General features: G+C 41.7%; 1 protein-coding gene across 2 annotated transcripts; it reads right to left on the reverse strand.

Moving 5' to 3' along the window:
• Positions 1–17,019: 17,019 nt before the first annotated feature.
• On the reverse strand, positions 17,020–107,997 carry LOC127582465 (phospholipid phosphatase 2-like). 2 transcript variants are annotated; one of them, XM_052037745.1, is made up of 7 exons: positions 107,788–107,997; positions 107,565–107,658; positions 50,384–50,535; positions 48,645–48,919; positions 40,574–40,631; positions 28,684–28,860; positions 17,020–21,409 (listed from the first exon to the last, which is right to left on the reverse strand). In XM_052037745.1, the coding sequence occupies exons 2-7, from the start codon at positions 107,617–107,619 to the stop codon at positions 21,269–21,271; spliced, it is 858 nt and encodes a 285-aa protein (XP_051893705.1). In that variant the 5' UTR covers positions 107,620–107,658; positions 107,788–107,997; the 3' UTR covers positions 17,020–21,268. The 2 variants fall into 2 exon arrangements, with proteins under 2 accessions (XP_051893705.1, XP_051893703.1); XM_052037743.1 differs by having other exon boundaries at positions 107,756–107,997.
• Positions 107,998–119,422: the final 11,425 nt, after the last annotated feature.

Here is a 119,422-nt window from a genome sequence, read left to right on the forward strand (position 1 = left end):
GAAGAAAAGTCATGGTCTTTGTCATGTTGATCGACCTATTAGTTCTTCACTTCATTTGCTTCGTGACTACATTTAACATTTAAACTTAACTTTCTCTGTCATTCATATGCCCTGGGATTGTTCCAAACCACAAAGTGTAGGACATAAGCCGGAGAGGATACTTTGGCAATGACTAATAACGTTATTCTGTAATTATTCTGCAACTCCAGGGAGCTCATGAATGGAGCTTTTTGTTCAAGATGCTGACTTTATTATTGGAACTCAGGATGAACTTTCAATCACTTTGTCAAGGTCATATGTGCTTAAGAAATAATTAACAGGTTTTCTTTTGCATTCATATTTGTTGTATGAACACTTATCTAAATGAAAGTAGGAAGGAGAAAGAGGGCACCAGGTGCACTTGTGCACACTTCATCAAAGCCTATCCCGACTGAAAATCATTCTTCCAACTGCTAATCACTTGGACAGGCACAACAATTGTAAAATAGCATCCAATTTTAAGAACATTTTGGGATATTCTCATCGACTGAACAACAAGTTGCATTTACACAGCACCTTTTAACATAAAAGGTGTTCCTAAGTTACTCTGTTATGTTTGTTCTTCATCAAGAGACAAACTTCATGTGGGCTTAACATCTGAACATATTTATTAACCAACACCACAGACTGGCTTGCTTTCCCTCTCTTTTTACAGCCACTTCCTGTTCCTTCATGTGACCCCTTGCATTGCCTACTGGGAACTGTAGTTCTTTATTATAACTACATAATAACACAACTTCACAGGACCAATATCAACATAAGGACATAACATAAGAAATAGGAGCAGGAGTAGGCCATCTGGCCTGTCAAGCCTGCTCCACCATTCAGTAAGACCATGGTTGATCTGGCCATGGACTCAGATCTACCTACTTGCCTTTTCCCCATAACTCTTAATTCCCCTGCTGTGTCTTAGATATATTCAACGAGGTAGCCTCTCCTGGGCAGAGAATTCCACAGATTCACTACTCTCTGGGAAAAGCAGTTTCTCTTCATATCCATCCTAAATCTAGTCCCCCAAATCTCGAGGCTATGTCCCTTAGTTCTAGTCTCACCTACTAGTGGAAACAACTTTCCGGCCTTTATCTTATCTAACCCTTTCATAATTTTATATGCATCTATAAGATCCCCTCTCATTCTTCTGAATTCCGGGGAGTAGAGTCCCAGATGACAAAATCTTCCTCATGGCATAACCCCCTCATCTCCAGAATCAACCTGGTGAACCTCCTCATGATAACATAACTCCAAGTCACATAAGGATATTTTTGATTAAATGGCCAATAACACATTGCTCCCTCTTCCGTTTCATTCCAGCTTCCTTAGAAATACTGCATCATACTGACCACATGTGCCTATCTCTATCCATTAACTTTGGCCAATATCTTTTAGTCTCAACTACCTCTGATGCCGGTCAAAGACTTTAACAATTGAAGACTTTCATTGCTCATAGATGTGCCAGTAGTGCCTCAGTCTTTGCATTCTGACCTGGGTGTGAGGCAAGTGGGTTCAAGTCCCACATGAAGGGTGAAAACAGACTCTATGGTGATGCACCCAGTGTGGTACCAAGGGAATGTTGCTCTGTCAGAGATGTTGCATCTTGGATTAAATGTAAAACAAATCCTGTCAATCCTTTTAGATGAATGTCAAATATTCCTTTGGAATATTTCAAAAAGTGAACCAGAGGAAATTCTCATGGTAACTGGGAGATATTTATCCTTCAGTCCATTTTAGAATTGCAGCGGTTCCACCTGGATTTGTTGTGAGTCCACTAAATGAACAATTTAGAGTTGGCACGGGGTCAGGGGAACAGATGGAAGGTAGTTTCAGGTAATTTACATTCAAAATATTATTAATTTATACATATTTAATTGCCTTTAAGTATTTCCCAGTGTTTTACCCAGAAGTGTCAAATTGATGATACAACTTGGCTTCCTCCCAAGCTCCCCACCAATAAAATTTGATTAACTCCATATTGTGTCAAAGAATAGGTGAGACCATTGGACACAGCAAGTTATAGAACATCCTGGCTATTGTTCCAGTACAAATACAACACTGACATTTGCCTGACAATACAGAAAATTACCCAGCTATGACCCATCCACAAAAACATAGGAAGTGCAATCTGACCAATCAGTGCCCAATTGGTCCACTCTCAACCAAGGGTAAAGTGATGGAGGGCATTGTCAACAATGTTTTCAAGTAGCACCTATTCACCGATAGCCTGCTCACTGAGGCCCAGGTTAAATTTTGTCAGGGCCACTTGGCTTCATTCTTCACCATAATCTTGGTTTAAAAATGGGCCAAAGACTAAACTCCAGAGGTGAGGTTAGACCAACAGCCCCTAACATCAAGGCAGCATTTGGCTGAGAGTTGGAGCCCAGGTAAAACTGAAGTCAATGGACATCAAGGAGAATATACTCCAGTGGTTGGAGATACATCTTACAGAGCGACCAGAAAGTTACTGCTTGAAGATCCACTCTGGAGAAGTATGGATCCAACAAGTAGGGACCAAGAAGTGCGGCAATTCATCGCTGTCAGGAAATTCCCATTGCTGGAGAAACAAAGGACTGTAGGTGCTGGAATCTGGATGAAAAACACAATGATGCTAGAGGAACTCAGCAGGCCAGACAGCATCCGTGGAGAAAAGCAGGCGGTCAACGTATCGGGTCAGGACCCTTCTTCAGGACTGAAAATAGGAAAAGGGGAAGCCCAGTATATAGGAGGGAAAAGCAGAGCAGTGATAGGTGGACAAAAGAGGGGAGACAGGTTGGGCACAGGGTGGTGATAGACACGATGATGCTGGAGGAACTCAGCAGGCCAGGCAGCATGTGTGGAGAAAAGCAGGCAGTCAACGTTTTGGGTCAGGACCCTTCTTCAGGACTGAAAATAGCAAAAGGTGAAGCCCAATATCTAGGATTCCCATTTCTGTCTGTATGATTTTACTGTGGGAAAATGGTTGCAGTTGCTAGATTGCAAAAGTGTTTTAGTGACTATTAAGCAATCTCAGATGTGTGAAAGATGTTTTTTAAAATCTATTTTCATTGCACTTTTGTGAATATAGCAACTTTATACTTTTTGATACTCATTGTTTTGGTCGGTAGCTTTACCATCTTATTTAAAATGTATTGTCCCTTATCTCTGATTTTTCTTCAGGCTCCTAACTGGAATTGACCACAAAAACACAAGGAAGTTTCCAGGGATACTGTTTGGGGTGGAGGAACAGTGTCAGGGCAGAGATTCTTCAGCTCAACTCACCTGGCTCAGTCATTTAGAAGGTAACTTCACTAGTTTACATCCACTATTCTTTAGATAGAAGTAGCACTGAGCAAACAATGACATGTTACACCAAGCGACTTTTGCAAACCATTCAGTAGCTGGCAAATATCCAGGAATAAATTCACTACCAGCAAAATTTAAACAGAGTCAAAACTGTATGTTGATGCTTTTAATTACCTTGATTGAGAGGCAAATTCATGCAGTACATCACAGCTCCAGTTCCTGAACCCTGCTGACTGTCTGCCAGCAAGTAACAAGTGACTCTTTAGAAGGGACAGAACTGCAGTTTCAGTACACAGGATGGAGAAGAGACAGGAATGAATATTTGGGGAATAAGGCCAAGAGCCAAGCTCCTGATCACTATACATTGATGCCTGATGGTAAATGAACACAGGAATAACGAGCCTGAACAAAATCCGGCTCAGCTGCTAACCTTTATGGTCAGAAACTGTCTTTGTGCCAATTATCTGTTGCCAGACTGTTAGATTTGCTGGCAAGGCTGGCATTTATTGCCCATGCTTCATTGTCTATTGCACCAAAATGACCAGGCTGGGCTAAGTTATTTCAGAGGTCAGTTAAGACTGAACCAGATGAGTGAGTCTGGAACCAGCTATCAGCCAGATGGGTTAAGAATAACAGATCTTCCTCTCTGCAAGGAAAGCACTTGCAACAATCCAATAGTTTCTTGATTAACTTTTAAATTCTCGATTTATCTTATTGAATTTAAATTCCTAAGCTGTCGTGGTGGGAACTGAACTTATGTTATTGGATATCAAGTCCTGACATCTGGTTTCTAATCCAATAATTTAACCAGCATGCTATCATACCATCCACCCTAACACATACTGTCCATGAGCAGGTTTAGGAATGGCTACTTACTCAGCCACTTAACGGTGACTATCCCCAAGAATTTAAAGTTTAATTGCCATGTTCCTGCATCATGTGTCCCAGAAGAAAATGTACTGGGGAATTACATAGGGTAGATGGCCAGTGTCTGTTTCCCGTGGTAGAGGTATCTGAAATTAGAGGACACAGGTGAGAGGGAGCAGGCTTAAAGGGTTTCTGAAGGGTAAAGTTTTTACGCAAAGAGTAATTGGTATCTGGAATGAGCTGCCAGAGGAGGTGGTGGAGGCAGGAACAGTTACACCTTTTAAGAGGCAACTGGGCAGGTACCTGAATGAGCAAGGCATGGAGGGATGTGGAATTAATGCAGGAATTAATGGGATCAGTGTAGATAGGCGTGAAGTCAGCATAGACGTGCTGGGCTGAAGGAAGTTTCTATGCTGTACACCTCGATGACTCCATGACTATTAATGTCTTTGGAATTTAAAGAAATGATCTTTGAACATGTTCGGCTTTTAGTTATGAAACTTTTAGATAAGAAAATAGAAGCGTGTTTTGTTGGCAGTCAACAATCAATCAACTGTATAACCAAAGTTATGTTCTCCAGTTGTTCTGGGAAATTGAGATAGCACAAGAATGGATGAGTTAGGCATCCGGTGGGGTTGGGAAGTGGTTCAAGTCACAACGCTAAATGGTCAGAGCAATGCTAAGTAGAGGGAATAGCCAAAGAGCAGCTCTCTCAATACCTTGGACAGGTGAGGTGGAGCCCGAAGGAGAAAACTACAAAGAAGTGGGGAGATAAACCAATCAGCAATGCTGAGTTGAGCAGATTAGCAGAATAGCCTTCATCTTTGTTAATGAATGTGGCTGTTTCTTCTTTGAGAGAATGACTATGCCAATTCTCTGAGAGACCAGCTTGTGGGAAGTGGAATGGTGATATGAAACCTGAATTCCTTACGCTGCTGAGGTTTTAACCTCCACTGTTTCTCCAATGTGGGGAGCTCAGGTAGGGACCCTTTAATGTTAATGCATCAAAGGGAGTGCAGTAATAAGACAGACACGTTCTTGGCCCAATAGCTATTAAAACAATTTTCTTGGCAGCGAGCCAATGTACAGAGGCATTCATAACTATTGCAAATAATAGAACCTTTCACTACTATTGCTGGTGTCTGTACAATTCTGAGGGGCAACATGCCTTGTTGGCATCAAGTGTCCATCTGACACTCTGGAATGCAGATTTTTAAAAAGGACGCTAATCCTGATTTTAATCTTACCGACTCAGTGCAAACAAGGTGGGTCGACAGTTCCATTGCAAAAGTCACTTTACTGTCCCATTTCCGCTGGGTGTCCACTGCCTATGATTTTAACAGTAACTCTGAAACTTATTGGAAAGACACCCATTAAATGCCGAATACATATTTGCAAAGCAAACAAGCCATGTTGTCATTGGGTGTTAATTTAACCAGTGATAAGTTCCTCTGCCCAAATTTACAGGTTTAACCTCAGACACTGATTGACCAGATTTGTAAAATAATATGAAAAATATAAACTGAAGATCTTCAGTAAGTAGGAGAACCATAGTAATAGGATTTGGAAAGATGCTTCAAGGGACACTGAGCCATCATGTTATTACTCATATTTTCTCATGAGTGTGTCAGTATGAAAGTTAGAGTTGTTAGTCTGTTAGAATTGGAGGGACAGTTTTTAACCTACATATTATAATGTGGAAGACAATTGCCTCCCAGCAGGGCTAGGAATGTTTGTGGAAGTGAAAGATCCTCATGAAAAGGTTATTCTTTCACGACAGTATGCTGCTGAGGGAAGATTCACAATCCCATTAGTCCCATTCCCACTCGTCTTATTCCTCTATAAACCTACCACATATTCTCTCATACACCCTTTTTGATTCTTCTGCCACATATTCACACTAAGGGGTAATTTTTGGTTGCCGGTTAACCTACCAACACTTCCTTGAGATGAAACCAGAAGAAACCCATGTGGTCACAGGGAGAATGTGCAAACTCCTCACAGACAGCGCCTGAGGTCAGGACTGAACCCAGGACCACTAAGTGATGCGCCAGCCTGCCCTGGGGAAAGAGGAGAACTGATAGCAATAATGATCAGATTGGGCTTCCTAGGGGATAGAAAGTGGGAAGGCCTAATGAGGGGCCAAGGCTCATTTGTCACTGAAGGTCTCAAGTAGCCAGTGAGGAAGATAGCAAGAGAACATTGATAGGCTGACAGAATGGGCAGACAAATGGCTGGTCATATTAAATATAAAGAAGTGTGAAGTTATACAGCAACACACACAAAATGCCGGAGGAACTCAGCGGGTCGGGCAGCATCTATAGAGGGAAATGAACAGTCGACATTTCAGGCCAAGATCCTTATTCAGGGCTGGAAAGAAAGGGCAGAAGCCAGAATAAAAGAGTGGAGGGAGGGGGAGGAGCATGAGCTGGCGGTGATTGGTGAGTCCAGGTGAGAGGGGGAAGGTAGGTGGGTGGGGGAAGGGGGGGGAAGTGAGAATGATGTGGGAAGCTGGGAGGCGATAGGTAGAAGAGGCAAAGGCTGAAGAAGTTGGAATCTGATAGGGGAGGACAGTAGACCATGGAATAAAGGGAAGGAGGTGGGGAACCAGAGGGAGGAAGGTGTGGGTGATGGGCAGGTCGTGAGGCGAGGGAGGGGAAAGAGATGGGGTGATGGGGCCAAGAGGGATAAGGGAAAACAAAGTGGGGGGGGGCAGAGGGGGACAGGGGGAAGTGGTTACTGGCAGTTGGAGAAATCGATGTTGGTGCCATTAGAAATCGATGTTGGAGACTACCAAGACGGAATATGACGTGTTGTTCCTTTAATTTGTGTCTATCCTCAACTTTGCAGTAGAGGAGGCTGTGGACAGACATGTCAGTGTGGGAATGGGAAGTAGAATTAAAATGGCTGGCCACTGGGAGATCTTGGCTGTTTTGGCAGATGGAGTGAAGGTGCTTGATGAAGCGATTCCCCCAATCTGCGTCGGGTCTCACCGATGTAGAGGAGGCTGCACCGGGAGCACCCGATGCCATAAACGACACCGATATTATATGTTTATACATTTTGGCATAAAGAATGAAACAGATTCAACATCACCTGAATGGCGTAGTTCTTATCACAGTGCAGAATCAGAGGGACCTGGGTGCATATGTACATTGAGCTTTGCAAGTGCCAGGACTTGTTAAGAGAGAAGTTCATAAAGTATACAGCTCATGGACATTACAACTAGAGGCACAGACAAGAAGGCTATGTTGATACAGTTATAAAATGTTGGTTAAGACTCAACTGGAATTTTGGATCCAATTCAGGTCACTACAATTAGGAAAGATGTAAATGTCCTGGAGGAGGTGCAGAATGGATTACTAGATTCACTAGACTCAGTCCATGGATTAAGAATTTCAGCCTCAAGGTTAGGCTGAAGAAGCTGGGCTTGTTCTCCTTTGAGCAAAGGTGGCTGAGTGGAGTTAAGAGGTGTACGAGATCAGGATTGGTTTAGATCAGGTAACCAGATGGAAGTTGTTCCCATCTTTTGAAGACCAGGAGACATAGATTCAAAGTTATGGGCAAGTATGAGGTGAGGAAAAGCTCATACTTGCAGAGTGTGGTTGTGATCAGGTTAGGGTAGTGGGACCAAGGTCAACTGAGGCTTTCAAATATGGATTGGAAGACACATTAGAAAGATTATTTGCAGGGTCCAGGGGGAATGGGATAGAATAGATTGCTCTTTAAGGAACCATTGATAAACTGAATGCTCTTTTTGCTGTATCATTATTATAAATCAATACTACACTCTCTCCTGAGGTATGAGTCTGGTGGTTATGTTATGGAACTTGTAACAGGTTTAGACTAGTGATACTCAGATACAAGCTCAAATCCCAGCAAAGACTTTCGGTAATATAAACTCAGTTAAGCAAATGAATATGAAACAGGTGAAATAAATGTCAACTTTGGAATTAGGAAGATACCATGGTACAGCGGATAGTACTGCTGTCTCACAGTTTCAGCAACCTAGGTTCAATGGGACTGATGGGAATGCTCCAAGAGCTGGTATAGATTTCAATGGCCGCCTTCTATATCATTATAAAATATGAAATTATTGTAAAAGCTGAACTGATTCACTATTGTCCATACTCTTTATGGAAAGAAATCTGCCATTCTTACCCTGTCTGGGATATATTCTATAGGAGATTCAAATGGAGATACTCAACAGGTCAGGCAGCGCCTGCAGTGAGAGAAACTGAATTTCAGATTGGTGACCTTTCCACAGCAGCTTTTCCAATTATGATGGAAGCTTATTGAACTGAAAGTTTGTTTCTCTCTCCACAGATGCTGTCTGAGTGTTTCCAGCATTCTCTGTTTCTGTTTAGATTTTTGGTATCTAGTTTTTTTTACTTTTCAATAACTCTGTAATTCCTTAAGCCTTTATGATTATTTGCTGCTTCCCCTTATGACATTTTAATGATATGTACATGTAGACTCCCAAATTTCTTTGGGCTTCCGCTGCTCCTACCTTTACGCTAACTGGAAAATAATCTGTTCCATCCTGCAAACCAGATGAACACTCATCATGCCCATGTTGAAATTCATTTGCTACAGCTTTGCTCTTTCACTCCACCTATTAATATCTCTTTGTAAAGTAATGATTCCATCCACATTGATTACAGTGCTTTCAATCCTGGCCCTGAAACTTTTGTCAAGCCTTGCAATAACTGCCAAAACTGCTGAAGGACACAGATAGATTTCCTTTCACTCCTGAGTCCCTGAAATCTGCATCCTCGCTTTTCTTGGGAGAGGTGAGATTGAGGAGGGGAGAAGAGCGATGGTGACATTTACCTTGGTGGGATATCTTCTGGACTATCCCTTCTATGACAATCTGCTCCAGCATGCTTACGCTAAGCCCGGTTCCACATTCTGATCCCGCTACCTCATCCTCTAACACAGCCACAATTCCACCTCTGTGCCAGTTCCTGGTCTGTGGGAGCACATGGCAGTGCCTCCCCTGAAAGATCCATTTGCTATGGGAAGTGATCCATCAGTTAACAGTCAGGCATAATTATAAGGTTCTATTATTTGTAACATTATTACTTCTGCCAAAACACACAAAATAAGTGCTGATAGAAAGGCACAACTTTATGAAGAGTCTTGGCCCAAAACATGAGAGTCCGTTTCCCTCCACAGATCCTGCTTGACCTGCTGAGTTCCTCCAGCAGCTTGTTTCATGCTTCAGGTACCAGCATCTGCAGTCTCTTGTGTCTCTACAATTTTCCTCCATCTTAATGAAGATAGTTATATAAAATCATTGGGGATGTTATATGGGTTGGTAATTGTTTTATCCTTTAATGTATTTCTAAACCTCACATTATTGTGCCAAGGATGATGGAAATCTTGGTTGTCGATTAAGTTATTACCTTACAGAATATCAGTAATAAAGAGTATTAAGTCAATGCTTCTCATGCTAAATTGTAAATGAACAAAGATTGTCATTATTGTTGGAATCTCAGGATGAAACAGTTAAGAGAGAACGAAAAACTTCTGATATTTTCAGGATAACGTCAAACTTTGATTGATTGGTTTGCAAAATGCCAGTTGTGCAGGTGCAGGATATGAAGAATGTGTTTGCGTCATATTAACACACACCACTGTCTGAACAGGAACAGGACTAGCATGAGTTATTTCACCTTCCCCATTTATTTAATGGGGTCTTATGAAAGAGAAGTCATATTTAACAAATTTGCTAGAACTCTTTGGGGAAATAAGAAACAGAGTCCATGGAAGGGAACCAGTACATGTAGTGTATTTTGATTTCCAGAAGACATTCGATGAAGTCCCACATAAAAAGCTTCTGCATAAGATAAACTTTCACAGTATTGGAGGAATACCACCAACTTTCCAACTGACCTATATCTCACTGTATCCCTAGACAACCTGCTTTGCTATCTATGACTTCACCAATTTTCACGTCGTCTGCAAACATACCGATCAGAGCACCTACATTCTCATCCAAATCATTTATATATATTACAAACAACAAAGGTCCCAGCACCAGTCCCTGCGCTACACCACTTGTTACAGGTTTCCAATCAGAAAAATACCAATCCACCACTACCTCCGTCTCCTATCACCCAGCTAATTTTGGATCCAGTTCACCAACATGACTTGGATCACTTCTGCCTTAACCTCTGGAGCAGTCTAGCATTTTGGGACCTTATCAAACGCCTGACTGAAGTCCAGGTAAACCATGTCCACTGCACTGCCTTCATCAATTTTCTTAGTTATCTCCTCAAAAAACTCAGCCAGATTTGTGAGACATGATCTCTCCTACACAAAATATGCTGACTCTTCCCAATCAGTCCCTGCCTTTCTAAGTGAACATAAATACTGTCCCTCAGAACCTTCTCCAACAGCTTCCCTACCACTGATCTAAGGCTCAGCTGAGCCTTACAACAGTGATAAGGAAGCTGTTGGAGAAGTAGTTTGCCAGTTTATCCCTCCTGTCCTTTTTGAACATGGAAACAACATTAGCTATCCTCCAGTCTTCTGGTACCTCGCCTATGGCTAATGAAGATACAAAAATCTCTGTCAGCACTCCAGCTATTTCCTCACTTATTTTGGCTGGCATCCAGGGATAAATGTGGTCAGGTGTTGGGGTTTTATCCACCCTAATGTGTGCCAATATTTTTTAACACTTCCTCCTTCCTGATACAGACCTGTACCAGAATATTGGAGTATAAACTGAGAGCAAACTCTTAAGTGACAGTTGCCCATGACCTGATTTTGATCTTCTTTCTACACCTTTAATTTCTTATCCATATGGTCCATGTAATGTGCAAGAATCAGCTCTTATTTCGTACTGGAGATTGGAATTGAACCTGAGTTACTGGAGCTGTGAGGCAGCAGCTCCACCAGCTGTGACACTGTACTGCCCAAAAAGAGTTACATTAGTAAGAACAAAAATTGAAAATGGAGAAACTATCAGGTTATTTGTTATTATTGTAGCATACATTAATGAATGTTACCAGCCCCTCGAGTCTATTCTGCTGTCCAAAAAGATCATGGCTGATCTGATCTTGGCCTCACCTACGCTCTCCATAATTCTCAATTCTCGTACTTTCCAAAAATCTTTCTCTGCCTTAAATATATTCAGTGACTCCAGCCTCTGCTGCTCTTTGGGGGGGGTGGGGGTGGGGGTGGGTAGGATCTTCCAAAGATATACAACCTTCTGTGAGGAGGAATTCTTCCTCATCTCCTCCTGGAGTGGGTGATCTTTTATTTTGATTGGTTCTAGAGTCCCTTGCATACATCCGCTCAGCATCTACACTATCAAGCCCCTCAGACAATAAGATAACAGCTCATTCCTCTAATTCCAATGAATACGTGGGCCCAACCTGCTCAATCATTCTTATTTGCCTTCCACTCAGTGGCAGAAACTCCACACTCAGAACCAGAGGCACCAATGCAGGTTGGTGTAAGAGTGTCTATTTCCTTTTGACTTTTGCCAAGAATGTGGGTATCATATATGCAGCTCTGTGCTAAATGCAAGTCCCCTTTTATGAAGTCACTGTATATTTAACCTCGCATTCACTCATGCAGATACAAAATAATATGTTTGCTACGTTCCTTTTCTACTTTGAGCAGTCACGTCCTCTAGACTTCCTGGGGTCAGTGGAAATGTTGCATTGTCTTTGAGGATATTTTCAGCACTTCCTCCAATCATATTCTCCCTTAATGTCACATCACCTCTGGAATTAAGGTCCTTGCTCCACATATGGACCAAGGCTGTGATGAGTTCTGGAGTTGAGTGCACCCAACTGACCTGCTCAACCAATTTTGGTTATGAGTGAGCAAATGCATTTGATAGCAGCATCAATGAAATCTTCTATCACTTTGATGTGGTGATAATTAACTGGATTAGATTTGTTCTGCTTTTTGGGAACATGACATACCTGGGCAATTTTGCACATTGTTGGGTAGATGTCAGTGTTGTAACTGTACTGGATCAGCTTGTAAAGACACATTAAGCTCTCCACTTGTATGGCATTCAGAAAATTGCATCCCACTGCCCATGTGGTGAGGCAGTATAACCGAGCTACTGTTCACCACTGATTTAGGTCAAATACTCAACTTCATGGCATGCTTGTTTCTGAGAAATGAATAGATTATCTTATTCATCAGCACAAGAAAAATAAACCATTCTGTTTGGAGATGCCACAATTTCTGAGAAAACAAACCTACCCTTGTCTTGTTGTGGAATAATGCCAAATAAACAGGAGCTACACTTCACAATAAATATTCAAAATATGAAAAACGGATTTTACTGACATACTTATGTGCCCATCATCCACATTTAAAATGGAGGGTAACTTTAAGAACTGAGAAACAAGGCGGCTTGGAAATTAATTTGTACATAAGCTTCACCCAGTACTGGGGTGGTAAAAATCATGGCAGCCTTGAGAATCAAAATTCAGAAATTAAAACAGAAAGTGCTGGAAACACTCAGCAGGTCAGTCAGCATCTGTAGAAAGACAAAGAGCGTTAACATTTTAGGTTAAAGGCCCTTCTCCAGGAGGAATTTTGACACAGAAAAAGATCAATCAATTTGCTTAACACGAGGTCCAACCTTCTTGCTGGATTTGCCACTTGGAGATTGTTTGAAGAGGATGGATGTAAACCAGACGGGTCTGGGGGTGAATGAGGAGATAACAAGAGTGAATAGCAGCTTATGCTTCCAATGTGAAAGCACAAATTCCATTCAATAACTTGATTAAGACCACCCTTATTCCTCATCCCAAATGCAGTTACAGACAACATAAAAATTGCATTCGACTTCCGTTTTATGGTCCCTTTCCGATAAGTGATCACAACTGAAGGCACATTGTTGGGAAATGCTGACTTCAAGGAAGGAGAGAACAAGGCTCAGCTGGATGCTGTCTGTGGTCAGACAGCTTGCCAACAGACTTTGGTCTCACATACAAAGATTGGCTCATGTGATCTATCTTGGCAGGAGCCAGAGGCTCTGGGAAAGGCAAAGAGTGAGAAGGAAAGAACATCAGGAGAAAATATTAAAAAATACATCTGTAATTAGCTGCATAAAAGCTCTTTTTTTGCAATCTCTTCTCCTGACCAATGCTTACAGATAGAAAGGAAAGCTTATTATATTAAAACAAGCATTCAAAATGCATGGTTAAATATACTTTGTTAAGGTTGTTCATTTAAGTAAAACCATGTAACTGGCATTGATACACTGACTTGGGATCTTGAGGTTAGCTAACTTCAAAAACCAAACTACTCCATTACATATATTACCACTCAAACTGATTGTCGATAGTTTATGTTTTTCTTTACATTTCTGATTGAATAAAATAATGAGATATAAAACTCCAGAAATATATAAAACACACAGAAATGTTATCTTGTGTCAACTCTCAATTCTGGGGCACACAGACAGATATTAGTTTACTTTGCATTTGGTTGCACAAGGAGAATGGGGTCAAAATTAGTAAGATCAAGGCAAAGAGACCAATGGAGGCTAATTAGACATGTGTGCCGAATTGTAATGTGGTGGTTGTGTGGAATTTCAATTAGTCTGAAACCGATCTGGCCAAAAGCAGGCACAGTCACACAGGAAGGATAAAAAGGTAATGTGCTTCATAGAGAAGGTGAGTGTCTGCCTCTTGACCTAAGTCTTTAATCAGCTAAACAGATGGATGTTGGATCAGATTTAGCACTACATTGGCAACAATTTATAGTCAGCAACTGGCTGAACAGAATCAAGATAAGTACCAACATCACTAAACAAAAACAGCCCTGGAAGTAAAATTTGTAGTTACAAAGATTTAAGTAGATGGATAATTAAATGGGAGATACTCATTACACATAAAATGATGGAAAAATTGTACATTTAAAAAAGATATATAGGGAGGGAGAATTGAGAGAACAGTAGGACCAGGACCAGAGTGTTGTCAACTCATGGTCAAAATAAAACAGCAAGGAGACATTTTTAAATAGGGCATTAAAAGGAATGGAAATGTTATACCTTTGTGAAGCTTATAAAATAGGAATTTAAAACATGTTTTAAGAATCAAGAAGAATGTACTTTGGTCTCTTTTGATAGAGCAAGATAAAGCAATCATAGAAAACCATTTAAAGTGAGAGGGGAGAGACTTAATAGGAAGTTGAAGATTAACCTTTTCACCCAGAGAGTGGTCAGTAAATGGAAAGAGCTGGTTGAGGCAGATACATTAACAACATTTAAAAGGTACTTGGACTGGTACGTGGATAGGAAAGGTTTAGAAGGATATGGGCCAAACGCGGGCAAATGGGACGAGCTTAGATGGGATTCTTGGTCGGCATAGACCATTTGGGCCGAAGGGCCTGTTTCCGTGCTGTATTACTCTATAACTCTAAATAAAATCAGGAAAAGATACATACATTAAAATTAACTTAGAAACATGAAACTGTTGAGAGAATGCCTGTGCATCTTGGGCCTTTAACTGTCATTGAGTCATTCAGTACAGAAACAAGATCTTTGGCCCACCAAGTCTGCACCAACCACCCATTTATATCAAGCCCATTCAATTCTCCATGTATTGCCATCAACTTCCGCAGATTCTGCCTCTCATCTACACTTGAGGAGCAACTTACAGTAACCAATTCACCTGCCAACCCACATAGATTGGGAATGTAGGGGAGAACCAGAGCACCACAATGCTCATTTATCTTGGTTTTACAAAAGCTTCTTAATGTCACACTCAGTTAAATGCTGCCTTGATATCAAGGGCAGTCACTCTCATCTCAACTCTAGAATTTAGCCTTTTATTCCATGTTTGGACCAACTGTGATGATGTCTGGAACCAAATGGTTCGGGATAAACCCAAACTGGGTAGTAGTGAGGAGATTGATAAGTGGCACTTGATAACACTGTCAACGATTCTACTGAGGATTGAGAGCAGACTGCTTAGACGGTAGTTATACTGATTGGATTTCTCCTATCTTAGTGAATAGACATACTTGGCCAATTTTCCCACATCGTCAGCCAATGTTCCAACTGTACTGAAAAAGCTTGGCAAGAAGTGCAGCTAATTCTGGAGCACAGGTCTTCAGTACCACTGCTGGGACCTTTCTTGATATGAGCTGCTTCATGATATCTTATGGAGCGAATCATATTGGCTGAACACTGGGTCCCGGAGGGAGCTGAAATGAATCAACTATTTGGCACTTCAGGCTGACCATGGCTGCAAGTCTCATCTTTTATAACATACATGCTGGGAACTTCCATCTTTGTTCACTATCATCCACAATTCAATGTGTTGGGATTGCAGAGCCTTTATCTGATCTACTGATTGCACAAACACATAGCTAGCGTTGCTTTTTGCAAAGACCCTTCATCAGAACTAGGATGGTTTTTGTAGCACAGAAGGTGGGGGAGGGATGGATCAGGCAGAGGCAATTTCTTTGAGGGTGAGGTGACGTTTGGCTTGGCAATAGTGTGTAGAGGTCATCTGGTTGATGGGTTAATGGAGACAATTACAGAGAGAGAGAAAAAAGCAAAAATTATGAATGTAGTGATTGGGAATATAAAGGAATGCTAGGAGGTGTGAAATGCAGGGCTATAAGACAAGGAGGGAGAAACATTGAACCAGTACTACAGATGGATGAGTTGCTGCAGAAAACCCTGAGACAGGGAAAGTGAGTCTCCTGAAGTTGTTGAATTTAATGTCAAATCCAGAGGCTGCAACGTTCCCAGATATAAGATGAGGTGCTGTTCTTCAAGCCTATGTTGACCATTATTAATGCCATATTGAATCAGAACTTATGTTAAAATCCTTAATTACCCTTCTCCCCTCCACCCCCCCCCCCCCACCCCACTTAGGCTCCAATTCCACCATAATCCTAATCCCAAGGCCCAAACCCCAACCTCCACCCAGATCATTGGGAATATTTAAAGAGGAAACAGATAATTTTTTTTGGAAGATCCGGGATTTGAGGGCAGTGTGGAATTGGCACAGAAGAGATGAATCCTGGGGTAGATCATATTGAATGGTGAGCAGGCTTGAGGGACCAAGTGGCCTACTTCAGCTCCAGCTCCAATGTTGTTCCCTCCTCCCAGGCCTCCACTCCTCATCCACCCACCCACTTACCTTCCTCAGCAACTAGACATTGTCCTCCAGCTTTCAGCCCTCTTTTAGCACCTTGCCCTCTCCCAGACTCCACCCCATCAATCTGCCTTTTTCCCAGGCAGTACTCTTCATTGCATGGAGTGTGGAGAAAACAAATGAAATACTAACAGCCCAGTAAAGTGTCCCTCTGTGGCATTACATATATATCCATTGTTTACTAACTGCTCACTCAACACAATAGGCACTTGAGAGAGCATAACATGTAGGGCCATAGAGTGAGAGTAGGGGAACGGAACCAGTAGGATTACTTCACAAGTCAACGACAAAATAGCATAATAACTGTGAACATCGATGCAGCAATGAAGGCAGAGAGATCAGGTCAAATTGATGTACTTGGGAAGTGCAGAACCTAATTGTTTCCGCGCCTTCTACCACTGGCTGCTAATAAATCTCACTCCTTAATGTAAAGGGATTGGAGAATTTAGTGATATGAAAAGTTAATGCAATAAGGCTTTCAATTTTAACTGACACTGACAGACAAGACCTGACCTGACAGAGAGCAAAAATGTGCTGGAGGAGCCAAACCACATTTTGAGGTTTGTTTTGTGCTCCCACATTTAGCAGCAGCACTAAACTCAAGGTGTGAATGCACATACATTTCTGCTGTTTAAAATAAGTCAGAAACACTTCAGTTGAGAGCAACACCACATTGCTACCAAAAAAATGTATAAAAATTATTTTATTACATCATTTAACAAAATACCTTGTTTACATTGCCTCTATTACAGAAAAAAAATTATAAATTTCAGCACAAATCTGAAGCAATTTTACAATTAAATCAGAGATCACAAAAGCAGAACAGCAATCTAACAATTTAAATTGCATTAACAATTTTTTTTAAGAAAGGCTTTGTTCACCACCATCTTGTATTCCACATTAAGCAGAGAGGTGTGTTGCCATTTTCTGATTTGTTCCCACTCCTCCTCTGTCTGTAAATGATGGTGATGATGTCCTGCCTCATGGATTCTGCCATGCTGCCAGATAGAACCACAGCAGATCTGGGCTAACCCATTCCCAGAGAGCCAAGGATAACTCAGTTAGCAACCTATCGATTCTGGGAGTTTCGTTTGTCTTCAATGATGGATCTGGTCAGTTTGTCTAAAGGGTGGCCCAGACTCTCACACTTGCTGTCTTTTAAAAACCCAAAAATGAAGGATAGGAAATGCTGGGAGACTGTGCAGTAAGTGGCCTTTAAATCAAATAGCCTGGCAAAGAAGGATTTGCAGATCCTTAATACGTCAGGCTGATCACAATAACCTGGAGTCATTCCTTTGGAAGAAGCGCAAGCAGATCTCATCTGCTTCACTCAGTGTACTCTGGACCGGAAGATAATCTCAGAGGCAAAGACAGAGGCTTGTTGGCTCCTCCTTGATATCAACATGCATTGACTGTAGCAGCAGATTGTGCTTGGATTCCTGGAATTGATTCTCCCCTACTTTGAAGATGAAGAACCTCTCGATATTCATTTTAATTGTTCCCACAAGTGCATTGGGAAATTAAAGAGGGATTACACAGTTCTCTAACCAATGCAATCCAACTTAAATTCCTGATGTATTCCAGGGTCACCAGTTTCACATCCCCTGCGGGGCTTCTTATGTTCCTTTAGGTGACCGTTAACCAGCTGCAGTCAGTAGTCAGAGAACAGCAGTGACACTCACAAACCTTGTGCAGTACCCTGAGGCTGAAACACAAAAACAATTCGTTCTCAAGAACAAGCAGCACACTTGAACTTAGCCAAAAGCGTACCGTTGCGTGATGCTGCATCAAGATGTGTGTAGACCTTGGGTATGCAAACACCAAATATCACTAGGTGCTGAGCTTCCAGTCTTACAAAGGATGAGTCTGGCCTCGTCACCACTGAAAGCTCCATTCAATTGGATCATTTGGCTTTTGTTGAAAGGTTTGTGGAAAAAATATACTGTTGACTACAAGTAGAGCTGGCAGGGAAATTCCTAGGCCTTGTGGGAAAGGGAGATGGTGGATCCTGTCAGAGTGTTTCACGAGTAGATTGTCAAGGTAATTTGGCAGAATCCCTCATCACAATATCTTTCAATCAAGCAGCAAGGTCTTGCTTGGCTGGCGGCAAGAAGGGCCCTCTCCATTAGATCCTTCATGCACAGCCAAAGTTTCAGCAGCTCTGGACACTGCCCTCAAGGGGGTTGCTTTGGGATGTGCCATCATCCATCTCCTCCTGTAGTGGGTGTTTGCCAAGGTGGTCAGGAAAGGGCTGCAGTGGTTTGGGATGAGGTTTATCGGGCACAGCTGTACAACTGCCCCCAGGGATACAAACTGAGAACACAGTGAAAGATGCACTTTGGTGAGCCTGAAACTTGCTCATCTACCACTGCAGAGAACTGGCTCTAACTCAATGTTGCTGCACAGCACATTCCAAGGTCCACGTGCTAAAGGCCATAGTGATGCTTGGTGCAGCAGAGGTTCAATGAGGAGAGTTTAAAGTCCTCCCATCATTGCACACTGAGTGGCTAGAACCAATGTAAAAGCTTCCTGGACTTGGGGTTCATGGAATATATGTGAAACAAAAACTGACATTACACAGATGATAATGTAAATCTTGTAAGCAAAGGGAATGATGTGTACTGTGAATGAGCTGTATAATATCTGCAAATTTTATAATTAAAGTACATTGTCAAAAGAGTTTGTTCACCAACATTTGTACTTAGCTTAAAGCATTCAGAATTACAACCATTGTTTAGTTGAGTTTTTTTTGTTTAAAAAGGTCCTGAAATTTTAATCTTGGAATATAAATTTTGAATTTAATAAAAATTTGCAACAATCTGCCATTTCCCAAATTTGTCAACTCAATGTCTAAAAAATACATAAATAGTTGTATATAAATTTCCAAAAATGCTTTGAGATTCAGTTTAAAAGTAAGTTTCTCAAGACTGAGCTAAGCACCTACATTTAAGTTGGAAAATAAATAAAACTGTTACACTGTCAGTTACCTGGTCATGTTAAATCTACCATTTTATTTATGGACTTCATACCAAATTCATACTGGTTGGCACAAGCTGTGCTGCCCAGCAACACTTTTGAAACTTGATTCGAGGTGGAAACAGAAGCTTATTTCTCTTGGGGATCGGACTTGGTTAGTTGGCATCAAAGTGGCCTTTTCTGCTCTCCCATGCTACCCTTTCTTGGTATTAGGAGTTTTAACGGGTCCAATTATGTAAAGTGTTTAGAAGACTAACCCACAATATAAATATATTTCAGAATGCCTAGCAACATCACAGCACTCAGTATTTAAAAACCTGCAGAGTACATTTGTGATATACAGTAAATACATTTCATGCAACTGATGTGTGAAATCTGCAGCAAATCATGCTTGTCTGAACTTCTTTCAAAGAGACTTGCTTCATAAAAATTGAATGCAATACAAATGGTGGCATGGTTCAATCGCACAAGATTCTGACAACATCCCAAAAAGGCATTAATATTATAAACAGGTCATTACGCACACACACACACACACACACACACACACAGAGATTAATTGAGAACCTGTCAGGATTAAGATAGCAAATAAATCTCTCAACATTAGCTGCCAGTATTTCCACAGATATTTCTGCTTATATTAGAACTGCTGATTACATTGTTCTTTACATTAGTCAGTCATTGCTTTCAAATGAGAATTTAATCTTTGTTCTTGGTTTCTGTGACTCAGCAAAATGATGTCAGATGGTGGTGGGAAAGGGAGAAAGGTAAGAGTTTCAGACCAATGGAATGTAATGTGTCAACAGGTGCTCCTAACTGGGAATTCAATGACAGTATACTGTTCTTGGTTAAAAACTGTAAACACCTTTTTAAAAAAAAAGATGAGAGAAAAGTGCCCAGGTTAATGTACACATTAAAAATACTCATTGTTTAACTCCATTCAATGTTATAAACTTTCAATGGAGAGAAAAGGAAGGACAAAGTCCAGTGACTTGTACCAGGCATCATCTCAAAATATATCCTGATGGAGGAGGCTGAGTATTGGTTTGTGGGAGAATGGTGGGTGGGGGAGAAAGTGATTTTAGAGCCTAATACTGGCCACACAACCCGCCAGGTTGCAGTCAGGATCAGGTACTCTGAATCACTGAGCTCGATCACTGCATTCAAACACTGTCCAACAGCAATTAGCTAAGTTAGTCAAGACCTAAACCACAGAACATTCCCCTACTAAACCTCCATGGAGGAATGGTCTTGCTGAGTGGGGCAAGAAATACCTTTCAATATTCATTGAAGAGGTATCAGAGGAATTCTGAATATTCTTCCCGATTTCTCCAAAGCTGTCTCACCAAAACTAAATCCCTCTCAATGGTGCTTCACAACTCAGGCCAAGCTGCTGTTCCAAGGGTGGAAAGTTGTTAATTTCACCCCAGCTCTCTGCAGAGGTGAAATACAGAGCAGAGGGATCATGAAAACAGAAAAGGGGAGTCCTGGGTCACTTGCAGATGGTTGTAAAGGAGCAATGACAACAGCATGAAGCAGCTTCTTCTATTCAGGATCTGGCACAGAGCACCAAGGAAATGGATGGAATTCTACTTACTGAAAAATGGGATCCATACAAATTGTACAAAACACTTTTAATATTAACATACAGCTAAGATTTTTTTGGGTGGCAGGAGGTGGGCAAGAATATACACTTTTAATCGCTGGCAAGCTGTGAGAAATTTAGCAATGTGCTTCATCTGCACAATGCAAGCCTATTGGTATCTAACCTCATAACTCAAGCATGCAAAAGCAAGCCAGAGGTCCTTTCACACAAGAGACTGAACAAGTTTTTGAGCGGTAACGCACAGAAAACGGAACAAAGTTTGAATGACATAAAAAGGAAGGAAAGCGTTGGTTCCCTTTGACGCTTGATGGAAAGGCACAGAGTTGGTAGCAGGGGAGTGGCCAGTAGTGAATCAGGGAACACGTCTTGTGCCGTAGTGATTCATCGGCTCTGTTTCGGTTAAGGGAATGTTGGGTTTTCTCTCTGGCTCAGAAGCTTCTGAATCCTCTGAAAACTGTGGCCTCTGTTTGTAGAAATCCGAAACATAGTGGACCTGCCAAGCAAAGACATTCATCACTTAGCAAGTTCCTGGTTAGTGTCAACAAGATCCCAGGATTACACCATATGAACAAATATGGACTTACAGACAGGAATCTAAGATTATTTTGAGAATGAAATCACAAAGGAATGTTGTAAAATTGCTGACAAGTTAAATTCCATTTCCAAGTTAAAAAGCTAATGATGTGCTGTCCCAGATGTCCTTGACTAATTCTTCTTCAGAGTTCAAAGAGCCAAGTGGTCAGGAATTACATGGGAAAATGGGAAAACAATTTCCTGTGTGCCAGACTTTGGTTACTTGTGGGGGGGGGGGGGGGGGGGGGGGGGTGCGGGGTGCGGGGGAGAGCGCAGGGGTGGGAGGCAAGTCAAGTTAATGCTGTCACTGTTGGTGAGAAGGAAATTTCATTGGCCTCTGCTATTGTACCATGGAATGACTTGGAGAGGGAATGCTAGAATGGTCTCTACCAAAAACACTGGAAAAGTGTTTGAGGATGAGAAACATTCAGGGCTAATGGGAAATTAGTTTGGGCTACTCCAAACAAGGACAACACTTTCATGATGAACTGAATGGCCTCTTTCTGTGCTGCAAGTGACCACAATTACCTGGGAAGAAATACAGGAAGCAATGAAGTGGGTTTCATCAACGAGAACAATTGCAGAGATATTGAGAATACTGAGAAAAATATTGGGCCAATCAGTCTTGGTCCATTCCCCTTGTATAATCATAAGCAAACAAAAGATCTACATTTACGCAATGACTTTGCAAGTTTCCACAAAAAGCAATGGAAATCGGGGCTAGATAATCTGTTTTAAGTGATGTTGATTGAGGGATGGAAATGGGCTACACAAGAGAGAGAACTTCCCTTTTATAAAATCATATCATGGGATGTGTTACCACAATGCGAGCCATCCTCTGACACTCTTTACCTGTGAACCTGGATGCTAAGTACTGCAGGTGATTTGACTGGGGTGAATTCCAATCTTGCCTGCACCTCACACATATAGCTCAGCACCTTTCGATCAGAATGTATGAAGATCAAGAGCTGAAAGTGACCGGCATTGGTATTGGTTTATTATTGTCACTTGTACCGAGGTACACTGGAAAAACTTGTCTTGCATACCGATCATACAGGTCAATTTATTACAGTGCTGTGTAGTCAGGGAGATTGGTGGACAACTGTAGCAAAGCTATTTTCATTTTGGCCATAATCATCTCACTCAGAGACTTTGCTAATCATTCCTGCTTGGTTTCATACCAGGCAGTTGCTTCTTCCAAAAATAAATCAGTTTCGCTCTGTAAGTGGATTTCTTTTTTAAAATCCACAATTATTCATATTGGTCTTTAAAAGAAGTCTTGCAATTATAGAATGCCTTTCAGATCCTCAGGGTAATTCAAAGGGGTTTGCGGTTAATATAGTTTTTGAATTGAGTCAACCAAGTCATGCAGAGCAATGTCTCACAGTGAGGTGCTGGTAGACTGGAGGAGAGCGAATGTTGTGCCTTTATTTAAGGGTGGCAAAGAAAAACCTGGGAACTATAGACCAGCAAGACTAACATCTGTGGTGGATAAATTACAGGAGAGGATTCCGAGGGATAAGATATACGTACATCTGGAAAGACAGGAGTTGATTAGGAGTAGTCAGCATGGCATGGGAGATTGTGTCTTATGAACCTGATTGAGTTTTTTTGACCAAAAACCTGATGAGGGCAGGGCAGTAGATGTGGTTTATATGGACTTCAGTTGGGCCTTTGATATGGTTCCATATGGTAGGCTGCTCCGGAAGGGGAGATCACATGGAATCCAGGGAGAGTTGGCTAATTGGATACACTATTGGCTTGACGGTAGAAAGCAGAGGACGATGGTGGAAGGTGGTTTCTCGAACTGGAGGCCCGAGACTAGTGGTGTGCCTCAGGGGTCACAAGATCACAAGACAAGGGAGCAGAAGCAGGCCATTTGGCCCATCAAGTCTGCTCCAAAGAAAAGGAAAAAAGAAATGAGAAATTGGTGGGGGGGGGGGGGGGGTACCTAACCCTAATTTCCGGCCTTATCCCCATATCCCTTGATACCATGACTATTCAGATATCTATCTCTTCCTTAAACACCTCCAATGATTGGGCCTCCACTACTGTATGTGGCAAGGAATTCCACAAATTCACCACCCTCTGGCTGAAGAAATTTCTCCTCATTTCTGTTTTAAACCTGTACCCTCTAATTCTAAGATTGTGCCCTCTGGTCCTGGACTCACCCACCAAGGAAAACAGCTTGACCACATCTACTCTGTCCAGTCCTTTCAACATTTTAAATGTCTCTATGTGGTCCCCTCTCATTCTTCCGTACTCCAGTGAGTACAGTCCAAGAGCCAACAAACGCTCATCATACGTAAGCCCTTTCATTCCGGGAATCATCCTAGTAAATCTCCTCTGAACCCTCTCCAACATCAGCACATCTTTCCTCAGATATGGGGCCCAAAACTGTGCACAGTATTCCAAATGAGGCCTCACTAGTGCCCCGGAGAGCCTCATGAACACTTCCTTACTTTTATACACTATACCTCTAGAAATGAATGCCAACATAGCATTCGCTTTCTTTACCACCGATCCGACCTGGTGGTTAACCTTTAAGGTATCCTGCACGAGTACCCCCAAGTCCCTTTGTACTTCTGTACTTTGAATTTTCTCTCCTTCTAGATAATAATCTGCCCGTTTATTTCTGTTTCCAAAGTGTACAACTGCACATTTCTCAACATTGAATCTCATCTGTCATTTCCTTGCCCATTCTCCTAAACTATCTAGGTCTCTCTGCAACCTTCCTGTCTCCTCAATACTCCCTACTCCTCCACCTATCTTGGTGTCATCCGCAAACTTAGCCACAAAACCATTTACTCCATCATCCAAATCGTTAATGTACAAGGTAAAAAGAAGCGGCCCCAACACTGACCCCTGTGGAACACCACTAGTAACCGGTAGCCAACCAGAACGAGATCCTTTTATTCCCACCCTTTGCTTCCTGCCAACCAGCCAATGCTCCACCCATTCTGTTATCCTACCTGTAATTCCATGACCTCTCATCTTATTAATCAGTCTCTTATGCAGCACCTTGTCGAAGGCCTTTTGAAAGTCTAAATACACAACATCTACCACCTCTCCCTTATCCACCCTAACTGTGATTTCTTCAAAAAACTCCAATAGGTTGGTCAGGCAGGATCTTCCCTTCACAAAACCATGTTGGCTAGGACCTATCTTGCCTTGCACCTCTAAGTATTCCATAACCCCATCCTTGAGGATCGATTCCAATAACTTTCCCACCACTGACGTCAGACTAATAGGTCTGTAATTTCCTTTATGCTGCCTCCCACCTTTCTTATACAGCGGAGCTACATTTGCGACCCTCCAGTCCTCCGGAACCATGACGGAATCTATCGATTCCTGGAAAATTATCACCAATGCCTCCGCTATCTCTAAAACCACCTCCTTCAGAACCTGGGGATGCACCTCATGCGGTCCGGGAGACTTATCAGTCTTTAGCCCATTTAGTTTTCCGAGCACCTTCTCTCTAGTAATCTTAACTGAACTCAGTTCCATTCCGTGAGACCCCTGACTAACCGGTATATTGCTGATGTCCTCCACAGTGAAGACCGATGCAAAATACTCATTAGTTCTTCTGCCATCTCTTTATCATCCATTATAATCTCTCCCGCACCGTTATCGATTGGTCCTATAACAACCTGTGTCTCTCTTCTACTCCTTATATATTTAAAAAAACTCGTAGTATCCTTTCGAATGTTATCTGCCAACTTCCTTTCATAATTCATCTTTTCTTTCCTAACGACCTTCTCAGTTTCTTTCTGCAGGTTTTTAAAAAGTTTGCCAGTCTTTTGTTCTCCCACTAATTTTTGCTTCCTTGTATGCCCTCCCTCTTGCTTTTATCTTAGCCTTCACCTCTCTTATTATCCACATTTGTGCCTTTTTTTCCCCATTCAAAACCTTTTTTCTTGTAATATATCTATCCTGCATTTGCCTTATTACTTGTAGAAATTCCTTCCATTTCTGCTCCACCGTCCCTCCAGCTAGCTTACTCTTCCAATCAATTTGGGCCAACTCCTCTCTCATACCGCTGTAATTTCCTTTGTTCCACTGAAATATCGATACACCAGTTATCAGCTTCTCCTTCTCAAATTTGAAACTGAACTCAATCATATTGTGATCACTAGTTCCCAATGGTTCCTTTACCTTTAGTTCCCTAATCACTTCCGGTTTGTTACACAGCACCCAATCCAAAACAGCCGATCCCCTGGTGGGCTCATCAACAAGTTTCTCCAAAAAACCGTCCCGTAGACATTCCACAAACTCACTCTCCTGAGATCTACTGCCTTGCTGGATTTCCCAGTCCACCTTCATGTTAAAGTCCCCCATAATTATCTTCACATTGTCACTCTGGCACACTTTTTCTATTTCAAACTGCAATTTATTGTCCACTTCCTGACTGCTATTAGGGGGCCTATATATAACTGCTACTATTGTCCTTTTACCCTTGCTATTTCTTAGCTCCATCCATAAGGATTCTGCCTCTTCTGACCCAATGTCCTTCCTTTCTATTGATTTTATATCATTACTAACCATCATGGCCACACCTCCCCCTCTGCCTACCCGCCTATCCTTCCTATACACTGTGTACCCCTGGACATTCAGTTCCTAATCACATCAGTCATAAAGCCATGACTCGGTGATTGCCACAATGTCGTATTTATTAACCTGTAGTTGTGCCACTAGGTCATCTACTTTATTCCTAATGCTACATGTATTTAAATATAGTATATTTAGTCCAGTATCTGCTATTGATTTTGTTGTACTTCTATTGGTCAGCAAATTATCCTGACTTTTCACCTGCCTGTCGTTCTTACTATCCTCACTACACACTATCTTAGACATGTTTCTATATACCTCATCTTCTATCCTAACATCCTGTATCCCAACATCCTGATTTGTTGTACTTCTATTGTTCAGCAAATTATCCTGACTTCTCACCTGCCTGTCCTTCTTGCCATCCTCACTGCACACTGACTTGGACTTGTTTCTATAAACTTCCTCCCTTACACTAACATCTTGTATCCTAACATCCTGGTTTCCATCCCCCTGCCAGATTAGTTTAAACTCTCCCCAACAGCTAAATTAAACATTCCCGCCAGGATATTGGACCCTTTGGAGTTTAGGTGTAACCCATCCTTAGTGAATAGGTCATGCCTCCCCCAAAAAAGGTCCCAATGATCCAGAAATCTGAAGCCCTGCCCCCTGCACCAGTCACTCAACCACGCATTCATCTGCCAGAGCTTTCTATTCTTTCTACCATTGGCACGTGGCACAGGTAGTAATCCTGAAATTACCACCCTTGAGGTCCTATTTCTCAACTTTCTCCCTAACTCCTTGTATACCTCCTTCAGGACCTCTTCTCTTTTTCTACCAATGTCACTGGTACCTACACGTACCAAGACTTCTGGCTGATCACCCTCTCCCCTCAGAATATTCTGGACCTGGTCCGTGACATCCCGTACCCCTGGCACCAGGGAGGCAACACACCATCCGAGATTCATTGTCTGTTTTGCAGAATCTGTTATCCGTACCCCTCACTATAGAATCCCCAATAACCACTGCACTTCTCTTTCCCAGCTGGACCACAGTACCAGGCACGGTGCCAAGGTCCCAGTTGCTGTGGTCTTCCTGTCAGGTCATCCTCTCCAACAGAATCTAAAATGAGATACCGATTTGAGGGGGACCGCCACAGAGGTACTCTCTACAGACTCATTATAACTCCTGTCTATTTCCTGCTCGCTGTCCTTAATCAGCCGAAGGTCATTGAGCTGCTGCTCCAGACCAGGTCGGTGCTGGGCCCATTGTTGTTTGTCATCTATATCAACAATTTGGATAAGAATGTACAAGGCATGGTTAATATGTTTGCAGATGACACTAAAAAGGTGGTATAGTGGACAATGAAGAAGGTTGTCAAAAATTACTTGGGGTTGGGGGGGGGGGGGTGGGGGGGGCAGGTGGTCTTGATCAGCTGAGTAAGTGGGCCGAAGAATGGCAAATGGAGTTTAATTTGGATAATTGTGAGGTCTTGCATTTTGGTAAGTCAAATCCAGGTAGGACTTTCACAGTGAATGACAGGGCCCTGGGGAGTGTTGTAGAACAGAGGGCCTTGGAGTACACGTTTCACTGAAAGTGGACTTACAGGTAGACAGGGTGGTGAAGGCAGCTTTTTGGCACGCTGGCCTACACAAGTCAGGGCACTGAGTATAAAAGTTGGGAAGTCATGGTGCAGTTGCACAGGACGCTGGTGAGGCTGCACTTGGAGTATTTCATTCAGTTTTGGTTGCCCTGCTATCGGTAAGATGTTATTAAACTAGAAAGAGTGCAGAAAATACTTACAAGGATGCCGCCAGGACTTGAGGGATTGAGTTATAGGGAGAGGTTGGGCAGGACCTTATTCCTTAGAGTGTAGGAGACTGAGAGGTGATCTTATAGAGGTGTACAAAATCATGAGGGGCATAGATAGGGTGAATGCACTCCATCGTCCCCCTCCACTCCACCCCCCAATCAATAACTAGAGGCCATAGGTTTAAAGTGAGTGGGGAAAGATTTAAGAGGAACTTGAAGGGCAACTTTTTTTAAAATTACACACAAAGGGTGGTATCTATGTGGAACTAGCTGCCAGAGGAAGTGGTTAAGGCAGGTACAATAACTTTTAAAAGACAGTTGGACAGGTACATGGATTGAAAAGGTTTAGGTTATGCGGTAAACACTGGCAAATGGACCAGCTTGGATGGGGCATCTTGGTCAGCATGGACCAGCTGGGCCAAAGGGCCTTTTTCTGTGTTGTATGACTACGATTGGATCATTTGTTCTCAGTGACAATGTTTGAGGAATAGATGTCACCAAGACACAGAGGAGTACTCCCCTGAACATACAACTGTGGCACCAACCTGAAAGGGCCTCGGTTTGGATTCTGATCTGAAAATCAACACTCAGCACTCATGCACTGGAGTACCTGCTTGGAGTTTGCACGTACATCTTCAGAGTGGAACCCTGATTCATAAATCCCTGACTCAAAGGAGAGGGGTATCACTTAGCACCAACATGTAATGAAGAATGTAGGACCTGGCTGGTTGCAAGGTGTGCGAGGTTGGGAGGAGGCAGTGTGGGGAATGGAAGGACCATGCCTGTGGTGCATCAATAATCCCAAGACACCAGATTAGCTCTGCCTTCAATACTCACAATTAAAATTGCCACAATTGCTCCTTGGAGGAATCCAGCCAGGACATCACTCCAGTGATGTCTGTAATCAGAGACTCGCGTGTAGCCCACATATATCGCAAAGGCCAGCAGGAAGAACTGGATGGTTGGCCGCAAAAGCCTGGCCCATTTGCCCTTCAAACGTACCTGCAAATAGAGCTGGGGAAGGGGAGGGGTACGGAAGAGAAATAAGAAAGTTATCAAGGCTTCATTTCCTTCTCAGCAGGAATGTCAAAAGAAGAATTTTTAAAATATCAGTTTAGGAAGATGGCTAATCCACAAGGAAGAGAAGGCTTAAGCCCACAAACAAGGCACCAGATGACCAAAGGAATAGCCATTAATGTAGTGACTTTCACATCCTAGGGTCACCAAAAATAATACACAGGCTGCTAAATATGTTGGAAGTACAGTTGCTACTATTATACAAGCAAAACCTGGCCACATCAGATACAGCAAGGTTGCATTAGCTAGGAAATTGAATAGCATTGGAAATTGGACCTAATTATTTGAACAGTAGCAGATGTTTCTACAAGTTATGTGGGATCTGGAAAAGATGCAGCCTCAACTCATTTCCCCACGTGAAGGATGATACCTCCAATAAGGTTAGCTCTCTCCAGCAGTCCTGCACGATAGTGTTACCCTAGAATCTGCATTCAAATCCTGGAAACAATTTTTGATTCAGGAAAAACAGTACAATTGAACCCAGAAAGAAATTTTCTAATATTCCTCTATTCTTAGTGCAGTATATACAACTGCACTGACTCATTTACATCAGTTAACTTCAGAATTGTTAAGAGCAGAATCGAAAGTGACAATGAAGTCACACTGAATCCACACAGTAAATAATTTGACACCTCACAGGCAGGGTGTTCCAATGAGCAATCTCACTTATGAAGCTAAGGATGTGTTTCACTGCAGAAGTTTGAAAAACTCAGTTGCTCCATTGTTTGCCACATGTTCAGGCAGGTCAGCATGGAGGAAGGCAATGGTAAATAGGCAGAGGAATTTGGAATTAGTCATTCTGAGACTCCTCCACAAGCCCACATGGTTGGAGAACGTGCTCATATGCTTTTGAGTACATCTCAAGTATTGGTTGCTAACATATTCTATAGCTTAAGTATTTTCAAGTAGGGAAAGCTTGAAAACAGAGTCTGTGCATTATATTTGCAAATTACTGCCATGAGGGCTAAATGTTGAACTTGGCCCTAATGCAATATTCCATTCAAAGCCAGCCTGCTTAAAAAATAAACCTTTTTCAGGTGTACTCAGCATGAAAATGTGAAGAAAAAGAAAGTAGGTCAATGTAATTTATTTTTGACAGAACCACCTCACATAATGTTAAGGAATGATGTAGAATTGTTATAAAAGAGGAAGTACAACCTAACCAGGTTTTTCAGCAACCTCTTTATAGTTCACTGCAATTCCAACAAATAACTGTTTGAAACTCTGGAGATCTTATGAAAAGACAACAAGCCTCATATAGTTCATTTTCTAGCTCAATAATGACAGAACTAAACTAATTATAGCAATCAACATCTCCCAGTCAGTCGGTCACACACCTTGTATGGGAAAAGCTTGCTGAGCTCTGAGGAGAGATTCTGACACGAAGTGAAGGAGATAAGGATAGTTCATGGGATTTGTCAGAGCAAAAGAGCTCATTAAGAATATGATAAAGCATTAAAACTCTTCCTGCACTGGAAACAATTCCTGTTTGGCAATCGGGGGCATTAATTGTGCTGCAAAAGCTATCTTGCACACAGATTACCCTAGAGGCTTGACACTGAGTTGATGTGCTCTGGTCATAGTCAGAATGACTGTTCAAAAGATTAAAAAAAATGTCAGCATAACATTGGCTTAATGCTGCCTAGCAACTGGGTCAACACAGTGGATCTCTGCCTGACAGAGTCCTGCACCTTCCACACGAGCTGTGAGTGGCTGCTATCAATGACCTGCAGACTCAGTCCCAGGCCCGGCACTCCCTGGGCAGAGCCAGCTGGAGCAAGGCTGCCAAATGCAGGAGCCTGCACCACTTTCTACTGAGTGCACACTGTTCTTAAAATCATCCTGCAATGAAGGTCAACAGATTTCCTGCAATCCCTGCTGGACCGCACCTTGCAAAGTGCCCTCACTCTATAGACAACTGCGTTGAGCCCAAAGGTTACCAGTGAATCAATAAAACTACGGCTGATTCTCTACCTCAGTGTCATTTTCCCACATTAACCCCATATCCTTCGATTCCTTTAGTACCAAAACTCTATCCATCACTGTACTTGACTTTACACAGCCACTGAGCCTCCACACCATCTTGGGTGGAGAGTTCCAAAGAGTCACCACATCTAGATGCAGAAATCTTTCCTCAGCTCAGTTGACAATGGCTGACCCCTTTTGTTAAAAGGCTTTGACCTTTGGTTCCAGACATCCCAGCAACATAATCCATACACCTACCCTATAAAGTTGCACAAGAAATGTTATACATTTCATTGAGACCACCTCTCATTCCATAATATATATTTAGGTCCAGGCTGCTTCATCACTTTTTATAGGACAAACCTTTCATCCTGCAAGTCAATCTCATGAACCCATCATTGCACATTCTCTACTGTATGTACATCCTTTAGTAGGGAGATCAGACCTGTACATAATATTCTAGCTTTTGTCTCACCTAGGCCCCATACAATTTCAGAAAGTTGTGTCCACTCAAATCCTTCTTGCAATAAAGGCAAACAAACCATTTGGTAAGCAAGCAGTGCCGCGGTTAGTGCTGCTGGCTCACAGCTCCAAGGACCTGGGTCCAATGCTGCCCTCAGGGTGCTGTCTGTACATTCTCCCCACAACTTTCCTTTGGGTCTCCAGTTCCCTCCTACATCTCAAAGGCAAGTTGATGGGCACACTAGAAAGAATAAACTGCAAGGTACAAGGAATTGAAAAGGGGGGATATCAGAGTGATGGGATTGCTCTGCTGGGAGCTATTATGAACTTGATGGTCTGAATGCCCTCCTGTGTTATAATAGGCATGTCTGCCTTTTGAATTGCTGGTTGTATCTGTGTTCACTTTATGTACAGGTCTGATCTCCCTACCAAAGGATGTACATACAGTAGAGAATGTGCAATGATGGGTTCATGAGATTGACTTGCAGGATGAAAGGTTTGTCCTATAAAAAGTGATTAAGCAGCCTGGACCCATGCATATTATAGAATGAGAGGTGGTCTCAATGAAATGTATAACATTCCTGTACCAAGCCACCCACATCCCTCTTAACACCAACACTTTGTAAAACTCAAGATTCTAAGGATTTGATCTTGGAGTTTCTACCCTGGATTGCATAGAACACCTTCCCACCACATACAGAGGATTCAGAGCTTCCAACCACTCTCTCATTGTTAACAGGCCCCAACACTTCAACAGCCCACCTGTAGACCCTACCCTAATCTCACTGATTTGACCACTCCTGGCCATTTCTCAGTGCAGCAGACTGATAGACCAGAAAGTGTTGGTGCAAGGATGCTCCTGTGCCTATACCAATTTGTGTTACACAGCACCCTTGCAGTCAGTGGTAGTGTGATCAGGAGTAGGCAACAGTTCAATTTAACTTTTTTTTCTTGTTTTCCTGAGGAGTTTTTTTTTTAAAAACTCATCCCAAACCTATCCCAAAACAGTCTGCTTCCTTCAAGCTCAGGCTGGGTAGCCAGGTTCCACTCTACATCAACTCCACTTGTTGCCCTGTTGTTATGTAATTTGGATTTTGTCTGAACTCTGAATCCCCCCCATCTCCCCAAAAGGTTTGATCCAGACTGACAAAGGTCAACTACTGTTTCCCAAGTTTAGATGTAGGGGATAAAGGGGACTGCTTACCTTGGAGCTTCGAGGCTCCACTCCAGATAGCATCTGGACTCTCCAGTTTGGTACAAGATTCCAGGTACAGAACATTTAGGAGAAATTTATGAAGCAATGATATTCAATAGTTGTTGAAACAGAGTCACCTTTGTCCACCAAATCCATGCCAATCTTTTTGCGCACCTACAGTAATCCCAGTTGCCCACATTAGGACCATTTCCATTTGAGCATTGCCTATTTAAATGTGTGTCTATATTTCTCTTAAACAGTGATTGGATCTGATTCCACCAGCTCCTCTGGCAGCATATTCTAGATATCAACTGCTCTGTGTAAAATGACTCTCCTTACATCCCCTTTAAAACTTCTTAAACCCATGTCCTTTTGTTTTTGATACCCCTACCATGGGAAAAAGATCAAGACCATCTACCCTATTTATTCCTCTCATAATTCTATATCCAATCAAACCTATCGTTCCAGGGAAAACAGGCCTAGCTTTTCCGATCTCTGCCTATAATGACAGTCCTTCAATCCAGGCAGCATCCTGGCGAATCTCCTTTGCACTCTCTCCAGCACAAAGGAACTATTCTGTATCAGCAAGTCTGAGCTTGAAGTCCAACCAGAAATAGATCTACTGTCAAAATTAGTTTTAAGATGTAATTGTAAGGTTGCAGCAATGCCCAAGAGAAGATTGGCTAACTACACCTGAACAGCTGAGAGAATTTGTGCCCACATTTTCAGAAAATGACAAGTCAATTCTCAGTAAGCTTTGTAAGAACAAAGGCTCTTTGGCATGGTGTTAGTACCATTGTCAGGGGAGACACCAGTCCACAGAGTTACCATAGCAACTTGGTAGGTTCACTGTGCCCCTCATAGAAGGGAGCACTGCTGATCTTGAAGATGGGATGAGAAACCAGAAAAATGACTGAAGAGACCAAAATGTGCTGTTGGTCATGTGCATCCAGGATTTGTTGGCTTTCTGTAAACCACTTACCTTGGGTAAAACTGGGATTTCAGGTTGCCAATAGATTTGATTTATGCATTTGTACTAACCTGGCAGAAAACATGATGTAAAAACTTTTATGTAAATGGAACCAAATCACATAGGAATATTATACAGCACAAGCCAACAAGCCTCAAGGATTGTGATATGTTGTGGGATGGAATTGTTGGTTGCAGTTTCCAACATACATGGAATAAAACTCTTTCTCCCTACCCCCCGCCCCCACCAATGATTTTCCAACACATTTCAAGCCATCAAAAAATATTTACACATAGTAAATGTATTTTACGCTCAACGGGCAATATTTTCATCACCTTCTGAAATGTTGAAAATTAACATTTGACTTGCCAATCAGCTTTCTACTATGTAGGGAACTGGCCCACCATATGTGCTCCAGGTGTCAGTGAAAGCAAGTGAGAAGAGGAGGTGAACGAGAGGAGATGACCAATAGGAACATGGGCAACGAGTTGGATGGGGTCAAATCGAGGGGAGGAATAGGGGTGGCGAGGGAGGAGAAAGAGGATCTTTTACTGACAGTGAGGGAGAGATGAAGTCTCAGGAGGTACACTCCTTCCAAAGAACAGCAGCATCAATACTGTAGAGGTGCATCATACTGACTCCTAGGATAGAATTTCCTGTGGGTGTAAACTCATTTTAGGATCACAGTTGGGAGGGCAGTTAAATGAACCACAGCTCATACCAAGAAAATGAGATCTGGATTGTTGGGTTAAAAGTAGCTTCCCCGCTAGTTACAGGCAGAGTGAAGGCTGGCAAGGAGGCCAAAGCAGGAGATACATATTGACGATACCTTTATTAGTCACATATACATCGAAGCACAGTGAAATTCATCTTTTGCGTAGTGTGTTCTGGGGTCAGCCCACAACTTGATCATTGTGTGCTCACTCTACCTCAAAATAATGGCTGGGCAGAAGATTTCAGCCTTACTTGCCAGTGAATCAAATGCTGAAACCCTGTCATCGTAACTAAGCCCAAACCCACTCTCAGGCTGAAAGCAACCAGTTGGCAAGATAGGCAGAGCAGTGGCATTGGGAATCAAATCCTGATAAGTGTGAAGTGATGCACTTTGGACCAAAGGGTAGGACATACAAAGTGAATGGCAGCGTTCTAGGGAGCATTGAGGAACAGAGAGAACTTGATGTACAAGTCAAGAATCATTGAAGGTGGCAGCACAGGAAGATAAAGTGGTGAAGGTATATGGGATATATGAAAGCATATGCTTTCATTAACCAGGGCACAGAATAGGGAGCAGGGAGGTTATGGTCCAATTTTACACAATGTAGGTTGACCACAGCTAAAGTACAGTGAACAATTCTGGTCATCACACTATAGGACAAAATTGTACTGGTACGGATGCAGAGAAGATTCACAGGATGTTGCAGGAGATGGAGCACTTCAGACATGAGAGATTGGATAAGCTAGATTTGTTCTGTTTGGCGTGGAGGTCAGGGGCAGTACTGATGGGTCTACAAAATAATGCAAGGTGTAGATAAAGGCGGATGGCAGGAAACTTTTCCTCATAGCAGAGGGCATGGGATAAGGGCAAGGAGGAGAGGGGATCTGAGGAAGAACTATTTTTTCACTCAGACGGTGGTTGGGAATCTGGAATGCACTGCCTGAGTGGTGGTGAAGGCAGGTACTCTCACAACATTTAAGTATCTAATTGAGTACCTGAATCATCAAGGCAGAGGTGACTATGGATCATGTGCTGGTATGTGGGATTAGTATAGTAAGTTATTTGACAGTCAACGTGGACATAAGGCAGGCAGAAGTGTCTGTTTCTGTGGTGTCTCTTTCTAGGACTCTATATTTCAAAAGAATAAAGTTACTTATTTATTGATCAGTCACTAGAGGGAGTTCTCAGAAAATTAACACACATGGGACATTACACGCTGGATAATTCTTTCCTGTAGTATTCAAACTTCAAAACACAGTATCAGATTTCCTCTCCGTAGACCTGCTGTTGTGGTCAAGCCCACAAAGCCTAATTTTGTCCTCTTGCTGGTGCTATACATGCAATTTAGGAGCAGCTGTGCTTTACACCCCACTTTCGAAATTCAGTTGCATTGAAGCGAACTGAATTTCAGAAGCATTTATCATCATACAGCACATTAAGTGCAAACGATGAAGCAGGAATTCATCACTCTCCACCATGTTCCCCCCCCGCCCCCCAACCTAGATGGTTGAAAGAGAGTCTATTTTTATTCATTTTTCAGGATGTGAATGTTGCTGCAAGGGCAGCATTTATTGCCCACCCCTAATTACGGGAGGTGGTGGTAGTTTTTGAACCAGTCTCATGTAATGTAAAGAATGTAAAGAATATGTCTCATGTAAAGAAAGAAGCTTTCCTAAGGTTTAGAAAGCATGGATCAGATAGGGCTCTGGAGAGTTACAAGGTAGCCAGGAGGGAGCTTAAGAATGGACTAAGAAGAGCTAGAAGGGGGCATGAGAAGTCCTTGGCGAGTAGAATCAAGGAAAACCCCAAGGCATTCTACATGTATATTAAGAACAGGAGGATGACTAGAGTGAGGGTAGGACCGATCAGGGATAAAAGAGGAAACATGTGCCTGAAGTCAGAAGAGGTAGGGCAGGTCCTTAATGAACACTTTGCTTCGGTATTCACCAGAGAGAGGGACCTTGACGTTTGTGAGGATGGCATATGACAGACTGATATGCTGGGGCATGTCAATGTGAGGAAGGAGGATGTGCTGGAACTATTGAAAAACATTAAGATAGATAAGTCACCGGGGCCGGACGGGATATATCCAAGGTTATTATAGGAAGTGAGGGAAGAGATTGCTGCGCCTTTGGCAATGATCTTTGCATCCTCACTGGCCGCAGGAGTAGTGCCGGATGATTGGAGGGTGGCAAATGTTGTTCCTTTGTTTAAGAAAGGAAGTAGGGATAACCCTGGGAATTACAGACCAATGAGTCTTACTTCAGTGGTGGGCAAATTACTGGAGAAGATTCTTAAAGACAGGATTTATGGGCATTTGGAGAAGCATAGGCTGATTAGGGACAGTCAGCATGGCTTTGAGAGGGGCAGATCGTGCCTCACGAGCCTGATTGAATTCTTTGAGGATGTGACAAAGCACATTGATGAAGGTAGAGCAGTGGATGTGGTGTACATGGATTTTAGTAAGGTGTTTGATAAGGTTCCTCATAGAAGGCTTATTCAGAAGGTCAGGAGGCATGGGATCCAGGGAAACTTGGCTGTATGAATTCAGAATTGGCTTGCCCATAGAAGACAGAGGGTGGTAGTAGATGGACCGCATTCTGCCTGGAGGTCGGTGACCAGTGGTGTTCCGTAGGGATCTGTTCTGGGACCCCTGCTCTTTGTGATTTTTATAAATGACTTGGATGAGGATGTGGAAGGGTGGGTTAGTAAGTTTGCTGATGATACAAAGGTTGGCGGTGTTGTGGATAGTGTAGAAGGTTGCTGTAGATTACAACAGGATATTGATAGAATGCAGAGCTGGGCTGAGAAGTGGCAGATGGAGTTCAACCCGGATAAGTGTGAAGTGATACACTTTGGGAGATCGAATTCAAAGGCAGGATACAAGGTTAATGGCAGGACTCTTAGCAGTGTGGAGGAACAGAGGGATCTTGGGGTCCACGTCCATAGATCCCTCAAGGTTGCCACGCAGGTCGATAGGGTTGTTAAGGCGGCGTATGTAGCGTTGGCCTTCATTAGTCGGGGTATTGAGTTCAAGAGCCGCGAAGAGATGTTACAGCTCTATAGAACCACAGTTGGAGTATTGTGTTCAGTTCTGGTTGCCTCATTATAGGAAGGATGTGGAAGCTTTAGAGAGGGTGCAGAGGAGATTTACCAGGATGTTGCCTGGATTGGAGAGCATGTCTTAAGAGGATAGGTTGAGCGAGCTTGGGCTTTTCTCTTTGGAGAGGAGGATGATGAGAGGTGACTTGATACAGGTGTACAAGATGATAAGAGGCATAGATCGAGTGGACAGTCAGACTTTTTCTCAGGGTGACAATGACTAACACGAGGGGACATAATTTTAAGGTGACTGGAGGAAGATATAAAAGGGGGATGTCAGGGGTAAGTTTTTTTTTTAAGCACAGAGAGTGGTGGGTGCATGGAACGCACTGCCAGCAGAGGTTGTGGGGGCAGATACATTCAGGACATTTGAGAATCTTAGATAGACACATGAATGATAGAAAAATAGGGGGCTACGTGGGAGGGAAGGGTTAGATAGATCTTAGTGCAGGATAAAATGTCAGCACAACATTGTGGGCTAAAGGGGCTGTACTGTGCTGTAGTGTTCTATGTTCTAATGACAGTACTGATGTAGTTAAGGACTGTGGTATTTGGGCCCAGTGACAAAGAGGGAACAATGGCATGACTTTATGGAGACTATTTATCCTACTGTCCTTTCCCTGAAGGCTCCTAACCCAATCTCAACCATTAAAAACAATATCAGACTTCCTTCTCCTCATCAGAATTTGATGCCTTTGCATCAGGTTTGCCTGCATCGTGGCAGAAGGATTCGGAGAATTCAGATTGTTACAAAGCAGTATTGGTAATGGAAACCACGAACTACTGGACCATCTGGTTTACTAATGCCCTTCAGGGAAAGAAATCTGCCATCTTACCCTATACCTGACTCCAGATCCATCAAAGTGATCATCTCTTCACTCAGTTAAGGACAACAAACAATGGCCTTCCTAGCTGACATCTGCATCCCATGAAGGAACAAGTAAAAGCTTAGACATGATGGATCAAATGGAGGCACTAGAAAAACACAATCACACAAGCAAGCAGAGTTTAGCACTAAACTCTGGTTGGAAATTCAAAATGTCAAGGCCTTTCTTGAAAATTTAAGTTGCAGAGAACAATTGAATAAATTCCCATGGCCAAGTCACAAAGCAAAGCTGATTCAAAAGCCATCTGCTAGTTAGGGAAACGATTGCTCACGACCCAATGATCCAGGTTGGATTTTAGAATAAACCATTAAGCTGTCGTCACCAGTACTGATGCGACTTTGATTCAGAATCCATTTTGCAGTCAATTGCTCATTTATTGCATCCAGTGCTCCCGGTGTGGCTTCCTCTACATCGGTGAGCCTCCACGCAGATTGGGGGAAATCACTTTGTCGAGCACCTTCGCTCCATCTGCCATAACAGCAGGATCTCCCGGTGGCCAGCCATTTTAATTCCACCTCCCATTTCCACACCGATGTGTCTGTCCTCTGCCTCCTTTACTGCCAAGTTGAGGCTAGATGCAGATTAGAGAAACAGCTCCCGCCAACCTGAAGGCAAGAATGTCGATTTCTCTAACTTCAGGTAACTGGTCCCCTTTGTCTGCCTTATCCCACCAGCCCCATCACCCGTTCTCTTTCCAGTCCCCGGCCCTCTCCATCCGCCCATCACCCACACATTCCTTCCTCACTCTGGTTCCCCTCCTCAGTTCCTTCCCTTTATCCCATCACGGTTCACTGTCCTCTCCTATCAGATTCCATCTTCTTCAGCCCTTTGTCACTCCCACCTATCAACTCCCAGCTTCTTTTCCATGATCATCAGAAATAAGGTCACTTGGGTTCCCTTCATAATTGAAAGCATCAATCTAAACACACCTTAACCTCCCTATTTCAGGGAAAGCAATGTATAATCCTCATAACTCAACCCTTAGGAGTCCAGGTAGCCACACAACTTGCACTTTCCAAGAACAATACATCACTGCGAAGCTGTGGTGCTCTTGATGTGATCTAACAAGGGGCTTTTCCTTCTGTCTCTCACACACAGACAGAATGAGTTTCAATAACTTTGAAACTTCATTATAACAGAGGACCAAATTGATTAGCACCCTGCATAATTCTGAGGGAAAGGTGCAAAGCAAGTCAAATCCAACATGGTTCACCAAGTCAGGCTCCAGCTCAGAGAAGGTGAAGGCATTCGGGCATGGTTTCCCTCAAGCCTGACATTTGACCTTTCAGCATCTTTGCTGACAGGGTTTTCTACTCCATTAACCTTGTGAAGTCCCACCTATTATGCCTTTTCTCTACTCTGCCCCTACCTGTCAAATCCATTCCTTCCAATCACCCTTTTTAAAGTCTTGCTCAATGGACACCATCCTCTCCTTTATAGATTTGCATTTCTTGCCATGCTTCATAGAAAACAACCAAGGATGTGTTATATGTTAAAGCCACTATGGTTTATCATTGGTAACATACACTAAAACCACGGCATTAAGTAGTGGAAATGAAACCAACTTGGAAGCTGAATACAATGAACAGTTGCTGTATACTGACACCAAGTACGAACAACTAAATAACAAACCTCAACCCAATATATTTATTCAAGATGTTGCTGAGGAAAGAGAGAGTGAGTGTAGCCAAAATAAATGTTAAAAATAAAATCAGTGGAGACACTTTATTGTAGGTCTAAGAGCAGATCACAGGCTACAACCCAAAGACCTCTTGAGATAATTGCTAAATGAGCCCAAGTATAATGTTTTCCCATTATTGAGCAAACCAATATCAGAGGGCATGCATTTAAGGTGAGGGGGTAGGATCAGAACAGACATCAGGGGCACATTTTTTTTTACTCAGGGTGGTGGATGCCTGGAATGCACTGCCTGATAGGGTGGTGGAGGCAAATTCACTGGGGGCTTTTGAGAGCTTGGATGGGCACATGAGAAGAAAATGGAGGGATATGGGATTTCTGCAGGTAGAAGGGATTAGCTATGTCGGCACAACATTGTGAGTGAAAGGGCCTGTTCTGTGCTGTACTGTTCTATGTTCTTAAAATTATTCTGACTGCAGTAACGCAAAGATGTTTTTGCAACTATCTACAATCTGCAGACTAAATATTTCATACTCCCATAGCAATAATGACCTAGAACATAGTCGCATATGGCTGCATATTCTTTTGTTCTTTCACATTATGCAGAAATACATTTTTAAACAAATGCATCTTCCTTCACCATTCATAGCAGGAAGCAAATAACAGATCTCATAGTTATTGAGTCAGATATCACAAGTATTTATGTGGGTACTTACCGAAAGAAAAACCATGCAGTACATTCCAAATGATGAATGGCCAGAATAAAATGATAACCTGGAAAATATTCAAAATTTAGACAGCTGAAGTACATAGCATCTACACTCTCCGTAGATCAGCCGAAGTAGAGCACAGCTCAAGACTTAAACTTTAAGCTTATTATTATATGTCACAAAATTCCTGTCACAAGTTGTCAGATTAACGCTAGGAGTGTTATATTTTGAGTAGTACATCTGGAAATAATTTTGATCCTACTTTTTTTTCCAAAAGGTTACCTTGAAGGTATTGTTTCATGATGACATATTGTTTAGAGTTGGCCACACTCTCACTTTTCAGTCAAATGTGAATCTGCACAAGTAGCATCAACAACCTATTCCACAGTGAAGGATTCACAAGTGAGCCCAATCAGGTCTGGGCAGAACCCAACAAGGACCACCCAATGGAGATCAGGAGTAGGAATCCAATACTGATTCTCGCCCTCTCTACCTCAATGACATCATGGCAATTACAGCATCACTTCTGTCACCCCCTTTTGGGGAGCACCACCACCACTTGTGTCACCCTTCTCTGTAAACCTCCAAAAGTTCCCTTTTATTGTGCCTCTCTCTTCCCTATTTCTCTGCAATTTAAAACATGTTGTCTCCAACTTTTCTCAGATCTGATAGAAGGTCAGCAACCCTGAAACATTAATTCTGTTTCTTCTTTTACAGATGCTGCCCGATCTAATGACTATTTGCAGCATTTTCTGCTTATATATATATAGCAGGTTTTCAATATCTGCATTATTTTTCTTTTAAAGACCTCACCTGGTTCTTCCTTTGAGGAATGGATGCATCCTAGCCCCTGGAGTTCAGGATCTGCCTACTGTTATAAGTTATGACTGGTGTTATAGGTAGCCCTGTTATGACTGATTATATAGCTTGTAGTGAAAGCCAAGGCATGCTCACTTTAATTTGTACAGGGAAAATATTTTAAAGGACCAAGGATCTGCTTTGAGAGAATAGTACATATTCCTCAAAAATTGCAACACTCCAAGGTGCCTTTGACTCAAGGCAGGCCAATGATCTAACACAGTGACTGTCCAATGCTCTTAACTGACAGGTCAACTGTGGAGCCACTAAATCAGTGGAAATCCTACTAGCAATGCTATACTTCTGAAGATCAGCTACTCTATTTCCTGGATGAGGTGCACAGTAGCACCATCACCTGAACATCTTAGGAAAAACTCAGAATTTAATGAATGGTCTCCAACCTGAAACATTAAGTCTTTTTCTCTTTCCACAAATGCTGCCTGACCTGCTGAGCGTTTCCCCATCTTTCATTTCAGATTTTATACATCTGTAGTGTTTTTGATCTTATGAAAAGCTCAGCCAGCGTTTGCTTTCCAAATTCACTACTTCTCTCTTGGATACATCACGCTGCTGGCTGGTTACATTCCTCAGAGAGTGGCTGTTGGCTACTTTAGTCAAGATGCTAGTTAGCCTTTTAGTCAAGAGATGGCCAGATTGCAGTGGCAGTCGGGTTCTGTTAAATGACCAAATCCAAAAAGTGTTCAGTTGCAGGAAGCCACTGCATAAATCAAGGGTTGCACTGAGGTCTGTGCAACCGTTGGGTGGAATGAACAGCAAACGTGGGGCTTTTCATTCCTTTCCCAATGCAGGCGAGGTTGTAAATAAAATAAACTTTGAACCTTGATCGATTCACAGGATGCAGGTGCTGCTGGCAAGGAGAATATTTACTACCGAACCCAAAATGTCCTTGAAGTGAGTGACTTCAGTCATTTCAGAGCAGTTATCAGTCAATTGTATTGTCGTGGCTCCAGAGTCGCATACAGCCTAAATTAGGGGAAGCATCAGATTTCTTTTCTTGATGGACATTGGTGAAGCAGATGAGTTTTAAAACGACAATCCAATAAGTTTCATGGTTACTGTTACTGATTAGATCAGATTGACTTAATTTCTTAAAGAATGGCTCTGGATAATAGCCCAGTCTCTGACTAGTAGTCCTGCGTAACTACTATGCTACCACACCCTATTGTTCATCCATTAAGCAGCACCCTTCTTAAGGAACTTTAAAAAGATTGAAGCCATTATATTAAGGCAAATGACCTTTAAAATTCTTTTCGAAAACGTACTACTGCAAAAGGATCAAAGGGATGCAGTTAACTGCAAAGCTAGAAATGTGGAAGGTGTTACACAAGTTGGCATTGATTCATTGGAAAGATGAAGTAGGATCATTTGCAATTATGCAAAAAGATCCCAAATCATTTTCCCACTGGCTAAGGTCTTTAAGTCAAAATAGTTCCACTAGGCCAGTGCCAAAGACTGAAGAATCTGATGCTCTCCACCCAATTCAGGACAGCATCCAAACACTACCAGTGCAAGCACAATGCTAAGTTGATACCTGACCCAACAAGCAGTATTCTGCATGAAGAACATGTGGCCAAGAGGCACCAGTTGGACCAGAATCAAATTAGCCTATGATTCAGGATCATTTCTATATAACCACAGGCCTTAAGTAAACCAGCTGAATGGGAGAGTGAGAACATCACCACGTTTATACAGAGCACAGACATGAATGATATTCATACCCAATTCCCAACTCTTCTCCAGGAAGATGTAATAAGGCAAAGTTGGCTAGAACATCTCATTTTGTTCAACGTCATCAATAATGATGCAAGGGAGGTCTTCTGGAAAGCAAGCTTCAGGCATTTTTGAAAACGTGGCTTACTTCTCTCCACTTTCCCCACATGGGATTGTAGATTACCCAAACACTACACATCCAGGGAATTCATCCCCTGCTTGAAACACTGAGGTAGTCAGTGACAGATGCTTAGCTCCTGAAGAAAGGCTTCATGGTGTTGCATTGCTCATGAGTAGTGGTTAAATCACAGAGTTACAGGAAGAACTTGGAGAACCAGGCTCATATGGGCTCTATCAACAAAGCCTTTGAGTGCAGGCTTGGACTGAGCAGTTGGTGAGTGCATGCTTGGAAAATGGCCCTGGCCTTCAAAGTCCAAAATATTAAGCAGCTGAAGTGATGAAAGCAACCTTCTTTTGGTCCTTCCATCATGCTGAAGGCAGGTGCCCTTTGTGGACAGGATAACATTCAGTTTTGGCACAGGATAGGTGGAAAAAAATGTGGAGACTGGAAATGGGAACAACCACTCACATCCAGGGCTGAGGGCCTAATACCATCAGCATGAAGACAACAGAGTGTGGTGTGTTTGAGCTACAGTCAGGAAAATGTTCACAAATACTCAAACTTCTTTAACAGGTTGTGCTGCTTACATTGACACTTCTGGGAAATCCTGGTATCAGCACTTTGTGGTTTAAACACCAAACACTTCAGTGGTCTATTAATCAATTAGTGTTCTTCATTAGAGTGCACACAGCAAAGAAGGGAAACTAAATGTGGTCTCTGAAGGCTGAAAGGCAACATGTTTACCACTGGAGATTCAGAGCTGTACTTCATACTCAGATACTGGGGCCAGGAATTTAGACGATGCTGCAAGGTTCTATCAGTGAATGGTCAGTCTGGTTAAGTAATGGAATCATGTAGATATCCCTTCGGGGGGGGGGGGGGGGGGGGGGGGTTCGGTTTCAGTCAAGCCTCAAAGCCAATCTCATGACAAGGGCAAGGATCTTGTGACACAAGCAGTTCTAAGCTAGAAGGCTGAGTGTCTACGTTCCAACATTACCATTGTGCAAACATGGTGGTGGGCAGGAAAGAAGGGGTAGCAGGGTCTAAGCTTTGGTCCTAGTCTTCATAAGGGAGTTAGACCACAACAGATACTTGTGCCAATTGCTTAGAGTCTTGAACACATAACAAGTTTTCTTTTTTTTCCATCTAGATTCCAGCATCTGCAGTCCTTTGTTTCTCTTCAACAAGTTTCCTGCTCTTGGCTGACCCAAGTTTTAATAAAAGATACTGGCGCTAGAATAACCGGAGCATTGAGTATGCAGAATTCAGCAGTACATCAACAGCACATTGAGCCACTAATCTAGCATTTACTGAGAGACAATATAAAAGGAGCAAATCACAACGTTAATTTCAACACAAGTCATGGGATAGGAATTAATTAATATTTAATTGAGAAAACTTTAAAGAATCCACCAAAGGAAAGCATAAAGTTCTGCATTGTTCTATTCAGTATGTGCTAGCCTACAATCACACTCAAATGAGGTAAACATTTTGATTTGGCAGACAAGCACAAGGTCAAAGTTGATCAGCAGCATTTCCTAGCAGAAGAATGAACTTACTGCTCCACCGATGGGAGAGGAAGGGACGAAACAGAATGAACACACCATGGAGCTGGAGTTAAATGAAGGCAGACCATGGATATCCTGACAAAGGCAGCTTTTACAAGTTGTTCACCATTCCTAAACACTTTCTATGCATTCTTATAGACTACACAGTGAGAAACAATAATACAACACTTCTTGCTGTTGAGATTAAGGAATACGCACACAATATAAAGTAGAGCAATGGCAGTTAATTTCAGGAAACTGGCAAGGCAAAATATATTACTGACGGTCATGTTTTACAACTCCAATGAGAGTGAGTTATTATTGTTTCCAAGTGTAAATGGATGAGCAAGTCCTTCTGTTAAATACCCCAGAATAAAATGTTAAGTCTTTCATAGTAACTCTTATTAAATGCTTCTCAGACCACACAATGTAAATATTTAACTAATGGATCAGAGGGATGGGCAAGGTTAAGGCAGATCATTATTTAAAGTGCACAATTCCCTTGAATGAGCAATGTTAAAATAGACCAAAATGGGAAAGAGCTTTTAGATTAGTTATACATGCTTTAAATGCATCTGTCAAGTATTATTGAAGTAGTTGCTTGTGGTTGGACGTGATTGAGAATATATGTTGAACACCCAGGAATGAAATTAATCCTCACATTAGAAACACTAAACATATGATGCAGTGGTATCTGCACAATGCACTCCACTTCTGAAATTCAACAGCACTGACCACCACACAGGCATGTTTAGCCTAATTAACTAAGGACAAATTTTGGTGTTAGATTCAACCACTCCGGATGCAGAGACACGATTCTGCTGCTGTACTCCAGTAACCTGCAAAGGAGCCAACTCAAGACCAGCCTTTACTGCGGCAGTAATTTTTCCCATCTCTCACAGAAGCCCCCACTAGCCTGGCAGAGCAGGACTGACAAATCAGTTTGAATTATTACTCAGAATGGCATGATTCCATTTTGTTAGCACAGAGTTACTGAGATCTAGGTGGCAAATGGCCAGCAAAGGAAAATGACCTATTTTTGATCTAGATTCAAATACAAATCTAACGCACGAGGACATCCAAGCTCTGAACATTACCTCATTTGAAATTGAAAGAAGCACCTGTATTCCTGGTCTATTTTGATAGGGACCAACACCCAATTCATTATTGTCAAATATTATAAAGTGAAGACAACAGACCAGTAGGTACTGAAATCCGCCATAGTGCTTACTGATGGGATTGCAGTTCCGTTAAAAGCTACTTAGAGAAATGGTCGGAGGAATACAGTTTATCAAAGAGAGCTGAACATTTACTTCTTAAAATGAGGTAGCCTCCAATTGTATGAGAGAAAAGTGGTCTGTGGAATTCAATAAAGTTGGGCACTCTGAATACTAAACTACACCTCCTTCCTAAGCTCATCCACTATTGAAATCCTCATCCACACCTTTGTCACATCTAGACTTGATTTTTCTTTATTCATTTGCAGGAAGCAAGTGCTACTGGCAAGGCCAAATGCCCATTCCTCATCGGTCTGGAGATAACAGCAAGCCGCCTCTTTGACCTGCTGTAGTCCACTTGCTTCAAGGCAACAGGTGAAGTAATGAGCAGAGAATGAAGCATTCCTTAAACATTCTAATGCACTTCTGGCCACTTTCTCTCACTTTACCCAAAGGAAATTTGTTATTGTTGCTGCCTGCTTTGTGACCTGCACCAGTCCCTGTTCACTCTTCACCACTGTTCCTTCTAATCAATGTCTCGATTTTAAATTTCTTATTCTTCTTACCAAATCTCTCTGTGGTGCTTCCCCTCCCCATCTCTAACCTCCACAACCCTGGAACTTATCAGTGGCACTTGAATTTTGTCCTCCCACTAGTCCCCAAATTTAATCACTTCACCAGCAGTGGTCGTGCCTTCAGCTGCCAAGACCTCCCTCCTCAGATGCTTCAGTGTTAACTCCCCCAAATCTCAATTTCACACACTGCTCTTGTGAAGTATCATGATAGGTTTTCACACACTACAAATGCTATATAAATATGACTTCTTGCTGTACAAGTGATACACTTTGGAAGAATGAACATGAAGGCAGAGTACAAGGTTAATGGCAGGATTCTGAGTAGTGTGCAGGAACAGAGGGATCTTGGGGTCCAAGTCCATAGATCCCTTGAAGTTGCCACACAAGTTGATAGGCTGGTTAAGAAGGTATACGGTGTGCTGGCCTTCATTAGTTGGGGGACTGAGTTCAAGAGCTGCGAGGTAACGTTACAGCTCTGGTTAGACCACACCTAGAGTATTTTGTTCAGTTCTGGTCACCTCACTACAGGAAAGATGTGGAAGCCATAGAGAGGGTGCAGAGGAGATTTACAAGGATGCTGCCTGGAATGCAGAGCATGCCTTATGAAAGCAGGTTGAGGGAACTGGCCTTTTCTCCTTGGAGAGATGGAGGATGAGGGGGGGACCTGATTGAAGTGTATAAGATGATGAGAGGTATTGATAGGGTAGATAGTCAGAGGCTTTTCCCCAGGGCTGAATTGGTGGCCACAAGAGGACATAGGTTTAAGGTGCTGGGGAGTAGATATAGAGGAGATGTCAGGGGTAAGTTTTTTTTTACTCAGAGTGGTGAGTGCATGGAATGGGCTGCCGGAAATGGTGGTGGAGGCTAATATGATAGGGTCTTTCAAGAGCCTGTTAGATAGGTATATGGAGCTGAGTAAAATAGAGGACTATGGGTAAAGCCTAGTAATTTCTAGGGTAGGGACATGTTTGGCACAGCTTTGTGGGCCGAAGGCCCTGAATTGTGCAGTAATTGGTCTATGTTCTATGAACTAGGGCTTTTCTCTTTGGAGCGACACAGGATGAGAGGCGACTTGATAGACTACGAGGGGCATCGATAAGAGTGGACAGCCAGTACCTTTTCCCCAGGGTGGTAATAGCAAATACCAGAAGACATCTGTTTAAGGTCAGAGGAGGAATGTTCAGGGGAAATGTCAGAGGTAGGTTCTTTACATAGAGAGAGGTGGATGCCTGGAATGCACTGCCGGGGGTGATCGTAGAGGCTGATACAATAGTGACATTTAAAAGACTCTTAGATTGGCACACGGAAGCAAGTAAAATGGAGGGTTATGGGCTGTGCAGGAGGGAAGGGTTAGATTGATCATGGAGAAGGCATTCATACAGTTTGGCACACATCATGAGCCGAAGGGCCTGTACTGTTCCATGTTAATATATGCAGATTAATTTCTGAATGACTGGCACAGAATGCATCTCAAAAAATATCAAAACTTGACAATAGGCAAAATTGAACCATTGAGTCATGGTGCTATCATTCACATCCAAGATAACAACAAAAAAAATCACTTTAGTGCTAATGCATCACCATAGTCTACCAAACAACTGCCATAGGGAAAAAATACAACCAATGAGCTGATTTACTGCAAGATTATCAGACACAAACGTCTTCTTTCTACAAATATTCCATTTGAAATGAATCAGGATGTCTCAGAGGAACAAACTGCTCCAAATTCAGCATCAGATAGCTGATTGCACTCAGAACAGAATGATATGAAACATGAAAAGTTGTGAAGGTTCACTTGGGGGCTGCTTGGTATTTTGGCTCAAATTAGAGTGAGCTTTACTCTGCTTGGCTCTGCATGGTTATAGACTGAAAGTGTTCCATTCCACTGCATTAAGTGCATCACAATTCCCCTCTCTTAATATTACAAATATTAAAACTAGAGCAATAATCCAAATGCCAGAAATACTGTTACATTATTTTGTTAGGGTTTTAAATCAGTGAAGTTAATCATATTTGATAGCTACATACCTTGCCTCAGTGACATTGACACTTGACCCTGTGCAAACGTCCAGCTGGACATACTGTGAACAGTCCACCAGTGACATGTTGGGCTTGCATAACGCCAGAAAACTTGGCCGGAGACGCCCAACAGTGTACTTCGCAATGTCAGTCAATGATTGGCTCACTGCAGCACCAAACAGGAAGGTTCCCACCACCTTGTACAAGGCAGCAACGTAGTTGTTGAACTCCGATCTTGAATACAGGTGTTTTAGGCGAACCATAATTGCCTCTCCAACGGTAATCTAAGTAAAGAAAATGGATATATGGAGGGACAAAATCTAGTTAGGTTCCTCAGCTGGGTTTCTCTTTCCAAAGATGCTGTTTGACAGGCTGAGTTCTTCCTGCCATTTCTGTTTTTATTTCAGATTCAAGCATGGGCAAAAAAAAACAAATAAATCTGCAGATATTGCCAAGTTGTATTCAGAATTTATCTGATGATAACATCCGATTTTAACTGTGCCAATTTTGTTTTTAGAAAAGTGACCGCAAATATTAGTACCAGGTTGGGCATGATTAAAATGTATCCCTTTTTGCAATTGGGGCTTGCATTTTGTATTGTCAATCTGACCCTCTCTATATAAAAAGTGTACCACTGTGCTACAGAATGAGTTATTAGACAGATACAGCTCTCAGGTACATTGTCCACATGATAAATGAGACAACAGCAAATGTCAACAGACTATATTACAAAAGGGGGTATTATTACCAAAATGTATGGTCATGTTGCAATCGATAAATACAGGCGATCCCTGTGTTATGGCCATTCAGGTTACGGAAATTTGTCCTTATTAGAATTCACAAATCACTACCCAAAAATCTGAGATATGGAATTAAATTTGCTTTTATGGAATTTATGTTGGGGGGGGGGGAATTAATTTAAAACAGACAAAATGCAAACTAAACAACAAATTTTGTCTATTTTTTTTTATTTTATCAATTCACATTCTTGACACACACACACACACACACACACACACAGATAATGTGGCAGGTATTTTTAAGCATGGTAGATTCATTTTTCTGTCTAGCAGTCCCTGCCCACCCTCCCCCCACCCCTGTCAAGAGTTTTCCCATATTGTTGGCCCTCAAGATATCTGAAACAGGGCCAGCAAATTTAAGTGCAAGTTGTAAACTTAAATAACCATTGTTATTTGTTTTCAGTTACATCGATAAACTCTCTTACCTATATTTGATATGCATATGCAACTGAAGGCTGGAAGATGATAAGCATCTGCAGTTGCTTGCGTCTCCAAATGCAACTGTTGGCCACTAAAGAGATTTGCTTTGGAAACTGATAAGTCAACTTCTTAAGTGGCCCCCTGATGTGAACCAGCAGCTACAGTACTCATCATTACTGTTAAGAAAAAAACATCCTGTAGAAACGCATCTCTGTTTATAACGTGGGTTTTAATGAAAAACAGGGTTTTGCATTATAGGAAATAGCGAGACAGAGGTTTCTAGGAACATAACCCCTCCATAATGCGGGGGTTACCTGTAACAGTTAGCAGCACAACTAAGGCCAATCTGTTTGCTCTCCCATTACCTTCAGGGCAATGGCTCAGAGATCTCAGTACAATACAAATTGATACCATTGAGCTAAAAGGAGTTATGAAATAACCTCTTTTTCCAAATATTGCCTGGCAACAAATATACGTTTTTAAATGTGTTATAGTGATAGTCAGTTAAAGGTAAATTCTTTCACTCACAATGATGATGCAGGCTGGAATAATAACTGCTGCCATTGTCCAGTGTGAAATGGTGTCCCTTTTGTATGGATATTTGATACTCTCATCATTGCAGTAGAATCCTCGTATCCTTGGCTTAGCTTGCAAAGTCAATATGGCAAATGGTAACGATGCTGTGAAAAAGAACACAAAATACAATACTGTGCATTCTTGCATTTCATGCATCAGAACAGGACTATTCACACATTGTCACCTCTTCTGTGTTTGTGGTGAGGTACACACTAAAGCTCTCATTTATCCTCCAAGCTCTTAGACAGTGGACAAGTATAAATACAACTTTGCACAAATGTTACATTTCTGATTGAGAAATGGTTACCTAGACCCAAGCAACATCAAAGCAGAGCCTGCTTACTTCTCCAGAGAACCTCATTCAAATTAGTTTGGGCATCAGCTTGGGCTCCAATGCCAAATTTAATCCACATTTATGACAAAATGCACACCAAAGTCAAACTTATTCACTTTATTTTTATTTACAGAAAGGGTGAGCAATGGAGGGGCGTAGCAATATAATGGTTAAATCACTGGACTAGTATCCAACAACCTGAACTAGTATCCAGCGCATGGACTATTGGTCCCTTGACTCAAGTTCAAATCCCACTTTGCTAACTGAGGAACTTAAAGTCAAGCAATCAAACAAAAACTTTAACAAAAACTACTCAGTAGTATTGTTGACCACAAATTAATCAGATCGCCTTTAAAAATTCAGCTAATTCACTGAGAAAACCAGCCCTTGTCCAGCCCATGAGCAACTACAAAAACCTGTGAGGAAGTCTCCAAAACCATCATTACAGTTGATTCTTAGCCGTGCTCTAAAATAGCTGAGGAAGCCATTTAAGGATGGACAATAAATGCTGGCCTTCAACGACCATTCATGAATAAATGTAACAACATTCACTTTTGGAGCTGCTGCAAAATCCCATCTCTCAACAGTTCACCAGTCCAATTATAACTTCACTATCTCACAATGGCCAGCAACATTGATAAAATTCAGAGCTCCACAATCAAAAAAAAATTGTACCCAAACATCATAAGAAATATTTCCATATAGGTAGCATCTTACACAACACTGAACATTCCAAAGCCTACAACATCAAATTAAGGATTTCTGAAATGTAGCTCAATTTTATTGACATTTAAAGTGAGAGTCATTGATTAGGCAGCAGCCAGTTGATGCAAACAAGGTACCACAAATAGCAAAGAGATAATGAAAACAATTTGTTTCAGTGATGTTGGTTGAGGATTGAATATTGGTCAGGTAACTAAGGACAATTTTCTGAGGGGACTGGCAAAGTAACAACTAATGGCCAAGACATCTCCACAGTGCAATGATTCCTTAGTGCTGTACTGAAGTTTTAGCCTAATTGTATGCTGAAGTCTATGATCTTCTGATGTGGAGATGAAGGTACAATCACCAAGATACATCTGACAGCCAAGTCCGGCTTTCCAGGAAAGATCTTTGTGACTTTTCTATCCACCATAATGAGTGGAATTTGACCTAGAAGTAGGGAGATCAAAAATAAATCATTTCAATTCTAGGTTGGAATAGAAAGGGAGAGGAAAACAGGAGTACAGTTTCTCCCCAGCTTACAAATGCCCAACTTATGTACAGCCTGTACATACGAGCGAGCATTTGGGAGACCAGTGGGATGGATTTGCCAGCTGCAGCAAGCATTCAGGCATCTTTTGCCATATGGGACCTTGGTTCTTGGCTGCATTTTTGACTTTGCAAACTGCTTGGGTTATGAACAGTTCACAGGAACAGAACCCTGCCATAACCAGAGGACGACCTGTATTGATGGAAGTCAAGGAAATCAGTCAGAGAATGCAAGCAGCTGTAATATAGCAGAGCAAGAACAAAAGGTCAAGTCACTATTCAGTGTTATTTTCCCATTTTTTACAATGCATTCACTATTCTGAGACCAGGAAGTGCAGCAGAGAGAAAAGTAACACTGCAATTAGTTATAATATAATATAAATTCAAGCTTGAAATTGTCCATGTGACTTGATGGTTAACTTATGCATCATAAATGTCAACGATCCGGATGATAGCGCAAATTCAGTGTGAGGATTACTGGAGACATTAAGCCATTCAACGGGAATGGGGACTAGGTTGCTCAATATCACCAGATTGCGACTCAAAAAATATTCAGAAGGAACAAAACACAGTCAGGATACAGGAAACACTGGCTGCATGAAGAAATAGTTTATCTTGGATCCATTTCATGATTTATATTGACAACATTTCAAAGCCTTTACATTTGCTGGAATGCTCTTCAAAGCCTCTTAAAAACATATAATCTACACAAGAACGTTTTACAGTTGCTCTTTAACAAAGACATTTTTGGCAGAATAATTTCAGGCCCCCATCGAAAAACTAACCCAACAGTTTTGATTTGCATGTATTGTCCAACTTCATTCTTAAACAATAAATTAACATGTTCCTTGTTCTGGCGTCACCTCAATGTTATATTTCCCAGCCATGTATTCAATCCTTCCGTGGTCTTGGCTCTCTACAAGGCTGCAACCATCTCCAACCCTGTAATCCTCCACAATCCCTGCACTCCTTCATTCTGGTCTCTTGCGCATTCCCTTTGACTCAGTTAGTTGAAGGATTGTGTGATCCTTCAGCTAACTGAGTCACAGACTCAATTTTTCTTTTACCTATATCTGTCTACCTCTCATGCTCCTGAGAGCAGGTTCCTCCTTGACCAATCGTTTAGCACGAGTATCCCCTTTTGTGGCTTAAAAGTTGGGACGTTTCACTTTTATAAAGATATCATCCAAAATAATTTGTTGACGCTGTTTAGCAAAATGCAAAAGCTGGTGGAGTTGAAGATTTTTGTAGCTGTTTTAAGAAGCATGCTGGCTTCACATCTGGAAGGCTACTCAAGACCTTGTACATTAAGTAACTTGCTTTTCTAACCCAAGAACTGTACATTGCCAGGTTCAGCAGTACAGATAAATAGTTTAGGTAATTTGCACAGATGTTGGTGAATAATCAGCTCGACTAACAGCAGAAGCACAAAGAGAACCAGGAGTACATAACTAGGGTAGAATTTAAATATCCAAATAATCTCAAACAAATGGCAGAGCAGGTCTGAGGTGTCATCTTGTCCATTCTTGTCACAATTTCTGCAAAAATAAAAGTACAGTTGCTAGAAAACTGAAATAAAACTAGAAAATGCTGAAATTACTCTGTTCCTTTCCACAAATGCTGCCTGAACAACTAAGTTAATGATGCACTTTCTGATGAAAGATCATCTTGAAATGTTAACTGTTTCTCTCTCCACAGATTCTCCCTTTTTACTTTTATTTACAATTGTAGAAATGCTTCTTTCAACTGTCCAAATTGATGTTCATTTATAACATGCATCAGAGCTGCTCATGGGCAAAAATATATACTTTGAATTGAAGTCACTGTGCCTAGCAAGCTCTCACAATCAGCAATGAGATAATGGCCAGATTTTTCAACCAGAACATAATTCCTTAGCTCTCTTTGAAATAGCATCACAAGATATCCCTGTTAAACCAAGAAGGGATACAGGAATTCAATTTATTGTCTCGCCCAAAGTTTAAAAATAATCTAATAAAAAGGAAAAATATGCAGATGACTTATTTTTTGAAAGCAAGTTACAAGATAATTGGAACCATGAATACAATCCAAAAGCAAACCCAAGATGATGGCTTGAAATTTCTTTTTGTCTGACTCCAAAAAGATAAGGCTTTAATTAAAAAGTAAACCTATAAAGGAAATCAGACCCACTTTTACAGTAAATTGCTGCCTAGTAAAACATAAAACAGTTTTTCCTGAGGAAACTATAGTTGCCTTTTAATCTTATATAGCCAATACCAAAGATTAATTTTGCATAGGATGCACATACTTCACCTTTGCTCTCTCAATTTGCTTCTGAGACAATGCCATCCGCAATGACTTCCTAAATGCATTAGGCCAGATCTTCCAATCCTAAGTAGGTACCATTTACTCTTATCGGCTCCTCCTTACAGAAGTTCGCTAGTTCAGAGTGGGCTCTTGTCTAAACTGGAGTGCCAAGCTTCCAATTCACTGTACACCTCTAATATTCCCCTGCGCTACTATGGTGAGCTAACCACACAACACTGCAGTGCAGCCTCACCACATTTGCATTCTCCATGCATCTCTCTACCTGCAACCCCTCTCTCCCCCCAACCCAGCCATCATCCATTTTGAGTCAGCACACCTGGCAAGCAAGAAGTTAAGCAAGTGCCCTTAGTCTCCGACTGACCAGCGCAGTTAAACATCAAATTCATTCTTCATTAATGGCGATAAGCCAGGAAAATGCTCCTTAAACTGGGTAATGGGATTTGAATAGAAATTCACTATTGTAAACAGAAACAATGGGCGTCCATGCTGTTTTGCTGTTTCCACCAAAATCAAGTATTAAAGCAAAGCCAAGTCATTCAGATAATTACTGCCTGGATAAAATGGTCTCAAGTGCTGAAGAACATCAAATGTAGTAGTGGGGCTCCCTTTTCTCCAGAAGACATATTGGGATACATTTCCACAAGGGTCAGCGACCTTGTCCAAGAACGTACCCAAGACATTGGCTGGCCATTCAATCACAGTGCCACTGATCCTGGCTTTGTTGCTCATTGCAATTCACAAATGCGCCTCCCTCCACTGGATATAAATCAATGTGGAAAAAACAGTTCATTTATTTTTTTTTTGAAAGTATGATTCCTTCCATTTAACAGTCAACTTTAACATTGTTATTATTGTCCCAGCTGGCATCAGCTAACAGCTCAGACTACGGATCGAAGGTGGAGCCTTCATGGTGCCAAGAGGTCTTTCAATCTACTTCCCGTCATTTTAGGTCTGACATAATTAGCCCTTCAATCCTTTGGCAAAGCAATATCACTGCCTTGCATGTTTCCTGCATCCATTGGTGAATCATGCTTCAAGCTGAACAGTCAGTGCATTTGGACCACAGACACAAGCCAAGGAGTTTATCAACGCCTTCCAAGTCCCTATCACTGGGAGCAAACACATGCAGTAATTACCACAACTTCTTCCAAATAATTCTTTGCTCTTCATGGCCAATTCCACACAGCATCATAAACCACTCTGAAACCACGAGACTGATCTTTAAAAACAGTTGAATGAACAAACCTTGAACGAACCTACCCAACTATGAGCTCAGTAAATTGAATCAATCCAGTGCTCAAATAGCATTTGCACGTTACTGCAACTTCTTCAACTGTACATGGCTTCACAGGCACTGGGAAAGTGAAGGGAGAGACCAGTTTTAGACATGCAAAGGCATTCCATGTCAATGACAGATTTGACAGCCAATATGCCTGGTGTCAAAGCCATTCAGTGTTGGAGACAGCCATGTGTGTCCTGGGAGGTCATGTGCAGCAGTGGGCTTCAGTCAGCTGGGAGGCAGCCTCCTAACAGAAGACTGTACAGGGATCACACTGGTTCCAGAGCAGATGGCTGGCAAAAGTCAGAAAAGTTGCCCTGTCATGCTAGTCCAGCTCAAATGTGGCTATGTATCCACTTCCAATATACTTATTATAGAAGCTGAGATGCATTGAACTGATTTACCATCTATGACTTTACTTCTAAAAAGTGGTTGAAGAGAGATTTAAAGCAGTAAGAAATTATGGCACAATTAGGAGCATTGGCCATACAATTTTGAACCTGTGCCCTCGCTCAATTGACTCATGAATGACTTCTTACTTCACCTTCTAGATCCCTGCCCTGATCCGCAATCATTCCATGCCCAAGAATCCACCTAGCCATTCAATTATACAAATCAGTTTCTTTCCAGCATTATGCAACAGAAAACTATTCCTTTCCCTGAGCGATGACTATTTCTGAGTCTATTCTTCTCACTGAAGAATTTCACCAGGTTCTTCCCCACACTCCTGATGTCATACACGGCTCCTCATTGGGAGTGACCAATGTTGGACACTCCCAGGAAAGAAAGATCTTCCCAACATTCTGCTGGACAAGACATCCAGTCAGATAAATCCCATACTCCCATCTTTCTGATCTTACTCCCACTCCTCCCCAGTTGCCAATGATCCCCAATTCCTCTGGTCTTCTGAGGTCCAGAAAACATCCCTGAGATGTCTAAAACCCAATCCCTCAAATGCCTGAGCGCCTGGATATACCCACTACCACGACTCCTAACCAAGATGCTCAAATCCCCAAAGGAGTTCAGGATCTCCAACACCCAGGCTTTGCCACTCACCACTGTAATCCTCAGCCCAATCCCTTTATCCCCACTTCCCCCACCCTAGCACCAGGGCCCAATACCCCAGTCCCCAGCAACCCAACAGCACTTGAACCAATCCCTCTCCCTGATCACAGCACAGGCCCCAACCCTTCTCTCCCAGCCTTGTCCAACTGCAGTACCAGTCCCTGGGGTCCCCGAGTCCAAACCCCTAACCCAACACACCTGATTAGGCCTACAGCCATCCCAATCCTGACCTCAGACCCAACTATCGAGTGGCACTGTTCTGATTCCAAACACATGAAATGCTCATCAAGTGCAACTGAACTTTGACTTTGAAGTTTGCAGCAGATAGTCAATGACTGAAGTGGTCATTAGCATCTTGTTGTAACTGCCATCCATACAGCAAGTGCACAAGAATTCCTAGCCCCACGTGTTTAACACGAGGGTCACAGAAATAGTTTAAATGCATGTTCTAATTGCTAAATATCTTGAGTTGCTTCAGAATCTAGGCTGACTGCAGTACTGAAGAAGTGCTACATTGTCAGAGGCATAGTCTCCTGAATGAGACATTCACCCTTGGCCCAGATTACTCTCTCAAGTGGATGTGAAAGATTTGAAGGAACCATTCTGTAGAAGAGCAACCGAGAGTTTTCCCCACAGAATTCTAGCCATATTTCTCTCTCAAGCCACAATCATAACATCAGATGGTTTGGTAATTATCACATTACCCATTGGGAATTTGCTATGCATGAACTGGTCGCTGTCTTTCTTTCATTACCAGTCAATGCTCTTCAAATGTTCCTCATTGGCATTAAAGTGCATCGGCACATTCCAAAGGATATATAAAGCTCGAGTTGCTATCATGAATAAATCATGGAGTTTTGATTTAAGAATTATTTTACTAGATAGCAAAATTACAAACTGCTCTTACCAATATTCCAAGCCCATCGTCTTCGAAAAAGACAGGAAATGAAAAAAAATAAGTAGAAATTGTACTAGGTTGTTTCAGCTTCAATATATTATTGGGACTTGGATTGGGAAGAGAAAAAGTGACATTCCTGAATTTTGAACAAACCATCCAAACATGAGCTCAGTAAATGGAACCAATCCAGTATTCAGATAGCATTTGCAGGTCACTGCACTCTTTAACTATAAATGGTATCACAGGCACTGAGAAAGTGAAGGCAGAGAATATTTTTGGACATGCACAAGCATTCCAAGTCAAAGTGACTGGTCCTTTAATCTCAAGGTTGGATTTTGGCCTTACATACGTCTCAGGTATTTACTCTTAACAATACCTGTTGTTTTTGGAAGTTAACTATCCCAAGTAATTTAGCTATGCAATTCAACCATTGTTAGCCCAATCAAGAATTACATACTTCACATCCATTCAACATATGATTTCCCTTTTCCTGGTAAAGGAGGAGAAGCAGAGGCCGGATTAATTTCTTTTCCCATTTCCACCTCTTGCTTTAATCACAGCCAGCGTTTGCATACAAAATGCAAATTAATAATCTAAACTCCAGACAGGTTTAACATCACTCCAGCCAATGTGAGGAATCACTCAGCCACTGAGTGAAGAAAACACATTTTAAATAAACATTTGCAATATTATAACTGCAGTAGGGAACAGCAATTATTTGAAAATATCTGCTCTGGCCAAAGCAGATGTTTCTGAACACTAACCTGTCACCTCTCTCGACTGATACCAAGAGGTATGATGCTTGCTTTGTGCATTTCTAGCCCGTTTCCAATATTCAGCAGAGACAGATGATTACTCCTCTTGATACATCATCAAATCAGGGAAGACTAGCCTATCATTGCAGGAATTTAGAAAAATGAGCGGCAATCCAATTGAAACCCAGACCCTGAGAGCGAATCACAATGTTGACATAAAGACTCTATTTCGGCTGGCTGGAGAAATCAGACTGAGGGACTGAAGCTCAGGAGAAAGGCATCAGCCATTCAGGTTTGAAAAGGTAAAGAAATTTCTCATGCAGAAGGAAAGTATTGGGAATGCTCTGTCTCAGTGGGCAGCTGATGCTCACTCATTGGGTACACTCCTGGCTGAAATCAAGTGTTTTGGACACTAGGGGAAAGACAAACTGTGGGATTAAACAGGAAAGTGTACTTGGGTACAGAATCGACTATGATTTTACTAAATGGCATTGTAGGCTTGAGACACTGCATTACGCACTCCTGTTTCTAATTCTTACGCTCTTAAATAAATGAGCTGAAGATAATTTTTCCCATCTTGTCAGGATTAAAACTTGGATGCTGTAATGCAAAACTGGAAAGGCTTAAAGAGATGAGGCAATTAATCTTGGCTATTCGTAAAGGTATCACATTTCACTATATCATTAACCAATCAACAGCAGACCTACATTTCCAGGATGATACTTACTTTTGGAAAAGACAGATCACACAATGGGTTTCTGTTTCCAACCTATCTCATGTTTGTTAATACCTGCAGAGTTACCAGTGCCTCCATTAATGTGAAGCAGAAATTAATGATTAAATATTTTGTATTCACAATTTCTCCTCCTTTGTGCAATATTCCAAGTAGACATTGCATCAGAGCATCCACTGAAAACAATCTCACCCATCTGCACAAGTATCCTTGTTTGTCTTCCCAGTACTCGGTTGGTAAATTCACAAGTTCACATGAAGCCGATGCACAAAAATGAGGAATGAGGTGTCAAAATTCTAAATAGATTCACACAATTCCATGGTGCTTTTCAAACACTCTGTGGGGGGAAAAGTTGGCTTATGAATGTGAAGCAGCTAACTTCTATCAAAACAGAGAGAAAAAAAAATCACACTGTGGCCTGGTTGGGCTGTTATTTTGTTTTGTTCCTCGTCCATTTGAAACAGCACCAAAGTTGTTATTGTTCACCCTCTGACCTAGATTGGTCAAGCACACCACTTCCAAATGTACCCATTTGAAGTGGATAAATCAAGATGCATTTGGAACGGCAAGAACCGATTAGGAATAGTCAACATGGTTTTGTGCATGGAAAATCACGGCTCACAAATTTGATTGTTTTTTTTTGAAGAAGTAACCTGAGGATTAATAAGGGCAGGGTGGTAGATGTTCTCTACGTGGATTTTAGCCAGTCTTTTGACAAGATCCCACTTGGGAGGCTGGTCCAGAAGGTTAGTCACATGGGATCCAGGGTGAGCTAGCCAATTGCATACATAATTGGCTTGGAAGGAGTCAAAGGGTGGTAGAGAAAGGTTGATTTTCAGAAATGGAGCCTTCTGACCAATGGTGTGCTACAGGGCTTGGTGCTGGGTCCCCGGAGAATTTGGATGACTATGTTGTTAACACGGTTAGTAAACTTGTAGATGACACCAAAATTGGTGGTGTGGTGGACAGCGAAGAAAGTTAGCTAAGGTTACGACATGATCCAGATCAACTGGGAAAGTGAGCAAAGGAATGGCATATGGAATTTAACTCAGACAAGTGTGAAGTGATGCACTTTAGGAAGTTAAACCAGGGCAGGACAAACACAGTGGACAACAGGGCCCTGGGAAGTGTTTTAGAACAGAGAGGCCAAGCAGTACAAGCAGACAGTTCCCTGAAAGTGGTGACACAGGTAGACAAGGTGGTGTATGGCAGGCTTGCCTTCATCAGACAGGGCATTGAGTTCAAGAGCTGGGACATAATGTTACAGATGTACAAGACACTGGCGAGACTACACCTGGAATATTCCATGCAGTTTTAGTTTCCATACTATGGGAAGGATGGGATTAAGCTAGAGAGGGTGCAGACAAGTTCCACAAGGATGTTACTAGGACTGGAGTAATGAGGAGAGAGTGGATAGACTGGGACTGTTTTCCTTGGCGCAAAGGAGGCTGAGGGGTGACCTCAGAGGAGGTTTATACAATCATGAGGGGCATAGATAAGGTGGAAGGTCACTATATTTCTCCCAGTGTAGGGGAGTCTAAAACTAGAGGGCATAGGTTTAAGGTGAGAAGGGAAAGATTTAAAAAAAAATGGGGACCTGGGAGGCAAGTCCCCCCCCCCCCACAGAGGGTGGTAAGTGTATGGAATGAACCACCAGTGGAAGTGGTACAGTAACAACATTTGAAAAGACATTTGGACAGGTACATGGAGAGAAAAAGGTCTAAAGGGATGTGGACGAAAGGTAAGCAAATGAAGGCACCTTAGTTCGCATGGACGAGCATTACCTGTGCTGTACAACTCTATCAGCCAAATGGCCTTACCCTTCTGTAATTATCTCACCTTTCCTAAGTAATTAAAATGCTGAATGGCAAAGGGTTAGAAATTCACTGAATTTGTCCAGTGGCAACACCTGACTTTGCCCTCTGAAAAGGAAGACTTCCATTGCTAAGGCTCCTATGTTCAATGTGCATTTGCCTTCAAGGTCCATGCATAGTAGACAAGTTCCTTCCTCTCCATTGTGGGGAGGATGGAGTAGGGAGGGTGAAGTTCTGTTGGTCTGGTAGCAAACATTAGAAGCGTAACATTAAAGACACCATCCAGGAAGAAGATGGGCACTTCTACACCATTAATACAATACATGGATTAATAGGTTCGAAGGGCTCTCCATGCCACTGAGCTACAGGAAATGGGGTGCTGGTAACAGTACTTTTGCAGCTAGGTTTACTGGATTAGTAGTCAAAGTTTAGGACCATTGATCCAGACACGTTGCATCCCAATGGGGCAGTTTAGGCATTTAAATTCAGATAATTTAAAAGAATTTGCAGAATTAAAAGCTACTCTCAGTAATATTAACTACGAAACTGACAGATTGTCTTAAAAACCCATCTAGTTCACTAATGTTCTTCAGGGGAGGCATTCTTTTGCCCTTTTCTGGTTTGGCCCAATCAACTCTGGACTCACCAATGCAGTGGATGCTCAACTGCCTTTTCAGTTCAGGGGCAACTAGGCATGGACAACAATTGCTGGCGTTTACCAGCAACATCCATGTTCTGCAAACACGTATAAAGAGGAAAACAACATTTAGAGTTGTTTTCCCTACCGCAATCCTCCCACATGCCCAGGTGACAGATACTACTATTAGAATGTGGTTTTGTGGATACTGGGGCAAGAACCCTATTGTTACTGAGCTTTTCTTTTTAAGCAAAATTTTTCTTTACAATGAAGATTTGTTGTGCCTGTAAAATTGTAGATTCTCAAACTCCACTCTCATCTTGTGTGCTAAGTGCTTGGTTTTACGCATCACTTGGCAGCAAACCAACATTTAATATAGTCATTATACTTCTGCACTTAAACATGAGACTTATGATGTACAACCATCAATTACTTCTGGTAAAACAACCAATTGAAGTTAACTGTGAACTTTAGGAAATTAACTGTAATTTAAAGCTCAACTTTGCTTCAGTTAAGTCAGTCACAAACAGAGATGTCAACTGCTGCTCAAATGCTAAACAAATTAACATTATTGTATGGTGCACTTTGAACAATCTTTGAGAGGTGATGTGGGGGAATTGGCTTGAACATGAGTCAGCCAACTTCCATCAGAACAGAAAACAAATAATTATGCTGTGCCTGGCCAGGGTGGGTTTTCATTGACAGTCTTCCAAGTGGACTGGCAAAGTAGTTATTGTTTACCCTCAGACCCAAACTGTGGTCAAAGAGTCCAGATTCTGAATGTCCCATCATCCATTCTAGATCAAGCAAAGTGGCCATACTCCTCTGCAAGTATCACGTCTCCTACCTTTCAAATGTAATTAAAATCATTTAAATTAATTATTTAAATAATTAAAATACTTAAAGACAAAGGGTTAGAAATTTACCTCTTGCAGAGCTACAAAGTGGGCAGTATTGAGCCAACCACATGTCATACACAGGGCCCGATGTTTATTTCCACTGACCTGACCCAGCTCAACTATCCTGCCCTGGTGCTGGGCACTGGTGGCAAACCTCAGTGAGGGCCATATTTATGATGTGGAAGCAAAAATGGCAATTAGGAGCAACCAACCTCCAGCATTTTAAAAAAGAGCTAAGATGGAGAGAATGAGGTGCTCAATCCCAAAAGCTTGAATAGGATTGAAGAATTCCTCACACACTGCAGCACTATAACCTCATCAGCATCATTTTGTTAATTCTCTACAATCCACTCCAACACAACATGTGGTCCCCTCTGAATTGAGAAATCAAAATTAGGTGGCCACTTTACTAACCATCTGTTAGCAGGTCCCGAAGCTCCTGTGGTTTGCCACATAAACCTCCCCTCCTTATTGCACCATGACCTTGGCAATCAGTCAGACACTACTCTGATATAGTTCAAGCCTAGCTTCAAGAATAATGCTTCATATTTCTCTTAGAAACCCTACGGTCTGAATACTGACTTCCGCCACTACCTAATTTTTTAAGACTTATCTAAACTTATAGAAATTAAGAGAAACTAAGCAATTTCTCTCAATAAATGCAGGATGTAGAATGAGTGAAGGAAAACTACATACAAACTGTGTATGAAGTGAGTCATCAGCAGCACTGTGATCCCAGCTTGAATAGCACATATTATCCGATCTTCATGCCAACTTGAACTGTGTGGCCAGTATGTACAGCTTTGAATGTTATAGCTGACCAAGACGTTCTATACTTTAAGTTTTATTCCTATTTTGTTGCCTCAATGTCTTTGTGTTTCTGCTTATAAAGAAATTGCTGCAATATCCCACAACAACAATCCCCTCTGCGTTTACATTTTATTTGACTACCAAGAATAAAATTCATCCCTTTTTCTGAGTATATTTATAGACCTTCTTTCATATTTCTCAGCTCTGAAGGTTTTGCACTCAAAATGTTTCTCCACTATGCATACATTGACTGACGTACTGGGAACAATTTTAACTATCCCATGGGGAAGCTGGCAGGATTGGGCACAATGTGAGCGTTGCTATGGTGATACTTATGGAGGACCAGCCTGAGCACATCCCAGCCTGTTGTGTCCGACACTGGGAACAAGAAACAGAAAACTACAGTCCCTGTGCTAGTAGAAGGAATAAGCATAGATAGGTAAACAATGGCCAGAACAGACATGGTGGACGAAGGGCCTGTTTCTGTGCTGTACGTCGCCATGATTCCATGTACCAAGTGCAAGTAGATGCCTTTTAAGCTAAAAATGTACCCCTCCTTGTGGCTCTACTTGAATCCTCCCTTGGACATCCTGAATAACCCCAACCATCTGAGTCTTTCCCACTTCAACCCCCAGTGAGCTGGTCTCGAGTCCTTCCCGTTTGCCTTTGCTCACTCTTAAGTTGTAGAGGAAAGGTCTGTGTGCAAGTTAAACCTACAAGGCCTTGTGTGCAATTGAGCTTCACAATAAAAAAAAATTGTGCTTGCTTAATACACAAACCATTCCCACCATGGAAGAATTTCTAGGCTGAGGCAAATCTACTTTGGAACTACCTTAAAGTATTAAGGAGCTTGCAGAACCAATGTGGTTTGATAGTCAGAAGTCAGGACTGCTGCAGGGAAAACGAGGTGAAAAAGGCAAATAGGAACTGTATCAGAATTCAAATAGAAATATCCCAGAGGTATAATGATATATTTGGTAAACATTTTCTTTTGCATCACACGGTGCACAGGTCATCTTGTAAGAAAGACTGACAATGTCCAGGAAACACAAACCTAAAATGTAAGCACTGTCATATATTGGCAGCCTGCCCCCATGTAGTTTTTTTCCCCCCGTTGGTTTATCACTGGGGAAGAGAGGGCAAGAAACAGTACATCCTTTGGACAGTTAGCCACTGTCAACAGCATTGTAATCAAAAAGGCTGCTAAGATTGCTGTAAATATTTCCTGCACAGAAAAACAAGTTACTGATCTTTTGCATCCCAATGGATTCGCTTGGCACAGACCTTAACTTGGTCTTTGCAAGATTTGTGAAGTAGATCAAAACTCGCCACCCGGGACCAGGGAGGTGTTTGGACCACGTGGCTTAATTGCCATGGTGGGAAAGTGAAGACATCCCTTCCATAATGTTCTGCCACGTAATCTAAAAGTTCCAATCTACATGGAGTGACAACAAAGACACAAGTTGGTATCCCTTGATGCTGATCAGATTGGTAATTCATCACTGATTAACACGTTGCAAAGTGCAGAAGGGGCTCTTCCCTGTGGTCAGCTGCTGAGATAGTAATATCAACTATGGGTTGAGTCACCTGACCTTAACAGTGGATGTAAGGCACAAGAAACATTGGAAGATGACTACGTGGCTGATCATTGTCAAAGACTGCAGAGATACCAGAGCAGGTTAAGGCAACAGCATCACAGATCACAGTTAACATTGCTTGTGGCTTTAGTAAAATGTATTTCAAGACTCAGAGAGCAAATAACCCAATTGGAGAGCTTCAAAGGATGAGCACTCGCTTCTAAGGTGACACAAAGCAGTTCGAAGGAGTGTTTCTGAGACTCAACATTACTTTTAATGAAGGGGCAAGGGCTTTTATATTTGGCTCGGGTGAAAGTCCTAAACACCTTTGCATGATAATCGAGCCTCCTTAAAATATCCCCACTGTGGATCAGATGGCAGTGCTCACAAAGTCAGGCTGAGGATTCAAGTCTCACTCCAGAGACTCAAGCCCAATATTCCAGGCCGACACTCCAGTGTCGTACCGAGGGAGTGCTGAATAGTCATATTATAGGAACTTGTGGCTGATCTACTTTTATTTTTCCCCGTGTGATGTGATCAGCATCTGTACAACACAGCAGCCCTCTTGCTATGCACCTTTTAGTTGCTTTCTGTTCTGCTCGTATAAAGCTACAGAAACCCAGATGATTTGTTTTACTTGAGGGGGACAACAAGAAGCCCGACTTTTGCCTGCTATCTCTCAGATGAAAGGACATTTCAGACCACTCTGTGCCAGCCTGCAATTTGTGTATGAGCACATCCACAAACTAGGGAACTGTGAAATGGCCACATGATCACACAAGGCACTAAATACAGTCAAAACTGGACATAAGCAACATGGAGGAAATATGGAATCCAATGTCTGCTCCTCCATGTTAGGATGAGGACAGGTACAGAAGTAACTGGATTTATCTTTGAAAGAAACAGTGCATCTCAATAAAATTTTTTTGGACTACCTTATCACTCAAGTGCATCAACATTTGTACAAATGTTTTAGTTAGCTGCTATTTCCATTTGCTGTACTTTCCATTGGCGTGCTGTGAATAGCTGGACTTCTTTCTTTTGTAAAAGCAAATAGGTTGCCAAGAGCAAAGGGAAGGTTGGCAGCTTTTGAATTTAAAAAGTTGCAGGTGTATAGTCATAAAGTGGGTATTCAACCCTGATCAGGGAGTGGTTTCAACTTATCTGGTTACTACTCCACCCAATCCACTCGCACCCAAATCACGACAACATGATAGGTCAAGAAACACGTGACCTGCAGCATGTTTTGGGAGTTTGGAATCAGAGGGAAATGATCTGAAAGTGGCATAGCAAAAGAACAAAAGCTGCTTTCCTTTGACAGGTGGTTGTTTCTTTAATGCTGCACTGTGACTCACTTTTAATAACGTAGGTGGCCTGATAATAGCAATAACATCTAAACCTTTGGCTACTTCTCCAAAAACACATATTTTATTAACATGAGGCATTACATTTTTGGTTCAAAACAGTAGCCAACTAATAGTTTCCTATATGCAAATGACAGGACACCAAACTGTTTCTTTACCCTACATACAGGAGATTAAGTCATGTACATTAATCATGAAATTGTAAATGGTATAGAAGGCATCTCTGCCCACTGAGACCAACTCTGCCGATTGTGAGGGAATCCTCTGCTGCACCCATTACCATGAAGGAAGATTTCCATTTAGATGATGTTTTCTTGGCCTCACTTTTTTTAAATGCGTGGCCACTATTGCATTGTAGACTTGCAGCTGCTAAGTTGCACACAGCAACAACCCACAAATGATCAAGTCACTCGGTTGTCTAGTGATGTGGGTTTAGAGATAAATATTAACTTCAAAGAAGAAACTGCTCACTAAAGTTAAACACTTAGTAGGTGCAGTCATCAGGCAATAAATAGCAGGTTGGGCGAGGAAGGATCATTTTATGCCTTAATTAACTGTTAATTTACCATAAACTGTTTTAACCATCACCTGCAGGTCAATGGGATTAGTATAGATGGGTACTTGATGATTGGCATGGACATGCTGGGCTGAAGGGCCCCTTTTTGTGCTGTGTGACTATGAGCAGCAGACATTAACCTAATATCCTTTGCCTGCTACAGGGACAGCCAGAGTCAGTCTGGAACTGGAGACCAAGGTATTTTCCCTACTCACAACGCACACTCAGTGCCTTTGCTCCCCTAAGCTCACCATTAAGCTCCTCTGAGGATCTGATGGTAAAATTGTCTCTACACAAGGCTCCTGCAAGATCCAAGATATCCAAGGGACGTGCATGCTTTAGATCTGCAGGAACTATGGAGTTTTATCTTTTCCCCAGAATGTTTTATTTTTGATGTTAGCAGTGAACGAACTGAACCTTAATCTTGAAAGCTGTATTTTAAACCACATATCTCAAATGTCAACCAAGCAACTCCACTGACAGAAAACATCCATTAATCACTCTGAGCTGCTTTTAGCTGGACAATGGATATTTAAATAACTAATATTTATTCTCGATGTGCAGGCATACCTGTCTCATTCCATTGGTCGAACAATCTCACTATTCAGCCTCACATTAAGAGAAACGGCTATCTGACTGGGACGGTGGGTACACGGTCCCTCTGCAATTGTTGCCTGAAAATATGTAGACAGCATCAGAAAACAGGAGCAAGATTAAGATTTCTGCATGAAGTACTCTTCAAGTGGGCAGAGTAAAGCAGGATCAGAGCCCTGCACAGGAGTTCAATTCTGGCCTGTTTTGGGAGCATGTACCACAAAGTATTTAATAATTACTGGGAGGGGCCCAATGCCTATTTAAATCGTATGCATTTCCCATTAAATGCTTGCTCAGCCTGCAAAGCCCATATCCCTTGAATAAATAAAATTGTCAATGAGCATTATGGTTCTGCATTAAGAGTCCCAGAGGCTGTACAGAAAAATCACTCATCCCAACCCCTTCCCAGCCTACACTGCATGCACGTAAAGCCTCTTCTTTAGCTTGACAATGTACCTCGCTCCCACCCCCCCCCCACCCATTATGATGGCAAGTCATTGATACAGAACATCCATTCTCCTTCCCCTCTCCATAGATGCTAAATAAGAGGCCTCTACCTAGCTTTTCCCTTGGTACAACTTCAACACAAACCAGCGAGTCTTTCCTAATTAGCAGGTCAATTTTATCCCTCACCCAACATCACTAAAAGTGCAGATTACCTGCTCATCAACTGGTCACGTGGGATTGAGCAGTGAGCAGATTGACTACCAGAATTCCTCTTTTTACAACATTGGCTTCACAAAACACTTCGTCACAGTTGTGAAAAGCATTATGCAAATGCAAGTTTATTTTTCCTCTCCTCCCCACAGGATTAGAAGAGAAAACCTGTTGACTTATGATGAAGGGAAGTGATTTGTTGCAGCAGGTGATTTTTCTGTACTGCCTCTTGGACTTTTAATGTAGATTCATTATGCTCATTGACAATTTTATTTATTCAAGCGAAATGGGCTCCGCAGGCTGAGCCAGCATTTAATAGGCTATCCCTAACTGCCCTTGAGAAGGTGGTGGTGGTGGTGAGGGTGAGCTGCTGCCTTGAATTGCTGCAGTTGTGGCTGTACCAACAATGTTGTTCAGGAGGAAGTTCAAGGAGCTCGACCCAGCAATGGTGAAGGAACACCGATACATTTCCATGTCAGGATGGTGTGTGGCTTCGAGGTGACGTTCCCTTACTTTTACTTCCTTCGTCCTTTTAGCTGGCAAAGGTTGTGGGTTTGGAAGGTGCTGTCTAAGGAGTCTTGGGAGTTGCTGCAGTGCACGAACTGCTGCTACTATGCATCAATGATGGAGTGAGTGACTGATTGAGGTTGAGATGCCTGTCAGGTAGGCTGTTATGTCTTGTTTGGTGTCAGGCTTCTTGTGTACAGGAAGCACAGAGATTCAGAGGACTAGTGCAAGCACACCTTTGACCCCTTATCTCTAGGACATAATTTCACATTGTATCCTTGTCATAAAGATCTTTATCTCTAATTTAAATCAATGTCATAGTTAGTGTACTTCCTGCTCATCAACTGCAAGTGTACAGTTTCTGCCAGGAATTTCTCCTCCTTATAACCTTATGAGCAATGGCAATGTGCAGATGCAGACTTGGCTTCCCACAGACTGAAACCCATACTCATGCAGGCCACGAGTGAGACACCGATTAGCTTTTTTGTTAATTAAGATGCCAATGTCCACTGTTTGCTGATTGGCAGGTGGCGACTGGCATTCAATATGCAATAGAAAGCACAATGGTTATAACCGGATTTCGAACAATGCCAATCTTAATAAAAAGGTGTTCCTATAATAGAAAACATTTACCCCAAGTAGACCCTGGGACTTCTCAGGCTACAGGTCCCATTACAGTTCTAGAGACAAGTCTACAATAACCTGCAGTTTACTATGAGGTCCTCAAAGCCACAGAAATTTTCACTAATTAACAAACACAGGCTCAGATCTGGCGACTCTCCTGGTCTTGTCGAGAACTTGCAGGCAGAACCTTGGAATGTGGTTACCTAACCATCAAATGATGACAAGATGAATGAATAGATAGCCCAAGACTTGCCTGTTACTTAAATGTAAAAAAACAAGCAGTGACAGAGGCAACATTTGCATCATGCCCTGACTAATCTGCAAACACAAACAAGATCTGCTGCTTCAGCTCCCACACCTTACAGCCTCAACTGTAATCACGTTGAAACACGCCTTGCTTGTGTGGCACGCCCTTTGAAAGCCAAAGCAACATTGCACAAGGCAAGCCTAAATAAATATCCTGCTATGGCATAGCGCAGTTCTCTACAGAATGAACTCAGTTTTACAACCATGCAGGAGATTCAGACAGGAAGAATCACAGAAGCAAAATCCACTGTGCCGGGTGAGCAAAGCAATCTCAGGAGGAGCTCAGTCCCAGGCTTCCTGACCAGAGGTGAGTCAGTCAGACAAGGCATAGCCTAGTACTGACCCAGGTCTAGACTCAGCTGGGACAGAACCTGATTTCTGTATTACTAACATCCAGAAACGGAAACGGCATCAAAGACTCTGGCAGTTTGAACCATTACAATTGTAATTAAATATACAGAATTACTGCTGTACATGACAATATGAATGGCTGCTTTCTTTACTGCCACACCCAAAGCACCAGGAATGTTCAAATGAGGAAATACAATGTATCTTTGAAAGGGAAATGCAGTGAAGCAGTACGCCAGCCATCCTCGGGAAACAAATGAGTCCCAGTTTTACAGACAGGAAAATGCAAAAATCACTTGTTACAGTGACCATACTTCCACAGTATTGTAATGAATGGCATCAAAAGCACACAAGACTGATGACAAAGCAGAATGACTAAAGGTGGAGAGTGAGCACGAAAACTAGTCCTTTTAAATATTATTAAATTCAAAAGTCCGACACATGTGCATTTTGAATTTAATATTATGGGAGCTTGTTTGTATTTAGGGGTCTTCATAAGTCAGGCGTTCGTAACTCGAGGATGGCCTGTTGTGATTATATAGCATCACTGCAGCTATCCAAGATAGGGAAAAAAGTTAACTGCTACAGACCACGTTATTGGCCTTCTCTGATAAAAATTACATGGTTAGATTTAAAGTTCATTTTCAAAAGGAAAAAAAAAGTTGAGCATCAATTTCAATGTGACGATTGCCCCAAATCAATCTCCTTTACCTTAAAAATGATGAGCTTAATAAAATTATAAGGAGTGCAGCCATAAACCTGATGTTACAGCAGAAAGAATTGTCACTGGATGTCTGGAAACAAAAGGAAAGGACTGAAGGATGATCAGGGTGGTGGAGAGGGTGAAAAATAATCAGAGACCTGTGATGAAGTGGCATACAGGTGGAAAGCAATGCAAAATAGGTACAAAATGCAAGTAAGGAATTCATCTGGCAGAGCTCCCGGTCTGATGCAACACCAAATGTTAGGAACTCTGGGAGAAAGTGGCCCAAGTTTCCCTGCAGTGCTCCAAAAGGCATGTTGTGCCTGGGTTGGGAAATCATATCAGGTACGAGAATGATTCACAATCAATAGTGCATGAACAAATTTCTGGAGTGATGCTAAACAAATTGAAAATGGTTATCATCACATTTCATTTTAGAAAGTAAACTTCCAATCATACAATATTTTAAAAACATTATGTAATCAATTTTCCAGCTATTAACATTTTGGTCACCAGCAAACTTCACAGTTACAGCAACATTGAAGACAAATAATGTGCAAACTTTATGTTTTGCTAGAAATTATGGTTTTGCCAGAAATTATGGCTTTGCCAAGAGAATGCAATCATTTTCAGGAAAATGACCGCAAATTCGAAAAGTCTATCATATAATTGGATTTCACAAATACTAACAATGAAGATGCCTTGGAAGAAATAATACAAATCATACAAGCTCACTTCTGGATTTTTTTTTATTATTAAACACAGAACCTCAGAGCAGCACACTGTTCTTCTGTTAACTTGCTGGTTGCATTGAATTTAATTTCCTAGTTCGACTCAGACATATTGTTTGAGGAGAAATAACTAAGAGCATTTCTAAACAATGTGGCCATCACAGGGGAAACCATTATATGGGGAGTGGTGCAGGAAAATAATGAGTGTCTCAACTATTGTTCTTTAACCTATTAATAGAGCAGGTTCTTCACTCACGTTATACTCTGCAAGAGTCTCGCCGCTGCCTGCCAAAGGAAAAGTTATCACAAGGATCCTTCTCAACCACCTCCTTCCACTGGCCAAACAGTTGTGCCCTGAATCGCACTCTGATTCCATACAATGGATATGAATGTCACTGGGCAACAACTCCAGGGGAAAGGCAGGGAGCAGCATCAATTACAATAGATTGCCTTTTTTAACCTCTCAAAAACCTATGACTCCATCGGTTGTGAATGACTGCAGAGTATTCTTCTTAAATTTGGCTTTCCTCAGAAGTTCACCTCCACATTTTGTCTGTTACATGACAAAATGCAAGTGGGTCCACAACACGTCCAATTTCAGTGCAAACAGAGTATTACACAAGGCTGTGTCATCATCCCAACACTTCTCTCAATCTTTCTCACCGAGCTCTACCTCCAAGAAGCTTCATATTAGAGGGGAGTTGATCGAAAGGACAAACATTAAATTGTTCACTTGCACCACCTCCACTCCGGATCAAGGCCATTCCAACCTCAGCCTTCAGGCTGCAGTACACAGAGGACTTTCGGAGTTTGAGTTCCAAATTATTGTTGACTTGTTCGCTGAAGCTAACAAGGGAGTGGACCAGACTTTAAACATCCACAAAAAGGTCTTCTACCAATGTACTTCAGACAATAAACATTCACAAGGAAACACTGGAAAACTGACTACTTTCCATATCTCTAAGCCATCCCTCAGTGAAGGGGGATATTGATGAAGATTATCAGACTTCACCTGTCTAAGAGAAAGACTTTAAACCTAGCACAAAGTTCATGGTGTAGCAGGAATCCTCCTGTTTTATGTACTTCTGGAGGTATTACCTACCTACAGCAGGCATCTCATAGCACTAGAGAGATATCACTCATGCTGTCTCTACCAAATCCATGGTACGAAAAGCAAACCTAAGTCAGCATCTTCCCCCAGGCCAAAATTGAGGTTCTAATTACATATATGGTGCTAACGGACAGATCACATTGCAAGCATGCCCAATGTCAGATTCATAAAACAAGGACTATACTCTGAGTTCTGCCACAGGAAGAGGTTATGATTCAACTCCATTCTCAAAGCCTCCTTGATACAGAGTACAACATCCTCACTGACTCTTGAGCATCTATCACTCAAAATGGGAGAAGGATTGGCAGAAGCACCGAGAACCTCAAATCAATCATGAAAAAGTTTTCCTCCTCCCCCAGTCAATCATCTTCTGCTTCACCTGTGGTAGAGTTTCCAGATCCTACATTAGACTTGTCAGCTAACTAGGAACCCACAGGACTAGAGATGAAACAATTCATCCTTGACCCCAAGTGACTTCATGAGAAGTGGATTCTGCAGGCTTGTATACCAATTACTTTTCAGTGTTTATCTGCATGCCCCTTTTCACACCTCCAACACAACTCCATGTATAGGAACATAATGATTTGTCAACTACTACCATGAAAATGTCTGCATTTTTAAGAATAGGACAGGCTAGCTTGAGAAAGGCACTCAAAATATTTTTTTTAAGTAGAACAGCTAGATAACAGTTTTAAGATATACAGAAACTGACTTTATTTTGATAAACCAGTGTGCCAATGAGCTACTTAATGCAGAAGATTTAAAAGGATCTCACAGCTTTTATGGAAATTGCACTTTGATAAATTTTATATGAAGTGACAGAGAATTTTTCCTTTATCCAAGACAACCACTGGGCAAACTCAGAAGATTAGTATCATGGCTCCCAAACCATTGTATACCACAGGAGCTTCTGTGTCCTGTTTATCAACATTACTTTTCACCTAAAATTAAAAACATACACCATCTGGGACTTTGTTCAAACAGAGACTAAAAGAACAAATAAACTTGACATGCAGTGCACTTATCATATTTACAGGACATCCTAAAGCAATTCAAAGCCCGTAATTACTTTTGTAGCATAGTTGCAGTTGTTTTATAGGGAATTTATACATTCCTGCCTGGAACAGCAACCCAACCATGGCGAACAAAAGTAGTTAAGAAAAGTATTTGATTCAAAGAGGAGTCATACAAAGTTGCCAGGAAAGGCAGCGAGCCTACAGATTGGAAGGGGCAATTAGGGAACAAAACTAGATTACGAGAGCAAACTAGCAAGGAACACAAGAATGGATTGTGAAAGCTTCTACAGAGCATGTGAGAAAAAGATTTGCGAAGACAATTGTAAATACCTTACAGTCAGCAAAAGGAAAAATTTTATAATGGGAAACAAAATAAAAATAAACATACTCTGGTTCTGTCCTCACAGAAGAGGACTCAAGTAACTTCTCAGAAATGCAAGGGAACAATGAGCCCGAGTAAAAGGAAGCATTAAAGGAGGTAATTATTCTTAGTGTTTAAAAAGTGCAAGGTTTAAAAAAAATTAATGGGACTGAAAGACAATCATTCCCAGGGTGTGAATCCGCATCTCACAGTACTAACAAAGATAACCATGGAAATAGTGGACGCATTATTTATCATCCTCCAAAATTGTATAGAATATGGAATAGCTCCTGCAGATTGGAGGGTGGCAAATATGAACCCATTATTTTAAAAAAAGTGAGAGAGAAAACAGGAAATTATAGACCAGGGTAACATTAGTAGCAGGGAAATGTTAGAATAAATTATAAAGAATGTGATACGAGGACAGTGTCAAATCCTGCTGATATTTTCCGAAAGTCATAGACTTGAGGGGCAAATTGTATTTGATAATTGCACCTTTTTTTTCTTGAGGATGTAGCTGATAGAATAGTTAGGGGAGAACCAGTGAATGCTTTGGTTTGAAAATTTGTTGACAGACATGAAATGTAGAGTAGTAAATGTGTCTATTCCAGGTCAGCAGGCAGTGGGGCATCATAAGGAACAATGGTCGGGTTCCAGCTATGATACGTGTCAATGATTTAGATGAGGGAACTGAATGTGCTATCGCCAACAATACAAAACTGGGCGGGGATATGAGGAAGACACAAAAGGGGCTTCCAATGAGTTGAGCAAATGAGCAAGTACATGGCAGATGAAGTACAAGCTGGTTAAATGTGAAATTAGCCACTCTGGTAGGAAAACCAGACTGGTGATAGATTGGGAAATGTAATGTCCAAAGAAATCCAAGTGTCTTAGTACATCAGTCAATTGAAAGCAAACAAGCAGGTGCATGCAGTTAAGGCGGCAAATGGTAGGTTGGCGTTCATTGCAAAACGTTTTAAGTACAGGAGCAAGTACGCCTTACTACAAACAAAGAACCTTGGTGAGATCACTCCTGAGTATTGCAAGGAGTTTTGGTCTCAGTAACTAATCAAGGATCTACTTGGCACAAAGAGAGTGCAACAAAAGGTTCACTGGACTGATTCCTGGGATGGTGATACAAGGACAGATCGAGTTGACTAGGGCTTTATTCACTAGAATTCAGAAAATGAGAGATCTCACTGAAAAGTTACAAGATGCTGGTCAGGTCTTGACAGGCTGGATGTTCCCCTGGCTGTTGGGGGTGTGGAGAGCAGGCAGGAGTCAATGTCTCAAAATACAAAGTAGCTCATTTAGGACAGAGGTGAGGAGAGATTTCTTCATACAGAGGATGGTGAACCTATGGAATTTTCTACCACAGACTGTGAAGGCCAAGTTGCCGAATATATTTAAGAAGGTGATAAAGATTTCTAGGCAAAAAAAGGCAGGAATATGGTAGTGAGGTTAGCCATGAACATATTGAATGGTTGAGCAGGCCTGAAGGGGCAAATAGTCTACTCATGTACCTATTTTTCTATATCTGTATGAAATCAATGCAGTCAACACTTGCACAGCAGCATCACATAAACAGCAGCATCACATCAGATTTCAATAGTCCTGAAGGATGAATGCCAGTCAGAAGAGAGAGAAAGGTCTTTAACTCCTCCTAGAACAATCCTCATTCAACCTCTTCCAATGTGGTGCCTTGTAGGTCATACAGTACATGTCTTGTACAGGATGAAGTATCAGGCAAGACATCCTACCCAACCCTCTGCCCACGTCCAGAACCCACAACCTCCACCTGCAGAAGTGGAACGACAGCAATTTTACAACAATTGTCAGAAGCCAATGAAGAAAATCATTGTCAGCAGGAACTGCAAGAAGAAACTGGAAACCCCTTCATTACAAAAATCCCAAAGGAGAAACAAACAGGAATAAGTAAAAGCAGTAGTTTGTATTGATCATAAAGTTGCTTCAACTGACGCTGAAGTGGACTTGTGTTGCAATGTCATAGTTTGGGGAAACCTTAATCTAATTACAACCTATCATTGTCCCATAATGCACTGCACCACAGAGGCAAGTCTCAAAATCAGATGAACACTTACTTGTGAGGCATTCTCCCCCCACTAACACACATACACACCATGAGACCTGGAACTGGAGGAAGTGGCTGACACTTTTGCTGGTTCCAGTTGTGCCAGGCAGATTGAGGTGACAATCATAATTCAAAAGTCTTTTCTGTTGGAAGTGAAGACCACCAGCTCTGGGCTTTGAATTTTTGTCCAGCACCATTGAGGGGTTGAAATAATAAGCAACACAGACAGCCCAATGTATATTCTGTTTGCAATAGGAAATGAAGCATCATTGATGTAATTTGCATTTTAAAGAAAGAAGTATAAAGGTCCACCTCAGGGGTTGTTAATTGTGGATGAATGTTTCTCTGGAGGATTCATCATATGGATTTCTCCCAAAAGCTCCACCTCCACCCCCACCCATTGGTCAGCCAATGTCTCATCCCACAGAGCCACACCCCCTTCACCATTTGGACAACAAATTGTCTCCTTCACACAAATGGACAATTTTTGTCTGCCTCTCAAATGAATTTTCTGTTCTCAACTCCAAAGTCAAAATTTTGATATTTAAAAACACCTCTGATTGCTCCTTATTTTCTTGGAAATTAATCATCACTGCAACCTCCATATAGGTACTGAATGAATAATACCACACAGTGATGTGGGCTCTGTGAATGAGAAAGGGCATCGTAACCACCATTACCAAGGATTAAAGACTGCAGAGTGTTGAAAAAGTGAAACACCAAGGATCAACAAACAGGTGAAAAATTACTCTCTCTGATCTCATTTGGAGACTAAATGTTGCAATGCCAAAAGATTCCCCCCCCAAAAAAAAAACAAATCTCTAGGCCAAGTTTACTGAATACATTCATTCCTTTTCTCTGTACTTCCATTTGTTGAAATGATCTAAAGTCCACATCCACACGCTCACATACACAGGTTTTGAACTGGGTCACTGGGTTGGATTGAACTGAGTAATAGTTTTCATAATCACTCACCTCTCCACAACTCTGCACCATCTTGCTCTCCCAGCAACGTCAGTGGAGAAGAAAGTCAGGCATGGTGTTAAAACCATTGAGAAACTGAGTGGATTGATTAAGGTTGCCCCGTGTTTACACAAAAATGATGATCCCATTGGCATACCCAAAGATAGCAGTGCTTTTCTGAAAGAGATGCAGGTCACCAATTGCTGTTTTACTTCTTCAGAACATGAAAATCAAAGACATGGAACAAAACTTCAAAAGGAAGAGGTGTCATGTTGTTACACCTCTAGACTTAATCTGCCAAATCAGCTCTGGAATGAAACCCTAAGTGGATTCCTTTTTAAACAAGATACAATCTTCTTTGAAATGACAAGCAAGTATAATGACAAGGCAAAATTTTTGGACATTTTTGAGTCAGAGTCTTAGAGCATTGAAACAGGCCCTTCAGCCCATCATATCCATGCTGGCTATCGAGTACCTTTCGATACAAATCACATTTTCCAGCACTCGGCCCACAGCCTTTTACACATCGGTGGTTTAAGTGCTCATCCAAATACTTCTTCAGTGTTGCTAGATTACCTACCTTCACCATCCAGATTCAAGCCATCCTCTGGATGAAAATTTCCTCAAATCCCTTCCAAGTATCCTACCCCTTATACCTATGCCCTAGGTTACAAACACCTCTGTTAAAAGGGAGAAGCTTCTCATCACCTACACTATTTATACCATCATAATTTTGAATATCTCAATCAGGTCTCCCCACCCCAGCCATCTCCATTCCATGGAAACTGAAATCCAGCCCACCCGGTCTCTGCTTACAGCTGAAACTCTAAATCCCAGAAAACATCTTGATTAATCTCCTCTGCCCCCCTCCAGTACAATCGCATCCTTCCTATGGTGTGGCACACGGTACTGCAGCTGTGGCCCAACTATTGATTTATATAGTTGTACCACAATCTCCCTGCTCTTATATTCCGGTCAACAGAGACAAGTAGCCCGCAAAAATCACCTTATCCACCTTTAGGGATCCTTGGACATGTACACCAAAGTCCCTTTGTTCCTTAGTACTTCCTAGGGTCTTATCATGCATTATCCATATCTTAGCCTTACTGCTCCTCCCAAAATGCATCCCCTACATTATTTTTAGGGTTAAATTCCATTTGCTATTGCTCTGCCCATTTTACCAACTCATCAATATCATTCCACTAAAGACTATCCTCCTCACCATCAACAGCACCCCAACTAATCACATCACATGTAGACCTGCTCATCAAACTTTATACATTCAAATCCAGGTGATTAATGGATTATAACAAACAGTAAAGGGTTTCATCACTGGTCACAGGCTTCCAATGCAAAAACAACCCTCCACCAACACCTGTGCTCCTATTACCAAGCAAAATTTCACAACCAATTTGCCAAGATCCCTTGGACCCTAAGGGTTCTTACCTTTAGAACCAGTCTCCCATGTGAGACCTCGTCAGAAGTCTTATTGAAGTCCACGAAGACTTCAACTGTACTACCGTCTTACACGCTCTTGCTTCTCTCTCTAAAAATTCATGCATCTTAAACAGTCTTGTTACTCCCTTAATAAGGCCCTGCTTCTCCAAGTGAAAATTAATCCTGTCCATTAGAATTTATTTTACAATAATTTTCCCACCACTGATTTTAGATTCACCGACCTGTAATCATTCGGCTTATTTTTGCTGCCCTTTGTGATACTACCTTTACTATCCTCCAGTCATTGGCCACCTCTTCTGTAGCTACAGAAGATTCAATATATCCTAGGGTGTGTCTCAGGGAAGCTGAGCAAGGGAAGTTTCTCTGTGGCTTCCAGGATATTGTCAAAACTGATGCTATACATCAAGAGTTGGACAGAGCAAGTAATCCAGAAACAAGTCCAGTTCCTTAGCAAATGATCAAATTACTGCTTCTATGGTACATTTTTATTACTACTGTAAATTATTTTAACTTCCTTGCAATCAGGATCTCTGTAATCAATGGACTAGCAAGGGGCACACATTTGAAAATAAATTGATTTATGAGATAAATAATATTGTCTTAACAGGAGCATTATAGGAAGGAAGTCACTACATTGCCAGCCAAAACAGACACACTGGAAATTGATAAGCAATGTAGTTTTACTACTGAGCTGAACACAACTTCAGCAAATGTACTTTCCAGCAAAGTTCCTTTGCCAACTAGGACTGACAAACACAGAAGATTTTCTCCTCAAACAAAATGCAGTGAAACCAGATAGAACCCCTCATTATATTTCCAGTGATATTCACCATGTCACAAGGGAGAGTTGAATGAAACGCAATGACCATCAGATGTGCATAATTAGTCACCAGGGGAAGTGAACCTAGTTGATACTTGTTTGATGCACGTACATATGTTTCTTGGCCTGCCTTCTAAATCCAATGGGAATGCTTTGAGGATTTTGAAAATGGGAATGGTGGTTTGCATGCATGTGTTAACAACCTCAAACTGAAATCCTCACATGCAATCACTGTCCATTACAAAGCAACAAAAGTCAGATCATTTCCACCAACAGTGATGGTAGTTAACCATTCAACATACAATTACTTTATATAAATTAGGTAATGAACAACAGATGGAAGTATTGAAGCTCTGATCTTCAACATCAGTGACAAATCTCTGGGCTCCATAGCCCAAAGTTATGACTGGATTGAAGAAACAGATCCTGCCGCCAATTTCGAATCACTGGGCATTTGTAAGTGAGTACCAATGCAATGGATTCACCCTCAGATTACCCCCTCCTGGGCAGCACAAACATACGTTCATTCTCTGCATCCTCAGCAAAAGTCACGGGGCTACAATTTATTTGATGCTTTAAAACATTCAAACAGCAGCGTGCTGGGGCACACACTGGGCTGCAGAGGAACCACTTTCTAACCAGCACAATGTGCACAGGCCTTGCGACTCAACAGTTATGCTTCAGTCACAATGGAGGTCTCCTGTCATGATAGGACCACTTTAAAGTGGCAATGCCCACTAAATACTCTAGATGCATTGACCCTTTGAATGGCAGGTAGGTGCTGGACTTTAGGCACCATGCTACTCCAACAGCTGATGAGCAGTCGGACAGCACAGAAACAGACCCTTTGGCCCAACTGGTCCACAATGACCATCTTAAATGGGACATCTAAGCTAGTCCCATTTGCCCATATTTGGTCCATATACCTCTAAACCTTTTCTATCCATGTGTACCTATCCAAGTGTCTTTTAAGTGTTAATGGATCTTCCTCTGGTAGCTTGTTCCATATGCGGACCACCCTCTGGATGAAAAAGTTGCCCCTCAGGTTCTTATTAAGTTTCTCCCATCTCACCTTAAACCTATGCCCTCTAGTTCTCGATTCCCCAACCCTGGGGGAGAAAACCTGCGTGCATTCAGTTGCCATTCTTTTCACCATGGCCCACCCTCAAACTATTAAGCAGCACATTAAAAAACACACCAGAATTCCCACAGCAGACAATCATGCAATCCATTACATCCATCCAACCAGGTGGAAAAGGGGTTAGATCTCATTGGAAAGTCGGCATCTCTGACTGTGCAATGTACTCCCAGTACTGTACAGTTCCAAAACAAATTGAAATCAATCTCAATTGGTCTTTGTACCATGTTGCTCTGGTGTCCAGGGTATCATCACAAAAAACCAAAATCTGGTATATATTATCCCTGTCGCTGTCTGTAGGAGTTTGTATGTTCTCCCAGTGTCTGCGTGGGTTTCCTCTGGGTGCTCCAGTTTCCTCCCACATTCCAAAGACCTAGGGGTTAGGAAGTTGTGGGCATGCTATGTTGGCGCTAGAAGCATGGCGACACTTGCGGACTGCCCCCAGAACACTCTACGCAAAGATGCATTTCACTGTGTTTTGATGTACATGTGACTAATAAAGATATATATATCAGTGGTCTTCCTTCCTCATAGAGACACTGCTTATATTAATTTTCTAGGTTGTTAATATAAGCACAGCCAGTAACTAGAATGAAGTGCAGTTATTGGACATTAAGTATGACAAAAATACCCGAGATTTACATGGCCTACTGCCAAGACAAGTTTGGCACTGCTCCGGGTTGCACAACCTCAAAGTCAGAAGCTGGCAACTTTCATGGTTCAGGACATCTCTGTTAAAGACTGTTCTGCAGAATTTCTTATCAGATCCAGGCTTTTCTTTTCTAGTTCATACTTGTCCTTCTGAACTATTGGCATGACTTTATATAAAGTAGTGTTCTTGATTTACCATATTTGACAGCCTTGCTAACTCTTTCATGGCAACGAGATACAATTTTCCCCACCTCATCGTCCCTCTGGATAAACCAGTGAAGTGACCATTTTGTCATCTCCTCCAAACAAAGGAAGGCGCACAACTTTCCAGTGAGTTGAAGGTGACTGTGGGGCCATCCACGAGTATTCCAGGACATGCTTCATTGGTGGAAGTGAGAAAACTCTTCTCCATATTAAGTCCAAGGCTCGAATATCTCCTCTACGTCTTGGAAACTAGAAGTGGGTGTAATGCTTTGCAAGATCTCACAGCAGTAGACATGCCATGTGCAGATGCTGCAGTTTAACTGAAGAAATCTCTCATCACCTTCACTATATGGTTAGCACTATCATTATGGTTTCTTGATGATGGTCAGAAGATTGAGCACCAAACCCATATTCTCTCAATTCCTTATTTTATAATAATTCTCCAAATCTGAATAATAGGAAATAACAACTGGTATACCATTCTCTATTTAAGCCACAAGACCTTGCTGAAGGACACTAGGTGAAATGACACATAGTAAGCCATACTGCACAGAAACAGGCCCTTCAGCCCACCATGAAAGAATCTACTTTCCCCACCCCCACAGGCAGTGCATTCCGATTCCAAGCATCCCCTGGGTGAGAAAATCCCTCAGATCCTCTCTCAACATTTTATCCTTTACCCCACTCTATGCCCTCTAGTCTTAGATACCTGTGCTATTTGGAAACATTTTTCTATCTATGCCCTTCATAATTTGTACACCTCCATCAGGTTCTCCCCCCCACCCCCACAGCCTCCTCAACTCAAAGATGGTACCTCGTACAAATATTCTGCTGATATCTGGTTTCATCCACTGGGTGTGCAGATTTGGGTGCTACTGCCTACAACTTCTCTCCAATTAGTAGTGTGAGGGCACCATGCACAAGTACTGCAACATGCACTTCTAGCTGTGATTCTGCACCAGACGTATGCTTCAATAACATCTACCCTCGTACTTTGCTGCCTGGCAGAGTGAAGGCAGTCTTGGTGCATACTCATTCTCATCAAACAGCACCTCATTCATTACGGATACGTAGCAAATTAGGGACTGAGGGAAGGGTGTGTGTGTACACTGTTTTTAGTCTCCCTGTGACCATGGGAGTTTCCTCCGGGTGCTCCATTTTCCTCACACATTCCAAAAATATGCAGGTTCGTAGATTAGTTGGCACTTGAAATTCTCCCTTGTGTGTTGAACACAGAACATTACAGCACAGTACAGGCCCTTTGGCCCACAATGTTGTGCTGACATTTTATCCTGCTCTAATATCTATCCAACCCTTCCCTCCTACATAGCCCCCCATTTCTCCATCATTCATGTGGCTATCTAAGAGTCTCTTAAATGTCCTTAATGTATCTGCCCCCACAACCTCTGCCGGCAGTGCATTCCACGCACCCACCACTCTCTGTGTGGAAAAAAAACTTACCTCTGACATCCCCCTTGTATCTTCCTCCAATCACCTTAAAATTATGCCCCCTCATGTTAGCCATTTTCACCCTGGGAAAAAGTCTGACTGTCCACCCGATTTATGCCTCTTATCATCTTGCATGCCTTTATCAAGTCACCTCTCATCCTCCTCCTCTCCAAAGAGAAAACCCCTAGCTCACTCAACCTATCCTCATAAGACATGTTCTCTAATCCAAGCAACATCCTGGTAAATCTCCTCTGCACTCTCCCTAAAGCTACCACATCCTTCCTATAATGAGGCAACCAGAACTGAACACAATACTCCAAGTGTGCTCTAACCACAGTTCTATAGAGCTACAACATTACCTGGCGGCTCTTGAACTCAATACCCCGACTAATGAAGGCCAACTCACCATACACCTTAACAACCCCACAAGAAATGGTAAAATTGGTGGGGGGGGGGGGGTGCCCCACAGGGAATAAAACGGGTTAGAGTAGGACCAGTTGAAGAATGGGTGCTTGATGGTCAGTGTGAACCCAGTGGGCTAAAGGGCCTGTTTCCATTCTGCTTCTTGCCATGACTCTTCACAGACCTGAAGGCTTTCACAGATTTTAATATGCAAATACAGCTACCAGCATCGCTATGAAATATTATGAGCACTGTTTCACCTCACTCAGGATGCATGACCAATCCTTTCATCCTTCACGTTTGAAGAGATTTCCTCCTCAGTTGCACATGGAATGACCCAATTCCTCATGCAACACTTCTTTTAGAGTATTGTGGGGGAGCTTAGACCAAGCGGTGTCACGAGTGCCTTGCAGGACAATAAAGTCAACACAACACAGCACTGGATTGGGATCCCTGTAACAGAAGTCCCATAATTGCCTTTAATCCGTAGGACAATGGCACCAGCCACCACCACCATTCCTCTCCATGATCAAAGATTCCCCAATCCTGAATCCCCCTACCCAGATCCCAGGCTACAACAATCCAAAGTTTTTTTTTAAAATTCATATTTGGGCATCATGTAGCATGGCATTGATGAGGCTGATCCAAATAAGGTTCTGTGTAATAGTGACTCCTGACATTGAAGGTGCAGGATTTAGCGATGATAATGCCATTAGAAGTCAAGGGTAAGTGGTATCGGTTTTGGTATATTATTGTCATTTGTACCGAGGTACAGTGAAAAGCTTGTCCTACAAACTGATCTTACAGGTCAATTCATTACACAGTGCAGTTACATCAAGTTAGTACAGAGTGCATTGATGGAGTACAGGTAAAAAAAACAATAACAGTACAGAGTAAAGTGTCACAACTACAGAGAAAGTGCAGTGCAATAAGTTGCAAGGTCACAACCAGGTAGATTGTGAGGTCATAGTCCATCTCATTGTATAAGGGAACTGTTCAATAGTCTTATCACTGTGGGGTAGAAGCTGTCCTTAAGTCTGGTGGTACGTGCTCTCAGGCTCCTGTATCTTCTACCCAATGGAAGAGGAGAGAAAAGAGAATGTCCTGGGTGGGTGGGGTCTTTGATTATGATGGTTGCTACACCAAGACAACGAGAGGTAAAGACATAGTCTAAGGAGGGGAGACTGGTGTCCGTAATGCGCTGGGCTGTGTCCACAACTCTCTGCAGCTTCTTGCGACCTTGGGCAGAGCAATTGCCATACGAAGCCGTGATACGTCCAGATAGGATGCTTTCTATGGTGCATCGGTAAAAGTTGGTGAGAGTCAAAGGGGACAAACCAAATTTCTTTAGCCTCCTGAGGAAGTAGAGGTGCTGGTGAGCTTTCTTGGCCACGGCATCCACGTGGTTTGCCCAGGACAGGTTGGTGGTGATGTTCACTCCCAGGAACCTGAAGCTGTCAACCCTCTCGACCTCAGCACCATTGATGTAGACAGGTGTATGTACACCGCCCCCTTTCCTGAAGTCAATGACCAGCTCTTTTGTTGACATTGAGGGAAAGGTTGTTGTCATGACACCATTCCACTAAGCTCGCTATCTCCTTCCTGTACTCCGATTCATCACTGTTTGAGATACGGCCTACAACAGTAGTATCATCTGCAAACTTGTAGATGGAGTTAGAGCAGAATCTGGCCACACAGTCATGAGTGTATAGGGAGTAGAGTAGAGGGCTGACGATGCAGCCTTGAGGTGCACCAGTGTTGAGGATAATTGTGTCGGAGGTATTGCTGCCTATCCTCACTGATTGCGGTCTGTTAGTTAGAAAGTCAAGGATCCAGTTACAGAGAGAGGTGTTGAGTCCTAGGTCTCGGAGTTTGGTAACAAGCTTGCTTGGGATTATTGTATTGAAAGCAGAGCTGTAGTCAATAAACAATAGTCTAACGTAAGTGTCCTTACTGCCCAGATGCTCCAGAGCTGAGTGAAGGGCCAGGGAGAAGGTATCCGCTGTAGACCTGTTTTGGCGATAGGCGAATTGCAATGGGTCCAGGTTGTCTGGTAGGCTGGAGTTGATGCGTGCCATGACCACTCTCTCAAAGCACTTCATGATGGTGGATGTTAGAGCCACTGGTTGTTAGTCATTAAGGCATGTTACCTTGCTTTTCTTTGGTACCGGGATGATAGTGGTCTTCTTGAGACAGGAGGGAACCCGAGATTGAAGCAGGGAGAGGTTGAATATGTTCGCAAATTCTTCTGCCAGCTGATCAGCACAAGATCTGAGCACGCGGCCCAGGACACCATCTGGGCCAGGTGCTTTCCTCCTGTTCACTCTTCGGAAGACTGATCTTATGTCCTCCACTGTGATCACAGGTTCAGCTGCGTTGGTGGCTGTCAAGAGTGGATGGTGACACTCCACTTCCTTTTTGTTCAAAACGTGCATAGAATGCATTAAGTTCATCAGGAAGGGATGCGCTGTTGTTAGCTATGCAGCCTGACTTTGTCTTGTAGCCTGTTATGGCATGTAAGCCCTGCCATAACTGGTGGCTGGTCAGGGACTCTATTTTGAGTTGGTATTGCCTCTTGGCATCCCTTATAGCTTTAAGGTCACACCTCACTTTCTTGTACAGATCAGGATTACCAGATTTGTGTGCAGCAGTCCTCTCCTTCAGTAGGTAGTGGATCTCCTGGTTCATCCATGGCTTCCTGTTTGGGAACACCTGTATTGTCCTCTTTGGTTAGGATCTCTCTTGTTGGACATGATTATTGCCTGACACTTTTGTGGCACCAGTGTTTCCTGCCACTTAATGGTCCATGCCTGAACATTGTCAAGGCCTTGCTAACTGCAGGCATGGGATGCCTTATTAGCTGAAGAGTTAATAAAAATTGTACAATCAGCAGTAAACATTCCCACTTCTGACCTTCTGGAAGGAAGGTCATTGATGAAACAAGAAGATGGCTGGGCTTAGGATACTGCCCTGAAAAACTTCCACAGTGATGTCTTAGGGTTAAGATGACTGACAACCAACAACCACAATCACCTTCCTTTGTGCTCCAAGCACTGGGTGTTTTTCCTTTGATGTCCACTGACTTCAGTTTTACCAGGGCTTCTTGATGCCACAGCAATACACAAAGCACTGGGGGAGCTCAGCACATCAGGCAGCATCTATGGAGAGAAATAGACAGTCGACGTTTCAGGTCGAGACCCTTCATCTGAAAGGGTCCAAATGAAGGGTCTCGACCAAAAGCGTTGACTGTCCATTTCCCTCCATAGATGTTGCCTGACCTACCGGGTTCCTCCAGCATCTTGTTTGTTGCTCCAGATTCCAGCATCTGCAATCTCTCACGTCTCCTTGATGCCACACTTGGTCAAATACTGCCTTGATAAAGGGCAGTCACTCTCCCCTCCACCTCTGGAATTCAGCTATTGGGTCCATGCTTGAACCAAGGCTTTGAGGAGGTTTGGAGCCGAGTGATCCTGGTGCAATCCAACAAGGCATCAGTGAATAGGTTATTGGAGAAGCAGCATCACTTGATAATACAATTGATGACACCTTCCATCACTTTGCTAATGATTGAGAGTAGTAATTAGATTGGATTTCTCTTGCCTTTTTTGTGCACAGGACAAACTACACATTGTCAGGTAAATGCCAGTGTTGTAACTGTACTGGAACAACATGGCCAGAGGTATGGCCAGTTCTGGAGCACAGATTTTCATGTCTGGTCCCACAGCCTTTGCTATATCCAGTGCTCTTAGCCATCTCTTGACATTGCATAGAGTGGATCAACGAGGCTGGAGATTGGCTTCTGTTTGGGCTGGATCATCTCTCTGACATTTTTGGTTTAACATGGTTGTGAATGCTTCAGCCTTTTTTTCTGGCACTTACATGCTCGATCCCATTATGGAGGATGGAGATATTCTTGAAGCCTTCAGCTCCCATTGCAGTTTTATTGTCTACCACCATTCACCACTAGATGCAGTAGGACTACTGAGCTTTGATCTGATGGGTGTGAGATTGCTTTGCTCTGCCCATCACATGCTGTTTAAACACCCAGATGCTCTTGCATTGTAACTTCATTAGATTGGCACTTCATTGGTTTCCAGGACATCTGCTCCAGCTTTTGGTATGACCTCTATACTCCTCACTGAATCAGGGTGGATCCTCTTGCTTGAAGCAACAGTAGATGTTACAAATTATGGTAGAGCATATTTCTGCTGTTGGTCAACATGGATGCCCACTTTTGAGCTGCCAGATCTGTTCAAATCTATTTAGCACAATTGTACATTACCATATAGTTCTTTAATACATCGAGTCTCTACTAGCACTCATAACAATCACTTCAGTCCCATTTCCCCACTACTTCCTTGCGACCACTTCTCTCCCAAATGCCCATCAACTCCTCTCTTATTCTTCCACTGCCCACCTACATTAGAAATAATTTACAATGCCAATAACCTGCTAACCAGCATGTCTTTGGGACCTGGGAAGAAACTGGAGTACCCGGGGGAAACCCAGATGGCCACAGGGGTAACATGCAAACTCCAGGCAGACTGCATCAAACATCAGGATTGAACCAGAGTCATTGGAGCTGTGAGGCAGCAGCATTACTGCTGTACCACCTAACATGATGGAAGGTGTCTTTAGTGTGTTGTATTTGTTCTGCAGGTATTCAAGCAATGCACATAAACCAAATCAGCTCCACACACTTCTTCCTCCTCGGTTCTCTCATGGATGTCTAAGAGACAGTTACCATCCATGGACAACAATACCACAGCTCTGGACAAACTTAGTCCAAATTGTTTGGAACAGCAACAGCATCAGGTTTGAACCAGGGATGCTACTGATTTTCCTGGGTGATAAATGAATCTAAAAAAGGCATGAAGCCCAAACTTCTGGCATGTGTTAATTAGACCATGTCCCTGTGGGTACCAGGCAATGCTTCTCTTCATAGTATCACCCTCCTATTAATAAACATCTTTAGTTAACAAAGTACGAATCTTTCAGACCAGTTATCTACTCACAGACCTGCCCTTAGCATTGCAATCTCACCCCAAATTATTATAGAAATTCTAATTTTAAAGTAGTCTATTTCAAATCAGGAAGTTTAATTAGCTATCTTAATCAACAGCTGACAAGAAACTATTTTAACACAAATACCAAGAAACAGTTAAAAGAAACTACACAAATTAGTACTTGAGACCATACACTGAATTCTAAGCCTCATTGCTCCCACCAATACTCTGCACTGTACTAATTGTAGTAGACACAAGTTCTTCTCTACATTGTTGCTTAGCAAGGCAAGTAATAAGGACAGAGCTTCTGACCATTCAGAACTTCTGTAACTGATAGTGAACAACATTCAACCAATGTCACTGGTGTATAGAACAATGCATCAGAAGTCAAACCACAAATAAACATACAAATTAGGACAGAGATAGGCCAAGGTCCCTCAAGCCTGTTCTGCCATTTAACAAGATAATTTAATTGTAACCCCAACTCTACATTTCTACTCGCCCATGGCAAGTAACCTTTCACTCCCTTGATAATCAAGAATCTATTTACTTCTACCTTAAGACTCTTCCTCAAAAGGGCAGCAGAAGCAGAATTCCAAAGAGACTCCTAACCTCAGAGACAGAAATGCATTTTATCTCCCTCTTAAATAGGCGCCCCTTTGTTATTAAACTGTGCCTCCTAGTTTGAGGTCCACCCTGTCAAAATTCCCGAGTGTCCTATGTTTTAAGCAAGTCTCTCTCTCGTGAACTGCAATGGATACAAACCTAGACTACACAACCCAACCTATGTGACAACCCACCCATTCCATCTATTTGTCCAGTAAACATTCTTTGAACTGCTTCCAGTGCAATAAGATCCCTTTTTAAACGAGATCAATATTGTACACAGTACTCCAGATGTGGACTCCCTACATTGACACATAACCAACCTAGTTCCATATTCAATTCCTCCAAAAAAACTATAATCTTCAATAAGTAACTGAAAAGTGTGTACATTCAATATATTCTGCACTAGTGCACCTCACAATGCTTTTCCCCCCTAGACAGAATGCTAGCTGGAAAGCCAAAAAGTTATATCACAGAGTAGGTCTTGCGATCCAAATACTCAAAGTGACATGCCAATTTCAAGTCAAACCACAATACGTCAAATTTTAAAGATTTTGAAATCCTGATGCCAACAGCAATTGAGGAAAGGAAAAAGGTTTCATTTAAACCATAGCTCCATTATGAGTCATTCAGGCTTTCTACTCTCTAGTGGCATTCTCCAGCTTCCTCCTCTTAGAGGAACTCAGAGAGAACTGATGTTGAGATCTGACAGACACAGTGACACATGGCTGCAGAAATTCATTCTGTTAGATACAAGAACCACATAATATGATAATTTGTGTTTGTTGAACTCTGACTTCAGTCGAATTGAACGTCAGAAGCAGAGTTCATTATACACTGCGTTTTTCAGGCACAGAGGACACATTTCAACGTCAAGGTATTTTTTCCCCCCCACCCCATTTCCAGTTCAGATGGTAAGGAAACAGTTCTACCAACTGAACAATAGAAAGTCAACACATGGAACTGGTGTATGAATGAACACACAGTCTCCTGGAATCTGAACCAAAAACACCATCAAAACTACCGTTGCACCACGCATGAAGACAAGTGACAAATCGTTCACTTCCGCACAAGTACCTATTTGCTTGTGAATGACTTTGTGACTCAGAACATTTGCACGCCATGCTGTGGATTTGGGAATACATGCATGAATGTACATACCAAAGAGCAGTTCAAAACTGCACTTCAACCTTATAGCTTGACAAGAACACGAATGGCCCTTTACCCTATTGTTCAAGGGCCTATTGACTGGATTAGCAACTTGTGCACCTTGTCAGATTGCAGAATACTGGGCTATTGATCCAAATGTGCAAGTTCAAACCCCATCATGACAGCTAAGAAATTCCAAAGTAAGTTAATTTTAAAAATGCTTACAATAACTATGAACAATTTCCTCCCAGAACAGCACAAAGTACCTCTCAATTGCAACATCTGAAGTAATAGATTTAATGCAACTTTTCATTACACAGCCACAAAAATTTACAGCTGGAAACTCTGTTATCTGACAAGGTACTAAAAACACACAAATATACTAAAATCCATTGCATGTGTGTGCATGATAAAATCAATAATGGGTTAATTCCACATTGCAAGAACTTCAAGAAGCACAACATTCAAATTCAGTAGGTTCATGATTATTTTGAGCTAGAACAGGGATTCATGATTGGTTGAGAAGTGCAAAGAAGATAATTGACACTGGATATCTCCAGCTGAAGAGGTAGCAACAGCACAGGCACAATGGGCTGAACAGCCTCTTGCTATACTCTAAATTCTATCAACACTACAATAGAAGCTGTCTTAATTTCAGGCGTGGTACTTTGACATTCCCCTCCCCCCCCCCAATTAAAACGAACAGTGCCTTCTAAGTAAACAAAATAAGCTATTCAAACAAACATTGCCACATTGTGCAACACATTTCTATTGCTCAACTATGACAGTGAAATGGAAATTCTCCCTTAGCCAAAAGGCCCAACATCTCCAGGTCTTCTTTTATTACAAGCTCACTTTGAGCACAGTGCTGTATCATCTTCAGCATGGTGATCAAATAATCCTATGAAACAGTCAATGGAAGATAGATCAAATTAATCTCTATATCTGACTGCCAAACATCAACTCCCGGTCCCTCAAAACATGAACCACAGGTAGTAGCTTCATTGTAAAAAAAATGCTCTTCTACATTCTGGTTTATATAAAAAAAAATTCAACAATGCCACGACATGGAAAAGAATATTGAACTTTTAAGAGGAAACTTGTGCCTTTTTTTTGCACTGTTCTGCTGCCACAAAACAACAAATTTCACGTCACAAGTCAATGATAATAAATCTGATTCTGAATTATTCCAACTTTCTCCTGGATACATCGGAAAACCACACCAATTATATAAAATGTCCATTAAATACTCATTGCCTCATCATTGTGGAATGGTAGCAGTTTTGTGCTACTAAGGGAGGCTCCCAAATTCAGGCATAATATACACTGGAGTTCCATGTGAGAGGGTATGAACACTATTAGTTGCAAATATCATTCCTCAATGTCTCCAAGTCTCATAGAAAATACAAAGACGGCAGCTGAAAGAATACAGCTGTGTTAAACCACTGATACAGCTGATGGTAATGCAATTAAGACCACTTCAACTACAGAATATTTTGTGCCAATCCAACATTAATGAGTCTTTTAATGTCAGTGGGGTGAATATAGAATTCAAAATTAGCCCAACTTCATGTGAATTGCTCATTGCGTCATTTTAAAGTAGCACAGAGTAGCCTCAAGCTTGGGCCTGCAATCCACACAAAACCCTTGCCTGGTCAGTTTACACGTGCATAAAGGTTGTGTTTTTTGCTTGATGCGTATACTCAGCTCTAACCTCTAGTTGGAAGTAAGAAGAAATTCCCATTGGAAGTTTAATACGCATCTCTAGCCTAGCAAAAATGCAAGGTCAAATAGTAGGAGATAAAATCCAAGCAGTTCTGTAAAAACTTAAAAGCCGAAAGGAGACTCAGCTGGGATCGTCCAAGAGGCATGCAAATATCCGCAGAACCCACTTCCTTAATGATGTGTCAACAAACCATAATTAACTAATTCAGGAAGATAAAGATATTTTACTAAAAAGGCAAGGGGACAGTCCTTAGTGCCTTTTAAAATAAATGCAACAGCATAATCTGTAGTGTATCATCTGTATACCAATTCCAATGTTATGGTGAGCTTGTTCCAATGCCAGAACAATGAAGGTCCCCTTTAGATCACAGTTTACTTCAACTACTCTCTGGTTTCTCCACTGGTCAGAATTCAAACACACTTTTATACACTTAAAAACTCTCCTTAATCTATCCCACCATTTTGTAAGCAATCTCATACAATTCCAGAAAGATGTAGCACAAGGAACAACTTAGCCCAGTGTTGTTCCTTTAGTGCAGTAAAAGTCATCGGATTGTTCTACTTTCTCCAGACCTGTAGTTAACCACCCCGCCCCCCCCCCCCCTTTCCAGTATTTATCTAGTTCTCTTTTCAATGTTATCGAATCTGTGTGCTTCAGATTGTGTAGGCCCCAATAATTTACCATTTAACTATAGGTTTCTCAAGTTACTTATGGGTCTTTTGCCAACTGCTGTAAACCTATGTCCTTGCCCTTTTACGATCTTCCTGTAAGAACTACTTTTAAGGGCCATACTAAGCACAGAGACTTAGCAGGCTTGATAAGGTTGATGCATCAAGGATGTTTCCCCTAACTGGGGAGGCTAAAACCAAAGAGCACAGGTGCAGGGCAAAAGACATCCCCTTTAAAACTGCAATAAGAAAGAATTTCATCTTTCAAAGGGTTGGAATTCCCTTTGAGAGAACAGTGGATGTTCAATCATTAAGTATATTCAAGGCTGAAATAGAATCTTGAACTGTGGGGTAATCAAGGGTTATAGGGATCTAAGTGGAGTTGAAGCCAAAGACCAGATCATCCACAACCTGGTTGAAGGGTGGAGCAGGCTTGAGGGGCTTAACAGTCAGTTCCAGCTAATATTTCTTATGAATTACCTCTGCTGCAAATACAGTGTGATTCTTCAGCTGCTTACGTTCAGGTACTGTATGGGCAGCCTGGAGTAACTCAGCTTCCATTTCAGAATTTGTTTTAAAATATTTTAAGTTAGTTTATTAAATGAAAACACACTTTTACTTCGGCTGGAATGCCAAGAAGAATCTTTGGCAGAATTGATCTGAGCCACAATTTCCAACAAAACAAGTTATTGAGCTTGTCCAATTCATTCAAAGGGAGGCAACAAGTTGGCAGAGCAGGGAAGAAGTGGAGTCACAATTGACAGCTATGGTGTTGCTGCCAGCAACTGGATATAGACCAGGGCATTGCCTGTCCAAATAATCAGAGTGTAGGGCCTTTGATTGCCAGCAGTAAAAAAAACATAAGATTTACTCACATGTATTGGAGAGAAAATTTATAGATCCTTTTCCATTACTGGACAAGGCACTCTCATTTGATTTGGAAAGTCGTGATCTAAAGATCTTTTCCAATGAACTCGAGCCTAAAGTTCTCTGCAGGAACAGGAGGTCCAGAATGGATGGAGCCTTGCACTATCAGAGATAATCATTATTCCAATGAGACATTAAAGCAAGACCATGCCTTGCAGATGGTGCAAAAGATCACTTGGACTGTTTCAATAATGAAGAGCAAGCTGTTCCCACTGTCGGTCCTGCCAATATTTACTCCTCAACCAATATCACTAAGTATAAATTATCTAATCATTATCATATTGCTGTTTGTGGAGCCTGCAATTCCTACATTACAACATTGACTACACTTAAGTATTTTGTTGGCTATAAACCACTTTTGGAATGTGCTGAGATTGTGAAAATACTTCTATAAATACGCGTCTCAATATCGAGCAGTTAGCCACTCAGCAGCAGTAGCCAACTCAGGGGAGGACCACACAAGGACAAACTTTTACATTCACCTCTGGTTCAGTTGCTGGGAGCCTAGCCAGTCTAAATTGGCCCACAATTCGGTTATGTATGGATACATGTCATTTTCCTTGATCCTCATTGCTAATTCTTGATCAGTAGCCTTCTTATCTCAGTGAGAATGTTCAAATCCTAGGACTTGAGGACTTATTGTATACCTCAAAGTAGCATTGAGCAAGTGCTGAACAAATGATGGTGACATCTTTTGGATGTTAATCCAACATCTTTGTCTGCCTCACTGGTGAACACTACATTGCAGTATTTTGGAAAGAGCAATAGAGTTTGCAATTTCCTAGCCATTATTTAGTCAGCAACTCAGAAGTGACAAAAATAAAAGTTACATGGTCATTTATCACAATAACCATTTATGGGACTTTCCTGAGGCACAAATCTTGCCTCTCTTCCACAGATAGCAATAGAATTGAACATTTGCCAGTATGAAGAATTTTGGGCAATACAAAGAACCCAAATGTTACTAAAGAATATAAAAGTCTTTCTTTTCTAAAAGTTACTCAAGGCAAGGGCAGGTCAGACGCTGGATGGCTTCTACTGAGCGACTTGCCTAACACCCCAAAGCCTTTCCATCTACTTCACACAAGTTACGAGTGTGACAAAATACCCTCCAGTTTATGGGATGAATGCGGCTCCAAAAATGCTCAAGAAGCTTGACACCATCCAGAATAAAGCAGCCTACTCAATCTGCACTCTATGTACCACTCTAAACATTCATTCCTTACATTACTGGCACACAGTGACTGCAGTGTACACAATCTACACCTCAGTTACTAGCCCAGGTTACTCCAACAGCACCTCCCAAACCTCTGCCCTTTATTGCCAAGAAGGGCAAGGGTAGCTATATGGGAACATCTATACTTGCAGGTTCCCCTCTAAATAGTGTATTGTGCTGACTTGGGTATATGATCAATGTTCCTTCAACATCACTGGATCTAAATCCTGGAACTTCTGCTCCAACAGCACAATCAGTGTAACTTGACCAGACTGAATGGATGCAGTTCAAAAAGGTGCCTCACCAATACCTTCTCAAGGGTGATTAGGCTTCTGCTGAACGACTTGCCTAACACCCCAAAGCCTTTCCATCTACTTCACACAAGTCATGAGTGTGACAAAATACCCTCCAGTTTATGGGATGAATGTGGCTCCAAAAATGCTCAAGAAGCTTGACACCATCCAGAATAAAGCAGCCTACTCAATCTGCACTCTATGTACCACTCTATGTACACATACTATGTATGTGATTAGGTGAACAATACATGCTCTGTCTTGCTAGCGGAATCCAGATGCCAAAAAATGAATTTTTAAAAAATCCTTTCTGCTTCAGCTACATTATCTAATCCCATTTGAATCACAACTCGATTTCCTATCGTACTAGTCTCCTCACAAGTCTAGACATCTAGCAGCATACAGGGAGGCACGATGGGCCAGCATTTAGTACTGCTGGCTCACGCTTCCAAGGACTAGGTTTTATCCTGACCTTGGATGCCATCTGTGTGGAGTTTTCATATTCTTTCCGTATCAGTGTGGGTTACACCCAGGTGTTCAGGTTTCCTCTCACTGCCCAAAGGCATGTAATTAATTGGCAACTGTAAATTGCCCTTAGAGCAGTTAAATGGCAAAAGAGTCAAAGGGAGTAGATGGATGGAGAATAGGGTTCAGGACTACAAGAGGGGGATATCAGACTGGTGGGATTATGCTGTTGGGAGCCAGCATACATCTGATGGGTTGAGTAGCCTTCTTCTGTGTCATTATAAGTAAAAGAGAATCTGTAATCTTGCTTATTCCAGCAGAACCACAATACAGTATTACAAAACACAGTGACCAAGGGTGAGTCAATCCAACCATGAAGCATCAACTCCTTCTGGGTAAAGTTACTTATTTGTCCTATTGAAGAGCTATGATTGAAAGAGATAAACACAATCTGAAGTTAGGTTTCCATTCACATAAAATTGCTGCAGCATATTTTTGCAACAAAAATAATGTTGAAACAAAGTGGTAACGGTGTACAGAGTTATGCTCATAGTGCAATTAAAATACATTTTATATCACCTTTGTATTGAGAATGTATACAGCCAATATATAAAGATATTATCCAATTTTGGGTACAGCCAATTGGTCTTGATTTTAACTCTTCCCCCCAGTTTCCAGTGGAGGCGAGGGGTGGTTGTAATGGAGAGGGGTGACAGGGTGTGCTATTACCCACTTCCTCCTGATCTCAAAACGACTAATTGAAAAGAGCAAGAGGCAACAACAGAGGCATTTCCTGTTTAAATATGCAGACGAGGAGACGAGATGTGCCATTTCAATGAGGAAACTGTGAAGTCAGAAGTTTTCTTCAAGTCAGAGTTTCCTCCAGGAAATTTCAGGCCTCTCCTGCACTGGGCTTGCTCCCTTTCCCATTTCTCTCTCTAACACATCCAGCTTGTTCTGGGGAAGCACATTCTTCAGACTCCCAATCTCAGCCTGCTGTGTCCCACTTATAAACAGGCAGACAGTGGCTTCTTAACAAAGTCCCAGTCACCTTTGGATGAGAAAAATCAGCAAGTGGGTGATATTTTTGTTATTGCTAAATGTAGAGCAAATTGTGCCCTTGTTAATAACCGAGTTATGTGTTAGTTTTTCATATTTGCATGTTGAACTGCATATTTTAACCAAATGAAAAAAAATCATTGTTCCACTTTGTCTATTCTGCAAGTTAGCATTTAGAATAAGAGCTCTCTAATACAAAGACCATGATATCGAGACCAGCATTTCCCTACCTTTGCTATAGAATGACCCCATTTAAACAACAGCGATATCTGTGTACAACAAAATGACGTGGGTAAAATGTCATACACATTACACCGTCAAGTGTTTGTAAGCCCATTTCCTTAAATCTTTGCAATTTCAAAATGCTGATCTCAATGTTGGTCAGGTCAGTGGGACTCCAGCTCTGGTTACAGATCACCAAGTTTCACCAAGGAAGTTTCTTGTAAAGTACCCCAAATCACAGAACAATACATGGCAGCTAACAAATGCAATGTTGAAATCCATTCCATCAGTATATTCTACATCTTCTCTCACCTTCCATCAACTAAGAAACATTATAGATATTCAAGTTAATGCGAAAGTTATAAGCTGGATGACTGCAGCAAGGGGTTAATTGGAACTGCGAACAGAGTACGTGAAGACCATTCAACCCGAGCACATTCTGCTATTCAATCAGACCATTTCTGATTTGTACATTAAGTCAAATCCGGCTTAACACTCTAACCAAATAAAAATGCGTTAATTTTAAACCTGATTGGGAAACCAATGAGTGGGAAGTAAACGAACCAGAAACTTTGTTGGGGGGGGGGGGGGGGGGGGGGGGGAAGGAGAGAGAGCAAAGGAATTACTGACTTACAATAATAATTCTGCTCTCATTTTGGTTCCTTCATTATGGATGGAGCAGAAACAGTTTCTTTATTTGCAAACTCATTCAACCAGAAAGTGTTGTAAATGGAAATCCGAGACTGGCATAGAGTTTTCCTTGGGGTAGCACCAATCACTGTGGACACAAGCATAGACAACTCACTGCAGACATTGGCCATTAAAACATTTTCTTCTTCTGCACCAAGGTCTCCTACTGAGAGGCAATTCACCCAAAATGTTATGGGGAAACTTATATTCAAGTAATTAAAAAAGTCTGGAATAAAGAGCTAGTATCAGTAACAGTGCCAATAAAGCTGTTGGACTGATGTAAAAATCCATTTGGTTCACTCATGTACTTCAAAGTAGGAAATCTGGCATCATATGCTGAGTGGTCTGTATGTGACTCCAGGCTCAGCAATGTGGATGACTCATAACTGGCTTAGTTCAGAGCAAAAAAAGAGATGAACAATAAATGGTAGAGGCATTCACATCCCACAAGCAAATAAATTAAAAGCTGTTTAGGTGACTCTTCAAAAGTTAAAACTAAGAATTTGTCAAGCTTAAACCCAAAAGGCAAAAGGGAACCCTTTTAACATCAACACAATCTTAACATTCATGTCTTTCACATCTGTCGCGTTCACCTACATAGTAAAATATGCAACTCTCCAAATCTATCTCCATTCAACAACAAATGTATATAGTTCCTTTAATGTGGTAAAAATGTTCCAGGGTGCTTTGCAGGAGTGAGCCACATATTGAGATTTTAGGGGAGATAATCAACTGGATGGTCAGAGATAAGAGAAGAAATGCATTAAGAGAAAAAGGGAAATAAAGAACTGAGGAGGGAACACCAGTTTTAAGTCTTGGCAACTGAGGTACAGCAGTCCACAAAGGAATGGTTAAATCCACAAATATTCAGCAGATCAAATATAGAGGGTTGCAACTACCTCAGAGTGGTAGCAAAGGGCAAGAGCATGGAAAGGATTTGAACACAAGGATGAAATTTAAAACTGAGGTGCAGTTTACCAGGAAATCACAGATCAATGAGCATCATAACCATGTGTAAATACGACACTGGCAGCACATCACAGCATGATCTCATTTAGTGTGCGTAGAATGTAAAGAGCAGTCCAACAATACATCAGATTTCATTCTTCCTGGAGGTAACAATGGCATAGTTAAGGGTTTCAACTGATGAGTTGAAACAGGGAAAGAGTTGGGCAATGTTATAAAGGTGAAATTAAGTAAGATTTCTTAGTGTTGGCATATACGAGGTCCAAATCGAATACAATTCCATGATTATTCAGCCTCAAGACAGTTCTAGGGATACTAATGTTGTTACGTTTATTTTGTTGTGTATGTATAATTTAATTTATATTTGTAGCATACTGTGCTGCTGCAAAAAGATAATTTTCATGGCATTTATACCCTGGGTATGTATGCCCATGACAATAAACAAACTTAAACGCCACTCTAAATTTTCAGAATGCTTCTCAAGGGAAGTGGTGAGGTAGAAGGGGTTAAATCAATTATAGGGGTTAAATCAAATGTCGAAACTACAGCTATATTTTTAGATGAAAAATTGATTTTGTTTATTATTTATCCAAGGGTGGAAAAATAGACCACTGAGAAAAACAAAATCACTATTAAGGCAAAGCAGCATCAGCAGAGAGTCGATGCTTCATAAAACACAGAACATAGAACAGTACAGCACAGGAACAGGCCCTTCAGCCCACCATGTCTGCACTGGACACAATGCCAAATTAAACTAAATCTCTTCTGCCTGTACGTGATCCATATTCCTCCATTCCCTGCACCTTCATGTGTCTATGTAGCAGCCTCTTAATCATCTCCGCTTCCACCACTACCCCTAGCAGCCTGTTCCAGACATGTACCACTGTGCAAAAAAAATCCTGAGAAACAGATTCTGATCATCTATTCTATGCCTCTCATAATTTCACAAATTTCTATCAGGTCTCCCTTCAGCCTCTGATGCTCCAGAGAAAACAACCCAAATTTGTCCAACCTTTCCTTATAGCTCATACCCTCTAATCCAGGCAGCATCCCAGTAAACCTCTTCCTCACCCTTTCCAAATTCTCCACATCTTTCCTCTGATGGGGCAACCAGAATTGCACACAATACTCAAAGTGCGGCCTAACCAAAGTTTTATACAGCTGCAACGTGACTTCCTGACTTTTATACTCAGTACCAATTCGGATCAAAGACTCTTCATTAGAACTTCTCGGACCTGGAACATTAACCGTTTCTCTTTCTACAAATGCTGCTTGACCTGTCGAGTAATCCAACATTTTCTGTTTTTGTTTCAGATTTCCAGTTTTTAAAAAAATTTTCATTGTTACAGCAATGTTCCCAGTAACACATTTCCTGTGACTTAATCCTCCCTAGCTACTTTAGTGGCAAAGCTTTGGCAGCCTCAGTTTATTCACAAATGCTCTGTGTGCTATAGCACAAGGCTGCTGTAAAAAAAACACTACACACTCATGTTGGCAACAAGCTGTTAATTAATCACTCTCGCTCAGAGTGAAGCACTGACTGTCAAGGAAAATTGACTGCCAACCAGCAATTACATTTCTTGTTGCAGCACTGACTCATCCTGGGAATATTTCCACGGGCACTGGACGTCTTTCTGTATTTCATCTAATTGGCTGTTTTTTGCCATCTCAGGCAGCAAATGTCAGCACACTAGAGAAGTATGGGAGGCAAGAACAAAGGGCCAATTTTCCCTCTCCACAGCCAAGTCTTGTGGCCAATTCTAACACCAAAACAATTGCATTGGTCTAGATCAGTCAACTTAGCACAGCAGGACAGCAAGCTTAGGACCTTCTGGGTCAAGGAAAAAGGCCCATTTCACTCAGGGCAGTCAATATGTCAATATGAAACATATGGGAAACCATAAAATAATTATTACTTCCATTAAAGGAAAAGGAGGATGTAAAACCAGCTCGCTGCAACAAATTTAAACTGCACAAAAAGTTTCCAGTTTAAAAGTAATGAAGTTTCATATAATGCTTCAGAAAAGAACCAGCTCACTGGTGTGGTGTTTGCTCTACAGTCTGATATAGTGCAAGTTGACAACATTCCTGTTAAAAGCCAGATGAATTACTTTAAAACATTACTATTGTCAAAATTTGTTCGCAGAGCTTCAAGAGTGCTGATCAACACAGCAATACAAATACTTTGATTTGAATTACTTGGCCTAAAAACATGAAGGAGTGATGGCCGATTGCTACCCAATGCTTAAAAGAGTAATAGTTGCCTTATAATCTTGATATAGTCCTCTATTTACTCCATAATGAAGGATTACCATGGGCACATAATTCACCAAGAGGAGTCAATAGACTTGCATTTATAAATCAGTTTTTCACAACCTCAGGATATTCCAAAGTGCTTTGTAGGCCAGTTGCCTGTTGTAACATAGGAAAAGGGTAGGCATGGTAGTGTAGCAGTTAGGTGATGCTATTACAGCATCAGTGACCTGGGGTTCAATTCCGGCCACTGTCTGTAAGGAGTTTGTACGTTCTCCCCGTGTGTCTGCGTGGGTTTCCTCCGGGTGCTCCAGTTTCCTCCCACATTCCAAAGATGTACGCATTAGGAAGTTGTGGGCATGCTATGTTGGCGCCGGAAGTGTGGCGACACTTGCGGGCTGCCCTCCAGAACACTCTACACAAAAGATGGGGGTAAAGAAAGAGGGAAGTGGTTACCTGAAGTTAGAGAAATCAATGTTGACACTGTCAGATTGGAGACTGCCAAAACGGAATAGGAGGTGTTGTTCTTCTAATCTGCATTTAGCCTCAACTTGGCAGCAGAGGAGGCATGGACAGATATGTCAGTGTGGAAATGGGAAGTGGAATTAAAATGGCTGGCCACTGGGAGATCCTAGGTCTTCTGGCAGATAGGTCAAAGGTGCTTGACAAAGCAATTCCCCAATCTGTGTTGAGTCTCACTGATGTAGAGGATACAGGAAGTACCAAGAGGCACCTTGAACAACTATGGAACTTGTAAAACTAACTGGATGTTAAACTGAAAGCTCATGATATATTGGTTGTTAATATGTGCCCTCCAAATAAATGTAAGGATTAACCAGTGGGAACAGGGAGTCCATGCAGAACCACCAGATGAACTCTTTATGCAGAATTACAGTAAAAACCATGAAGAGTAAATAAGAGGTCCAAACTTCCTGAAGATGATTGATGGAAGTATGAAGGTACCATCAGATGCTGCCTGACCTACTTCAAGTCTCCAACTCTTTAGGACATTTGTTACTCTAAAATAGTTTCCACATAATCTGTGTCAGCTGTGGCTCAGTCTTCAGCACTCTCACCTGAATCAGAAGACTGTGGGTTCTAGTCTAATGCCAGAAGCCCCCGTGGTCTCCTATTCAACGAAGGGCAAGTGAGTTATCCTGCATTCACTGTCACTCACCATTAATAGAACAAATCATTCCCATTTGTGGGACTTCATTATACACAAAATTGACTCATGATTTGCAAGATATCATGAAAGAGAGAAGAAAGGCACTTTTTAAAAACATCCATTTTCCAAAGCAATAAAATGTTCAATGGCTTTGTAATGCATGTCAGAATACTGCACACAGTCCATAAGCACAAGCAAACCAGGAAATACAGGCAGTTTTATTAGATTGTTATAATGTGGTGCTGCTAAACTGACTCACCAATTTATTTGCAGTACTGTTGATAGTTGCCATGAAAATCTAGAGTTTTATCTTTTTGCTGCTAAAAGTTCCCCACTTAAAATGCTGAGATTTGTGAAGAACAAGGTCAGTAGTGGCTATGATGAGTTACTACTGAGAGTCTGACCTTCCCAATCTTAACGTGCAATACATCTCCTCTAACTTCAAACAGTTGCATTTACAACTGTACCGTTAACAAAAGATCTTAGTCACTTAAATTGCAAACTTTTATTTGAAGCTTAACCTCGTAGCAAATCATGTGAATAGGAAAATTAGCCTAATATTATTAGATTTGGTTAGAGCTCTTGTTGTTGTTTTGTTTGCTGCTTCTGTAAAGCTCTCCACATTGGTTTATTAAATATCGTTGAGCTGATTAGGGGTTTCTAGTCGGAACTATTCATGTTTTCCACTACCCATGAATACACAAGACACATCCCACCACTGAATGGGATACTGCCAGTACATAGCAGAACACAGATAATATACTGCATCACTTCAACATAGAACACAAGTGAGAAACATTCACAGAAGGAAACCATCTAGCTAATAGTGATTGCGATGTCACAGCAAAGGGCTGTTGCAGTCAAAAAAGACTGCAAGAACTTGCAGGGAGTTGTGAATGCAGCCTAGTGCATCATGCACACCAGCCTCTCCTCCACTGACTCTGTCTACACTTCCCACTGCCTCGGGAAAGCAGCCAACATAATCAAAGACCCTTCCACCTCGGTCATTCTCTCTTCTCCCCTCAGGTAGAAGATACAGAAGCTTGAGAGCATGAACTACCAGACTTGAGGGCAGCTTCTATCCCACTGTTATCAGATTCTTGAACAGACCTCTCATATACTAAAGATGAACTCTTGATCTCCTAGTCTACCTCGTTGTGGCCCTTACACTTGATTTGTTTACCTGCGCTGTACTTTCTCTGTAAATGCAGCACTAAATTCTGTTTTTCCTTTTACTACTTTAGTGTAATTACGTATGGAATGATCTGCCTGGATGGTACGCAAACATAAGCTTTTCATTGCATCTTGGTACCTGGGACAATAATAAACCAGTACCAACAGCACAACTGCCTTGCTGTCTGCTCTGGGCCCTTGCATTTTAAATTAGAGCACAATTCTCTCCCTTAAAGGGATGCCTCAGTGGCAAAATAATTTGTGAAAGACTTGCATTTAATCGGTGCCTCTCAAATGCTTCAAGACATCCCAAAGCACTTCCCAGCCAATGAATTTCTAGTCTACACAATTTCTTGTGGCCCTCTCTCAACCCACTTTTAACAATCTTAGATCAAGGAGCACAAAGAGCATTGGGGGAGGGGGTAAATCAGAAAGGACTGGGACTATGGAACTGAGACAGAGGATCACATGATCATATGGAACAGTGGAGTAGGATTGAAGGACTGGGTGACCTATTCCCATTCCTATCTTCTATGCTCATGTTAGGAGTCAATATAAACTGTGAAAAAAGTCTCCCTATTCACACAATTAAACCAATATATAAATTACCTCCTCAAATGCTGACTACCTTTTGAATTGGCCCTGTACATAATATCTGACTTTAATTCCTTCTTACAAAGGGGTGCCCAAAGCTCCTCAGGATGATATATCCATCATCTTCTTGCAACATTGTATTTATATTTTCTGCCTCTATTAAATCAAGGGTGTCACGCAATACATTGGCCCGAAAAGATTTTTAAAATTTGCAGTAGCATTTCTAATGCCAGTACAGTTAAGGAAATAGGTTATCAATCCACAGGACTTGTAGGTTACTCCTTGTAATGCATTAATCGAGAGCAAAAAAGTGCTGAAAGTCCTTGAGGAGGAATGCAACAAAGAAAGCATTAAATGAGAGTCCAGCTTTGCTACACCAGACACTTCCATACAGGTTATCATAAATTTCGATTCTATCGCTAACAAGCCATGTTGTACTGAATACCCTGGAGATCAGATGTAACCATGGCACAGAATGCCAGGAGATGAACTCACATGAAAGATTCATTGACAGTAACAGTTCGATGACTGCATTATCATGTGCCAACTCTTAAAGCAGATGGACATTATTTTGCCCTAAACATTTGACACATTGATGCTGGCCATTAAAGGATTTGTGATTTTGGTAACTGGTTTATTATTGTCACATGTACCGAGGTACAGTGAAAAACATTGTTTTGCATACAGATCATTTCAAAACACAAGTATATTGAGGTAGTACAAAGGGGAAAAGCAATAACAGAATGCAGAATATAGTGTCACAGTTCCAGAGAAAGTGCAGTGCAGGTAGACAATAAGCTGCAACTGTCACAATGAGGTAGACCGTGTGTTTAAGCCTTCATCTTTATTGTACAAGAGACCCACTGATCATTCACTGATCTATATAACATTGAATACTTGAAGGTCAGGTATACAATGACAAGCCATGACTTCTTTTTTAAAAAAGCTGGTTCTGTGCCATCAGCCTCAAACCTCAATGCCCCTCTCCAAGACCCACATCCACAGATCTTAGCTTTTGCACCCAAATTTCTATACTGCCACTGGATATAACTGCCAATTTGTTCACACATTTCATTTGCAATTCTGAGACAGCCAAACGTGATCTTATGTGGAGGTTTTATAATCACAAAGTGCAGGATATTTGCATCTCATCTATTTGCTGTTCAACCCCAAATCCCACTTGTATTCAGACACAGAACAATACTTCAATTTAATATAGATTGAAAATATGGCACTGTGCTAATCCTAGATGTGCTTTAATGGCATTCCTCAGGCCTTGAAGTTGGGATTGCAAACCTGGTCCCAATATTAAACACGTGTTCAATAACATTGATGTAATAAATAGCTGTGGCCACTATTAAGTATTGTTATTGGCTGTTCTGCTGCAGCTACAGGCAAAAATCCAAAATGCCACAATGGAAAACAGACCAAGTTAGAAATGGTACAAATCAGGAGTGCGAAGGAGTAACCTCCGTTTGCCTGCGTGGATGCTGCTGCCACAGAACAACATACAAAGCAAAGAGTCCAGTTGATTCATCTTTGTTGTATTACAATCCTGGACGTCTGTATCTAACAGCACCTTAGCAGTTCAAGGAGGTTGGTTAACACCCCCTTCTGAAGGGCAAAAATACCTGGCCTTGTAATAACATCCAGTAGCTAAGAATGAATAGATTAAAGATCAACCCCCATATGAGGCAGAACATTTAAGGGCATTTTTAGTCATTCAAGTGTGGGGAGAGGGGGTGGTGAGGAGGAGGTGTGGTAAAGAGATTCTCAAGAGAGTACCTGCGAGCATGCTCTAAGCATCGTTTTAGCAGGCATTGTTGCATCCATTCTAATAATTCATGTATTTGTGTACATGGGATTCCAGAATCAACACCACCTGGTGACAGCTACAAAATCATGGACACATGAAAAACCAAACTTATCTTTTGAAGCAAGATTGGATTCATGGATCCAAATCTGCCCATTTTTACAACATCTCAGAACATGTGGCCATCCATGGGTACTTCAAAACTTAAATATATTTGAACTACTGTAGCAGCCGCTAATACAGGTACTAGTAATCCTTCCCTCACCCCACCAAAAGATGCATGGATTAAAGCAATTTAAGTCAGGAGGTGGCCTTTGATGTCAACAGCTATTAAATAGCCATAGATACATTCACAGAATATAAAATCACTGAAAGTTAACATGCAAATGCAGCAACCAGTTAGGTACATTGGCTTTTATTGCATGAAGACTCAAGTAAAAAAGACATCTATTGCAATCATATAGGGCCCTGGGTGAGGCTGCACCTGGAATACCATGTATCCATTTGGTCTTCCTATCCAAGGAAGGATATACTTGCAAAGGGGGAACTGCAGAGAAGCTTCACCAGTTTCTTTCCTGGAACCAAGGGTAGAGTGGTAATTGTCATATGAAGGGAGATTAAGCAAACTCGGTTTATATTCTCGAGTTTTGAAGGATGATAGGTGATCTCACTAAACATACAAAAGATGCATTTCACTGTGTGTTTTGATGTACATGTGACTAATAAAGAATTCTTAATCTCTTAAGAATCCTGACAGAACATGACAGTGTAGAATGAAAATGTTCAGGTAGATGATGGGGCTGGAGTGCTTGGAACAAAGGAGCAGTCTCAAAATAAAGCGTCAGCCATTCAAGGCAGAAATGAGAAGAAACTTTAGTGGAACGAGCTGCCAGAGGAGGTGGTTGAGGTCGGTACAATAGCAACATTTAAAAGACATTTGGACAGGGACATGGATAAGAAAGGTTTAGAGGGATGTGGGCCAAACATGGGCAAATGCAACTAGCTTCCTTGGGCTGTAGGACTCGCTGACTATGTCCAAACTTCTTTACTGAGAGGGTAGTGAACCTTTGGAATTCTCTAGCTAAAAGCATTTACTTATTGCAACACATTCAGTCCATTGAACCCACAGCAATCCCATCTGTCCCACTCCCCTTTCCTTTTCCGCTCTAGCCCTGCAATTTATCACCTCCACACACCCATCATCTCCTACTTGGCTCTTTAACACGAAACAACCTTTCAGCCAAGCAGTACATCTCTGGGATGTGGGGAGAAATGGAGCACCCAGCAGAAACCCACACACCAGCTGCAAACACATGCAAACTACACACAGACAACATCCAAGGTCCGGTTCAAATCTGGGTCCATGAAGCTGTAGAGGGTCAGTCACCGAGTATATTCAAGATTATTATATTTTTGGATATTAAGGGAACATGGGGCTATTGAAGGAAAGTAGCGATAAGAAGATGATCTTGTTGAATGGAGACACAAGGGATTCTGCAGATGCTGGAATCTGAAGCAACACACACACACAAAATGCTGGAGGAACTCAGCGGGTCAGGCAGCATCCATGGAGGGAAATAAACAGTTGACAAATCAGGTCGAGACCCTTCAGCAGGACTGGAAAGGATAAGGGCAGTCCTGATGAAAGGTCCCAAAATGTCAACTGTTTATTTTCCTCCATAGATGCTGCCTGACCTGCTGAGTTCCTCCAGCACTTTGTGTGTGTTAATCTTGTTAACTGATGGAGCTGTCCGAGGGGGTCAAACATCCTTCTTGTTATAGAACATAGAACACTATAACACAGTACAGGCCCTTCGGTCCACAATGTTGTGCCGATATTTTATCTTGCTCTAAGATCTATCTAACCCTTCCCTCCTACATAGCCCCCATTTCTCTATCATTCATGTAAGAGTCTCTTAAATGTCCCTAATGTATCTGCCCCCACAACCTCTGCGGGCAGTGCGTTCCATGCTCCCACCACTTCTCTGTGTAAAAAACTTACCCTTGCCATCCCCTTATACCTTCCTCCAATCACCTTAAAATTATGTCCCATCATGTTAGCCATTGTCGCCCTGGGAAAAAGTCTCTGACTGTCCACTCGATCTATGCCTCTTATCATCTTGTACACCTCTATCAAGTCACCTCTCATCCTCCTTCCCTCTAAAGAGAAAAGCCCCAGCTCGCTCAACCTATCCTCATAAGACATGCTCTCCAATCCAGGCAGCATCCTGGGAAATCTCCTCTGCACCCTCCTTAAAGCTTTCACATCCTTCCTATAATGAGGTGACCAGAACTGAACACAATGTTCATAAAGTAACAAGATCCAGCTCTGTTCTGAATGGAAGATCCCATAAGAGTATGCAAAATGCACATGGGTCCTCCGTGCTGGTGGGAGCCTAAATCCTGCCAAAACCGAGAGTACGCTGCATCTTCCGGCTGTGTCCATGTGTCTTTAAATAAGGCTCGCCTTCTGCCACAAGGAGGTGGGAGATTAAAAGTATTTAAAATTCACTGCTTGAGCATCTCTTTCGAATCTTTACACAGAGCGCCCACAACCGGTCCAATCCTCAATTTTTTTTAAAAAAATTCAAAACAAAAAAAAATTATTTTGTCAAAAACAGCAAAGTCTTTGGAGCACCGGCGACCACATACTTTCCACCGAGAAATTAGCCCCACAAGTCACTGCTGAGGCAAAGAGAAATGCAGGAACTTCAAGGAAACTTACCCACAACCACACACAGCACATCCACCAGCACGAAGATATTTCTTTTTTCAAACATCTTGCGATTGGAACTTCAGGTTCTCCCCTTTTCTTGAACCTATTTATTACACACGCACATATTTAAAAACACGCTCGAAAGATTTAAAACGTGCAACCCCGAGACTGAACAACGACGCAAAATAAAAGCCAGCAACCTGAATTTCGAGTTCTTCCGGAATCCAAGTACCTGTCTCGATCTGCACCGACACGGACTAGTTTGGACTTTTCCCGATAGCCCGAACTTCCTTCTCTGAGCGTCGTTGGTCAATTTCACCAGGAGAGGGGCCGGACCTATTCATTACTGACGCACCGAGCAAGAACAACTCACGCCGCGTTGTCTTCGCCAACAACCACTTTGCTTTTGTTCTCTTCCTGCTCTCCTCCCCCTACCAGAGGGGAGGAAAAAAAGGGCAATGAATTAATTAATGCAACTCCAGTTGGATCCAATCCCTTCCCGATTCAGTGTGCGTGCGTGTGGGAAAGGCAGTAGGGCTGAGCGTGGCTGTGGAGACCTGGCAAACGTACAGGTTCCTCTCGGCGCCAGGGAAGCTCACCCTTCGCTGATACCTTTCTGAAACAAAGCTTTGTCAAATTTCGCTTAACTCATCACAAACATTTTAAGAAACAATTGCAAGACTACAACAAGGTTGTCAGACGACGCGCTGTTTAATAGTATTTAATGGCCGTACTGCTACGGCAGATTTTTTTTTAAACTGCCGTGTGTTTAAAGCAATATTTGCAAGACATATTTCTGGCGTATTACGACTTCTTGTCTCATTGCATTTGTGCCTATTGTAGTATCCTATTTGTGCATATTTAAATGGATTTATGTTAAATCACCTCATGCTAGTTGTACTCTTCCTCCAGGGGCGGGTAATAGTTTTGCGCTGTATTGTACACTCTATATTGTAGCGCTTGCTCAGCTGTATTATAAAGCACTTCTAATAAACACTACTGTTTCAAAATAAAAAAATGCATAAATATGAATATAATGCATGGTTTTAAGATCTGAGTAATGTTTGCACGTCAGACCAATTATCCCTTCTTTCTAATTTGCTTTCACCTAAGGAGGTGATCTGTGTGGATTTAGAGATTTGATTAAGTGTCATTCTCTCCCCAGTGGCATCATTTCTCCCCTACTCCCAAGATTTAGCAGTTCAAGCACCTATCCAGTTTTTGTTTAGATAATTTTGTACTGAGGAAAAACCACACGATAAGTACTGCAATTTTGGATGAGACTTTCCCTTTGGATATAAAAGATCCCTTGGTGCTATTCATATAGAATATATTGATGTTTCAGCCAACATTCATTCTTAAAAACAAATGAATTATTTAATTGGAAATTACCAACTTTGCAAAACTGTGATTAAGATTTGACAGGTAGGATTACATTGGATACCTGGACATCATTGAGCAGAATGTCCACATTTTGTGCTAAACATTTCAATTGAACTTTTTAATGAAGATTGCTATGTTCTTCATTGGCATCATGTCTCTGTCTTTCACCCAGGAGACCTGGATTCAGTTGCCCAAAGAGAAGGAAATAATTAGTGTGTGAGGAATGATGAGTTGACAGCAACCTTTTGTGGTGTGGAACTAAATGGTCTCCTGTGCTATATATAAACTATATGATTCTGTGCTTTAGGAAACTACAGCAGCCACAATTCTTTGCTATGATTTCTTTGGAATACCCTGAGGATGTGAAATGTGCTATGTAAATACATTTGTATTCTTTAAAAAGATCCCTTCTTCGATGTTTGGCGTCTAACCATCCTGCAACATGTGCCACCATGGAGGGGGAGGGGGAGAGGGGAGGGGGAGAGGGGAGGGGGAGGGGGAGAGGGGAGGAGGTGGGAGGGGGAGAGGGGAGGAGGGAGGGGGGAGAGGGGAGGTGGGAGGGGGGAGGGGGGAGGGGGGAGGGGGGAGGGGGGAGGAGGGAGGGGGGAGAGGGGAGGAGGGAGGAGGGGAGAGGGGAGGGAAGCTAAGAATCAAATGGTCAGTTCCCAGATGTCCCTGCTGCAGATGACTTTAATGGCTTACATATCCAAAAATGTCATTTAAAATCATCCATAAACAGTGGTTAGAGTCTTTGCTGGCATTGCTTTCAAAAGACCGATTGTTAGCTCATATTTCTCCACTGTCATGTCTCCATTGCCAGCACCTACAACTCCAGAGATACATGATCCATCTATCTCCATTGAATCTCCTGGTCTATGTTACCTCTGATCTTCCATAGCCAGGATGGATGCTGGATTTACCCTGTCAAAAAGAGTCATAATATAACAAGAGGAAAATTTAGACTTCACACAATATTATGGTTATCAATCTTGAACAAGTAGTTACTGCTTCTTGAAATTTTTTATTTCTTTTCTGATAATTCCAACCTTTTTCACCACCTGTTTTTGTGGTATTGGCAGCAAGAAAGGTTGTAGTGAAGAGTACTTGTAATTTATAGCAAAAATTGACTTCAGAGCAGCAATGCTAATCATCTTTCTGTATTCACAAAGGTGACTGGGTCTTTTCAGTTCAACTAGAACTAACACACTATTGTCTCATTCTGGACTGATAAACCATCATTGCCATAGAATTTGTCTAAAATATATCCTATTTGTATACCCACAATGTTGAACAATGTAACTACACTCCTCAGTGATGCCATTTTTCTCAATATTCACTGGTATCTTTTTGGGCTTCCATTCCCTTGTGAAAGTTGCCTGTTTGACCAGATCCAGGGATTATTAAATAAACAGACCCTGGCCTAATTCTGAGTAATAATGACCAATCTGAACACAACAAGGCTAATTAAAATTTCCAGCTGGGATTCACTAGTGTGGAATTTGTGGCTCCCTAGACAAACCATGGTATAACTAGAATTTTTCTGAAGAGGCAAAGTGACCATTACCTGTAAATATGGAAGTATGTGAGTGGTATCAAATATGGGAGTAGACATAGCTGTAATGATGAAAGATCATTAACATGGAATATTAAACTTGTTTCTCTTTCTACTTACGCTGCCTGAGTATTGCTTGTATTTTCTGATTTATTTCAGATTTACAACAGCTGCAGTATTTTGTTGACTCTATCTAGTTTAGCTTCTATCACTATTGGTCTTTCTGGATATTACATCATTGTAACATCTAAAGAGTGTAATGTGCTGATGAAGGTTACAGCATAAAAAAAAACAAAGATTTATTGGTGTAAGAACTTCAGTGCTTAACATTCTCTTCCTTTTCGGAAGAATGTAGCTTAAACAGATGAATGAAGCCCAATTCTGCTGGCATCATAGGCCTTACTTGAACTCTTTGCTCTGCTCTGACAAAGAGTGCAAAGCCCACAGGTTAACACAACATCCAGTGTGATACAAATGGTCCCCAAATTGCTAATTTCATCTGACATGCCATTAAATTGGGTGGTTCTGGAGATGGACATGTATGTAGGTCAAGACGATAGATTATCACCTGAGCTTGGGGGAAGTGATTGTGTCAGAGTAGATGGAGATTTATTTTAAATGTCTATTCACATTGAGAACACTTTGTTGTTTACTCATAGGATTTCTTACCAGAAGGACAGAATTTAAAGATAGTGAAGATATTCCAACCTTGTACCAAATCTGAAAATTGAAATCAGGAACCATCAATGTAAGACAGTCGCCAGAAATGTAAGGTCGGTAAGAACACAGAGCTCACTACCATGGGGAGGGTTGAGACAAGGTGTAAAAATTCACCCTCAGTCATTTGTGTTAGATTTACAAATATTATAGCAGTAACGCATTTTAAACTACATCTGAATTCCAGAAGCCGAGTGGTGTTTATGAGTGCAAATATATTGGTGCATTTAAGGGAGACAAGAACAGAGGATTCTACTGATAGAGTTCCATGATAAAGGATGGAAAATATAATACACACTTCGATAAGCTGATTAGACAGAATGGTCCATTTCTGTGCTAACATATCCCATGTAATTCTACACTGTGCTGTGTGATACACTGGGGAAGTGTCAGTGGCACTGCTGATCTTAACAGGCACATACACCCACATTTACTTCTCCTAAGGTATCCCAACCAAATTGGTGATGAGATTGTGAAGAACTTGCTTCGGTTAAGGGAAATGTTAGTAACCTGCCCAGTCACAAAATGTTCTGCTTCATTATGATGAGTTGTTGCTAAACAATGAATAGTCTCCCAAAGGGTTTGGTTTTGATGGAAGGTGGGGAATTAACCATTTCCTATCTGTTATTGTTCATATGTGAATCATGCAGTTATAATTAGAATTCAGGAAATTTCCTATTCCAGCTTATAGACAGGGAAGCAGACTCCTCAGAAAGGCGCCAAGGAGAGTTAGGGGGATGTTTAGGACTGGAAAAGACCTGTGTTGAAGTGACAGCTATATACTAAAATAGCTCTGCTTGCGAGGATGATAATATTAGCGGAAATTTGGAACTTATGTTCTATACCACATCTGATTTAAAAATAAAATGGCCCTTGCAATCAGAGGAGAAGCACATTCTTTGCAGGCACCTCACTTCCTGCAGCTCTGAGAAACAAAACCTGACCTGGAATTGGTGGCAAGTGAGCACAATAAGGGTAAGTTAAACGTTTTATTCATCATTCTCGTGCATAGACATTAGTCCCAAAAGGAAATTATTGTCTGGGTTTTATGGGCAGCTGAAATAAGGTGACATTAAGGTGAATAACATTAGGTGAATTTAGGCTCCTTAAACGTATTAATGTAAATCCACCAAGTCTATCACAACAACCAGCCTCCCCTCCTTTGACTCCATCTACACTTCCCGCTGCCTCAGGAAAGCAGCCAACATAATCAAGGACTCCTCCTACCCCGGCCACTCTCCCTTCTCCCCCTTCCATCGGGCAAAAAATACCAAAGCTTGAGAACAAGCACCACCAGGCTCAAGGACAGTTTCTATCCAGCTGTTATCAGACTCTTGAACGGACCTCTTATACGATAAAGATGAACTTTTGATCTCTCAATCCAACTTGTCATGGCCCTTGCACTTTATTTGTCTACCTGCACTGCACTTTCTTTGTAACTGTAACACTATATTCGGCATTGTTTTGTTTTCCTTTTGTACTACCTCAATGTACTTGCATATGGAATGATCCGACTAGATGACAAGCGAGCAAAAGCTTTTTACTGTACTTCAGTACATGTGACAATAATAAACCAATTACCATTTACCAATTGAAGAGGAGGCTCCCATTGTTTTTTGAGCGAAGTGATGAACATTGGGTTTCTGCATACATTTGAGTTAACTGATTGGAGTTCAGGTAACATTTGAATTGCCACAATTGTCTCAATACTTCTGGGATAAAGAGGAGGATATGCCAGAGTTGTCACTTTTGTTCACTAACCGATGATTCTTGCGAGAAAATTTACAGGAGTAAGCTTGGCTCTAATGCCCTCTACAGACAAGTATTCAGCTGGTATCCATTGCCCTGACCTGCTTGCATGAATGTTGTTACAAGAGTGGAATATTCAACCCCACTATGAATTCAGATCATGGTTGATGTGCATCTTAATCCCGTTTACCAGCCTTAGTTCCATAGCCTTCAAGGCCACTTGACTATCAGCATCAACAGCTGCTTAGTGAGAGAGAGTTTTACATTTCCATCCTTTATGGGATCAAGAATTTCCTGAGATCAGCTCTAAAACTCAATATTAAGGCTATATCCTCTTGTTTAGGACTCCCCCACTAAAGAAAATAATTTCTCTTAATCCATTTTACCAAATCCATGAATCATTTAAAAAATTTAAGTGTGGTCACCCTTTACCTTTTACACTCTGAAGAATGCACACTAATTCCGTGCAATCTGTCTTCATAAATTACCAATAACCCTTTTCAGCCCTGGTGTCAGTCTGTCCACTCATCTCTGCATCGTGTCAAACACTTGTCTGAGATAATATACAGAGGGATTGGTATCATGCTTTCACTAGCAAAGGAAAATGAGGGAGTGTGGGAGGAGGGAGGAAAAGTGATAGATGAAATCATGCTTTACTAATATGAAATAAATGTTGATTACACCATAATCATCAGCTGATATATTATTCAATCCCTAGCTTCCTTTCTATCTCCAAGTTCATGGAATATGTAACTACTTCCCTGTACAATGCAAACCTTTTTGTAGAGCACTTATAGGGAGGGTCGGACCAATTTAGCCACGATCCTAAATTCACCCAGATTATGGATTAAACTCACTCAAGTCACAAAGCTACTTATTTCTATCTCTACTGTTGCACCAAAACAAGCCATTAGCAATCAGAGCTTTTTATTTAAGATAATGGTTTGTTTTGGGATATCACATCATACATATCATGTTGATAATGATGGCAGTGAAGAAAGACTAGTATTTAAATTACAGCTTTCATGGCTTCAGTGTATCTCAATATATTTTACAGCCAATGAGTAGTTTTGAAGTGTAAACACTATTGTATTACAGGAAACACAGTGAGCAGTACACGCACAGCAAGTTTGCAAAATTCCCATTGGCACATTGTTTAAATTGTAATTACCGGTCAGCGGTGATTCATCCTTAGTGCTATGGGATCTTTTATGTCCATCTAGCAGGTAGACAGGGTCTTGGTTTAACATGTCATCTGAAAGACAGCACTGATGTTGCTGTACACCCTCAGTACTGCACTAGAATGCCAGTCTAGATTTAGTGCTCAAATCTCAGGACTGGGATTTGAACCCACAACCTTCTGCCATTGAATCAAGGCTGACAGCTTGTTATTGTTAGTGCTGGAAAAAAATCAGTCCGGTAAACACAGTAGTGGCAGAGAAAGCTCAACATGACCCGAGATATGAAGGGTTTGTACAGATGGAACACTTGCATAAGTAAACAATGATTGGATTCAAGATAGGGCTGTCTGCCAGAGTGATATCTGTTCTGGATTGACGTTGGCTCAGTCCTCTCATTAATCTCTCCAAGCAGAAAAGTATTATTTGTGCTAAAAAGAATAGCTTGACAAAGTGGAGGAGTTGTAAAGAGTGTAGATGAACTGGCAGAATGAATTAACTCATTAGCAACTATCATTATAATGACAGGTAAATTGTGATTTGGCTTAGACTTGAAAAGGATTACCAAAGGGGAATATTAGAACATAAAAAATAATGGCACATTTTGCTAATGGAAAATACTAAAGGTTTCTGGCAATTGGAATTGAATGGAACATACTGCAGATTATGCAGTTTTTTTTACAAGAAATTCAGATTCTTGCTGTTTCTCTTTGGCATTGCTTCAGCTCCAGATTCTCATGAATATGTTAATACAACAGCCCTGATTTTAGTCCTGCCAAAGTAACTGTGGGCAATTGAAATCAAGGCAAATACTCATCCCTCTCAGATCTCATTGTCTTCCTGATGTGGGATTGCATTTCAAACCACTATTTTCAGCAGGTGCGCAGGACACCTACCACATAGAGTCACGATCATAGAGTAATACAGCATGGAAACAGGCCTTTGGCCCAACTCATCCATGCCGACCATGGTGCCCACCAAGCTAGTCCCATTTGCCTGCGTTTGGCCCATATGCCTCTAAACCCCCTCCTATCTGTGTACTTATCCAAATTATCCACATGACAGAAGAGCCTGACTTTGACTCAGTGGATTAGGAAGACAGCTACCATTTTAATCCCAAGATTGAATGAGAAATCCAGACAGATTTCCCCACCAGAGAAAGCTGGAAAACGGACCTGAGATCAGAAGGCAAGTTTCTTTCCTTTTTAAAATGTCCAGGAGGATTAGATGGGCTTTTCTTTTGACTTATGATGTGTCCTTGGGTTTCCATTTGCTTTGGTTTGTCTCTTCATCTCTTAATCACTTTGTGCTGAGGACAATTCCCTTCAGGACACCTCATTTCCATCTGTCAGCCATCCCTGAGTTTGGTGTCATTGATGAAGGAGAATCCAGTCTCTGATGTGGAAGTCAAGTCCAAATTAAAACATTGTAACACATGCTGCTTGCTTGTGGTTTTTTCTTGGGTTACAATTGGGACTGATAGGTCAGTAGGCTGCTATGTGCACCTATAGTTTATCATTCATGATATAGTGGGGAGTAGCCTTGCCTCTCCAACAGAAGGTGTGGGTTCAAGACTCATTCTGGACACCTGACCACAAAAACCTAGGACACACCAGAACTGTACTGAGCAAGTGCTGGACAATTGGAGGCTTTATCCTTCAGATGGGCTATTAATCCAAGGCTCCATCTGCTCTATTTGGCAAGTACAAAAGGTCCCATGACACTGCGTTGGGAAGAGAAGGGAGTTAGCTCTATACCCTAGCTAATATCTGTGTCTCAACAAACATCATTAAAACAGAAAGTCATCTCCGGTTTTGTAGCAATAAATGCATTAGTAATGCCAATATATTGTCCTCTGTCTCCAAAATTCATTCCATTGTGGAATTAATTTTGAAGGCAAGTTGCAATAGCTGATGGGACTATATAGTGTGTTTAGCATTAGCATCAGGGGAATGAAGTTTCAGCCTAAAGCTCACTACCCTGTTTTTTGTGGGAGCTCGGTGAGTGTAATTTTCCGATATTAAAAACATGACTACAGTTCAAGAATTACTTCATTGGCTGTAAAGTGCTTTGGGTTGACATGAGGCCATGAAAGGTGCAATGTAAAAGTATGTCCCATGTTAAGTAGGAATTTAACATTAACACTTTAAAGGGTGGTGTAGTAATGTGAAGCACATCCAAGGAGAATCTTAGCAACATATTCTGGAAAACACTGGAAACTGATAAAGGAATCAACCTGCATTAAAGACAGAAATGCATTTGAAGTTTCAGAGTTGACAATTGCTGATGTTGTTATCCGCAATGAACTATTAATCATGACAGGGTCCGAGGAAAATGGGAGATGGGCCTGGAGGAATATTTTTAGAATCAAGAGTATTGTTTCAGATGGGTAATTGTCCAAGCATTTGCAAATGAGGAATGAATCACTCAATGGGGATGCAGGAAGTAAAAGAGACACAAGCGACGGCTGATGCTGGAATCTGGAGCAACACACAATCTGCTGGAAGAACTCAGTGGGTCGAGCAGCGTCTGTGGGAGGAAAGGAACTGTCGATGCTTTGAGTCAAAACCTTGCATTGGGACTGGAAGTAAGGGAACCTGGCCAAACTGACCCACTTTTTACCACTGTGTATATCAGAAAATCACAGTTCTGTGACAGGTGAGCTCCCTGGAATATGAACACATTGTGAGATCAAACACCTTGAAAGGTTGAACGAAGCAATTTTAAGATTTTTTTCCCCATGAATATAGGAGCAGGAGAGAAAGGGTCATGGCTGAATACAGATGACTTATTTAAACATAGAAGTACAGTGGTAGAACCATCAATTCATGAACCACCCTACATATATTAACCATTCCTCTTGTCTGGCTTGGGATCAAAGTTTCAGTGGTTTTGCTCTTCCATCTTTAAAAATATACCATTAATATCACTCCACTTCCTTCTCTTCTTACCCTAATTTTGTTTTAAATACATTGGTGCTGTGTTGAGACAGTTTGAAACAAATGCAAAAGCGAATGACAGAAAGACATAAGATTTTAAATTATTCTGACCACTGGCCCATATCTAACTGTACACATCAATATTTTACCATTGCATTTTATATATGTCAGCACTAGGATATTAGGCTTCAATATATTGTACACGCCATTTATTATTTGGATTGGACTGAGCCAGCATCTTGGAAAGAGTGACTCTACTGTCCCTGTGGAAGGAATGATTGACTGCTGAGTGGAGTGCATCCCCTTACACCTTTTTTCCAACATTCCAGCAGATAACTTGTTTTAACCACGTTTTAAAACCTGTTAAATATGGAGTTGTGTGACCATCCAAGAATCAAGGCTTGAGGGCTGTTGTTAATTTTGAAGAAAGCTGCCCGTCCAATATTTTTTGAACCTAAAGATCGTGAAAAGGAAATCCCTAGTTCCTACATTCAGATGGAATGTAACATTCAAATGTTCCCTGAGAATTGACAAGTTTAAGTAATCACTGTGGAATCTGTCTGTCTGCCGTCTGCTCCCCCCTTCAGATTCCAATCACCTAATAAAAAAAAACAGGATTGAGATGGCTGTGGAGAAATCCAAGAAGCAAGTTGAAATGCCTCAGTGTCGAATGTATGACTACATGATAAATGTGGTCTAAAGCAGGCTGCAAGGCTACACTTTTGCAATGCAAAGGGATGATTTTTTAAAATGTATTTGTTCATGGATGTGGACACCACTAGCAATGCCATCATTGTCCAATGTCCATTTGTAAGTGCCGCTGAACTGAGGAAGTAGTTAAGAGCCAACCACTCTGGTGGGTTGGACTCACACACTGGTCAGACCAGGTGATTGTAGATTTCCTGAAGGACATTAATGAAACAGATGGGTTAACTAACAGAGGTCACCACTTGGGCTCACAACTGTGTTCAAGATGGGGAGCATCATTTTATAATCTTTTAGGAAAAAAGGACTGTAGATGCTAGAATCTAGATGAAAAAACACTGACGCTGGAGGAACTCAGCAGGCCAGGCAGCATCCGTGGAGAAAAGCAGGCAGTCAACGTTTCGGGTCAGGACCCTTCATCAGGACTGAAGATAGGAAAAGGGGAAGCCCAATATATAGGAGGGAAAAGCAGAGCAGTGATAGGTGGACAAAAGAGGGGAGGTAGGGTGGGTACAAAGTGCTGATAGATAGATGTGGGTAAGAGATAGTGATAGGTGCGGGGGAGGAGGGGAGAGCAGATCCACCGGGGGTTGGGTCAAAGGTAAGGAGAGAAGAAAAGGGGCTAGAGAAAAGAGAGAGGCTAGGAAAGGGAAGAAGAGGCATGGTGGGGGGTGGGGGGGATTACTTAAAGTGGGAGAATTCAACATTTATTTGTTCATGGATGAGGACACCACTAGCAATGCTATCATTGTCCAACGTCCATTTGTAAATGCTGCTGAGCTGCTCGTTTTTCTCCATGGATGCTGCCTGGCCTGCTGAGTTCCTCCAGCATCATAGTGTTTTACATTTTACAATCTTTCTCTCGATCCTTTCATATTTCCTTATGATATAGGAGGAGGATATTTGGTACATTGAGTCTATGCTGGGCCACAGATTAATCCCATTTCCCCACTTACTTCCTGGTGATCTATTCTCTCTCACATCATATTTCCCCTGATTTTCCTACCACCCACCTACATGAGAGATAATTTACAGCACCTAATTAATCTGCGAACCTGCATATCCTTAGGATGTGGCAGGAAACCCAAACAGCCGCAGATTAAATATACAAATTCCACACAGATAGTACCAGAGGTCAGAATCGAACCTGGGTCACTGGAGCTGTGAGACAGCAGTACTACTTACAACTCTCTCCATTGCACCACCAGGCTGCAATTGAATGAATTACTTGGTTTATTTAAGTAGGGTGATAACCAAGCATGTTATCACCTCAAAACTGTACATGATAGTGTAACGGTTAATGTAACGTTATTACAGCACCCAGGTTCAATTCCGGCCGCTGTCTGTAAGGAGTTTGTACGTTCTCCCCGTGCCTGCGTGGGTTTCTTCCGGGTGCTCCGGTTTCCTCCCACATTCCAAAGACGTATGGGTTAGGAGCTGTGGGCATGGTATGTTGGCGTCAGAAGAGAGGCGACACTTGCGGGCTGCCCCCAGCACATTCTCAGTAATGCAAAAAGATGCATTTCACTGTGTGTTTCGATGTACATGTGACTAATAAATAAATATCTGTCTATCTTAATATGGGAGTTCTGCCTAGGAGGACAGATCGTGTCAAAAAGCCAAACCTTTAATCCAATAGTGTTA

Source organism: Pristis pectinata, chromosome 24 (assembly GCF_009764475.1).
Source record: "Pristis pectinata isolate sPriPec2 chromosome 24, sPriPec2.1.pri, whole genome shotgun sequence".
Classification (NCBI taxonomy): domain Eukaryota; kingdom Metazoa; phylum Chordata; class Chondrichthyes; order Rhinopristiformes; family Pristidae; genus Pristis; species Pristis pectinata.

Bases quoted from the DNA above. Each gene is read 5' to 3' on its own strand.
- LOC127582465 (XM_052037745.1), bottom strand. From the start codon at position 107,619: ATGTTTGAAAAAAGAAATATCTTCGTGCTGGTGGATGTGCTGTGTGTG. The intron at 50,536-107,564 runs GTAAGTTTCCTT...TCTTTTTCACAG, and splicing joins TGTGCTGTGTGTGGTTGTGG to CATCGTTACCATTTGCCATA. The intron at 40,632-48,644 runs GTATGTAGCTAT...AATATTTTCCAG, and splicing joins GTCAATGTCACTGAGGCAAG to GTTATCATTTTATTCTGGCC.